The sequence below is a fragment of the Anopheles ziemanni genome, chromosome 3 (genome assembly GCF_943734765.1).
Source record: "Anopheles ziemanni chromosome 3, idAnoZiCoDA_A2_x.2, whole genome shotgun sequence".
NCBI lineage: Eukaryota > Metazoa > Arthropoda > Insecta > Diptera > Culicidae > Anopheles > Anopheles ziemanni.
The window spans coordinates 45,898,566-46,042,744 of NC_080706.1; the positions used below are offsets into that span (position 1 = coordinate 45,898,566).

Here is a 144,179-nt window from a genome sequence, read left to right on the forward strand (position 1 = left end):
ATATACTGATTCTGCTTAACGTTATTCTCACTTTCTCTTTTTTATAACATTTCACGATTGCCGACTTTAAATCGACTTAAAAATATTCAATTACAAAAAGTACAAGCACCAAAACAACTAGTTGCAGTTTAATGAGTCACTTGGAAAGTTATTGATGGCTTCGCATTAAATAAGGCTATGAAAATCAGTCTTTTGGGAATGAAAACTTTTCAACGGAATAAGATTAAGGAAAAATTATTACTGTGTGGTTTCGTCTAAATTGAAATTTTATAAATTTTTGCCATAAAAATTGCGTGATGAATGTATCATATGTTTTTGGTACCTTTAAGTCGTAGCTGCTTGGGGCCCCTTGAACCGTTAATCCGCCTCAGGGTATGACCGTCATACAAACAGTGGGCGAGATTCAGAAATCATTTGCACCTACGAGTTAACTAAATTTTATCCAAATTTGTCCCACACATTGTTCACGATTTACCACAGAACATAAACAAAAATATGGGATATGAAATTGATAGCCCTCCCAAGCATAAACTATGCCACACAAACCTCATGTTTGATAGTGATTTGGTTCGGCGAACAACCTGAATATAATATTTCGATAAACGGTAATTTTATGTACACTTTTAGGTACGCCAACGGTTGGTTTATTTTTGGCGCTGCCGCAGCTCCGGGCCAACTGTTCCTTCTACCTGGAATGAAGGAACGCCCTGGGGCGGTAAGCTACTCCAATTTCGTACCGTAAACAAGTCGCAGTCATTGATCTCCGCACGCCAGAAGCGTTCTTCCATCTTGTCTTCACATGTAGATGGATCGTTCGAGGGAGATGCATCTTCGTCTAACCTAAACACCGATCCGCCGATTGCTAGTTCTTTGAGCAGCAGCTAGCGAAAGGGATCCGAGTGGGTTTCGGGGCGAAGAAAAGATGATAGAAAAAGTGTTCGACTGACAAGAACCAGGTTAAAATCGATGGATAAAACTCGTCGCCCCAACTCGTCGGGCTGCGCTTCATGATTTATTGATTCAGCATGTCCCCCGAGCCCGGACGCTTGTTGACTCAACCCAGGCACTAGAAACATTAGATGCTGATGATAGGGAACGCAAGCGAGTACAAAGCCGAAAAAGGGAATCAAGCACAAGAAAAAAAAACACACACACACACACACTCTCTCTATGTCGAGAAAGATGTCGAAAAACTGTAAACAATGTTCATCAGCTAAAAAGGGTCCCATCGTTCACGGTGCCGGCGATGCGGAGTGCGGCAAGATTTCACGAAAGATGTTCGCATACTCCCTCCCATGACGAAGACGCGCTAGCGTATGGTATCGATGTCAGTTTTTATCATTAGCCCGATTATGACCAAATGCTCTCCAGTCGCATGGTCGCAAAGATGTTGTCTTCCATTCCACTCCGCTCTGAAGCTGATCGACGTCGATTAAAAAGAGGCAAAAGAAATGAAAACAACAACAACGGAGGATCCAAAATGGAACCGCATCCATCCAACCCCGTTTCGGGACGAAGTTGGCCAGCTGTTTCGGTTTTCGGCCACCGGAAGCAGTGCGCGCCCGATGGCAGCACTCTTGCTCGCGGTGCGGAGCATTTCCATATAAGACATCTTGTTTACAAGATCCCGATAAATAAATAACGATGAGTTATGGTACGGTTGCGGGCGATGGGATATCGAGAGCGCGCTGGTAGATTAATGAACGCGGAGATAGTTGAAGCCAGCCACAGGGAAGGGCCGGAGTAGGCAGGAGGTCGGCTTGCAGCCCGGTGGAAGTGATCACAGGGCTAAATGTACTTGTAATTTTGCCTCCAGGCAGCCTTCGGGTTTTCTTCGGACGATGGAGGCGTTTTTTGATTAATCTATCTGGAAAAGCCGTTTATCAGGCTGGCGGAGTAACGTCCTCCGGCATGGGCGAGGGCTGGACGGAGAGTCATCTCCAGAGTGTCCCCTCGTGCCATGTTCCGAAGCCCATTCCCGGATAGTTCCCTTTTGTGGGGGGAGGATGTAAATCATTCCATCCCCGAAACGGTGGGAAGATTTCCGGCAATGCTTCGGATTGCTTTTTTCACCGTGGAACCTTCAGACCTTGTCGGCCGAGATTAGCGCATCGTAGCGAGCGAGGTAATCGCCAGGATTATCGGCCGACCCGCCGGGTGGTTCGCGGTCAGTAGGGCACCCCATGGGTTCGGCCACCTGCAACGAACGGATGGTTTGTGTCGTACCCGATGCCGATGGGAAGACGGATGGGATCGTCGGCCAGCGGAAGGAATATTGCACCGGGAGAGTCCGGGAGATGATGAGATAATTTAATAGTCACCGAAGTGCGAGCCAATTCGGCTCGGGGGCCTTCGGTCGATTGGCCGCCCCCCGGTCAGACCTGACCTGGCTCGCTCGCGGCTTTATAATTAATCAATCAAAAGCGATTATTATTCACCCATTGTCTTCTCTTGCCCCCCTCCGGAAGGGAAGGGTCGATGCTAAACAATCGCGGTCCGTGATCCGGATCCGGGAGATCGATCCGGTGTCGCCCACTTGTAAGGCAGGCTTTAGTCCTGGTGGGTCCATTAATCATGCGGCAACCATAAGTCAAGTGGATGGCGTTTAGTGAAGTGGATCAGCTTCGGGCACCCGGACACTGACCGCATGCTGTGTGCGCACGGTGGCTGCTACCGGGTCGTGGGACCGCCTCTTTTCCCGCCGATCCCACCGTGATCCGAATGACACTTTGACCGCCTTCCGATGACCGAAGGGCAACCGAGTTCGGTGGACACAATGGGTGGGTTATGTTCGAGTGGCGTTTCGAGTTCACCTTTTCATGTATTTTTTTTTCGCTTTGGTTCGATTCGCGCCGGACGAAGGTCGCGATCTGGCTCTAATCAAAGTGTGAAATCATGCCCGCGTACACGATTGGGGATGGTTTTTTGTTTTCCTTTCGCGGTTTTTTCTTCGCTGGTGCTACGCAGTGTGATCGGTAATTCAATTATCTCCCAGTGGTGGATGACCAATCGACCGTGACAGTGAGCGGTTGTTTTCGGTGATTTGTCGTGTTTTGGGGGGTGACTTCACCCTGGTCTGTTGGGAAGGTAAAGACAACAGCAAAAAAGGTGACTTGGAGCCGATTTATGATGACTGCTCGAGCACACAACAACGTTCCGAAGGTGTACACGAGAACGGTATGCTTGAAACAACTGTGAGAACAACCAGATTTAAGATGAAGATATGTTCACGACACTCATTAGTTAACTTGACTATAATTTGTTACTCGATGATTAATACATGGCAACAACTTCCATTTGAGTGATGTATAACCTAAGCATAAAATGCACGTGCTCCATAAAACTTATTTTTGAAGATTTATGTTTCAAAAGGTGCTTTCCTGATGGTTGTTTCATGTTGCGACGTAGGCAGCAAGATTTAATATTTCTAAAATATGTTCGAAGTCCACTGAGTTATCTGAGACTCAGCTGCTCCCAAAAGTAAAGGTACAGTGTCAATTTGCTCGTTCAATCCCAATTATCTTGCCCAATTCTCATCGTAGCCGGAAAATTCTACAAACGTATGATAGAGGAACTTGTAACGCTTCCAATAAGCCTCTAACGAGATTTTTATAGATCAAATTGGCTTAGTTTTAAGCCATTACCACATAAAACACCATATTGAGAACTCACAAAAGTCATGGCACAGCGTTTAGATTCTCAGGGAATTTCTTGACAAGATCACTGATCAAGGCTTAGGTAATTATGACATACAGGGTTCAGAACAGCTTGCAAATTTGTTTCACACGTTACTTTCCCGGATTTTTCATTTCTGTTGCGAAATGGAGGAGTCAAGAAAGGAAACTGGCGTTGAATTGAGGAAACGAACGATTTCACTGTACTGCGCAAAGTTAGTGACATAGCTGAGCGGACACATTCTTCAGTCCAGAATGTCATCGACTGATGGTAATACAAATGAAGAATGAAGAATAGTCCATGAACTGGGGGAAAAAGAATAATATTGGCGAATGTTGAAAGAATAATAGTCCAAAAAGTACTATTGGCACTATTTGAAGATAAATTGCTACTGAAACTGTCCGAAGAGTATTGGGAAAGAAGGGTTTAAATGGGAGGATAGCATGAAAGAGACCTTTCATATCTGAAATAATATTGATAAGTCGTGGATTACCGTATTATTTACATATGCCTTGGTCAAGGAAAACATTGCACGGACTGCCAAAATCGTTAGAGGCATATTTGTAGCGTTTCATATTAACTCTATTATATGCTTGTAGAATTTTACGGCTGCGATGAGGATTGACCAACATAATTGGAGTTAAACGAGCAAATCGACACTTCACTTTTGGAAGCTACTGTACCTTCACTTTTGGAAGCTTCTGTATGTGTAAAGATACTTTTGAAAATTGTTTGATATTTTCCATTTCACGCACCAAAACCTTGGTAGGAATAATTTATACTTCAATACTACTACTTATACTTCGGTCAAGGTTTTTCATGAAATGAAGTAAATTTAGCTTGATAAAAATTAATATAAAAATAAGTATAAAAAATAAAGATAAAGAAGATAAATATTTTTCATAAAATTATGCCCTGCGAGTCGACTTTGTCTTTAAAATACACATTGTTTTGGATTCCGTTGCATTTCGTGTAAAGCGTTAACTCACGCATCAGTGAATCCAAATCAATTTTCGATGCTTATTATTCTCCGAAATGGTGCATAACAAGGACGTGATAGTATGTTAAAACATTACGTTCACCGGAAATGAGATACTTGAACCGAAATGTGAGATTTAAATAAACAAAAACTGGCTCAGAAAGGCAACGATTGCACTGCAACAGCTGCGTGGATATCCGAGTAGGATTTCATTGGAGCTGTAGCATTTTCTTGGCTTTATCTGCCTTCCACAAGGCATATTCCAGTGTTCCATGTTCCGGATACCCCCGGTGGATGATGTATTGACTGGAAATTGTCCGAATTGGGTGGGACGAGAGAGGGATTGAGTTATGAACCGTTTGGGGATCCCGTGGAGGATGCCTTGAAATTGCCCATCCGGTCGATGCATTAGCCTCGGTTTTTAAGGCAGCCCCGCGAATCAACACCCATCCGATGCACACGTGCCGGATGGAGCACGAGCGCGAAACAACATCAACAACCGGCCGAAACCCCCATTCAAGGCAGCCAAAACAAATCGAACCACGCAATCAGCCATCGAACGAAGGGGTTCACATTTCACCGCGGGGTGCCGGCTTTATTTTCTGACAAAACAATCGCAACCGACAGGCGAGGCTAGTTTATCCGCCGCATATTTACGACCTGCCTCGGATGGACCCGGTCGTTCGGGGAAGGTGTCGACGGAAGCTGAAATATGTAAGGCGACGGTACGTACACCATGTGGTTGCACGTGGGTGGCCATTGGGGTTGGATCGAAACCGCAGAGGACAGGGGAGGTGGTGGTGGTGGCCGAGTATGATTCGATTTTCCCATCCCATGTGGGAAGAGAACTATTAGCTCGTCCGTCCACGACAGGATGCCTTATGATTGTCACGATGGCGTATGATTTGTGCGCGTTCGCATAAATTGTGCGCGTGTGCGGGTGCAAACGGTGGAAAGCCATCGCTAATGGAGCGTGACACCGGCAGGTAGCAGCACCCATCGAGGTGTGCGGTTGGTTGAAATTGCATTGAAACTAATTGTCAGTCCGGATCAATCAGCGTCGGCCAGCAAGTGGAACTTCAAGGCGAAGCTCATCCTCGCAGTAACCATCAATTAATGTCACGTCACATCTCATCCCGAAGTGGAATGCAATGAAGCTGCTCATCGAAAACTTCTTCATCACAGTCGCTGACCAGAGTTTGGGCAGCAGGGCAGAACGCTTCGCGGAAAACGAGACGGCGCCCCAGCTCGAAGCGTAAGTGCATCGCCACCGAAGTTCGATGTCGCAAAAGAATGCCTCATGCTCATAAAAAATGGTTCCACATCAAAAAGAGCACTGTTTTAGAGCGCCGTGGTTTAACGGCTGGCGGATTGATTTAGGAGTCAATTATCAAATACCCCGGTGGCCATCAAGCAGCAATTAAAATCCGGCCTCAAAAGAGGGCTCGCTTTTCCACCCGGCGAACCTTCGGCCCGCACTTTAGGGTAAGCATGTTTTTAGAATCGTCTTATCGCCGCCCAACCGTCCGATCGGATATCGCGCCATCGTCGCCACATTGTCGGTGTCGCATGGAATTTTTATGACCGACAGGAAAAAGGGACACAACAACCGAATGAAAAAAAAAAAACCAAATCCCCCCTACGTCATCCCAAGAGATCAATCTAGCCGTTTGGGAGGGGGATCACTCAAAGAATCGGCCAAAGGCCAAAGGGAATGGATAGAGAGGTTCTCTCGATCGAATGGTTTTTATCGTACCGATTGCATTCCTAGCCGCGACGAAGATGAGACGGTCATCGTGTCGGGCTGGGTTGTACTGTTTCGAAAGTGTTTTTCGGGTTCTGTATCCGTTCGTCATCGTGGCGGCAATTTATGTGTTTACGATGGATTAAACGCACCGTAGAACAAGGTAAATCATCATCAAATGAAGATGTTTGTTTCGAAAGTGTTTCGTCCATGGATGAACACCGAACTATTCCGTTGGCTTTACAGAATTGAGTGTTTTTATGTCCGAACGGCTTTAAAGATATCGTTGAACATTTATGTGTTCAAACAAACCCGCAAAATTATACCAACAAGATTAACTTTCCTGTTATTAACAATGTGTTTCCAAATTTTATTTACACAGTTTTGAGCAGACCAAGAACCTAGCTTTGTTTTATTTGACGTGTTTTACAATTCGTATTAATTATTGTTTCCCTGGCAGCATTAGGTAGAACTATTAATTTTGTAAATAACCTACAACTATTAATTTAAAAGGGGATTCAAAATAGTTTTGATTGAATAAAGGGCAATAAATATTACCAAATTAATAGTTCCAAATGACGGTTGGATCTCTTTCCTGCTGCCTGCTTACCTGAATTGATTACTTCAATTTACCTTCAGAATATCTGTTACACCAAAAAATAGTATCAAAAGAAGCAATGATTACGTTTTTTTATCCAACTAAAGAATGATAAATTCTTTTACCTAACTTTTAAGCTAACAAAAAGCAACTTTTATCTTAGTTTTAATTGAATAATTGCAACAACAAAAGTAATAAGATTAGTGAGACGTAGTGTGTAGAATAAACAAGAATAGCTATCTTGACATTAAAAATATATAAAAACGACTAACTATTTTGTTCAAAATAATAATGAAAAGTGTACAAACAGATTATAAAAAAGATTCTGTAAAATAACAAAGTTCGATTTGCATAACTTAATACCATTACCATTCTAACGACTTCATACATAGATTTAATAACTTTATTCGAAATTTTTCATATCTTATTCTTGACCATTGTCTTAACCATATTCAGTATGCTCTATTTGCGTTTATTATTTTTCCAACTGCTGCTATTTTTCCAACTGCAACTGGTTATGACGCTGGAAAGGCCTGTTGGCAAGGAAACGCCTTTTCAGTGGCAGATGGCAACTCGTTAGCATATGTTGGCTACTTAAAACCAAACACATGCTGTCCACTCGTATGTTAAGGTACAACTGTGGGGCAGCTTGCTGCATTTATGACTTCTCGGACAACCGTACAACCGATCGAGATGGAACTGCTGGATCGTTGCATACTTCTCCAGGGTGCCATAAACTACGAGATGTGTGGAAATCAATTTACACCATACGATCTTCGGTCGATCGCGCAGTTCCTAACCTTTCTGGCTCCGGACAGCAGGTACCGCAGCGTTTCTCTTCCCCCTAAATTCAGGGCGCCGTAAGATGAGCCACGCGCCGAACCGGTTTTCGGTGGGTTGAGCAGAGCAGTTGTGGAAATTATCGACAAACTTTTACTGCCGTACCTTACCATTCCTCTTCCTATTCGCTTTTCCTCAAACCCGCGTCCGTGTTGCTGAACAGGCCAACGATGGACCGATGTTCCGTGTTTTAAACAAACCCCATGTCGTTTGGCTTTCGTGGTGGAAAAAAAAGGTTCCCAAAAGTAAAACCAATTATTTTATGACCTCTTGCCACGCTGAATCACCGTCCATCGGGTGTCGGAACGATCACTCGGGCCACGCGGGATATCGAATATCGTTCCCGGATGCATGGGCAAACAAATAACCGAAAGATGCGGCCCCGGAATAGAAACGATGGAGTAAGAAAACCAAACCACGTACAGCCCTTCGATGCTCGCTGCAGCCGGTCGTGGACGATTTGCATTTTCCATCCGACTGTCGACTCATTTAGCCGCGACTGTCCTGGCCCATCCTGGCCCAAGCGCATGCTCTAATTAGTGTTTAATTAACAGATGTCATTTGTATTCAAATTGGTTCCCATATCCATTTTCACGCGTGTTTCCAGCACGTCCCGCGTGTGGTTTGGGTGTTGGAAAAGTCGACGAAAACCTCAACCCTTGGAAGCAGCTTGGGAGTGTGGAGTGCCGTAGGACGTAGGTGGAACATCAAGATCGTTGTTGAAGACGTGCCCATAAAAAGTGAATCCTTCACTTTTCGACGAGCAGCGCGGGAAATTTGGTTTCAAATCAGATCGGATCGGATTCGGCAAACCCGCAACGAAAACCTCCACCCCGGGCGGGGCGCGTGTGGTATCTGTTTTTTGTCCGCGTGCGAGGATTGTGTATTTTTTCTTCGGTTGCCTCGCACCGCCCCGAACATTTCCCAACCCTCGCCCGGAGAGGCTAGTACGCCTCGGAGATTGGGTCCGCCGTTAGCCTCTTCGGCGGTGGTGATGGTGCTCGTTATTTATGACAGTGATTTGTCTTGAAAAACGTTGGGAAAACCGATCCGTGTGCTTTGGTTTGGGTCTGCTCTATTTTTGAACGAGCACGAGCCCCGCTGGCCGTTTCATGAGGATGCGTGTGTGTGTGTGTGTATGTGTGGGTGGGAAATAGGAAACACGGTTGACGAAGCCATGAACCTTTTCAACCTTTCCGAACGAACAGGCCGGGGCGCAAAAGGGTCCACACCGGCACGCTCACTTGGTGGCCAGGGGGGGGGGGGGGGGGGGGGGGGGTGGTAAGGCAGATGCTGGAAACTGCGCTGTGTACTGGTAGGCCAACAAAATATGGCCAACAAGGAGAATAAATAAATCTATCAGCATAAAAATATTTAGATTATAATTACCAACGTGTTTTTGGAGCGAGCTCGGAATACAGATGGGTTCGGCAAGTTCGGGACCACTCGGGGCCAAGGCAACGTTAACCGAACGGAAGAAGCTGTAAGGCTCGAAGTCTGGACGTAACTCGAATATCACCCGCTGCAAACGGAATAATCCACAAACGTTCTCGTCTGTGTCGGGCAGAAAATGGATATTTGAGTCTTGGAGATGGGACGCTGGAAAGGTTACCGGTTTCTCGGAAGCCGAATCGGTTATGTGATCGATGGTTCATGTGTGCTAGAACGTGCACACAGGGATTGATCGCATGTGCCGGTGTGCCCATTTTGGCACATTCGCCTATGAGAGCCCACAGTCGATAGCATTTGTGGGATCGGAAAACTGTGATCCGGGTGTCTCAAGCGTTGGCGGTGTTCTTCTAGGAATTAGAATGAAAAATTTGCTCTACTTCACCCGCCGGTGGGATGAACAATTACTCTTTTCGACATTTTTGTGACATTTCTTTGAACAGTGTCACAGCTGCGGATTAGGGGTGGAACGTGTGTTAGAAAAATGGATTGGCGATGTACAACAAATTTTTTTCTTCTAATTTGCATCAGTTGTTATAATGTTATACATTTTATAACCTCCACTCTATGATCGAATCGAAAAGTTACTACCCGTGTATAACAACCCTCTTAATCGAACTTTGATCGTTTTTGAACTAAAAGGGAGTCACAACACGAAAACCTACGGTACATTTTCAATAATTTGATATTACACATCAACGTGGCAGAGGGTTTAAACATGATACACAGGCCTTACAAAACATCTCTTTTGTAACCCCTGAATTACAGGATGCGTGACTAATTTGTGTCGCAAATTTGGACAAATTGTTTCTCTTCTTTGTGTCACAATATTCAGATAAATTTGACAGTTCTGTATGGTACTTCGAAAACTTCCATAAACACCTTGTTGAACCTTGGTGCAAAAGATAAACTCCCATTGAGTATGTTTAAACTTCATTTACGAATTAGAAGATATAGAACCGGTTTTCTTTTAAATTTTACGTAGCTTCTAAAAAAAAAGAAAAAAGAGAGAGAAAGAAGAAAGAAAAAGAGAAAAGGAAAATACGCCAAAAATAAAAAAGAAAAAGATTTTTTTTTAATTTGAAAAGTTTTGTATCACAGAAAAGAATTGTTACGATTTTCCAACAATCGCTGAAAAATGTCAAAATACATCCATAACTGCTGCCAAGACGAGGTACACTCACAATTCCACAAAAGGCGAAGAACCACAATCTCTGGAAGTCTGGTCCGGACCACTCCGACCACCTTTGACCATGCCGGCTCGGGGGCTGGAATAATAAAATGCCATCAAATATTCAGGCATCAAATTGTACCGGTGACCCTCGCACCCACACGCGCTCCCGGTATCGACATGTTGCCCATCCATAATTAACCGTAATGCTGCATGTATTTGCTCAACTCAGCTGCCCGGCTTCCGGTTTCCGGAAGCGAGCCTCCAGCCCGAGCGATCGTTTCTTTCTCAAAGGAACAGATTTTCCTGTCGAATGATTTTTGAGGACGCAACAACCGGTTGAAAACCGGTACGGGCTTTTTGCTCCCCGACAGTGCCGGCAAAGCCTCTTAATTTGAGCCGTTGACTCAGCTCCGTGGGAATGTGGGCGTTGGGTGCTTGTTGCTAAGAACGCAAGGCAGGCTTTTGGGGTCGGTTCTAGTGTTCCTTCGTATTCAAGACCATCCGATACGCTCCTTCACAGGCGCTCTCGGGGTGAAGTCAAACGTGCACATGGCGATGGGTGTTCGAATCGAATACAAGGATACTTGAAATTTAGCTACCTCCGAGTGGCTTTCCACCAAGCTTCCCGCTCCCCCGCTGTGATGGATTCAAACGCGCTACCACATCGTGCGGCTTTTTAAACCACCGCCATCCGGCGCACCCACCAACCTCTCCGACCTGCTCCCCAATTCGACCACCAATTTCCTTTCCATTTCATTCGAAAACTCAAATTAATTGCGATATCACAGGGCGGTGCCACACAGTCTACACACACACACACACACATACACGCACTACCCCGGGGCAGAATCCCTCCCTCCCACGCACCATCAGTCATCCAATTTGGGCGGACATTCGTGTGGTGTTTGGCTTTCACTTTAGGGCCGCGCTCGAGTACCTGAAGCATTTCAATTAAACCCCCCTCCCCAGACGCCCCCAGCCTCCGACGGGGTCTCCGTGTGGGCGCATTCGTTCGGTTTCGCATCGGCACGCAAATAAAATCATCGACACCGGGGCGAATGCGAGCGAACGTGAGTTTACGAGGCATTTTTTTTTATTGTTATTTTACGGCCTATAGAATTCGCGGTTACCGCTCGACTTACTTATGAAAGAGTGAGCGCAAGTTTATATGATCTTACCTCCAGAGCTAAACAACACCGCCATCCGCGTATGCGCGTACTCGACCGGAGACCGGAAATCAACGGTAGCAGTTCCATTGGTTGGTTTCCATTTCCTCACCAACACTTCCCACACAGGCAACAAGCAACACGTCCTTTGAGCGCCTCGACCCCTCCCGTGCAGCTTCCCGAGCCGGCGGGCCTGCCATTCATTCCTGGTTTGGGAAATATTTTGGCAAAATGTGTTTTTCATCCCGGTTCCGGCTTGCTGGCCCGCGAGCCGGGGAGCAATAAATAAATCGTCGGAAAATTCGCGTTCTGCTTGAGAGGCAATAAAATGGTTTAGTGCCGTACATTTGGTTTACACCAGCGGTTGTGCCCCACTAGCTGGGGGGTGGTGAGTGCAGGTGGGTTTCGCTTCGGAGTAACTTTTCCCCATACATTATTTATCAACAACCGAAAAATCCATAAGTTCATAAAGTTCTGCCAACGCTCAAGTGGTGGCTGGTGAAAGCGGTATCTTTTTCCTTTGCCCGTTCTGATGAGTAGCTTCCCTGGTGTTCGGCTGTGGGTTTATCATTCATTTACGTGCGGTACGGTGCAGTTTTCCTAGAACCAATTGCGCACAGTGGAGTACGGTGGTAAAAATCAACCCGAAATGCTGCTACCAGCGTATGATCCTGGTGATGCACCCAGAGCTATTCGTAAAAAAATACTGGGTGCGATGAGCTTTCTGTTCGTCACTATATTAAGCTGCACAATTTGTTAAATGTCAGTTCAAACGAAGTGTTTTATTTTGTACGTGTATAGTACATTCTCACTCGAATCGTTTCTGCTCGATGAAAACCTATTTTCTCTTCCTATCTCGAATGCGTGGCGTTTCCCAGAAAGTACTTTGACATATGTCTGTGCAAGAGTGGACACCTATGTCACGTGTAGGGCGAAATGTTAAACATTCACAGGAAAACTTCTTTTTGATCGTAAATCTTTTCAAATAAATTCGTTTTCGGTTGGCCAATTTAGTAAAATGGAACCGTATATAACACTCGCATGGAAAACTGTCCTTACTCAACACCCAACGGGTTCGCGAAGAAACGCATCACTGCTATGGTCATTCGTATGTGTTGGCGTGTCGAGTTCAAAGGTAATCCTGAATTGAAAGTATTCGGCAAGCGTTGTGGAAAGAAAAATCATGAACCGTATCTACTGAAATCAGATAAAAATCTCATTTATACAGTTGCGTGCTGCATGTGGATGTCTGCGTGAAGTGCAGCCTTTATCAAGGACTTTTAATGGAGTTCCCATGAGTGCGCCTAAGCAGCATTGCAAAAAAGATTTCTATCTCTTTTTGCGTGTATGCGTGCACAGCGGCCGGTGGGTGGAAGGAAAATAAATAGTGTCGCCCGTGGGGGGACTGTTTTGCAAACAGCCCACATGCACTGCACAATGCATCGTCGGTGCGAGCGCTGTGCATTGCGTAAACTCGCCGGCCAAGGTGCGCGTTTGATGATCAGCTTCGGTGCCCTAAAACGGTGGCAGCAGATTCTTGGGCATCCCGTGAGGCTGCTACCGGTTTAGATCTCATCCTCCGTTGAGTGGTGTCTCACCTGTGCACAATGCCATTGAACCATTACACTCGACGAGCAATCAGAGTCCTCATCAGTTTTATTCGGGTCCAATGAGCATGGTGGGCAGATACACGAATACGACAGGATAGAAATCATACATCGGTTTACGGTTGAGAACAGACTGCTGTAAACATGTAGTTAGACATTTTCCGGCGTTCAAAAAGTTGAAACATTTGAGAATCTGAATTTTAAATTTGATCTATTAGAAGCGCCATTATATAAAAATGTAATTTTACATGAATTTACCAAGAAATTGTATGATATTTTTCTGCTAGTAGCAGAAAGAATGTTGGAAAACCTAAGGAAACCTCTTAACGTTTGTCAAATAGGGTCATACATTGTTATTACAGTTTCAATATTCCCACAATTTACTATGAAAATTTTGAAAATTTTAATTTACAGTTATTACAGTTTCAATATTCCCACAATTCACTATGAAGATTTCGAACATTTTAATTTTTTTACCCTGACGGTTTTGTTCAAAATCAATGTTGTTTAGAAGAAAAAGAACATAAGATTAACATCATAATCATATAAAAAGCATTTTGTTTTTTAAGGAAGATAGTAATATTTAACCCAAGAATGTTTCAACGAATAATAATTGTAGGAAATTAAGCTAAAAAAATGTCTAAGAAGTTGATGCTTACAGTAAATAACATCCATTGACAAAAATCTTGATCTTGATTCTCTTGCTGTTTTCTGCATTTTATTCTCACTAAAAAATTATGAAAAAATATATATAAACATAGGTAATTTTCAACATTTAGCTAAGCTGATCTTTGACCATCATTAACACGTCGCACTCGTTGTGCATTTGCTAAAACATGAAACGCAGTGCAACGCACGAGTGCAATATCGCCGACTGCTTCACTCCTGGAAAGGAATCCCAACGTGCAAACCCCAAGCCCTCTCCCCCCAACCCACTATCCTGCCTCTGTTTGTTTCAATTTCGTCCAGTTCTTACGCACACCGCCCCATGTCCGGTCCGATCCCAGACAGGTGCTGGCGCTACCCCGAATGCTTTCCTGTGCAAAAGGCGAAGAACAACATTTCACTTATCAAAATTCAAATAAAATTCCATCTCCCAAGTCCGAGTGCGCGATAGATAAAAGCGTGCTAGCGTTCACTATCGGAGCCGCAACGGAGTCCGGAGATGGAATCCGTTCCATTGAAATTACTTCGTACTGGCGCTCCGGGTGGGTTGGTACGTGTGCCTTCCCACGGACGGGGTGCTATAGCCTAGCGGTGAAAGGGTGTGTTTTCGTTTTTTTTTTGCAGGGCGAGCGAGGAAGGCTCCCGTTTTGTTTACTGTGAGATGGAAAATGAAAATCTTTCCCCACCGGCTGCCCACTACCAACGTTTCGGGTCGGCTTCTGACCACCCTGCATGTGTGTGTGTAGGTGTGTGATTGGAATTTTGCGATCCATTTTATCCATGAACACACACACACGCATACCACACGACCGCCATTATCCTTTTTACCGACGGTTAGCCATCGCACAAGTAAATTGACCATTTTCCCTTCCGACCGATACTAATCTGCTGCTTGTGGTGCCGGCTTTTTATCTTTGGTGCTTTGAACCAGCTCCTACATATACACACAAACAAAAAGAAAAAAAAACAACGCTGGACGATGCGCTGAACTGGGCCACCGGCCATTGCCCGAAAGTGGACTCCAATCCTTTTGCACCCTGACTGTACCGATGCTGGGAGTGATCCGTCGATGGTGGTGGAAAAAGAGCTTCCTTTATTCCGAGGAACGGAATCGTACCGATAAAAGCAAGAGATGAAATGGAAAAATCGGTAACCAGAGGAAAGGCAGCAAAAAAAACCCAGTACAAATGGAAATGAAAGTGAACTAGAAAATGGAAAAAATGAGGAAAAATTACACATAAAACCTTTCTCTCTTTCACTTTCTCGTGAAGGAACGGCGTTGTTTCGGTAAGGGTTTTATTTTTCTATCCTTTTTTTGTATTAAGTTTTCAAATCAAGACGCCAACTCCCACTCGACACAAATGCGCTTCTAGGTTAACACTCAAGTGTAAGAGGATGCCAAAAGGCAGAAGAAAAAAACATGCTAAAATGGTGCGCTTTCGAACGAATGCTACACCGGTTCGCAGCAGGATACTCTCTAGCTAAACCGGTGGAGAAGAGCAAACGATTCACTTCCAGTTCCTCCGAACTGCTGTAAGATGGATCGATGCTGTCTTGTCGATGGGTCAGTTTTTCCTCCGCCAAGCAGAGGCCGAAACGATCGATTTGAGCCCCCTCGAGTGGTGGGCATCGAGCACCGGTTTGTTTCACTGACCAGCCCTTCCGGGGTGGGAGTTTTCCGGTGAAGGAACAAACAAACTTTTGGCCCCATGATTATGACTAATGATGTGTAAGCCTCAACGAATAACAAAGCACATGAGCGGGGGAAAGCCAAAATTAATGAAAGATTAATCGAATCAACCCATTGAAGACGATGCAAACCCCTAACCTATACACATAATACAGGCCCAAGGAAGATACTTGGAAGTCTACGGACCCCTCCGGATTTAATCCATTTTCTTCTTTTGTGAAAGCCAGCGAGCCGAACAACCGAACCATTCGCATACCTGCCCTGAGCCGCTCATTAGGGAGTTGGAAAAGCAGATTACCGTTTGACGTTTGGGGATTTTTCGAAGATTTCGTGCTGGCGTGTCCTGCTTCCGATTTCCTTTTGAAAGCGCACGTTGGCGCAAATCATCACCACCCGCGAAAAGTGCGACCCCTCGGGATGGTGGCCTAATTTATGCGGCGAAATTATTTCACCCAGCTTATATTCTGCTCAGCCCTCAGCAAGCCCGAACTTTTGGAGCACGCGGAAAGTCGTCGAAAAGTAGGGTGATAGCACTAATTTCCCTCTGTTCCAAGGGGATGCTGAGAGGGGAAAGCTTTTTGGCCGGCACCGTGCGAAAAACAGCATTCCGGTGCGGTGTTGTTGATCTGACGCCGCGGCGGATGACAATTCGCCGAAAACAGCGGACACCAAATGCCGGATGTCCACCTGAATACCTTTCTAATCCTTCGACCGCGTCGCGTTGTCTTAGGATTCGAAGCGTGGGGTCCTGTGTGCGGGCTTTCCATTTTCACCGCTACCGAATCCCCTGCTGTACTTCGTTGGCCTCCGCACCTGTTTATTATTCATTGGCGTAATTTATGCAATGCGATCGGTGTTATTACGAAATAAATAATTGATGCGGCGGTTTTCCCACCTTTTAGCAAGCGTTTTGGAAAGTGAAAGCAAAAATGGTGCTTAAGGGGTTTATGGGGGTTTTTTTCTCTCTCGCTTGTCTGTTTCCGGAAGACTAAGCCGGGGGTGTTATTTTTACTCCTGTTCTTGCTTTGCCCATTTCGGCCCGCGCACCTTCGCCACTGACACTCGCTTGACATTTATCTTGACTTCAGCGCGGCAAACACGGAGGGTGGCACGATCGGTGCAAATTTTCCCAAGATCCGGTAGGATTAGGATTCTAGGCTGCTTTTTGTCACTGCCCGTAAATCCGGGTTGGTGGTTTGATTCGGGATGGGAATCGAGTTGCTGAAAGCTAATATAAAGGAAGTGTCGAATAATTAAGTTTAGAAGGTGGGTTTGAAAGGAATACCGTTTGGTTTTTGTTTCTTGTCGCGGGGATAGATTTAAACATTCATATTTAATGTCAGATTTTCATAAGCTGCTGTATTTTAATTATGAAATCCTATGGTTAATCATAAAAATACATCATTTTGCAGTAAAGATACAGTTTAGAATTGCTGAGTGTATCGATATTTCGGTTAGTTTTAGGCCCCATTCCTTAAAATTTTTCCAAAAGCGATAATTTTTTGGATGCTACGTTTTATTTGCAGATTTATGCAAGATTCAAAGGATTTAAGATTGCATGTATGTTAAAATGATTGATAGCAAACAAGACATTTATACAGGTAAATATAGTTTTGTGTTTCATTTATGAATTTAGATTTACAGGTAAAATGGTCTACAATATAAATTACTTACACTAGTGAGCAGTCTTTAATTCTCAACTCTTTGGTAAAATTACGTATTAAATACTGTATACACTCTCGGTTTTAAAAGAAAAATCTTAGGCAATTGATTAAAATCTACTTGATGTCAAACAAATCAATAAGAAATAAAAAAAATGTTAACAAAATAAAAGTTTTATGTTTAGTTTGAGAAAAATTTGAATAAAACACCAAACAAAATATTATAAAAAATATTGCTTCCGTATGTTTGTTGAAAAAAAAATGCTTTAAAAAATATTATTTTGTCACTATATGCGCAAGTCATTTAATTTTCAAATACGATGTAAACCACGTTTGACTACATAGAATAATACATTTTACCAGCAAAAACTTTTAATTTTCCCAACAGAACACATTGTAGCATAATGTCCTTACGCTTAAAGGGATATACAATTTATTGCACATATTAACCTGAACGATCGGACGCCGCCAAATCAGTGTCTGGTGATTCACTACGAACCGCTGATTGCTGGTGGTAAAAATAACCCCATCCCATTTTCCCGCAAGCCAGCAATAGAGCTGATCCCTCTTGCCATCCCGTAACCACCGTCTTCTCGGTGGTGACCAATTAAGAGCATCTTCCGAAAGTGAAAATCCCCGAAACCATCATCGGTCGGTTCGGTTGCCGTCAACCCTTTTCCCGTCCTAAGAAGCGAGACTCGCAGGCAAGTCTCGAACAGTACTCGCATGCTGTTGGACACTAATCCTGCCCGGTATCGTCATGCACGTCGTCGCACCACAAAACGGGCCGAGGAGCCGATGGAAATGGTTGCCCGTTTCCCTTGCGGTGTTCGGTCGTTTCGATAAACCTTCCAGTGCAGCAGCACCCGGGCACATGTCCGTCGAGCGGTGTATTGTGTCTTGTAAACAATTTTAATAACATTTCACGCTAATCGGAGTACAACGTGTCCCGCACGGCACCCTAGATGGGCCGGAACGTCTCACCTCGTGATTGAATGCGTCGTTTGACGATCGAATCCGTACCGAATCCCGGTCCGGGGGACGGAAAAGGGATGAGGAGAGGGACCAGCCATCCAGAAGACGACTCATCCCTTCGGTCTGATGAGCGCATAGCACGTAGTATAATCGGTTTTCTCCGGTATTTTCGTCGGCCCCATTCTAGCCAACGCAGACGGAGGTTTTCCTCAAAAATCGGTTAGAATAAAAGCCCGTTCCCGTCCCGTTCGGAAAATCGTCGAAGGGAGAAACGATGAAGATGTTAACACGCGCATCACGCATGAGACGCTAGAATAACAACTTGGCGATCGGTGAAGGTGGTAACGGTCTGATAAATTTTTATTCCCCAAAGAATGTAGTCAAATCGAAGGCGGCTGATGTTACCTAGAGGTTTAGGGGAGATTTTTCCTACGGTGATGATTTATTTTAGGATACGATTAACAGTACAAATAGTATAAACTGTTGGTGTGTTGTATAAAGTCAAAGGATTTAAAGTTCATGATCATGAAAAGTGATATTGGAAGTAAATGTTTTAGCATCGTTCATCATCTAGGATCCATTTAATAACAAAAACTATAGAAAATGAAGTGTTTAAATTCATTTGCTTTAAATTTCAATATCTCAACACTACTTCTACTTAGAACATAGAGGCAAATGATCTAGCGAAAATAATTCCGCTTCCACAAACACGGTTCCACGTGGTGCCTGAAACGATTTTCATCCACCCCTAAGAAAACATACCTCTCACGGGCCTCGAGTGGCACCGGAATCGGATAGAAGCGATTACAGGTCCATTCCCACCAGCGCGGGCGGAATGTTATCCCCGAGAAGGATAAACTTCCATCAGCGCCGCGTGCCCGCTCACGTCATTCTAAATATTATTCTGGAACACCTCGGCGGTGGGTCGGCGCTGGGACGCCGACCTGCGCTGTCACCATGACCTCGGGAGAGGAGGTAGATGTGCGCCGCAGGAAAATCGACTGCAAGGCCCCCGAAAAACCCATTCCCAAAACGAGAACAGCCGAGAGCTGCTTCGAAGGTCACAAAACGAGATTTGAAGATTATCGCGGGGCGCGCGCGCGATGCGGATGCTTCTCGTCGCGATGTGTCCCGCGGGCCGAATGGGACACTGGGAAGAATACGAAAATGAAACATAAACACGGCGTTCTACGACGGTCCCGCCGGTGTAGGAGAGGTGGGTTTATGGGGCGAGCGAGCGGGAGGATGGGGTAGGCATAACATAAACATACGCAGCAAAACCCGACCCCGATGCCGGGGCTGGGCAACCAGAAGCCGGTTGTGCCCGCAAGCCATCGGTATGGTGCGCGTCGAGGCGCGGCCGATTTCTCGACCTTACCCTCGACGGGACGCCGGTCCGGAGACCCCGAAATAATGTGCGCCTCCGGGCGTACTTGAGCCGGTCTCCGTACGCAAGTGTGTGTAACGAGTGCGGAGATCCTGGACGCCCTGATCGGATTACGGTTCTTGGCGTGTGGGCCGCGGAGACGGGGCCGAATGAAATTGAATTCCACGGGATTTAAGATAAGTCGCAAACGGTAGGTAGGTACCAGCCAAACGTGTTACCTGTTGTTTTTCCTATCTTTTTTCCACCCACGCGTCTTGCCGGAGAGTAGGAAGTAAGCGTCCAGGAAAATGGAAAAAAGCAGGAGATTTGAATTGATTTTCGTGTTTAACGAACAACGAAAAGTGAATCTATCAATAGGGTGCTCGAACACACGCGCAATCAATCACACGCACGTGTAGCCATTTGTGTTTGAAAAGTTTCCTTTCAAAAACACAGACGAGCAATTGGATTAAGGTGGTTTCTGAGATTCACTTAGCAGTTGTTACAAGTTGTTCTCTTGTCGTATGATTGCAATTATTTAGATTGTAACTGGATAGGGTGAGATGGGTAAGGATTTCATCTTATACAAATTTAAGCTCTACGACGATCTTTTTCGTTATCACAATCATTAATCAATCTATTCGTGTACAAGGTCATCAACTGAATATGTTGTATTCTACAAAGTAACGTTGTCTTTCGGAAACAAAACAAACCAAACAATGGAAAAAATGGAGAGGTGCTGTAATAATGTTAAGATAATCATGATGAAAGAAGTTAAATATAATAATTATCTCGTTGTTCAAAAGTATATTCTCGGGCTCCAAAAGATGTTTGATAAAAGATAAGAAATATATAAATTAGAATACTCAGTTAAGCAATTTTTGCAAATAACATTTGCGGATTGTAAATACTATTCTTATTTGGATGATCAAATGGTCAAATGTTTGGTTCTTAAAACTCTAATGAGTTAGTTTTATCTAGTGATTTCTTAAAATTATAGTATTTTATAGTTTTAAAGATGAACAATATTCCAGTGTGAGTGATAATCACGTTCAATCTTGTTGGTTGAAAATAAAGCAATATCCCGTTTTTTACAGCTTCGTGTTTCGAACCCAGTTCCGGTTTCAGGAATTTCCTTCAAAATCCAATTGGTAAAGTTAAATCGCTCCTCAAGTTCATGCATTGCGGTATTTTTATTTTCTTTGGAACAGATTTATCAATGCCACCGTAATAAGGTTTTCCCACGCCCGAAGGTGGCATGTATTTTTTATTTTTCATAGGTTTCCCATTAAACTCTTTCCAAGCTCGGTGGAAAACTCTTCTGTAAGAGAAGATAGATATTTCCCCAAACATCGGCTAAACTTTGGCGAAACCTAAGCCGGTCCTGTCATTTGCATCCGTTCGCCGTTCAAGCCAACAACCCGACAGCAGCTGGCCTTCCCGTCCCAGAGATGGTGGAATCTCGGGCGCAACTTTTCCCTTCTCTAATCAAATTTTGATTCTTTCCAACTTTTCGCCCCATTCCTCAACGCATAAACTGCGCAGCCCCTGGCACAACGCTCTCGCTGGCCAATCACACCGGGGCCGATCGGATCGGTCCAGTTGGCGGGCGGGTTTGGTAACGGGTGACGGGAAAAAAGGGTAAAGCCTGGGAAAGCAATCCCATTCGTTCATTACACTAATTGAATTCAACCACCAATTGGTGAAGTTTCCGATACTTTTAAATGCAAATCGGTTTCCCTCCGTCGCCTCGCAAACATGGGGGCGGGGTTTTTCCGGCCGGCACCGATCGATCGGTTACTGTTATTTGCGGCGTGGGAGTCCTTTCTACCACCCAGCTAGGGTACCTTCTCGGTAATGCGTTTCCTTCGGCGCCCAAGGTGGTAGATTTCTTTCGTAAACTTACACTTTCCATCGTCTCTTGCGTCCCCATCACCAGCCGTGCCGTAAGCTGACCGATTGCTTGCCTCCTGGAGGGCCGGAAAAGGGAAAACTTTTCCGCCCACTTCCAAGGCCTTACGGGTCCCCCCAGGAACCCGGATGACCGAAGAACGTACGATTATTACCCAATCAAATTAAGCTGATTATAATCAAATAATTTCTATTATCGACTAAGCCCCCGGAGGTGACCGGGGGCTCTCGGAGGCGGAAAGGTAAAACCGGCCGCGTCAGTAGCGTCCACCGCGTCCAAGCCAAACCTGACCGGGGTGGGAGGGGCAAACAATCGGAATGGAAAAGAAATACTTTTAAACTTTCTGCCCCGGCCCTCGGGGAAGCGAAGCGGAGGTGGATTTTCTCGGAATAACAATTTTCCCCCTCTCGCCAGCAAAGCGGGGGGTTGGAATGAAAGTATCAAGTTCTGCTGACACTTGTGCGCCGTGAAAGTTTTTCCCAGCGGGCGCCCGTAATGACTAGGGGAAAGTTTACCCGCCCGAATCGGTGGCCCCAAATGGCCAGCCCGCGCGATCAAACGATAAACCGAACGATCAGCTAAATGGCGCAATCGGATTGTAATACAATAATGTAATGGATGGGACTTTGCTGGACTGCCGGAGGGCGATGTACGATGGGTGCCAGGAATAGCCCGGGATTTAATCACTGGCAATCGGGAACCCGCGTGCGCTAGGAACTCCTTCAGGAGGAAGATAAGCTTCCCCGGGTGGTTAGAGGTATATAGTTTGTCCAGATCTACTTCGCAAGCCTACCGATACAACAGGATGTCAGCTGCAACGTGTTAAGCGCGAGTGCATGGGTTGAAAATCAATCGCGAATCATTAAGAACCGATCACGCATAAACCGCTCAATTGACAATGGATCAATTATCAATTAAAATTGAATCACCGTTGCAGGGATGGTTGTGCAATGGAATAATAAAAAAAAAAGAAACCATCGCGTGAAAGAGGAAGCACGCGGGGATGGGAGGGAGAGGGGAAAAAAACACCTACTCCCGCCACAAAACATTAAAAATCTTTTAGTCGGCAATCCCTTGCCTCGCGATCTGTTGACACGTCGCCTCACCCGTCACCAGGTGCAGCGCATCCGTATCCTTATACGGGTCCGTTCGCGGAACGGGACTGCATGGCTGAAAGCACGAATCAAGCCCAGGCTACAAAAACCCATTATCGCCGTTAATCGCAGCCAGGTGCATCTCACGGCGCATCGATGCCAACCCCACGGTGCAGTCCCACCGTAGGCTGGCACCGTACATGAAATTAAACAATTATTTAAAAATTAAAATTTAATTAAATCTGCATTTGGAACGGTCGCTTACATGCACGACCCGCGTGCTCGCCCGTGGGGGAGTGGTGTAAATGTAGCCGTGTTGTTTTTAAGCTCACGTTGGCCGTATTTTTGCATCGGGTTTGCTGTTGTGTGTGTGTGTTTTTTTGTTTGAATATTTTCCCGCGAAAATGAAGCATAAATGTCCTCGCAGGGTCGAGCACGTTTTCCCTGGTAACGGTGGTGCCATCTGGCGGTGTCCGTTTTGTCATATCCGATCGGATCACATGATCTGGTTCGTGCGAATTGCATGAAAAGTGTGGGCAGTTTCGTAATGTCAACGCAAAATCATGGAACGGGAGTGTAAATAAAAATAACTCATTATTAAGAAGAAGTGATGAAATGAATTACTTAAATTAAGCAGTAATTTTTAAATAGTAATTACATAAATTAAAAGTAATTTTGAATATTAACGTTTCTTTAATGGATTTTGTTGGAATATCAGTAACAAGAATTCTACAAATAAAAAGGTAAGAGAAAACGCATGAACATCCTACAGTAAAAACCTCAATTCAATATAAACTAAGAATGGAAAAGGTGCACGCGAAATTGCAGTACATGTTTTATCCCTTTCAAAATGCAGTTTGTACGCTGTACAATTGTGAATTCTGTGAAAGCTGTGTTCAATTTCTAGGGAAGAAAAACAGCCTTCATCTAATGGGTCCAAGAATACATGCCCCTTAATAGCATTGCAATACTCGAAGTGTTTGAAGAGCTTTTACCTGAAACGGACAGATCTTATGCTCTTTGCAGCTCTTCAATTACGAAAAGCAGTTTATCTTAAGTGATATCTACATCGAACAAGCTGGTATCTCGTAATTAGACCCGAATGGTTATGTTTGTGGAAAGAAAATATTTGGTATTTTTATTTTTTAAGCCACACTTAGGTGCATCGCAAAACATTGACATCTCGTTCAAGATCATGTCACCTCTTACCGTTCGGCATGAGACACACTCGAGAACCGGGTTTGGGACTGTAAATCCTTCGAGCTGGAACGAGATTCTCGTGTGCGTGCCGGGTAGAGAACCGGAGAACGCCCAGGAGCGCGCGTTCAAAACAAGTTTATCGTCCACCATCGCCACAGTAAGTTTATATTTTTATTTTTTCGAAATGTTGTTATTCGAAGCATCCCTCGTCGATGGCGTTTTGTTTGTGATATGGCTTCTCCACTCAATCCCCGACCATGCCCCCGGTTCGTCGTAAATGCAGATAATATTTTATCCTGCAGAGTGGTACTTGTCGAACGGTATTTTGCTTCCTTTTTTTTCATATTGCTTTGAAATATAACTTGCACATGTTTCAATTCGCAGAAAGTCGTTGCACGCCAGTCGTATCACCCTGAGTGGTGTGTTTACGTATTGTTGTTCATTTCGAACGATTGTGTCCATGTTTGTTGTCATCTTATCAAGAACCTTACACACTTTACAGCTTTCATCTGGATGCTGCTTCGGGAGAGTGATGTTTATTCAAGGAAAAATGTCGAACGATGCTGGTTGGTATCGTTAATTCATAAAAATTTGATTTTACCACAATGTAGTAAGAAATTTTTCCGATCTCAAATTTATCAAGTTAACGATTAATATGACGCAGTTGGTATTTAAACTCTTGGGAGTGTAACATATAGAATCTATAATATATATTATAGATGGAAATAATGATTTATAACGGTAAAGAGGGAAAGAATTTTGAAAGTGCATAGGTATCCGTAATATATTTAAAAAAATGGTTACCTTGGGGAACCAATGGGAATGTTTACCGTTGTAGAGTGAATAACTAAATTTATTGTGAAAGACAACACCGAAAAAAATTGACTTAAGATTAAGATAGTCATGTGGTGGAAACTTTGTTCATGTGATAAATTAAAAATGCTCTCCTTTTTAAAGCATTCCCTCTTTTTCGAGCATTAATAAAGCTTTTGTTTGACATAAGAAGGTTTAGTGGGTGAGATAAAAATTAATTAACTTGTTTTTCATTGATAAGAAACCGCAAAACTTAATTGTTTCCATATGGATGGCCTGAATATGGCGATCGATCAACAAACCAAAATTAATTGCTTTGCCATATAATCAAGGGATTTGTTTTTGAAACCCAATATGTTGGTTCATTTAAAAACTTATCACCTGGATCCGTTTTTATTTTCTTTTGGGTGTTTTTATTTTCGCGCACCATTATCTTCTTGTGAAAAGGGTATGCAAATTAATTTTATTATCACCTGATCGTTGCACGGAATGGTTGCATTTTGTATGGCAAGACTTGCAGAACACGTTTGGAACCACTTTGCTGAAGCCACCATTAAGATCCGGTTCTGTGTGTTTTGTATCTTTTTTTTTTTGTCTTGCCCAAAGCGGTGATCAGCTTTTTATCGAACAGATCGAAACCTCCGGATAGAATGGGATGCGAGCGGCACGAACTCAGCCACCATTGCGCAACGACCTTCGCACAGGGTTTGACTGCTGACATAGAATGTGTGCCCTTTTAAAAGCCGAAACATAATTTTCCTAATCGATCTCCGTCGTGTGCTCGCCGCTCGCAGTGGCATGCAAAGTATTTAGCCGCCGGCGTGACCACGTGTAATTGCAAATTGTTCGTACTTAATATGCAACACCGTCCCCTCGGATAGGTGCCGAACGGCGCGCCATCCACTCGATGGGTGCGAATAATTAGTCTTGTCCCACATTTATCACCTCGGCGACCCTTTGGGAGGTGCTCTCGTTGGGCCAGCTGTGGAAAAAGATTGCTCCATCCCGTTCACCCCGGTATCCTTTCGATGTACGGATGAAACCCGTTCTCCTCATCGCACAAACAAGATGTTTCCTTATATGAGCATACGGGGGTAATTATGACGCCAGCATCGGCACCGGTGGACGCATGATCGTAAAGTGGCAAAAATCGGCGCCAATTGACCGACCAGCATTGGCGGCCAAGCGGTGGCGCCGGCCTGAGCCCGGTCTCGAACAAAGTCCTTTGACGCAATGGTTGCCGCTATCGATTTCGTTTAATCTAACCGAAGCGTGATTGAAACCACTTGCCAAGGCGGTTGCGGAAGTATAGAGGGAAAAGGGCGGGGGAAAAAAATGATAGTCAATTCCTCCGCTACTCTGACCTGCTTAATCGAACCGCGAACGGGGCGGGAAAGGCAAATGGAAAGTGGGTCCGTTTCGTCACTCATAATGAAACATTAACAAGACAATAACATAAAATTAGTGGCTTTCGCAAATGCCTTTCTTTCGCTCTCGGCTTTTCCCCCGACAAACCCGTCTAGGATGCTTTGGTGCGGATAGATAAGCGAAAGATGAGAAGGCAGGGGAGATTACCGTCAGATTTACCGAGGTTTTTGTTTCATTCTTTTCTGTGCAACATCCTTTTCTTTATTATGCTTTAGTTTCAACACTTCAGCTTCACGATGACGGTATGAAATATTGATTCACATTCTTCTGGTTCTCAGCCCACTGCCTCGCTAGACAGTGGAGTGGGAGGGGGACAACGAGCGAAGCGGAGAACTATTTTCCACCGGTCGGTTCCGGTGCGCACTCATCGCGCCACCCGCACCCGTCGTCGGCGACGACTTTTCCCGCGTCCCGGCGCTGGACGTGGCCGTGGAGTGTTTCCGACACACCGTGTCCATTGTTCGTCCGCGCCCGGTACGGTGCCATCTCAAGTGATCAATACGCGCCAGCCAGAGCATGAGATAAGTGGGAAATGAAAAATGTCTTTCCTCGCGCCCCCACCGGGCGGGAGGGAAACAATCTCCGGCGTGAAGAAGGTGTGTAATTTACACAAATTGCATATCGCTTACGCTTCGTGCAGAGTGGACCGTTTTCTCGCACACTTGCCTTCGTGCCCCACGTCCCTCCGCGTCCCAATGCAGCCCGCGTTTCTCCACGGTTCGCTCGTCTTGGGTGCTCGACTAAAGTGGCGAGAAAATTAGCATGCAAACCGACCGCTGACTATAGTTGCGGTGCTCGCACTCACCACTCGCATGCAGGACTTCTTTTTTTTCCCCTCGCCACCCGACCCTTCCCACACGTCGTTGTCCCATCCCCGATTGTCGTCCGTGTTATCAGGTCCTTTTTTTTGCGGCTGCACCGCCAGCCCGACTCGTAGCGGTCATGCAAACGCTCAAGCAGCATCCAACACTGTCGTCGACGGTTCCGTCATCTCAACGGGCTTTTAGCGCAGTTTATTGATGGGCGAAGGAGCGCTGACTTTTATAGATGTGCCATCGAGTGGTCCGCTCCGTTCCGTGCCGGGAACGACGGCCGGCTGCAATCAATCAACCGGTTCGCTGATCGGCGCTGATCGTCTCTCTGTGTCAGTCTTGTTATCTCAAGTGTTCGATCATCGTCGATCGATCTTGGTAGCGCTGCGTCTAAATAATGCCCCGTGGAGGGGTTGGGCATCCGCATCCGGCAGAATGGGCCGTGCCACAAACGCCAAGGGTGCGAGTCATCATTTTCACACCCATTTTTTTATGGTTGCACTGGCGGTGCAACGGGGAAATGCAGTTGAGTTTGCAGGCCGAGGATCAGGCGCGATGCAGTCGGGCAAAGGTCGGAGGGCTCAACACTTGGCTCAGGCCCAGGCAGATCGTTTACGATCGATACGATTCTTCTTGCGGATTGAACGAGCGGATCTTTGCGCGAACGAAAACAATAGGGACCGGGCCGTGAGAAGATGATTGGGATGGACTTTCTAACATTTAAATGGTTTAAAAAAACAACTCTTGAAACAGTGTTTATTTGATCTAAACGTGAAATTGTTGTCAATTAAGAACTAAGGAAAACTAGTACCTCTTTGGGCATATGTAAATGAGAAATATTTTGCAGTCATGTGTAACGGTTCAGAATTCTCTAATGTATTTAATTTTTCTTTAGTATTTTAAAATAGTGTGCAAAACAAAAGTAGAATATGGTTGATAAAACGTAATATATTTGCTTTTACGAGAGCGAATCAATTTAGATAGGACCTTTTTAAAATTTGGAATTATTTGAGAACGAATGTAAATAGTTAAATGCATACACTTTATACAAATTACGAGAGGAAAATATTGATCATTCGTTAAGCAGCTTTCGAGGGCTCCAAACCGAGGGCTTTTCTTGCCTATATTTTTTTTCTATATGTTTGTTTTTTCTCAAAACTTTTGAATAACAGTAAATGAAGAATATGAAATTATGTTTTGATTAACAAAAGATCCCCAAACATAATCATTTTGTGTTTTGTTATGGATTAAACTATAAAAGACGGATGCATTACCGTATACTAAGGGAATCAGTGCAAAGATTTTATCATTGAAGAGGAAAATGCGCAGGATAATTTGAGGATAATGGACATACATGGATTAGTAAAAGAAATTTCCTGGTCATTTCTAAATGCAATAGTAATTTAGCTAAAATTATATAAACTTTTTCCTTTTCAAACATTCCACATAAAAGTACTTTTTCAGTTTAAAAACGGCTGAAGAGTAGTTCAATTGCAAAGTGAAAAGTGCATTATCTTATAAATTTTATTCATTTGTTTTTTTTTTAATGTTATTGATGGTTTCGCACGAAATAAGGCTTTGAAAATAAGGTTTTTGGCATTTAAATATTTGCAATGGAATAACATTAAGGAAAACTGAAGTTTGATATACATTTGACTCCTTTGTAAAATTCTGTGGTATAATCTAAATTGAAATTTTATAAATTTTGAAATAACAAAATTGATGGTGAATGTTATTTAAAATAAATATATAAAAATTAATAAAATTAATAATTCATTTTTATAAACATTAAAAGTATTATATTATTGCATTGAACTATAGTTTGAAAATTCAAAGGCCAAATGGCTGCGTACTTTCTCGGCACGTGTTCACCGAGCACCCAATCCTGCGAGCAACAAGATGCTGAAGCGAAAATGAACACGTTCATTCCCGGAAAACCTGCATCCTCACAACCATGAATGCTCCACCATGGGGCTCGCGATGCCCCATTCACAATCCATCCATTCACAACCCACTGCGGCACATTTCGATGCTCGCTCCAGCTCACCGTGAACCGTTGTGAGCAATATCGTGATTCGCTCACAAAAAGGCTTTCCCTCCCTCGCAAACGTACCAGGAAGGTTGTTCGGAGTCGGAATGCGTGGTCCATCCGCAAAGCATCGGAATCGGGTCGGCGAAACGGTGGCGACTGCGAAGGAATGCGAACGCCTGCCGCCGCGTGGATCCCGTTTTACTCGCGCCCGCTCGCTGCGGGACGGATGGCTCTCGCGCTCGCCGGAATCGGAGTCGGAATCTCAGCTCACGCGGTCGCTTCGCTGCTCACCGCGGAGCTGCGAACTCGGCCGGTGCGCCGCTGCGTCGTACGCGGGCTGCTCCTCAGTGTGACCGTGATGCTCGTGATGCTGAGACGTGCGTGCGTGTTTCGGTGCCGAATGCGCTGTGTCAGAATACCGCGAATACCCTGCCGTGGTGCCCGACGCGGGTCATGAAGTTGGCTCGATTGATCCTTCAACGCCGGATGCGGTGATTTTAACGCTCTCTCACACCCACCCACAGTCCGCACCGCTGGAGGGCGGATCGAAAATCGAAAGCGCCTTCCGTGCGAGCAGTGAAAAGAAGGAAAAAAAAACAAAACCGGAACCGGAAGGCTGTGTCGGTTGGAAGAGCAGCACTTCCACACTGCAGTTAGAAACTCTGGGTGGGAAGAAATCGAAGGATACTTGCGGCGGGCCGTATCCTGATACAGTGAAATCCCTTGGTGGTGCGCGGGGAAAGGAAAGAGGGGAAGAAAAGCGTCCAGTGAGACACCGGAACCAGCACTCGCAACATCGCCCGACTCGAGAATATAGAACGTCGGAAGTGTTTATGTAATCAGAGGTGGCTGTGCCCGTTTTTCCTTCTTCAATGTGCAGTATCTCGGAACGGAAAGGAAAACATCGCCGCAGTCAAAGTGGGCCGCCCGGGTCGGATGGGGGCGACGTGAGTGGAGCGTGAGGAGGAAATAATGTGTACGCCCCGCGGGCAGCCGGAAGTGATCTGAAAAGTGTGGCAAGTGCGGTGCGTCAGGGAGAGGGATGCATAATAAGGATAAAAGCATTTCGATGGGCCGCCCGGGCCTCAGCGGTGGAAGGTGAAGTGGTGTGGTGCGGTTAGAAGAAGAAGCTAGCCTGCTTTGATTGCCCGCGGAGAACAGAGGCTCGTTCGGTGGCGAAGTGGGTTCTGCCGGAAAAACGGGCCGTCGATCCTGATTCCAACGGAATCAACAGATTTGTGTGCCGCTTCGGGAGGAGAGAGATTGCGGACCTACCGGTCGCGAAGACATCGAGAGGAGAAGAAGGCGGTAACCGGAAACGACATACACTTTGGTAGGTGCCGTTGCCTATTCGTCGCGTAGGCTTGACGCATTTCGCTAAACGATAATGATAATGGGGCGTACGAATATTGACGGTTGCTGATGGAGACACCATCGGCGAGGTACTTTGATTGTGATGTGGGATGTTTCCACTTCTGTGTTGTGATTGGGAAGTTGAAGTACGATGATGGTGTGTGTGTGTGTGTGTGTGTGTGTGTGTCTATGTGGTTCCGATTTGCCATCCTTGAAACCAATGCAGGTCGTGGAAAATAACTACTTGCGGGCTTCAATCCATAATTAATGTGTACTTCTGAGTGGCTGCGCACTCCACTTTCACTCGAGCTGGAGGGCGTAATGGTGATGGATGTCCATGCGGCATGTGAATCAACACAACCACCGGAACCACCGGCCTCTGTTCCGAGTGGGCTCTAATCCAAAACCTCATTGTGGTCGTTCGAGAACCGTTCGAAGTTCCGTCGAAACGCGGACCAGCGTGTACACACTGTGTAATTGAAGTTAAACAGTGTCACCCACCGCCCCTCCCGAAGGTTTGACACTTCCCCTGGTGTGTGTCACACCTTCCCCCCGCGGTTCCCGCCTGCAACGGTGGGTTGCCCGACCGCCTCGGAGCAGGTGTCTTCGGACCGACCTCGGACGGAAATCAATGCCCCCATTGATTGGACGGTTGTCTTTTGTCTGTCAACCGCAGATTACGTAAACCGGCCACCCATAACCCGCCACAGCCGAAGGACACAACCGGTGCCGGAGCGAAACCCGAACCGATGAAACGGAGCCTTAGTTTGGCATAAATTAGCATGGTTAATGAACACGCCGCGTTCGCTCTGCGCCACCGAGAGCATGCTCCGTTTGTCGCGCGACCGACGACCGATTAACGGGGCCGGGGGACGAAAAGAAAAGCAAAAGTCACGGCAATGAAAACGGCCACCGAAGGTTTCTTGAATTATTGAGACGGGCTTTTGGGAGAGGTCCCCGCAAAAGGCGACGGGCGGTGCGGACAAAGTTTGCAGTGTGGTGGAAAGTTTTTGCACGTGGTGTCGCATCGGGGAAAAGTCTTTCCCGTTTTCCATCTACCAGTATCCGTTGCTTATTTTTTTATGCGCATAAACGAAAAGGGCAGTTTTCATGCTCGAACGTTCTGAAGTTGGCACACAGACACACACACACATAAAAAGGGAGCCGAAAGAATTCCAATACGCAATGGGAAAAGTTTAGCTTGATGAGCCCAATTTTCCTTCAAGCCGCAAAGGAAAAAATCCTTGAAGCGATCAAACCTCGGTTTAAGTTTTAATAATTTCCCCCTAACCTTCGAGCCTCCGACACTTCCCACTCCCGTTTATCCCGCTTAAACGGAGGGAAAGGAGCATGCGTTTCGAAAATCGTAAAGGGTTTTGGCTCGGAACTTCGATCCTTTCCCTTAGTTTCGTGGCTTTAGAACTCTTCACTCTATGTTGTGGTTTTTTGTTTTTTGGTATCTGCAGTGTGTTGGCAAAGTTTTAATTTCAGCCCGAACTGAAACATGCCTTCGGGGTCAATTTAGATTCTCGTCTTACCCCGCGCTATAATTCCCTTCCGCCCATCGGCGTGACCCTCTCCTTAGGCCGTAGTTTTACTTTGATCAGCGTTTGATTAAGGGGAACGCTAACCGTGTGTGTGTTTTTCCAAAAACAACCGATCATTATTTATTCAAACCGAGCCGGAGCGGAGAGCAAATGGGGAGAGCAAAAAAAAAGGAAAAACAACCAGTCCACGTCTAAATAACTCTTTTTACATAGTATCGTATCGATTGGCCAAAATCCCTACTGGCTACACGGTTCATAACCTGTTTTTAGCGCAGCATACATACCGTTCGCTCGCCCGGACCGGGCCATATTTTCATCCCCGCCAGCTGCCCTCCCAACACTTCCTAGGCCGTACCCCCCTCCCCATCTGTCTACGCCATTGCGACTAGAATGGAGAATGATGGCGAAATGGGAGTTTGGTTTCCTTTGCATTCGGTGGGTATTTTTTTTGTATTCTACACAAACGAACGCGCTAGAACCGCTTTCGGTTCGCCATTTTCGAACCGAGAACGCTTTTCCCCAACGCTTGTTCGACCGGGCGCGAGGTACCGGGAGAGGCCGAAGAAAAACTAACTCGATCCGAAGAAAGAATCGATCAGGCGGCGTGTCTCGACATCGTGGGGGGGGAGGGGAGAAAGGCAAGAGAGATTTATGGGTCCGAACTTTCCCAAGAGACCCGGACGCGTTCCTTCTGAGTTACGGCCCCGGCTCGTATGAGTCGTATGAAGAAAATGTGACAGTTTTTTTTATTGTTGTTGCTGTGTGTGTGTGGCTGCTTCATTCTTCATTCCGCCGACAGTTAACGAGAAAAAGGGAAAAGGCCACCTTTTGGCATTGGGCCGGGGGAGGGGGGTGGAGGGTAGAGTTTGATGTATGGCACATTCGCTTCCTTCCAATGCGCCCTCCGGAACGTGCTTCCCGGAAGAGTCCCGGCTCGGAATTGGAAACATCTGTTTCGCACCGGTGTGGGCGGGCTTGATCGAACTTCGGGGAGAAAATCCCACCCACCCCCGAAACGACCGAAATTCCATCGAGAGCTACCAACGGATGCGCAGTAATTAGGGTTAAAATGTTAAATTAATTTTAATTGTCACTTGATTCCTGGTCGGGCACGTTGCGTACGGTCCCCAAACAATGCCCCGCGGCGAAGACGGGCTCGGAGGAGTTGCGAATCCTTCCGGAAATTAGCACCGCGGGTCAGCGGGATTAAGGCAATCAAGACGGTCCCCGGCACTGGCCATTGCCGGTGGATGGATTGGGAACTGGAGCACCGTTCGGGGGCCAATTTGCTACCCTACCTTACTTTGGCCACGATGATCACGTCGCCACCGCCCGTTCGTTGTCCGTGCCGCGGTTCGATTAAACGTTGCTCCCACGGGAGTGATTAAACTATTTATAATTAGGTTCCGGAAGAGCCAGCCCCCGACCGGTACTGTCCTTCACCGGCCATTCTACATGCTTGCTTTATTGTTTGGGAACGCGCCCGTATTTGTGTGTGTGTTTGTGTTTGGAACATACGTCCGCTGAACCACATATGGCACGAAGGACTACGGCGTGTCGCGTGATTGCACCTCTAGTTGCGGACGTGATTCGCACGGATTTGTCTGAGTGGACACTTCGCCGTCGTACCGGCCGGCAATTGGTGACCGGATGCCGTACGCCCCGTGAAGCCTGCTTCGTGACAAAGGCTTCCCCGGGTGGGCAAGTAATTTCGCCGCAAAACGCCTCCGTGTTCGTGCTCATCGCGTGGGCACGTTCGCCAGTTGGGCGCCACTTCTTGGGGCCATGATTTTTAGTGCTTCCTGGCCCACGGACCCCGGATGGTACATCTCATTAGGAACATCATGGTCGGGTCGGACAGGTGTGCCAAAATCAAGTGGTATATGTGCTTGGTAATGCCCGCTTGCAAGACGCTTCGGCCGGGAAATGAACAATAAAGCGATTGAGTTTTCCCCCAGAGTATTTTGCCTATTTACTCGCACGTGAGAGTCAACTCATTGAGTGACATTTTTGTATTTGAGGACTGTCTTTAAATCTTGCTTATAATGTCATGACAATAATGAAATGTGAAATAAAACCATAAATTCTGCACTTTCAATGTTGAATCATTCTATCTTTGTGTATAATTTTGATGGAACATAATTAGACTCGTTTGAAACACCACGTTTGATCGTTGATTTGAAATTTATAACGAGAATTTAAAGGGATTTTTTGAACGAGTATCCATTCTAATGAACTAGAAAAAAAAACATGACTCAGATTTATTTCTGTATTTTTAGGTACGAAACAGTGCAAATTAAAATTGCATCAATGCTCAAAAACCATATCTTAACTTTACCGGGATACAAAACACTTCGTTAGGAAGGCTTTGATATGTTTTTTTTGTGACTTTTTCTAAACAAAAGCAACATGGATTGAAATAATAGAATAGTGAATAGAAAATGAATGAAACCGTTTCCCATGGTTATCTCTTATTTTGAGAATTTACTCTCCTGGGTTAAGAAAGGTACTGATTGAGGTTTGTTACCCCCAAGCAGTGAAATTTTCAACTTTAAATAAAACGATTCCTTTTCCATTCAAAGGATTTAATAAAAAAAGCAGCAGTATAAGTCAGTCTAAAGCAAATTACATGTTACCATCAAATAAATCAACTTGCACATCAAAGAAACTTCAAAGGAATCTAAATCTATCCTGTAGAAAACATATCCGATTATTGCTTTGCAGGGTTTATTGGATCAAATACTCATGTTCCGATAAAGTAATTACTTTTGCTTTTCTTCAGATGGCGTGGATGTGAGAGCCTGTCTAAATAACAATCGATGTTTTAAAATGATGCTCCTATTTAAGCTTTAGTTCGGCCAATTTAATACTTGAAAGTTTGCCTCAGAAATTAATCAATTTAACGTGAGACCCTTTAAAATCAATCCTCCCTCCCTGCGCAAACGTTAGTGTGCCGTAATGTCGTAATGTTCGGGTAATGAAGCTTTAAGAGAAACAAAGTTTTCCACTGGCGAAACTCACCTCATCTTCCCGCGCACCTGCCCCGTACCAAGTTCAAAGCACGAGCGATGTTTTGGTACGGCGTGAAGACTATTTGTACATTAAATAGCTTTAAGCCTGATGGCTATCCGCATCGCATTTGGCACCGGTGCGCACTGCGGCGTCCCGTGTTATGCCGTGTACGGGTGTGTTGTGAGACACATCATTATCCGAGCACTTAATTAACTAATCAATTATTCCGACTCACGGAGCGCCACAGAGCGTAGCCCGGTGCGGTGTGCATTGTGCACTTTCCCGGATGGCCCGGGATGGGGTGGTAGGGGAAAGAAACACACCGGCCCGAAAGTGACAGACTGCCCTTGATGTCCTAGGGACCGAACCGGTCGGTTGGGCCCGGCCGGCCATTAGTGGTGCGGTTTGCACTGCGAACTACAAACTGTCGAAACAGTCTCGCTTCGCTGGATTGGTATCCTTTTCATTAAATAGCTCAATGCACTCGGCTCGCACCATGGCGCCCTGCGAGTCCTTTCATCTCGTTGTCAGCGGGCGAAGTCTGCGACGAGCAGAACTGGGTCGCTGGTTGCTTTGCTCGATCTCTTTTTGCTCCTCACTTCAACGTTCGACAGAAGATGTGCATGTCCTTTTTATCCCATGCGAGGTAAAGGCGCTTTCGATGGAAAAATGCGGTTTCCTGCCAATTAATCGGCACTGGTTGCAAAAACGAAAATCCACCAAAGGAAGAGAAAAACAAAAACAAAATATGACAAAGACATAAGCAAGCTAAGTGGGCTTTGGAAGTTGTGTTTCACATCGACAGCGTTGGAAAGAAGCGAACAGAAGTAAGAAAAAAAGAGAAAAGACACACAAATACCCACGCACGATAAGAGACGCTACGCTACGTCCATTGTGAAATCGGTGTTGTGCAAGCACTTTACAAGCGCTGCTTGGCAAAGTTTAAAGTGCAAAGTGTGGCGTTCGAAATGGAGAGGCCCCCCTAATGGGGGGACTCTGTTTTTCAAGAAAGTCAGCAAAAATTTCGGCCGCAACTTTTCCCGGTAAACAATAGAACGTTCGGCCGTAACGAACCCATCGGAAGGGAATCCGGAGGCCGGCCGGCCATTGGCGCTCGGCGTACGATCCCCACCGCACGCTTGATTGGCAAATGGGCTTTCGGAGTTCGCCGGAAAATGGTGCTTCCTTCCCGTGGCACCAGCCCTGGCTCGAAAGCACGCAGTTCGCATCTCGGGGCTCGGGCAGAAAATTGACCCTTTTCAACACTCCTTCGGACGGGTTTATTCGCTCGCCCGGACGCTGGTCAATATTATCCCCGACGGAGAGTAGAGTGGAGAAAATAATTGGAGCGTGAATTACTTTCCGCTCTGATGGGACGCCCGGCGGGCTTTGTTTGGGGAGCAGTTTTTCCCGGAAAAAGTTAATGGAAAGTGGAACATGATCCATTGTGATGCTTTGTGTGCGTGTTTGTGTGAGCTTTTTTCCGGCTTTCCTTTTTAGGAATATATTGTTGCATCATCGGATGTTGCGATTATGTACGATGAAAAACAGCATCGACTGCGAGCGATATTTAATCCCACATTTGATGTGTTACATTGTAAGCCCCCTGCCAAAGAGCGGGTTTTTTTTGTACGAGAAAATGTGAGTGTGAATTTTCATCCGTTTTGTATTTTCACACAGTTTAACACATCCATAATTGATAGCCATGCCAATGAATCTGCAATTGTGTAGGGAAAGAAAATATCCTACACATCGAATAAAACAGCTCCATGGGAAGAATTTATTTTCGCTGCACGTCCACGATGAAAATTCGTTTTGAAATTGAACAAAATTAAATTCATACGCGCACTAACTACTGGCCAGAACTACGGACTCCTAGTTTCCACTGAATGCGCAATAGTTTTGGTCGCAAAAAAATGGCACAATACTGCAGCATCACTGCCCGGGAAGATCCCATTCCTAGGGATAAGGAAGCACTCTAAAATGTTGTAGTCAAGCGTAACGCCAGCAAAACACACACACACACACACATGCCGCTGAATGGTCGGGAAATCTAGTAAAGGAAAAACAACACAACAACGCCCCCAGCTCGACAAGCGGTCGCATTATTATTCCGTGCGCATCGAGCGATAATCATTTCCTTGGTGGTTTTATCCAACATTCTCCGTCCCGCGCAATAAAAAAAATGTTTCCACCCGAAAGGACTCGCAACATATGGACATGCTCGTACGTTCGGCGGCTCAGACCACCGGTGAGCGTCGTGTGCAGTGCCGTGCGGAAGGAATCCGCAATCGTCCGTATCTTTTGCTATATTTGTATGTGACCCGCTACGTTACAGTGCAGGCGTGGCTGTATTTGCACGGAACTTTCCCACATTTTCTTGAATGAAATATTCTTCCAATGTTAGGTAAAGTATGGCGTATTTTTTCAGCATACATTTACGCCTTGTTTTCTACAGTTGTTCTATAAACGTTCCGTTACTTAAAAGACAATTTTCTGATCTTGTGAATGGCGCTATTTGATGTTGCCATTTTTTCGACCCGCACTGTACTACCCCTGAAGCTGAGCCTAATGCAGGGGAAAACAAGTCCAACAGCCTCACGTCGAGGTACCTAAATCTAACCGGCCGAACGATGGAACGGCAGCATAATCTCCAATTGACTGTCCGATCGGGGCATATCTTCGGACCCGGAGCGAAGGACACTCGTAAACCCCGTTCCCAGCGTCCAGCGTTTGGCGTCGGCGTTGTAATGCTCATGAAAATGTAATAAAGAAGCATAACTATAATATCGTACAATATGAGTTTAATTCTGTTAAGCAGAGTTTATTCGGGACGAGCGTTGGTAACTTGTTTTTTTTTCTTTTCTTGTCCTCCCTTTCTGCCAACGTCGCTACGGTGAATGGCCATCGAATGTCGTGGTGTGTCGTCCTCAGCCTGATCCTGTCCCCGGAGGATGTAACGTTGTTGGAGAGTTTTTGTGCGCACTGGGGTGGGCGTAGACCGTCACATGGAATGTCTGGCGAAACTAGTCATCGTTATCCTTGATGGACCGGACGACACACCGGAGGACACACGGTAGACATACTCCATCACACCCCCATACACACGTAAACATATTCGAAGACGCACACACAGGACCGGGACTTTGCGCAAAATGCCGGCTCAGCTGTCAGCGACAGATTGGAGGACGGTGGGGAACAGCTTTTCCGGTTCCCCTCGCCGCTCCCCGAGTGTGTTCCATAATCGTTTAATTGCAGTCATAACAATGGCCATCAATGTATGAACTATGCGAAAAGTGGCATTGCCTCGGTATCATCCTCCAGCATCCGCCCGTCCCGCCCTTGGCTCTAGGATGGAAGGCGGACAGCACGGTCATTATTATATCGGAGTTGCGGAGTTTTCCGAACTCCTGGCGCAAATGGTTCGGCTAAAAGCTTTGACGACCGTGTGACTGTAGTGTTGTTTTTTGTCTTCGTCTACCGATTTCTGCCCTTCTTTTCGCCATTCGCTCCGGCCATATGCACCGTCAGCTCGCCCGGCAAAGGTGGTGCAAGGCGTCGGCAAAATCTGGAACAAATGATAGTTTTATTGCCACTGCTACGTTCCCGCTGATGATGGTTATGGTCGTTGTCGAGCAACTCCCATCAGGAATGGTGCGATTAGCCCATTTCAAAAATGAACAATAATGTGTATTTGATTGCAAAAAAAAAAAAAAACACGTGGCGTGAAAAATATTCCAAACGGATGCCACCGAAGTCATCCGTTAAGTAATGCACAATTCGGTCGGTCGGTTGGCGCACAATGGTGATACCGCAAGCATCGGTAATTATGCATGAAATATGTGTTCAAATAGTGGGTGCGTGTGTTAGTATTTTTTCCCTTCTTCAAAACGCATCAATTATTCACATCGATTGAAAATAATGTTCGTACAAGCAAGCATCAATGAGCAGCAAATATTTTCAGGTGCCATAGCTTTCGAACACACACCGTTCGGGAGTGTTTGGGTTTCGGGAGTGTGTGTGTTTTTTTCTGCCATATAAAGCGATAAGCACAACACACCGAACAGATGCATTTTTGATAACCGGCCACGATGCATTATGCTATCGATAATCCAGCGTTGCGTAATGTGGTTTCATGGTTTGCATTCATTAGGGTTGCCTTTTTCTATTCGTTCCCGTTTTGAACGGTTTGTAGAGCAGTTCGAGGAACACAAAGAAATGTACTTATTTTTAATCCCGCAAGTCTGCACTCAATTATCAGTTTTTAGTTGAAAGGCAATTTAATTTATGGGATCAATCGGCATCAATGGGTGGATATGATAATAGTATAGCGATAATGCTAGTATGATAGAATCCGTTGCTCCATTAATGATACAATTTACCGAACGTAAATCATATGTGAAACTATGAAATATAAATTTAAGGTAATGTGGAAACAAAAAATTGTTTTATTGAAATACATTTCACATGATATATTACAATATGAACATAGAAAATTAATTATGAGAATTTTACATGAATTGCTGCATAATTTTCTCTGTCCTGTTTTCTATATTAAATGTTATTGTAGAGCTGAGAAATTCTGATTCACTTAAACAAGTGCTGGTGCGTTTTACCCTATATTTTCCCTTACTTTGTGTTAACCTACAAATGGTTACGTCACAAACAAAAACACACACACATTTTAAGTCCTTCTGGTTTGTTACTTCGGTTCCCTAAGTGAGTTGTTTTTTTTTCTACTCCATCATATACTGGAAGGCATTTACCTTCCTGCTCCTGCGAAGGTATGCCGAATGTGAGCAAACTTTTAAGTACAGCCTAAGTACGGGCAAGGACATAAAGCTACACGCGACTGGCAATTGGTATACACTTTGCCAAAAGTCTTCACTCTCCCATGTGGTTGTTTGGGAGGGGGTACTTTATTTTATTTTTTTGCGGCTTATTAAGTGAATTTTTCCTCCCAAAGCATAAACATGGATTCCGTCGTCCTTTTATTTTTACTGTTCTGTTGCTTCCTTGTTCACTTTTTGTTTTTTATTTTCTTACCTCAAAAAGATCGGCCCTTGCCGGTGGTGGTGGTGGTGGTGGTGGAGGTGGTGGCTTAAACGACGACGACAACGATGGCGTCCCTTGACGAACGATTAGCGGCCAACTTTGGGGGTTGTTCTTTTTAGCGCACGCAACCCCCTAGAGCCCATGGAGCGCCAAGTTTGGGTGGTGCGTGCAAATGGGCGCAGGCAAGAATAATATCGTGGGTAATTTATAATTCCGTGGTACGATGACAATGGATTTTAATTATCCTTTATAGCAGCCATTGCCTATCATTTTTAAATTGTTTTCATGAATTTGGTTACGGTGGATATTTCTTTTCTAGTCACGATTCTTAAGCGTGGGAATCATGGAAAAGTTGCAGGAGTTTTCTTTGCTGGTGTTTTTCCTCTTTTGCCTTGCAGTGGAAAAAAAAGAATATTCGGTTCCCCCGATTAATCATACCAACGCTCCTCCGGGGACAATAAAAACCAATGCGGCGGTGCGCGGTGCAAATATTATCACTTTCCCGAGCGTGCGGAAGCAAACGTATCCCGATAAACACCGCATCTAAATTTACTTCTCGCCAAAAGCTCACGGGATCCTCGCCGGGGTTCGGCTTCGGAGGGTGGCGAGCGGCGAAGCGGCTTTCTTTTTGGTTAGTTGAAATGCTTTTTAAAAATTATACGCTCCGGGGTCCGGTGCTTCTTTGTCTTAGGACCGGAAGGATGGGAGAGTGGGATGCAAGGAGGGAATATTTTGCAAGTCGAAATTCCGAAAAACTCCGCTTCCGTTCCCACCCCCGCCCCCAAATCGAAGATGTCGAAGCAACGCAAACGGCAACGTCCCGCACGGGGACATTTCCTTGGGAGTTGAGGTTTGGGATGGTTTTTCCGGAGGGGGGGCTGCGAAGTTGTGGTGCCTCAGCCGCTTTGTTGCCTTGTTTGCCAAAGGACGACGAAAACTCGCTCTCGTTATACTTTACACAACCCAAACGGGGAAATTGTGGCAAAGTAGGGCGGGAGGGGGCGGGACGGGGGAGGGTTTTCCTTGCGGCACTTTGGCGAAGCAGGGCGCGCGCTCATGAATAATCTATTTCACGAACCCCGTGCGAGCGCAGAGTGCGAGGAATTTTGCGTAACGCTAATATCACGCCGCACTGTGACAAACCTAATTACGGCCGATGGACCGCTTTCGGTATGGGTGGAACGGTGAGGAAGGGGATGTGGGCAGGGGATCTGTCGACCGCGGGAAGGCATCCTGTTGGATGTCGCCGAGGCGAGTGATCCATCCCTGGGAAAACCGTCGCCGAAAACCCGTAACCTCCTTGGGAAAGACGTTGGAATTGAAATATTCTCAGCATAACTGAGGAAAAATGAGGAAGGAAAGCCCCTAAAAGAAGGGGGAGAAAAAAAACTACCAAAGCATCCCTCAATCACCCTTGGCAGCCTCAAGCGGCGTATCCTGCGGCGAGCTGGAAAAACGCCGAACAAAACCGGTGACAATCATCTGCCGTGCCTACGTTTTTCTTCAAAGTGGCAGAGTATCAACAGAAAAAGAGAGAGAAAAAGAGGGAGAGCTAACGAAAATCGCAAATAACTCAAGCGATGAGGCGTCTGCTTGGATGGAAACCCGTCGATGTCGCATTCCCGGAAGTAGTCCTAGTGGGGGCGTAATGAGCGGGGGCCCGGGCTGGTGGGATGGTGGGGTTTGAAATGTAAAACAACGACAAGGTGCGGAACTGTGTGCTTCATCTTGGGGCGCAACTTTCCGGCTGGTTCCCGGGGAGAAAAAGTGCTGGCACAAGTGGCAAGATAAAAGTTCGTTATCTTCAAGACATGGTGTCGTTTGAGGGTTTTTTCCCGAAAGGGGGCGAAAATAAGGACCGTTCGCGAGGTCTGACGATGGTGATGCCCTAACGGCACGAATGAGCCCAACGGGTGCGAGGGTTTGGTGGCGGAATGTCACCGAAGGACGAAGGACGAAAGTAGTGAGGTGGGGTTTATGCGCTATATATCATTTTATTCGCAACGCGTGATGTGATTTCCACCGTGGTGTTGCTTGGCTTTGGAGCTCACACGACGACGAGCTCCGAAATGGCATTCGTAGAACATCCCCTCTAGTAGACGGCTAGATGAGTCTTCATTTTTGTGATCAGTCAATCTCAGATGGGGGGAAAAAATGAAGAAAAAACGTTCTCGTCACATAATAGTAATGACAGTAGTTTTCCCATGCACGACCAAAGTGTCAGTCTCATTTATGAACTGTGGTACTGTCGTACGTTTTCCTTTTACTCGTATCAAGCAGTTTCCCATCGTTTCGGGCACAGGAATATCGTTCACGTTGATGGAGAGAACAAGATTACAGCGAGTGGGGGAAAAAAACCTACTGGAACGAGCTATGTACAGCTTCCAGGGCTACATAGGACACTGCGGCCCAGGTAAGCAGATAAGTGGCCAGATGCGACGTGTGAACTGGCGTGGAAATGGATCTGCGTTGAGCTCGCTGTCAGAGATTGATCGCTAAGGTGACGACGTGTTTCGTGTAAATCTGCCAACTGCGCCCCGTGGCCGTAGTTCCAGGAAGGCTGGGCCTTTGATAGCACGTCCTGCCGGGGGGTATCGGTTTCAAATTGGACTGGTGACCCACATCATGCGCACCGAGATTGACCGGCGGACGTTAAATCTTGGGGGTGTGCAGTAAAATGTGCACGTGTGATAAATGGAGATAAAATTAAACATAAAGTGAGCAGGGCTAAGGTTTCCTGTGGTTCTATCAAACATGCAAGCCCTGGGGCGTGGAAATTTTTGTAACACAAGAAACTTAGTTTGCCTAAAAGAACAAAAGGGCATTAAAAAACTTTGATGATACAAGTATCGAATTAAAATTATATCTAGATTAATATTTATTCAAAACCAAACTCAAAACATTCCGGAAGTTTTGGTTTTCAACTTGAACTCTTAACCCTTAAGAACGAAATATCATTAGACCGAAAAGCTCACGAATACGCAGTTTTAACTTGAAATATTTTTAATTCGTCTAAAAACACACTCGTACAGTTCTTGAAAGCTTTTTGACGAAATGAAAAACTGCATTACGAAAGAAACATAAAAAATTTTCAGAAAGGGTAATAATAAAAAAGATCATGTTTCGAACAAAATACACAATTTTATTTCGGAATAACTCGAATATGGTTGAATAGTTTTTAAAAACAAAAAAAAACAAGTTTTTCTTACAATCCAAAACTACAGCCAAAACCATTTTTTAATCTTGACAGATGCACCTTTTCCGAGAGCCAACCTCGATCTTGTTTATTTACACTGAGCTAGTAGAATGATGGAGAGGTGCATCGTAAAACCAAAAACGTTAAAAAATAGTCAACAAATACATCAAACAGCAGCCGTTGAAAGTAGACTAAAACAAGAAATTGATGTTTGAATAATAATATAATAGTTCCTCGTAAAATAATTTTCACATCACCATTACTATCTACAGTATTCTCTATAAAGATTTTTTTTTATTTTTGAAGCATTGATAGATTGATTTCTTATTTTCTTAAAATCTTAAACATTAATCTAAAACAAACCATTTAAACATCGGAAGCATAAGAACACACGATTATTGGAAAAATACTAGACAACAAAGATGGCAAATGTTTTGCAACAAAACTGCTGGCTCCTTGTTACCAACGAGCTCAAGGAAATTGTTCAAAAGTTGAAACCGGTACAAAAAGCCAATTCATCACCACCATATCGCCACCTCGTCGACCACCATCGCCTCCCTCCGTGCTATCATTAATTTTTATCGCATTACACCGAACCCACGTGTGCCTTTGTGTTTGCGTTTCCGCTGCTTTACACTTTACAAAACATTCCTGGCCAACCTCAACCGGGGTTCCGGTGGCCAAAGTGTGTCCTTTGACTTTCGGAAACTATCCATCTTCGTCCGGGTGTCCGTTTTTCCTTATCCTTATAAATTCCCTCTCAACCTTGCCGCATAGGTTCATCCTTTCTCCGTCCCACTCACTTGCGGCCACTCCCCCCCGGATGCCATTGCACTACTGGAAAGGCGTACCAGTTGCGGCGGAAATGTCGGCGGAAGCATTGAGACAATCGAATAACACTCAAACGGGGTAGCCTCGGTGGACGGGAGGAAAGACCCTAAAAACCCAAACAAAAACGGTGTAAAGCGGTGGAGAAGAGACAGCACATTGACGCAACAAGATCTGAAACCGTTCACCGGCGGGGAGTTTTGGGAAAGAAAAGAGTGTGGTCCGCGTACCGTTGCGGGACGGAAATTGTTCTAAGCGCCGTCGGCAAAAGCAGAAACAAAACAAAAAAAAAAAAGAATGCAAACATAAAGGGAATAGAATTTCAACACTCACCGAGCGAACTCCTTGTGGCCGAATGGCTTGGAATGTCCCCGCTTCCTGCCGATGGTTCCATGTTGCGCGACCAGCGGAAACACTTTCGACCGTTTTTCTTAGGGGTTTCCACCATTTCTTCCACCGAGCGAAAGTGACAGTGAGAAAGTGTGTGGGGTAGCTTATCTTTCCATCCCTTATACTCACGTGCCGTTTTGTTTCTTTTCCTCTCCGTTTTCTTCCAGTATCCCACGGGACAGGGCGTACGTAAACCCAGCGGCAGCGCCCAGCGCGTGATGGCAACGGGTTTTGCTGACAGCTCAACAGCTATCCATTAGCGATAACGGAACGAGAAGGGAAAACCCCCGGGGCCCACATTCAGACCTTGCCCAAATTTGAGCTGAAGGCGCTGAACCAGAGGACGAAGAAAGGACCGTGGTGCAGGGGTGGGGAGTGCCGGAAAAATAAACAACGAATTTGGAAAGATCATCTTCACGCGCGCCGGGACGACTGGTGTCTGTCGGGAAATTCGTGCAAAAAGGGAAATTTTTTGGGGAACCAAAGAAAGATAGCGTACGATAAGCAAGTGGTGGAAAATTGATATCTTGTTGTGAAAGCGCCCCGGTGAAAGCATTCTCGCGCGCTCCCGCGTAAGTGTGTGTGTGTGTGTTATCTGGTTGTGTGTACGTGTGCTGGTGGATAAAAGTGCTCCCCTGTGCTTTTTCCATATTCCACGGTGGGCCACGGAGAAAGTAAGAGATCCATTCTAAGGCGCGTCCGAAAAAGGCTCCGGAACGCAACCGGTATTGGGGAAAAGTGGTGAAAATTCGATCAGGTGTTTGTGCGTGAGTGTGTGTTAGTGTGCCAGTTCTTGTGTTAGTGGATCGCTTCCTTTCATTGGGCTTCACGACGATACGCGTGGTTGTGCATCCACTGGTGATGGCGAAAATCTGACAACAGTGTGATGACATTTCCACGACACTTTCCCAGCGGTTCGTCCTGTGCGCACCGTAGCATGTGCGTCACGGAGGATCGGGAGCTCGCGGGTAGCATGGCGGTTAAGTGTGCGAACGGCTGGCAACCACCCGGTGAACTTGCGACAAAAGGTCAGCAGCGCATCACCTCAAGGCCAAGCGGAAGCAGCAGAGGACGACGACGACGGCGACGAGGGAACCTGTCCTCGACGGCCCTGCTGGGGGCGATGCTGATGATGCTGGCGGTCGGCGTGCGCTCCATCGGCGCCTCCTACTCCGACACGGATGATCTAATCAACGAGCTCGATCGACCGAGTAAGTACGCCCTGGCCGCTCCAAAAGCCAATTCCTTTGTTATGAGGTGACAAATTGTCTTCAAGCGATTGCCGCCGGAATCGCATTACGGGTCGAATTGCGTCGATGTTTGCGAAGACATCCTTGCGTCGTCTCGGGTCGGGGTTCCGGACCTGAACAACTGCCACAAGACTTCTTAGACACCGGCCGGGACTTGGGTGTGTTTTGGGTTTCTTTTGGCGCAAGAATTCTCAAGCACCGCAAGAAACGGTGACTAAAGTCGTCGTTTCATCTCGTGTGCACTAATCATGCAGATTAATTGTTGCCATTAGCGTTATTGATTGTGGGATTTATGCGAAGCGGTCTTTCCGAAGCATTTCGCTGGAGTAAATGAACCGTCCGGTGGCATAAACATGTCTTCTTTGTTACGTTCCGAGCAGTTTTGGCGGAAGTGAAGAAGTAAAAATGGAACATTGTGGTAAAATTTTGTCAAGAGAGATGTTTGTTGAAATTTGAGCAAATGCCACGAGGCCTCACGCGGTGCAACAATTGGAGGCCCTCAAGACATTTCCATTGCCTTAAACGTTTCAATTTTAATGGCTTAATTTTTTATGAGAGTTTGCAAGCATTTATACAAATTTGCAGCTTTTAGTTTTCATGTGTTTTCAATAGGAATACATTTTAAATTGATCTGTTTTGATTTCTACTCCTTCTTGTAACGTATGGTGTTTGACACATGGTCTATATGGGAAATAATTATTGACGAACCTGAATTAATGTTGTATTTTAAAGAAGCTTAGATTTCTTTTACAATGTCTCACTAGATTCAGATTTAGATTTGATTTTCAATAATTCACATTTCCTGTTTTACTATTAGAATGTGTTTGTAAATGAGACTTTCCAAAGTCATCATATTAATTTAAGCAATTTTATCGTCATAAATTATATTAAATAAAATAATTTCCCTTCTTTCTATTAATTATTACCTCCAAATCCTAAACTGAGCGAGTCAATGGGAAACTACTCATTTTAAAACTTCCTCAATGAATGTCATGATTTTCTTTTTTCAAATACATTGAAAATTTCTCTACTGTTACAAGAGGATTTTTCATGAAGTGCAAATAGCTACAATGTGATATTTTGATTTTTCATATTCACACAACAGATTGGAAATCTCTTAAATGATTAAACTAATTCAATGTGGACAGCAATGAGGAAAAAACATTTGAACGGTAAATTTTGGAGTTGGTTTGTGAATCGAAGGCACTTCCGATAAATCAAACACAAAGCATTGACGGAAATAAAACAAATGAAAACGTATTCGACCAATTCGTTTCACTCCATTTAAAGGACTTGCGGATTATACTCCTGTAATTGACGACAATTTATTGGCGAAAAATTATCCGACAATACATTAAAGTACATCACTTGTAAAAAGAAATACCAAAGACTCAATAACTTCTATGCTAGTTTTACAAATTTGAGACATTTGCCAGCCAGGCTTGAATTTCCAACTATGGGGAATAAAATAGTGCAAAAGATATAGGAATCTAAAAGGGGTCTTCAAGAAACCAGAACAATTCTAAACAGTTCACTTTGAGACATTTGCCAAATGCTACTAGGTAAAGAGAATAACATTTACTTTAAATTTTTGTCTACAGAATTAACGATGATTGATGAATAATTCCCAGCAATCTCAGTAAAATATGGTGCAATACGATGAAATTAAACGGAAATTGCATTTTCATCGGCTCGTGCAGTGAACTGAACTGACTTCGATAATTTGAAAGACTCACTCAAGACATCCGACCGACGTCATCATTCGACGGAACGGAAGATCGCATTAGGAATCAGGAACCAGTCACGAAACCGCAAACGGAACCGTTATGCCCATGGTGATGCCACATTTTTATCTTGCACCCCATTTCCTTCATCCCTTCTGCGGCAAGCCAACGTTGCATCGAGCGGCCTTTATCGAAGCAGTCGATAATACGGCCGCCTGGAATAGGGAAAACCGTGGTGAATTATTGGATGGTGGAAAATCGCACCATCCCCCGAGGGCGTCCTCCGTGGCCCGTTTGCAATTCCGAAATGGTGGCTGCTCGGTGGTGCGGTTCTCGGGGCAGGTTTAGGGGTGGGCGTGAGAAAACATAACGCCCCCCAATAACGACGCCATAACATGGTGCACATTATTGCCGGCGAGATTAGTGTGCGAAAGGCGTGTGCAAGCTACGAAAAGGTGATCGTGCACTTATTGGAATCGATTTCCCGAACCCCGCGTCCGCTCGAGCCCGGTCCATCCGTCGGGTTCTAAATGGAGTTATTAAGAGCGTGCAAAATGGTAGCGATGGAATGGTGTTGTTTTGTGTTTCCCGGCTGCCGGTAGAAGGCGAGGCGAGGATTGCAATTACGAATAATTTATCAATAACTGGAACCAGCAATCAGGGACGAACTAATGACTCGCCGGAGGACAACGGAAAAGGATTGCATCTTGCGACCGGATTTTTTTGTGCGCATGCTATCAAGTAATTGAGCTGAAGCCGAACCCGGTGGGAGTTGGTATACGATTGCACGTTTGTCTAATTTGTTGTGACACCGAACCAGATCCATAACGGGGGCAAGAGGCAGCACGAAGTTGTAAAAGTTCACCACGTTTAGCGCACGGACCACGTTAACCTTTGCGGACGGTTCGCGTGACTTACTACGGCCGAAGTGGAACTTCCCAGACGAAACGGAAAAATCCTTCCGATTACTTCACCACCAACAGCGTAATACAGTGGAATGAAAAGGGCTGCCAACTGGTTGGAAAGTTTGGTTTGATGAAAAACAAGCGGGTTGAAGGGAAGAGTGAAAAAACAAAACAAAAGGGCGACCCGCACACCAAGGATTGCGAGTGCGATAACGCGCCAACTCGGCAAGCAGGCTGGCACACCGACAGGCGCACGTGTACATAAATCAAGCAACCACCGGTACACCAGGTTGACATTTAGCTGCTTGTTTTCCCGGCCTCTTCGACTCGCCAAGTCTTTCTGTGCGCCCGGAGCGCGTTTTTTTTCACCTCTCCCAAGGCACACCGAGTCGCGTCATGTGTCGTCGCACGTACGAGGTCGTACGATATGACTTCTTTGGAGTCCGGCACGTTACACTGCGCCCATCTCCATCCGTCCGCCCTCCCCCGACCGAGTTCCGGCTGCTGGCTTCCTGGCTGTCTGCGATAACGCGTCGGCACAATGGAAAACTCGCGCACATTGTAAGGAAGCACAGGTTACTCGAGACGAGCCTCACGCTGAACGGGTGACTTTGGCCATGTCGGCCGGTAGAAGGTTGGCTGAATCTGACTCCCACCCCCCCCCCCCGAGCCCGGAGTAAAAAGGCGGAAGAAGCGCCAGGATTTGAGCACAGGAAGTTATTTATGGTGGCGTTGGTGTTTGATCTCGGGCTCAGCAATACATCACTGGACGGCGGGAGGGGTTTTTGTTTCCGGTGTAATTATGGAAAGAAATCTGTTCGCTTGTGCATGAAAATATGCCGTGAATTTTCTGCGCTTCACATCCATTCCGTACGGCATTATTTGTTGTGAAAAGAATCTGCCCGTGCTTTAGAATGCCCCTTTAGTTTAAAAAAAAAATATTTGTGTTTGATTACTCTACCAGTGGAAAATTAAGGATGCATTGTGTGAAATTATAAAAGGATATCTCATAATCTGAAGAGATTGTTCGAATATAAACAATTTAAATGAGCACTATTTGCAGAAACTTATAAGTGTTACTTATTTCTCAATTTCTGTCATTTGTTTCTAATCAGATTTGTTTTGTACTAGGAACGTAATATTGAACTCAAAGGTATCTCGAGGAATGTGGTTTACATTCTGCTAATAATAGCTCGAGGAATGTGCTATGCATTCAGATTTGGCACTTGCCTTATCTTGTCAATTTTTTAATTTTTGCACAACAAATAACATCGTTCAACTCTCGTTTTGATGTTTAAAATATTACCAACGTGGATAAAACGTTATTATACAAAATTTAATTTATAACTTATAAATAAAAATTTTTGTCAATAACAAATTTTCGAATGATTTTACATCTTTTTCTTACGTTTTTTTTGCTTAGTTTTGATGTTTTAAAATATAACCAACGTGGCTAAAACAATGTTTTATAAAATTCAAAAGTTAGAATTTCTATTTAAATTTCGTTACTGCAAATTATTTCGAGTTACGTTGCATTTTTTACAATGTAACAATTGTTTTTTTGCTACAATAAATCTCATTTGACTTATATGATGATGATGACAATTTTTAAAATTATGTCTTCAAATTTCACATCTTACAAAACAAGATGCATGGTCCGAAAATAATGAAGATTTGGCAAAATGGGTAACAAATTAAAATAGTATTTAACTGAATGTAAAAAATGTAATTAACTAGCACGAAAAGAAGCTGGAAATGAATTTTATCATTCTTTACTTTATTCTTTTGATATCATTAAGTTTGGTGACGATAATTGGCCTATAGTTTAAAGATATTCTGTTTAACTAGTAGTTTTCAATTTAGCTAAATTACTTGTTTATATGTTTTTATAACATAATATAGCTTGTTCGTATCAAAGCTTAAAGCCTGAGACAAAATGCACACAGTAATCCTTCTAACCGTTTTTAAATGTTGTGTTGCAATTTGGCTCACCGTTTCTTCCATATTTGGCACTTTTATACCGGCTCACTCTTCTTGCTTTTCCACCGAGTGTGAAACATCAAAAGAGGTTGGACGGAGCTCCATCGTCAGGACGCGTGTGTCGGTTTAGTTCTGTTTGGTTTGGTGAAAACTTTCACCATGGCCTTCCGAGCGTGACCAAGTATTTCGGTGGTTCAGCTTTCGCTTGGCCCGTTTTTCGCGTCCGTCCGGTTGATCTCCGCTTGGGAGATCGGTGTACGTCGAAACAAAGCACAACGGTCCGCGTCCGACCTTGTCAGTCAGGGTTTTCGCCCGAAGTCAGTTTGTGTTGCAGCATTGGCTTGACTTTCCGTACAGCGAGGCTCACGTGTTTAATCATTTCTTTCTGCCCTTCTGTTTGCTCCCGAAGTACCGAAACCCAGCACAAATGCTTCCCCATGACTTTTGGGCTTTCTCAAGGGAATCGAGGGGAAAGTACCGGTGTGAGGGGGCGAACACACATTCACACACGACGGTGGCTGTGGCGAGAATACGCTAATGAGCTGTCAAATAGAGTAGTTTGACTTCAAACGAATTCGGGCAGCAGTAACCCTCCGGAACCAAAACCGTGGATGCTGCTCTCTGCTGCTTTGGTTTGCTTTCAAACGATGCGAAGATAATTCGGTAACCACAACACTGACGGAAAACCGCCACCGGCCAAATTAGGGGAACGTATGGGGCGGCCAGAGCGCGTTCGGTGTCGGAAGGGAAACCACCCGAACCTGGCACTTGTTTTCCCGGGGTGGATTTTTTTTCCTTCGTTTTGGAACTTCATCCAGCGTGCAGCTACTTCCAATTTAAATACCAAAACTGTGTGAAACACCCATCGACCCACGACCGGGGGCTGCGGTTTCCCATGCAACCTGGCCGTGTCCCGGTGGTGTGTGCGTTGGAGAGCTGCTGTTGTTTGTATACAATTAGGGAACCGTTTCTCACATGGTTCTCCGCTAGAAACATTCCAATTCGCCCGTCTACCAATGATGGGTTTTCATGGTACGGAAAAGTTTACACTAGGCTGAGGGGGTGCACCGATTTTCCGATCCTCATCGATGCGTTCGGGTGGGAAAACTGCTGCACCTTGGCTGGTTCCGTGGCGATTGTTTGTGTTTGTAAACAGAACGCCGAATCGTATTCCTTGCTATCCAACCCCCTTCTGTACGTCGGGGATAGGTACGGTGTGCATGCACACATTGTTATGACTGGGGTTAGATTTACGATCGACAGGAAGCTGGAGAGCTAAATTAGGACTACGCGCTAGGAAGGGGAGAAAAATTAGCGACGCTCAGAACTCGGTCTATTAGATTCTGCACCATTGTCTCACTCTTTTCCAAACAAGACGGAAGAATTCCTGGGAAGGAATATTGTAGAGGAAAACCTTTTTCCATGGCTGTTGATTAACTCTAATGGGTACATGAATGTAGAACAATTATGAACTTTCCAGATATTTCTAAATAAAAATAGATTTATCTTTCATTATACAAATAAGATTTCCAATCAATAAAAATTGCCTGAATGAAATTCAATTGAATATTTAAGCTGTGTTGCGGCTATCAATAGTTTCATTGAATTAACCAGTAGAATATCTTATAATCGCATACTAACTCAAGGTCATTTTTTATATTAATGCAAATTGTTGCTGGTTGTAAAGAAATGAGAATAAATTAAATGAATGTTTTGTTTTACATGTTGGTTAGAAAAACAAACAGACGTTGAAGAAAATTAGATAGAATAAAGCAAGTGTCTTGGTATGTCTTTGATACTCACGTCACTTGTTGGTTAAATTAACACAAATGTAAATGTGTCAATTAAAATTTTTTTAGAGCAATATCGCATCTTTTCTTGGAAGTATAATTTGAAACTTTGAATTCAACAATATTTAGTTTAGTTTAAGGACAACATATTCGATATTTTAAATAAGAGAATATGTCTTTTCATAACACCGTGTTCAAAATAGCAGCATAAAATATAAACAAGCATTAAGGTTTAGTTTTAATCGATCAAATTTTGCAAAATGAATTCCATTTAGAGTTTTTTTTTTTACTTTTAGCAACACGATTGCTATAGCTAAAGAAAATTCCTGGCACAATGTTGGCTCCGACTTTGACGATTGAATAAGACATTAAAGCAGAAGTAGTGCATGGGGTTCTTGAATTTCGACTCCTGACTCCTGCCTTCTTGAGATCTGCTGCTGAAAGCGCACGTACAACTCGATCAATCATGGCCATCGACATCGGGTCGGAGGCAATAAGCCCGAATGTCCCGTTCGGTGCACTTCCAACAGGCCCGTCCGAAGGTAAGCCATGCACCATTGTGCACCGCGTCGTTGTGTGAAGACGTGAAAACTGATATTGATCGGCGCTATGCAACCTTGTTCCTACAACGAAAGACCATTACTCATTTATCATCTTAAGCCGTCAACTGGGTGCGTTTTCCGCCGGTCGGATCCGTTCGAAACGGGAGCAGGCTCCGGGCTACCACTCCAGCGGCGACGGTTCGTTCCGCTTCGGCCAAAATGGAGCGCTGACGTCCCGGTCGTTTGCGTCACTTGCAGCCCCATTTGCGATGACGCTGGCTTTCCTTTGCCAGCCCGGTGCTTGTGCTTGCACCTTAGCCTCGAGCCAACGCTGGATAGACCGATGCTGGGCCGAAAGGGGGGGCGCAAATCTGTAAGGACACAAAGAAAATAGCCGGCGGATGAATAATATATCCTAATTCTCTTAACATGTTAATTGCAGACTGCATAATAAATCACCGTTTCGTTTGCCATTGTTGTTTGCCAAAAGCCAGCTGTGCGAACCGCTGCCGGCTGGTTCCGGTGTGTGTCGTTCGATCGCATCCGGCCGGTCCTCTCACCCCGGAAGTGGTTCAACGAGCCGTACGCGAAGAGTGCTAAAAGGTTCCTGCTTAAGGAACGGTGAGGAGGGGCCGGATGATGCAGAGTGTGCTCGATGCGTGTGCTTCGTGGCGATGCGGAGAACTTTCAGCACACGGACACAAGCACGCGGATGTGTTCGGCCATTTGTGGGCGCAAAGTTGGCGCAGACATGAACACGAGCGAATTGGAGCATCCTGCTGTTGTTGGCCTGCTTCTGTTTAACTATCTCCTCTGGCTACTTTTCCGAGCGGTGGTGGTGGGGACGGGGTCTTCGACCGGACGGTGGGATTGCCATCTTTAAGCCTGAAAGATTTCTTACGCCCGGCTCCCGGTTCGCCGGAGTTGAGCCCATTTTCCTCACGGAAAGGAAGGAAAGTGATTTGTTCGGTTACGGACTGTGTCTTCTCTTAATTATGTTTGCGTAGGTCTCCGTTTTCCCGGCCGCTCCAGCCCGTTGTTTCCCTTGGCTTCAGCATCTCGAAGGCCTCCGTGCCACCACGGGGCTCTCGAGTGCGAGAGTATCATTGTTGTGCATACAAACAGCGCAACGGAGCCTGGGAAAACCATCCTTCGACCCATTAGGGCGGAACATCCGGTGGCCTCTAAGTGGGGCTGGTGCGGTAGGCGGTACGAACGGCAACGTTTGCGTTCCGTTGTGGAGAAATCAATTTCCAGCCACGGGCAGTGCGCAGGAAAACTGGCACACTTGCCGGCGTTGTTTGACAAGGGTACGTGCATGGCGTAGCAACCGAATTCTCGAACTTGCGAGTGGCCCCAAAAAGGCCCACCTACGGTCGAATTAAGGCGCGCTTGCTTTTCGAGCGGGGAAAACAATACACTCCGCAAATTTGTGTAGAATTTCTTTCGCCATTTCCCGTCCATCATCCGCAACCGCCTTCGCTTGGAGGAACGCTGTTCCGAACGCTCGCGATGTTCGACTGCTCGGAAAGTTTTCTTTTTGCGCCGCGCGTCTTTCCAACCCGGGGTGGGAAAACGTTTTTGCCCGCTTTGTGCCGAACGTCGAGATGCAATTGTTGTGCTGCCATCCGTTGCGACAACAGACGCACCCACCGGGAATGGTCGGGGTCCCGGGGAACACCGGTGGCTTATGTTTATTCCCCTTCTTTCGCAAGACGACTGACTTGGGCGCAACTTTTTGACGTTGAAATATTTATCCTGATTTGCAATGCGCGAGCGAAAGCACTTTCGAACAATTTCACTCGCAGGCAGCGTCTTTGTTTGGCACGATCCGCGAGCTTTTCTCCCCCCCCCCCTGCCCACCTGCACTTTTTCCCACCCTCTTGCATAGTTGAAGGGTCCCTATCGCGAATCCTTAGCCGGAGCTGATCCTTTGAGAGCACGGGAGTTAGTTAGTTTTGTCTCGATTGCAAATGAGTTTCCTATGAGTTGGCAAACGGCTGATGCTGCTCGGGCGCTGTTTCTGCAGAAAACCCGGTTTGCCAGTTGAATTCCGCCAGGGGTAACGCCGGCACTAGTTTGCCGTTTCCCGTTGAAGTGTTTGAGCGCTTTCGTCCCGTGCCAAAGGCTCCGGTGTCTTGCTGACGTGCGCCATACGGTTCGTACCGGCTCGGTTCACTCGGGTGCGCACTCGGGATGTACTGTAGTGTTTTTCCCTTCCATCTGCAATGGGATTACGGGCCGGGATTTATGTTTCGCTCCGAACCGAACTAGTTCCCGCCGTCGGTACGGTGTTGGCTTACCTGCCTGGAAAGAGCCAGCTCAAATAAAAATTCATAATGCCACCACTTTGGGTAGGGTTTGCGCGCGGATGCATTAGCCTGGGTGGTGCGGGGCCCGGAGCGAGGGGTTGCGGAGGACGATACAGCGTCAAGTGGCCGGGATAAAACTTCGTCCGAAAGGCCGGCACCGGGGCCGGAGCGCTCGGTCATTACGGGTGCGGTAATGGCTGAATGGTAGTGTTGTTGAGTGATTTTTTACAACCCGCGCTTAATGAAGAAAGTGAGTCATAAATAAATTAGACTTTATTTCATTCGCGGCCCCACGAACGGAGAGTGATTTATGATTCTTTTGACCCGTTCTAGCAAGGGTGGTTTGGTTGGTTGGGACCGTTTGGGTGCCGGCGGATGACTTTCGACTGTTCTAGAAAGATAGATAAGCCGTTGGCTATGGAGTATTCATAGAACTTACCTGCAGCAGGGGTTTTTTTTAGAACGCGGAAGTTTACTGAACAGTTTGTTAGCGAACTAAATTCTTCCCAAACTCAATAAACTATTAGCGGCAACTTCATGAACACAGAAAAAAAGTATTTCGAGTTTTTTCCGACCGAATAGAGGAAACTATTTAGCTTGTACGCAAATAAATTTCAAACGTATGCCACTGCTTCAAAATATAAATATGGGATATAAGGGTAATCTTTACACTTTAAATGTTAATGAATTTATGATGATAAGTTGTAGTTAATATTCTCAACACTTAAAAATTAAAAAATTGTCTCTAGTGAAAATGAAAGGAGTTTAAAAACTGCGAATATATTAAAAGATTTCTGCTAAAAACATTAAGATTAGAATGAGTATAACTTATTCAAGCGTTTAGAAAACTAATTTTCAATAAGGTAATAATAATAAAACATGCTGTAGATTCTACACTAAAAGAACTGAAACCAAACGGCATTTCCCCTGAAGAGGCTTTCACTATCAATTTGTATATGATCGTTCTGGAAAAAAAACCTACCCTATTATAGAAACATTGAGCAAAAAAATGAGCCCTCAATGGGAGATTTGTAATGAATTAGTTTGTACATTTCAAACACATACAACCTGAAAAACAAGTATTGTTATGAGACTTTTTCCGCGCAAGAAAATGTCTTAATATTATATTTCTATCACTGTGGAACATTAAAAATATTTTACTATGAAGGTCGAGTAACTTAAAAGAGTCGAGTAATAAGTGGTTTGAAGGTTGACAACCGACTTTTGCGATATCATACAAACAGTTTCCAATCCTCTTGAGGTCAATATTTGATCCTTTCCTATCATGTTTTAAACTTATTTGAGCAGACCATCATAAATCACCTCATTAGCAACATAGTTCATAAATGGTGCCTGCATTTAAGGTTTTTTGTTAAACTTTTCGTTGGATGAATTAAAGTAAAGCTGCTTGTATGCAACAAATTCCAGAAAATCATAGCATGTTGTGCCCAAATGTACCATTTTCCATGTACACTTCTTGTTTGTTGTGCGCTTTGTTCATTTGAAAGATGTGTTCAACGTTTTCATTTCGCAACGTGCTTAGCTACGTGGATGTAATATGTAGTTTTAACACATGCTTTCCGTCCGTCCCGTTAATGGTGCTTTTCACGATTTTGCTAGACAAAGTGCTAATTGCACAGTGTTTATGATAAACTGTACGTGTGTGTGTGTGTGTATGTGCGCACGACCAGGAGGTTAACTTCTCCAGAAAACCCGCATAACCACTGGGACTTGGGCCGGTAGGTAAAACTTTACCGCTCGCCGGATTACGCCGAGGACTGTACGTGGGGCACACCTACCTACCGACCGTTTCCGGTGCCTTAGCGCCCTGCCAACACATTATAACTTTCGGTGCACAAATAAATCCCTCGGTGTAATCGGGCACTCCACTACGCCGGAATCGTTCCGGGCTCCGGCCGCAGTGCGCGCGGTGGAGAAAAGAAAAAGCATAGACCGGGACATTGCGCCAGGATGTTCGCCACCCACCGGCCGGATCCGCTGGAGGTTCCATCGTTTTATCACCTAAACCCGGCGGGCTCATCTTTTGCCATCATCCCTACATGAATGTCGTGCCGTTTGTGCAATACACTTGGTTCCATGTTGTTACGCTCGTTTCCTTTTGAGTTTTTTTGTGTCTGTTTATGTGTGTGTGTGTGTTTTTTTTTCTCTGGCCTCTGTCTTATCGTGCACACGCCCACATGGCCCCGAAGGACACGCAGGGCAGCATTTCGGTGTACTTCCGGTGGTGTGCCATTTTTTTTTTTATTTCGTGTGCTTTTCCAGTCTCCCCCGAATTCGCCTCAAGAAGACAAAAACGAACATAAAACAAATAAAAAAAAGGACTACATAACATAAAACATGGGACACACCGCCGAAAGCGGGTTTCGCAATCCGGACGAACTGGTACTGATGGCAACTGCCGGCGGTGAACGATCGTGTGTTTGGTCCGGTGAACGGAGGAGGCACCAACAGGGCACTCCGCCTCCGTGCTCCCCTGGGGCTCGGGAAGACCGGGGAAAACCGAGCCTGCCCGGGGTGCAATAAATAATACACGAGCCAAATAAACACAAATAAAAATTGCAACATATCGTCTCTGTCATTGTCGCCTTCGAGATTCGCATTTTATGTGGCGTAACGGGGGCATTGGTTTGTTTTAAGAAGAGTGAAACCTTCAAAAGGGGGTCCGGGGAAGAATAAAAACAGGCCTTCCCATTGCAGAGTGATTCGATGACTCGCTGTGGCTGTGGATGGTTTCTTTCGTGGAAAGCGCGTGTCCTTTCGCGTGTCCTCCGTTGAACCTCCAACCGACCGACCTGCCGACCGACCATCGCTCACCTTCGTGCTCCGGCTCGCGGGGATCGCGTGGCCGGGAACCGGTCGCTTTGTAAAGCTACAAAAGTGTAATTACTTATCACGATGGTCGCATCTTAATTTATGCAACATTAATTAGCATACGCGTCGTCGCTCGGCAAAAGGACATAAACCACCCAGTTTCGGTCGCCGAACGACAGCGATGGCGGTGGATGAATCTTTCGATACTGACAGCGTTTGGCCGTACTGGGCCGGGGGAACACTGCGAAAACCCTTTTCCGAACCCCCTAACTACTTTCCCGCGGGATGGTTAGGGGGGAGGGGCGCCGAGCCCGGCGGGGTGCTCTTGTAAACGGCCCGAAAATCTGATAAGACATGACTTAATTGATGGCCATGAAACGGGGTTTCTTTTAACTGGCGTTTTCCCTCCGTATTTTCCTTTGCTACGACGTCGTGCGAAGGAAATGTAGTACCAGCTCGTTTGAAAGATAGCATTGATTTTCCACGACCTTACCTGGAGGGTCAACTTGTTTGTTACGTGATGGTTTGTTGTTTTTTAGATTTTTTTTTTATTTTTACCGGTCCTTTACTTTTTTCCCGGCCCCTCGTAGGGCCCGGGCCCGTGGAAAATTGTTTTAGAGCGTTTCCTAATTGTTTTTCGTAATCGTTTAATGTTCCACAAGGGCACGGAGCAAGGGTTTTCGTAATTTGAGTTTGGCAAAGCTGGAAATTAATTATCTATCTAATTACAAGCGTAGAGCAGCCGAGGCAAGATTAGATTTGCAACCCAGGTTTCATTCGGTATCACGAAATAGGTTTATATTTCGAACAAACTTTTGTTACGTTAAGCATTCAAACAAACCCATTTTATCGACACGTCACGTTTCAATGTAGATCGGTATATTTTGTTGGTTTATGGCTATGAATTTCAGATGGCTATAAATTTTGCATATATTACAAGGTAATTAAGTGATTTGTTTTAACGTTACTAATTATAGTTTCTAAAGGCAGGAATTTTATATTTTACTACTATTACTCCACCTAAATCACGTAACTAATTATAACTATTTTTTATACAGAGCTTTGTTGAGTTCGATCTGGAGTCTTGGAATTGTATGATGGTTTACTAACTGTCTAGTTTTAATTGCTCTGAACAAAGATTTCGAGTTACCCGTTGGCCTCAGTTGAACACATTGCACTTATTGAATTACGGATTAAGGCCAATGGAATATAAAAAATCGTTTTTGTACCATTACCTAACAAATTCCATTGATAATCGTCATATTATTTTTACTAACATATTCGCTAAAGTTATTTATAGTAGGACAAAAAAGGTTCGAGAAAGGATATCCAGTATGCAGAATGATTAAATTGTGCTGAGATTAATCATGAAATATAGTTCAACCAAAATTTGTCTGCACAGACAGTTCCGCTAGCAACTGTTGCGTTCCATTTCTTGTTGAAAAAAAAAAACAGCAGATACGAAACAGGAATGCCATAAATCGTCCATCTAAATCACCGGTTCGGATAGATGAAAAAGTTTCACAAACAGTTCCGTTCCCTGCAGCATCTTCCAACAGTTTGCTGATCGTGTTGCGATACACAGGAACAACAAAAACACACATATACAGCTTGTTAAAACCATTCCCGAAACAAGCACACCGGGTGAGGTCTGCGAGCGAAACAGAAACTAACAAAAAAACAAAAAAAGAAAAAAAACACACGCCAAGTTTTGGCTGAAGAAAGCCAGAACCCGAGCGCGTTTCCTAGTAATGAAAAATTCCTAATTGTAAACAGTGTAAACATGCGATGGTGAATGCGACCGGGCGGAAGCCGGATCGCGGTGGGTCGTGCCCGGGAAAACCCGAAAGAAGAAAAATCTTATCTCTCTCTATAAATTGCCATAATGGATTTTATTAATCATCTTCATAAGCTATTACGTGCCGGGGGTTCATCCGGAACGGTTGGGCCGCGTGGAACCGGAAGTGCGCACCAGTGCGCGGCCAAGGAACGGAAATGTGACGGCAGGCCAGCCGGGGATCCAAGATCTTTCCTCGCTGGCTGGCTGATGCCTGGTGCACGAACGGTCAAGACGCTCGCGTTGACGGGGCGGTATGAAATGAATAAAAAAAAAAAAACGAAAGGTCTGAAAGGAATAGAATACATTCCCTCCGACTTTTTGCCATCCTTCACGGGAGGCAGGGAGGCCGCCGAGGGGGGTGGGTTGGGGTTAAAATAAACTTCCGGCGAAATTTCGCTCAACCGTCCGCCGGGGCCAACCGTTCGTCGTCGTCGTCGTCGTCGTGGTGGTGGTTAGGTCGTCGCCACGAGCGAAAACTCCGGCCAAACACATTCTTGCACTCTTGCGGCTTGTACATGACTTTTATTCATGTCGACGTGTTTGAGGTGATCTTCTTTTTTTTCCCTTGCTTGTCCCTTTCATTTGGAGCAACTACATGGAGCTGTGTCGTATAATTTTTTTTTATTTCACCCCCATTTCCTCCCCTTCGCGCCGACCAGCAACCTCCAGCCGCGGTGTTGTTTTTCATTTCCCGGGGCCGCCGGTGCGGTCTCATTTTTGCGGAAACCATCAAGGGAACCGTCATGGTCGCCGCTGCCATCGCCGTTGTCGTCGTAGTCGTTTTACGGAAAATTAAAAACCACCCAGAAAAGTGGGACATTTTCCAAAATGCGGCTGGGGATTTAATGGCCAGCGACACGCCGTGCAGTCGAGGGTGTGTTGGAAGCCACGAAATCCGTCTAGGATGAGAGGACACCAACGAGGGCGGAGGGCAGGAGGGGGGGACCAAACAAAACTATAGTTAAGCAGCAGCAGTTTGGTAGCCGGTTTTTGCTACGGGTTTTTAAATGCCTCCTCCCGCACCCCCTGGTCCCAAACCCTTTGGGGTTTCCTTTAGTGCTCGGGTGGAACGGGACAACCTTTTCCCTGCTCGCTCTGCCAACCGGTGGTCGTCGAGCGGCGAAGGAGCAACACTCCGCCATTCATCGCCGGCGGTGTATGCTTATCGGGTACGATAGCTGGTTCAGGTCGGGTGGAATCCTTGTTGCTGCTTTCTTTTTTTTGCGCCTCATTTTGGGAGGATGAAGCTTGCAGCATTCCAGTTTTCCTGGTTTGGGATTCCGCCCGTAGCTTCCTGGCCAGCGAGTATCCTTCGCTGCCGTCGTGGTGGGTTTCGGGACGCTCCAGAAATCATGAATACCGGTACAACAACCTTTGCCAGCCAAAAGGGACTACGTCAACCGGAGGGCGGTTAGAGATTGTTCGCCAGAGATTATGCGTCGCGTCCGGCAACCCACCGGTAGTGGCAGTAGCATTCTCCGGTGCAGTTTCAAAGTTGCTCCCTGGGGGGTGGAGGGTGGTAGAGGGCGGGTAAACATTATGCTGGCGGGACGGGACCCTGTACCGTCCGATTAATTATTCAAAAGCTCAAATTCATACCGAAGCGAACCGGGGCGGGTGGTTCGGGTTTGTTTTTGCACCGTGTTGGAGCCCGCTGGGTCAAGCGCTACCGAGGGCGGGCTGGGATGGGGTTTGCGGGTTGAACGGAGCCGAATGGTAAAGATATTAAAGAGCGGAAGTTTGACCAACCATCCCGGAGTATCCCATGGCTGAGGATGTGAATTGAATGTAAATGGTTTTCATCTCCTGTCCCGCAAAAGGCCAAGGAATTGGAGTACAGTACTGGGTAGTAAAAAATAGAATGGGGACGTAGGGACAAGCTCTCAGTTTCGGTTGCTGTATTTAGTTGACTAGGTCAGCGTAAAATGACCATGCAACGTGGTACTGCTGATGCCACTAAGCACTGATGAAAGTTGGGATTGGCTAGTTTCACTTTTCGTAAACGAGAGTCAAAGGCCAGGTCATATTTGGGGGCAAAATGCTGCTACACCAAACTTACCAAAGGTTGTTTCATGACAAAATAATATCACAAAGCTAATGAAATAAACTATTCACTATGACTGGCTAAGAAAATAGCGGGCACAGCAAATAATCTTTCTTTTTCAATTTGTGGATGCGCTAGAACAGGTTTGTTTTTTGGTATTAACTTATTGAGTTCAGTCTTTGTTTGTATACGGATTTCTTTAGTTTTCAAAAATGGGTGCTATTTTTCTGTCATATCCTCTATGAAAGACATAAATAAACGAAAAATAAATTTTCTTTTTGGAAGTGTTTGAAAAGTATCAAACTTGTATCTAAAATTCATTATAATTTTAAAGCAGAAAGTATGGACCGCTTCATTAACTACCTTTCCCACTTATTATCTGTTGGTTTTAGATAGGTTTGAAGATTTTGTTTTGCGCATTTACAAACTAGAGTAATCAAACAATCATTTTACTTCAACCAAAACTGTATATTTTAGGCGATTAGCATCGGCCTAGCTTTTAATAATACCATAAATTCTTTGCCAGTAAAAAAAGCACACGAACCAAAAAAAAGGAACAGCAAAACTGATATTTCCCCGTGCATTTTCAGTCTTTTGCGCCTCGTGTAAACTAAGCACAACATTTGATTCCATTCTTGCACATTTCTTCGGAAGTAAATGTTACTAGGAGTAGCTACTCGGAATTTCCTCGAATCGCAATAGCAATTTTCGGTTGAACCAAAACCTTGGTTACAATCAGAACCTCTTTTCGTAGGTCTTTGATAGCACCGTATTCGGAGAACTGCCAGTGTAAGATTACGAAGAATAGGATTTATTATTCTGATATTGAATTTGTTGCTTGTAAAGCAGTATTATGACATTAAATTTTTATATATTGTATTGGATTTTTTTATGATTATTTCTTATTCTTTACGGTTCTCTCGTCTTGGGTCATGGTTAAAAGATCCGAATGTTTTGTGGTAAGCCCACATGATCCATCTAGAAGACTGTAGACCGCCTAACACGATACCATTTATGTTGATTGTTGACTTTTAATAATGGTCAGGTTTATAACATATGATTTTATGCTATGTTTTTGCAATACAAGAACGCACCTTGATTGAGATCCATTCCAATGCATTCTCTCCATAATACATTTGCGCTGACCTGCTCGATTGTGCTGTGTTGTGATGGTTTGTTTCACACTATTTTGGGTCAACAACAACTTGCTGCACCGTCACACAATCGGATGCACCGTCAGCGAGTGAAAGTTACACGTGGCATAAGGAGGAAAATTGCACACCACACTTGCACACACACAACATAGTCGGCACATACGAGCACTGCACTGCAGAGATTTGCCAATTGTCGCCATCTTTGCATCGCCGTACACGACGTTCCTTCAAGGCCGCCTCAGTAGTGGGGAACCCTCCACTCCCCTCCTCCCACGCACACACACATACCCTCACACACACGTCGGTTCCGTGTTTGCCTTTTTGGACCGGGTTTGAGTTGAAGCCAATCGATCGATATAAGGATGGAAAGTGTACGACGCCGTTTGGAAGCGTGATGGTGCGGTCGAGGGAAGCGGGTGCAAAGAAGTGGCCGAGCGGGTTGTGGCAAAAACCGCAGCGAGAAGCGTGTTTTGCGGTGTTAGTAGTCCACTTCCACTAAACCCGGGACAACCCGGCGAGGACGAGCTCCGTGCCGCGGGGAAACTGGCGGACATCCTTCGAAGCCGAACCTTTTCCGTTTCGGACCTCCAGTGCCTTCCGCCGGGCATACCCATCCCATGCCGATGGCCGATTTCTATCACATCAGCACCGTAGCACTTCAATGTCCGCATTGGAACGGGCTTCTCACACTCACACACACCCATTCGGTCTTTCGACTGACCAGACTTTAGCAAGCCAATCTCGAATCACCTTTCGCTTATCCGTACCTCACTCCCGCTGTGTGCCACCCCTGTAGACCAGGCGCACTTGCTGCCCGTTTTGCTGTGACGTGCAGATCCCTCGGCACAAGGATAACGAGATATGGTCGACAAGTAGCAAAAAAAAACAAGAGTGCCAACAAGCGGCAACAACTTCACCGTGTCGAGGTTTCCGTTATTCGGCTATGTGTTTCTACGCTCCCACTTTCTGTTTTTGCCTTCTTCAGCTCTCCCTAGGAACTCCCCAATTCCTATAGGCCAGCGCCGGGCACAGATTGGCTCCGATTATGTGTGTCTGTACGATCAATAAATTTCACACCCTTACCACTAAGTTGGGTGGGGGGGAAAAAAAAGTTGAAAAATCCAAGTACCGAAGAATTGGCCGGCATTTCAACGGGCTGCTCCCTCCCAGTTATCCGTTGTCGCTTTGTTAGACCTCCGTTTCTGAGTAAGTGTGTCCGTTTGTGTGTCGGACCCTCAAGATCTGGTGCCCCGCTCCTTTTTCCTAGACACCCTAGTCGAGCAGGAAACTGTGAAGTACGCGGGCAGAATGTACTTCGTCTCTTTGGAAGGAGGAAATGTTCAGGCATAGAACGAGATATCCTGTCGGGAATATAACGAAAACCAAACAAAAAAAAAATGAAAAAGGAACTAACACCAGCCGGGTTGGGGTGGGAATTTTCGGCACTCGACACTCGGCAAAACCCGGCCCCATTCGATAGATAGGGCGTACGAAAAGCGTTGCGTCGAAAGGCGGTCTAAATAAGACATAGGGAGCCGTACGGATGGCCGCAGGGCGCAAAAAGAGACGAAGCGAGTGAAAGGGTTTCGGAAATGGGAGCAGCGGGGGGAATCGGAGGGACCTATCGGAGGACTATTTTAAAACTTTGCCGTCCGACCCGAGCTGTATGCGGGCCCCCTCCGACATATCGCTGCCCGCCATTGCAGATCGGTCAATGGATTAAATTTGATAAAGGTTAAGACATTTACCCCGGCGTTTCGCCAGCTGGCCGGTGGAAAAGCGTTTCGAGCATTTTCCCACCCAAGGGGGGACAGTTTTTTCCCACCCTTCATTTAGGGTCGATCTTCGCCGGACGTTGGATATTGAGGGAATTTAATATTTGATGGCCCCTCGGCCGAATTCGGTTTAAATATTTGACACTTTTGCCACCGCAATGATAGGCGTCTGAATGAATCATGAGCCGTAGCTGGGGCTCGACGGTCGGATAAACGGAAAACGGATGCGATATGTGTCTTCATTCGATGAAAAAAACCCACACCGAGACGGATTCGATGAATTTTGGCCAGCACATCGGGAAGCGGCACAAAAATCCACCCGAAAAAAAACCGTCCGCACCCGGTTCGCCGTGCGGATCCTGACGATACAATAATACGGAGAAGAAAAAAAAAGGACAAACATTAATGACGAATCGAAATCAATCGATTCGCTCGGAAACCGTTCCAATTCAATCATCGTCATGGACACGGTTTGCCGGAGCCCCACAATTTTACCTTTTCCCATTCGGTGGTGGATTTGATTTATGACGGCTTTCGGCGAAGAAAGACCCCTTTTTCCGCTAAGGCCCCTAACGCCGCACCGGCGGGAAGGGGGTAACCGAACCGTGTCGGAGGAAATGAAACGAGAAAAAATAAAACACGGGAACGGATTCGTTAATTAATCGACCGCTCCCTGGTAGAAGAAAAAAAAACACCAGTTCAACAAACAAAACACAAAGGTACGTGAAAAAAACGGTAAAAGTAAACCCCACGGATTCGCACGAAGGGCACGCTTCGTTCGATCGATTTTCCTCTCCTTCCTTCGCTTCCCTCTCGCGCTCCCAAAACCCGCCGAACCCTATAATCAGGTTCAAACGAATCTTCACGCGCCACGGTCGGGGTTTCCGCGCGTAGTCAGCAATTAAAATGATTCCGGCCTTGTTCACGGGTCCCGGAGATTCCGGATGGGTGGCATTCCCGGGAACGGTCAGCGTGGGTGGCCTCCCGGAAGTGGACCCAGCGGTTAGGGCAAACACAGCATCGACGTCCCCCGACCGGCCCCGTGGGAGGGAAATATCCGCCGTATCGGCGGCTTACCTTTTTCCCCGGGCCGGAATTCCGTTATTTGTTCCCTACGCCTTACCCTACGACGCCTTTTGAGCGACTTGACCGTGAGGCTTGTAAATATTGATTTCCACCCGTCCGTCGTTCGTTATGATTGGTGTCGAGCGGTAAGCAAAAAACGAGGTAAAAATAATGGTATGCTATGACTCTCTGCCAATGTCAAGCGAAGAAAGCATTCTTTTCACGTTTGATGTTTGATTGGCACCTTCGAGCGTTGGTTCTCCAATGCTGGAGGAAACAAATCGGGGAAGCATAGTTCGTTCACGTTATGATTGTTTGTCTAATTGTAATTTAATTTCAACGCTCCATCGGAGTCCACGGCGCGCAACAATGCCCGTGCAGCGCCACATTGATGGAAAACCCCATGGAAACCCGTGGTATGCAGCCTGGAATGGTTTTCAAGTGGTATCGTGCAGCATCGTGGTTGAAGTTTTCCACCGGGCTAGATCAAAGAGGCGCAGGTTGGAAAAAGCTCACGACCGTCGAAGCGTGCCGTCGGAAAAATGTTGCACGAAAACGGAACCAATGAAGGACTGCGATGGAAAAGGCGGTAAACAGAAACGTCCCTTCAGTTTCTATCGTCGAGGGTTGGTTTCCCTTCGGGTTCCATGACAATTACAAACAACCTCTAGGCTCGGGTGGAGAGAACTTTTAACAAAACCACACAAACCTAACATTCTAATGAAAATTGGCACTGACGACAGTTTGCAAGGACTTTCGAGGCAAAAATCGAAGAAAGTTACTTAGCTCAAGACTAGTGTTGTGTCTTACGAATCTGTCACCTAAGATTCATTCCGATTAATTCATAAATCTATTGGAATTCGAATCTTCAAACATTGATGATCCTTTGTACACCTTAATGAAACTTCATGAATCTTTCATGGATCTTCCAAGAATCTTCATAGTTCTTTCATTGTCGTGGATAAAGCGACAGAAAGGGGGTATCTCTACCCGTTTTGTGAATTTTTCGGACATTACTTTTCTATTCTTCTAACATAAATAATTCTGTTGGATTCATGAATCTCAAAAACGAAGCAAAGAGTCATTCAGTTTCATGTATCTGAATCTGAATTGCACAACTCTACTCAAGACCTTTCCCACGATTTTGGGGGCTGCTCTGACTCACTGGTTTTGTTTCGTTATTCTTCTTTTTGCTTCTATTTGGATCCCACACTAACATCTGTTCCGGAGTGGGTTTTTGGTGCTTGAAGCGACTTTCTGGTGTGTTTTATTTCCCGTTTTTGTATTTTTTAGCATGTGTTCGCCTCCGAGGGTTGGAATTCGACCAACTTCGCCATTGGAGATGAGCCCTCGTCGCTGTGGGGGTGTGTGCGTGTGTGTGTGTGTGTGCTTGTGCGGATGACCTAACCAAATTTGGTGTTCTGTGGTGAGTTTCGCGTGCGCTCCACAGCAAGGGACCGAGAAATCGTTTAATTGCATTAAAGCCGAAGCAAAGATGCTGCGCAACTTTTCCGAAGGTTTGACCGGCTTCAATAAGTGTTGCTGTCTTAAAGCACAGTGGTTCGTCGGTTTCAGGTTTAAACTCAGTGACCGTCAAGCAACTGTTTAAAGTACCGTAGATGTACCATATTTGGCGCAGTTAAGGAAATTCTGCATAAAAAGTTGAATAACAAAATCAATGTTCGGTCAAATCATACCATTTTTTGCACAGTGCTAGCCTAACTACCATAGAATATAAGAAAAATAAGTGAGAAACTCTTAAATTGTTATTTCTTCAAGTTTCAGAAACTCTTTGTGTGGCACATTATGTTCCTAACTTGGCGCATGGTTTTTGCAATGTTCCTTACTTGGCGCGATGTGTTCCTAACTTGGCGCACTTACAACAAAATGGATGTAGTTCATTGAATTCAACAGCTATATTCAAAAGTCAACTTAAAACAATAGAAACACTTTTCAACAGCAATTTAAAAAACAATTTAGCTTTTTTTGCAGCGGACTTTGGCTTCTCTCGTGGAAATAAAACTATCTCATCGCTAACTTTTATAATCTCATTCATCAAAGCCTTCTATGATTCAAAAATATCTAGCAGCGCAAACAGTCATATTCTCCACGGTGAATAATTAGGAACACTGTGAGCCAAACTTGGCGCAAAATTGTTCACTTCAAAATTAGCATAAAAATCTCAAAAAGCGCCGAATCTAACCACGATTCATTGAAAATACTTACTTTTTAACAGTTTCTGATAAATAAAATCCCTAATAATTTTTCCTTTGCGTATAAATTATTGGAAACAGTTGAACCCACTCCTTAGCAGCGTTGCTAACGCGAGTAAAAATTGGCGCACTTGTGAGATGGAATTTTTCATTTAATTATATATACATTCAATAACTAAAAACCAATAACATGTTTTGATGCGGATGTATTGTACAAACATAAACAAATATTTAACTCCATATTTTAGGCTGAAATGATTTGGAAATAGTCTAATATCGAAGAAAATATTAGAAAGTGCGCCAAGTTTGGACCCGCGCCAAGTATGGTGCTTCTACGGTAAGCCATAGAAATCGCTTATACAATGATTTCTTCTTCAATTGTTGGAAAATATATTTCCCTAGCTGGAAGCCCCAGCGAAGCTCGGGGACGGAAAACATTAATGCTACTAAAACTTTCGCTTCTGGTTCGCATCTTAAGGAACTTTCAGTTTGCCTACAAACATCCCAGTAGTTGTAATTTCACGCGAAATTTGTCACTTTGAAATAGTGTAGGGGGCAAGGTGTTGTTCCGGAGTGTCGGTGTTTGGGAATCTGGAGTGGGAAAAACTTTGTGACGATTGTGAAAAAAGTATTTTTCATGATTTATCCCAAGTCGGCAACAAGTAGTAATCAAGTAGCAACATTTCATCACAATTTCTAACTTGTGCTATGGTGATATACTAATTTTTGTGCTGAATTATAAGTTTATCAATTTATTCTTTACTTTCGTATATACTGTTACCAAGTTTTATGTGTGAATAATGCTTTTCTCATGTTTTTATCCCAGTGTGATACTGCAAATAAGTTTTCTCAGTAACATAAATAAATATAAGATCCCTTTTAGATATAACTTCATCACCTCTTACTAGAATAGTATTTATTTGGCATACAAAAATTAGACAACATTTTGCGTTAAAACTAAGCTTTTTCATATGAAATAACTTCTTTCGCATGAAATCTGCCCGCTGATTTTTCTGATGATTTTACCGCCAGCTCGGTTAAGATCCGTTCACACAGTATTTAACGCAAGCTCTTCATCCTTCTCACATGAGGTAACCTTTCAACGCGATCGCACATAAGTTAATATCACCGGTTCTGGTTTAACTCACCACGAGCGGAGCATTAAAGCCTTCTACCCAACCCCAGCCACGTATGGATTACATGTACCCGGATATCCGTACGCCCCATAAACCAGCGGCCGCCTCACAATGGCCCACTTTCCACCGCAAGATTAACAAGAGCATGACGAGTGCGCTTCCCAGCTTTGAAGCAGAACCGGAGGGACGGGGCGGGGTGACTGGCAGTAGAGGTCCTTCCCGTCCCCGCTCCATATGTATATGCCTGTGTGGTTCAAACAGCGATGGTGGTATTTGTTGAGCGTGACTCAAAAACCACCCTCGCAGGGATTTCCACACCTCCAGGGCGCCGGTTTTTGCCATGCGAACGAATCCCGACGTGTGAGTGAAAAGGAAGGAAGAGAGCACCGGCATTGCGAGTCGGGTTCTCTGCCAAGGTAAAATTGCCACCACCACCACCTTCAACGCCACCAAAAAGGCTGCCTGAGGAAAGGCAAGAGCCCGGGAAGTTGGGACGGCTGCAGAGAGACAGACAGAGGAATAAATAAATAAATAAACCCTTTTTTGCCCGTCATCGAGCGGCGCCCGAGTTTCGGGTTCAGTTGGTTCCGAAAAAGGACTCGCTCAGTGTCGCTCATCCGCCGGCACAGGTGGTATTTATGAATTGATGATGGTCGAACGAGGATACGTGCGGGAACCGTACTAGAGTGGGGAGGGACATTCAATGCGCACACGTGTTCAGGTGTATGTGTGTGTGTGTGTGTTTGAGGGTACACAGGATGTGGCAGACGAGGGCACGGGATTGCATGAGTGCGCAAGTTAGCGCCGGCAAGTGAGTGAAGTATCTAACAACGACCGGGGCCCATAACAATAACAATGAAGTGTAATAAAATAAAGTTCAAACGGTGGAACGTAATCCGAGCCGGACCGCCAGCTCTCGCGCAGGGGAGGTCAAAGGGCCCCGCAGGGTGGATTGGGGAGCGAGGAGGCTGGGCGCTGATTGACTGCACGGAAGCGCTCGCCTTGCCGGTCGGCCACGCGAGCCACCAAAGTCAACGGCGTCGTAGGTGGAAATTAGTCAGCCAAATGAGTGCCTCTCGAGAGGAATCCTCGCCCCCGGGACGGGAGAGACGGTGTAACGGGGTCAGGTGGGTTCCGGTTTTATGTGCAAGGATTGCCCTTCGAGATTGGTGCACGTTTGATGTTGGCCGAGTAGCGATATTTCCGTCCTCCCCATTCCTGTTTGTCTTCTCGATCGAAGCGGAACCAGTTGGGATTTTACCCTCGTGTATTTTTTTTTTTGGTTTTGCTCAGCAAAAGCCTCCACTTTACCTGCTTTGAGTGATGTTAGTTTATGGCTTATCGGTCCGGAATGGGATTATGCTTCGGACGGTCTGAGTTTTTCCCGACCACGTGAAGTGGTTCCAGTCGTGCCAAAGCCCCGACGGTCGGTTGCTATTCGTGAAAATTCGATACCGAACCGTAGAAAAACAAAAAAAATGAATGATGGATTTTTAAATAAGTTTTCATTTTGTTTTTTTTTTTATGAAAAGCAATAGACGTCAAAGTGGTTCGCAGTTTTTAATGACCTTCATTGAACCGTTTCTCGGTAGGCATGTTGGTAAACCATAAATAACTAAATCTGATAGTGATCGACTAGCAGTAATTCGGATGAAAAGTTGTTGATGGCAAGTTGATAAGCGAGAATTTGTTTGAAAATGTTCTAATGGATTCACGTTCAATGAAGCTTTGCGAGAAATTTGGTAAATTAAACACAGTTCATGCTTGAAAAGAATATAAAAATTCAAATTATGAAAATATTTTTTTTTTAAATACTCATTTTGACTGTTCATTGTACAGATGATATGCTCTGTAAAAATTAAAGGATTCGTGGGGGTTGCAAACTGGATCAATGAAAATATATGATATCAAATCTGACCTAATTTTTGAATTTTAACATTTAACTCTTCGACGTTAGCATGTTTTTTTTCGACGTTTGCATTCACTCACATGAAATAGAGACCTAAACTAAACAAAATTTGTTATTTATACTGACAAATAACAAGAATTAATTTTCTTGGTATTGCAAAGCAACGATTTTTTTTATAATCAACTTACCACGCTCTATAAGAAAGCGTGCTGCGGTGGCCGTTTATACTTGCGAGTTGAGATTGCACTTCTTATGTCATTGCTGATGTAAACAAAAAATCCAATATATGACGATAAAATTACGTAATTGATCAAAAAATGATGTAGCTTCTAGACGTAAGAAATAGTTAAAAACCTATCCTCATGCTTAAGAAACACGTGTGCAAAGTTTGATTAAAATTGTTTCAGCCGTTTAAGAGGAGTTTAAGCACTAACCCCGTGGCACAAGAATTTTATACGTATAGATAAACAAAAATTTTATAGATATAGATGTTTCAAATTTCAAACAATTTAAAAAATATGTTACACTTTTTAAAATAACCATTTTAATGTCTCTTTTCCTTTGATTCCAGTTCCCATCAACACGGTCAACGGAGTGCTAGGGAAGCAGGCCAGCCTACCCTGCGACATTGCGCCACTGGAGCGGGACGATGCCGTGTACATGGTGCTCTGGTTCAAGGAGGACGACAACGAGCCGCTCTACAACTTCGACGTGCGCGGCCGGCAGGTGGCGCAGGCGCGCCTCTCCTCGTCGGAAAAGTACTTCGGCAAGCGGGCGTTCTTTCGGGCCACATCGCATCCGGCCCAGCTGCTTGTCGACGAGATCAAGCTGTCGGACGAGGGCATGTACCGGTGTCGGGTTGACTTTCGCAACTCGCCGACCAGGAACCTCAAGATTAACTTCACTGTGATAGGTGAGCCACCAGGCGTCTCCATTGGGAGCGCCTTGCCGCGTACATTCGATACATAGGAAAAATCGAGTAAAAAGCTTCATTTTAATTTAGTAGACGTCATCGGACTTGTTAAACCTTCTTATTACTGAATTTGAAATTTTTAATTTTCGATATTTATAAATACTTTTAACTAAATTTATTTTTTATATTTATTTGGACGGCCATATTGTTATATTCATCATGCTTTGATATAAGAAATCAAGCCAGACCATTTATCTTATAGTTTATTCCAGTAGAAAACATTGAAAAGACGCTAGTATTTCGATCAAATAGATCCTACAGTAATATCGTATCGATAAGTTTGTGTATCATGTAAGATAAAACCAAATAACACTAGCGTTGATGATAAAGTTACAACATTGACGAATGGCCTACAAACGACGTCATCACATGACAAGTACGTCACCGTTCGCATGTCCTGGGCATGCTTTTTATAGCCCCTCATAAATCCACTGCTCCGGTCGAGAGGACACGGATGGACACCTGCTGACGCAAACCTGTCTTAATATTATCCTCCCATCCCTCACGTGACTCATTTCGGGACGGACCCGGACTGTCCGTGTGCTTGCTTGGTCTCATTTACAGTCCCTCCGGATCGGCCCATCATCTACGATTCGCGGCGCCGAGAAAAGGCCAACACGGTCGAGCCGTACAACGAGGGCAGCGACATTGCGCTAATATGCGAGGTCAAAGGAGGTAAGAGCCGTCCCCCAAGTGGGTTGCTCATTTAGATGCCTTACGCTTTTCCCTTTCTCTCTATCCCTCTCTCTTTCCCCGCTAGGACGCCCCCGGCCGAACGTCACCTGGTACCTGGACAACAGCGTCATCGACGAGTCGTTCGAGACGCGAGCGGACGGGACGACGGTCAACCATCTGTCCTATCCGAACATTGGCCGGCAGCACCTGGACGCCCGACTGATGTGCGTCGCGAGCAACACGAACCTGACGCCGCCCAACAACAAGGTGGTCGTACTCGACGTCAACCGTGCGTATCCTAGCATCCTTTCGATGGCCCGAGGGCTGGCACATCCCATCCGTGTATGGAAATGAGTTTCCCCCTTTTTTGTTTTGTTTTATTTTATCGCAGTCAAACCGGTCGCCGTGACTATCATGTCGAGGGAGAAGTTCGTCTCGGCCGACAAGCGCTACGAGATCGAGTGCAAGAGTTCCGGTTCGCGCCCGGAAGCGGCCATCTCCTGGTGGAAGGGTACGCGGATGCTCAAACGTATCACGAAGAGTGTAAGTATCGCAACCGGAGCAACGAGGGAAGGTGAACTTTCATCAATCGCTTGCAAAAGAAACGCCCCGTTTTGTCCGCTGAAAATGACGGGCCTTTCGGTGGGATTTCGGGACCGTATAATTTCGTCCTCCCGATTGACGACGGATACGGTATTGACCGTGTGTTCAAGCACCTTGATTGAATTTTTGCAAAACAGAACCACGCTTTCGTGGAAGTGATCATATGAGATGCCGTACGTAACATAGTCCTTCCGTGCCCGTTGGGATGGTTTTCCACTAGGCTGTTCCCATCGAAACTACCGAGGGCCCGTTATGTTTCGTGCAGTTAGTACCAATCGCGACGCACATTAATTAGCCATTGAACCGCAAAAATAGCACTAACAACCACGGGCCCATCGTTTCGCGGGCGACAAAAATCCACGCGACCATTCGCGGCAACGTGATACACGATCGACGACATCGGTGGTCCAAGGGGTTTCATAATTACCCGCTCATAATTACCGAGCGTGATTTCTGGCGCAAATGCACCGCCTTCCGAGCATGTGAACATTCCCGCTCGAGCCCCAGTTTTTCCCCTTGTGCCGGTTGTTGTTTGTTCCTGCCGATGAGTGGTACATCGGCCCGAAAACGTAGGAAATAATTAGCACAGCCAATCGCCAATAATTATTAATCAACCGATTTTCGATTGCCCATTATTAGAGCGCGCTGCGGTCGGTTTCAATGGGGGGGGGCAGAGAAGGGGGAAAGGCGGGGGAATTTTTGACAAAATTCAATATCCGATCCACACTCTTACTTGCATTGTGTTTCATTCTCGTTCCTGTTTTAAAATATCTCTGATCAAAACCCACAGGGTACAGCTTTGACCCCGGATGCTGTTATGCTCGACACGGTCGAGTCACTAATTCAATTTTTCAACCATCGCCAACACATTTTCGAGGCCCTCGTTTATCTTTGTGTTTTGCGGTTGGTTTAGTAGTGGCCTGATGCTGGCAGCCATTAAATAATCTTCGATTCATATTTTAAATAGATGTACCCCAGGTATACATTGCGTGGGTGTGTGTGCAATTTTGTTTGCTTAATTAATAAACCATTTCATCAATAGCATCAATTTTCCCTCCCATTAGGCTGGGTAAATTTAGAACTACATGTAGTTGAGCAAAGAAACATGCCGACCGTGTAAACAGTCGGAGTTGGCCGTGCCGGGTCCGTATCGACTATAGCTGCTCGTTAGCAACCGTCTAGTGTTCAGGGAGGATACAGGCATCGGTTTTTTTTTTTTTGTTCGCCACGGAACACTTAGTTGCAGATTGATAGCCTCATGTCGGAGGTAAAACAAAAAAACAAAAGGATAGAATAGAGTCGAAGATCACTCGAAGTGGCAGTTGGCAGGCTACGGTCGAAGTAATGGAAGCCAAAGTACTGACCGAGTACGTGATTGAACTGTGCAATTTTATTCGCCCTTTTTCGCTCACCATACATACCGCTAGCCTTTCGCCGATGGGAGAAGCGTGTACCGAACCGGCGGTACATCGCATTTTCCATTCCACGGTTGACGGGGTTTCATCCATCGGCACTGCTCGGTGTCTGGTTTTGCCGTTGCAAGGCTCTGGTACCATCCGTATAATATCATATTCATTCTTTCTTTCTGCCCTCTCCCCTTTCGTCCTTGCGTTACAGTTTTCCGAAAGCAGCAACCAATCACTCAGCGTCATCTCGTACACGCCGACGGTGGACGACGATGGGAAGTACTTGACGTGCCGGGCCGAGAATCCGCTCATTCCGGACAGCGCAATCGAGGACAAGTGGCGACTGGTGGTGCATTGTAAGTAGCTTCCGTTCTTCTCCGCGGGATGATAAATCGATAGGAGCGGTGCGTTTATTTTTTCCTCCTCCCAAGCAATAGAACAATCACAAGGATGATGCAAGTGTAGGCGCTTCCGATTTCTGCTTATTACCATTGCCACAATGTTGAATGCTTCCGAAAGTGGTTCGATGTTCATTGCGTCACATCTAGGGATTATCGTTGCGCCGCGAAAGCCTGGAAAATGTGACCATCTTAAGTTTTACACCACCGAGCGTGTCGAGATTATTGTGAGGGTAAAACACTGAAACACGAATCGATCAACAACTGTGGACAGTAAAATAATAAATGTTATACCAACCATCAAGCGGACAACGGGCCGCGCGCTATTGACCCCGGGCGCAAACAAGTCAATCGAGGCCTGTTTTCTTCTCGCCGGTCCCCTCCACTTATTCCCTGGGCCGTAAAATGGTGCCTTCACCCCATTCGACGGGAGGACACTGAAAGAGAGAAAGGAAATTGAATTTCTTTACAACCAGAAACAACATCCTATCAGGTTTATATTCGTTTACGTTCGGCTCGGTTCGATAAAGTGCGTTCCGCGATCTGCGTGCCATCGGAACGACGACGTATTTTGTTTTTTTTACTGCAGCAACCAATAAATGTGAACATTCCAATACAGGGCGGGGACGGGAGGAATGGGGCGAATACCGTACCGTATCGTCCGTTCTGCGCCCGCGAACCGAACCATCCTAATTGAGACGCAAGAACATAAATCGCCATCGTGAGCCGGCACTTCCGTACGCCCAAGAGACACCCCCCACCCCCCCTTCTAAACGTGGAGGCTCGAAAACCGAGAAACCAAATCTAATAAATACAGTAGCATAAAACTGGAAATTAACTTATTCCACCGGCTTCGATCCGTCGGGTTGGAGTTTCCGCCTCCGAAAAGGTAGCGATACGATTGGGGTTTTCTTTTATTTGCGTGCTCTGACGTGTTTTTTTTCTCTCAACCATGCGCCTGGTGTCGCCTTGTTTCGGGCGGGGTGGAATATCATGCTACTATCCATTTTCGTTCTCCTCGTTTTTGTCCCTTCTACCGTGTGCTTTGGTAAAACATGTTGATGCTATTTATGTGCCCGGTGTGTTTATGCAACCGTGAAATGATAAAAAGCAGACACTTCAAATCGTCCTTTCGCCAGTCTGGTCTGCTTTGCTCAGGGACTTTTCTGTTTTTATTTTTTCTATTTTTAAGTGTTGTCTTCTCCAAACTGGTTCTCCATTTTCATTCTTCCAAAGTCGAGAAGAAGCGCCACTTAGCGGCAGAGGTGCGGGAAGCCTATGAAAGTTTTTACTTGAGCGATCTTTCTTCCACCGCTTTTTCAAGAAGTATCTCCCGAAGAATGAATGCAAAGGTAGGAAAAGAACCCTCGCAGTAGAATTCTGATCTGAAGTGCACGGTTTTCTGCTCGTAAAAATATCCCCCATCTCTTCGCCGAGCTCCCCAACGGTGGCAAAGACAACCACCGGTCGATGCGACAGGCAGTGGCATAAAACTTGTCTCGTTTGGCCAATAGATCCTTCGCGGATGGAATCGTTTCGGTATCGCATCGCACTTGGGCCACGGATTGGAAGTAGCGAACCAACCAACCAACCATCCATCCATCCACCGACCGTTGGGGGGGTGATGTGATAAAATCTGGTATTCTTTGTGTGCTATACGGAGCGCACTAACGCCATGGGGAAGCAGGTTCGTTCGGACGAACGTGGGCGGGATGCAAAACATTTGCATCACCGAGCGCCATCATAGTGAAGGGCACCGAAGTGCCGGCTATGTAAGGATCGGAAACCTCGCCTGGCGTACGAATGGGCGAAGATAAAGCGTGAAGTGTTTTGAAGATTTGCGTCCAAGTATCCGCCCAAGAGGGCGCCCGGCCCGGTGGAGTTGTTTTGATTACTGCAAGGTTTTACAAGTGAATCCGGGCGCTGATCTTGGAATAAAGGGATGGTAATAAAGGCGTAAACTTTTGATTCCAAGGTTTATTCAACGGACTTACTCCGGGTTGCAGGATAGTTTTCCACCACTGTTTAAAAACAATGTTCTATGATATTTGACTGCAAATTGGAATATTTTCAACAGGTACAGGCTAAAGGTACTAAATCTTTCACTCATGGAGAAGGTTATGCAGCTTTTCTATAGTTTGGTTGAATTTTAAAGAGTTCCATTCGGTTTATAATGTTCTTATTTTCATCATCCTTCGCTTCACAAACAGATATGCCGATCGTGACACTAAAAATGGGATCCTCGCTGAATCCGGACGACATTAAGGAGGGCGACGACATTTACTTCGACTGCCACATCCAATCCAACCCGAAGCCCTACAAACTGGCCTGGTATCACAATGTAAGTAGAGTCGTCCTTTTTTACATTTTTAGTTTCATCGTTCGGTGACAAAGCATTATTCAAATAAAAAGTGGTCGCGTCTCACGTTTAAGCGGTCATATGACCAGAGTGTCTTGCCTGAAGCACAAGCTAGAGAAGCTAGTAACAGTTATCACGTGATCGGCACTCGTGTGCCTAGAAAAGTGACAGCCGGACCACGGATACTAATGGCGTACGGTATGGAGCTGCACACCGAGGGAGATTTTTCATCTCGTTCGTCCGCAAGATGCTTTGGCTCGTCGTTCGAAGTTATTGTGGCTTCATGCAAAACGGAGTAGTAAAGTCTCGTGTTTTTTCCATCTTTCGGAGAGCCAGCACTAGTCTTGGATCACTCCTGCACGTGCCCTAGGGTTCCCTCGCTGAATTATGTGCGAACTGAACCACATCAACGTTCATTTTCTTAGCACCACCTCCCCCTCGGTAGGACCTTCCGGAAGCGGAAGTGACCGTCATTTGATTTGCTTAACCACCGAGAGGGAACGTCCACCGACACCACGAACGGAAGTGGTGCTGCAAATTAGACTAGAGAATTGCTGCGTACTTTATTGCTCCCTCCTCAGCTGGAGGTGCAGCGGTCCGAAGCCCTTGGGTCTGAACCGACAACCATGTGAAGATGGAATAAAAAAATATAAAACAAGTAACCTCTTGTTACCACTTGAGATCAATCCTCGGCACCACAGACCTTCACTTCCTCACACTCGAGAGGGAAATAAAATTCGCACCCGCAAAAATTCGACCTCCAGCTCTAGAGGCGCCGTGAGATGCCGGAGTTGCGGGGGCAAGATTGAATTAAATCATTCCTTGAGCGACCCTCGTTGAGCGAAATAATGAGCCTGTTCCGTCAGTACGGCGCACCGATACGCCAACGCAGCCTTCACAGCGCTACTGTTTTCTCGTTAGCCATTGAGTGGTTTTACGAGTTGATTCCCCGAAGGACCTGTTTTGGAGGGTGGCTTCTCCCTTTATTTTTCCCTCAGTTGTTTCCTTCTTTTGTTTGCTCCTATCAGCTCCACGACTCCACGGCGCCGCGGTGTTGAGTTTGCGGCAATTTTAATTATATTCCCGCCACGGATATCCTTCCACCGGGCGTCCTGGTCCGTGCTGCGGTGCATGTTTAAAGTGGAAGCGTTCATTGTAAATTTAAAGTCTTCCACCAAGTCAATCATCTATTGTTCATCGGGTATGATTGGCGGTCGGTGTGGTGGGCCTGGCGTCGGTTTGTATTTTAGATTAGCGCCCGCCAGAGAAACATGATCAGTTTATTGTTTTTCATTCTTAAGATACTTGATCTGTGTCGATTTTCTCTCCCTCCTCCTTCTCTTGGAACTCAGTTGTTGAATACATAAAAATAAATGTAATTACAGTGTTCGTGGAAACCTTCCAAAGCGGCGCAATTGTGCAAAGCACCCGATGCTACGAATCGTAATGCGATGAACGGGCAAACATACACTGGTAGAACCATGCTCACATCGTCTGCGTGTCGTTCGGCGTAAATGATATCTAAATTAAACGCTAAATAAACGCATTACACGAGCTTACATAAGCAGCCTCGTGTCGCGTCTGCCTCGGGAACCTCGAGCAAGCGGCGTAGCGGATGTCTAAGGAAGAGGCTCCCGTGGCTCCCTTCTGCGAGTTTTCAGCTCCACCACCTCGTGACTTTTTGATGTTGGGATTCGGATTATCTTCACGGTACATTCATAATCGTTAGATCCTGCTACCGCGGAAAACATCTCATTTGCGCGTGGTGGTTTTGGTGGTGGTGCTGCTGCTGCTGCTGTTGCTTTTCTCATTTGTGGTTTTTCTCTTATACATTTTTTTGTTGTTGCTGGTTGTTTTCACTCGGTGTGGGACGCAATTAACCGAACGTCGCAAAATTCACCGAAAAGCAGGTTACGTGTACCCGAGCGTCTGCTGGTTGGTTTGTGCTTATTTTTAATTTTCTCTCGCTCCTTCGCTCGCTCGGAAGTTCATTTGGCCCGGTCCTCCCGGCTTGGCAGCATCTTGGCGGCACCACCGGTACCGCCGGTGCCTGGCGGCCGGATTACCTTTCCGTTCGCGGTAGCTTTCGGTAACCATTCGCCGCGTGTTCAAACAGGACGGCTGAGTAAATAATTCAATTCTTTCCCACGAACGACTGTCGCGCTCCGGTGCGCTCCGGTGATCCAGTCTGCGTGCGGCGAAGGTAGCACTGGTGACACGAAATGGCGCTTGTGGTCGTACTGTATTTTTCACCTTCAATTACCCCCGGCCGCAAAACGGTTGGGTGGATTTGGCTCCGACCTCCTTCTGACAGGGAACAGGGATGGTAGAATGTGAATCTAAAGTAGATGGCAATTGTTTGCTAGGCCTTACCTTATACCGTCTTGCTCCATTTTCTTCCGGCAGGGAAACGAACTCCATCATAATGTCACAGCTGGCATCATCCTGTCGGACCACTCGCTGGCCCTGCAGGGCGTGTCGCGCAGTCTGGCCGGAGATTACACCTGCATGGCGGCGAACACCGAGGGCCGCGGAACGAGCAATCACGTCACACTTCGCGTGCGCTGTAAGTATCCTTCCCGTACCCGTACGGTTCCGAACCAACTTCTCACGGCCGTCCTCCGGGCAGCTTCGTGGGGTGCCACGCGGAATTATTACAATGTTGGTGTGTTTTTTCTTCTTGTGTGATTAAGGAAATTATTATTTTTTCTTTTTTTTTTGCGTCGTGGGATCTCATTTGTTGGTTCTCGTTGGCCGTGAAGGTGCAGCAATCGTGAAGGCTAAAGCTGGTTATGCCAACGGCACATACACCGTCACTCTACTTCTTCCTCTTAGACGGCCGTGGGGCGGATCCATTTCGGCACGGCGTTATTGTAAATAAAGTGAAATTTCATTAACTCGTGGCGTAACTTTCCCTTCGTTGGGCAGCCGTCAGGCAAATGAGTTCGCCTGGGTTGGGTTTAGGGATACTTTTCCCTCCATGTAATCCCCCTTTTTTCTGGGAGAGACGAAAAGCGGTCCACGGTATCAATGAAGCAGGATATTTTTTTCTCGGTTCTGTTGTTTGTGTGAACATTTTCCGATTTCCATATGGAGCAGCAAAAATAATAGGAAAATGCATGAGAGAATAAGAAATAAATAAAAACAAAACAAACCACAACCAAATGCGGTGCCCAAATTGCAACCACTTTGGGGCGGGCTTTGTTCTCGTATCGAATTTAATTTCGCACATGAATATTTACCGGTGCAAAAGTTCGATTTACGCTCGCTTTCACTTCCTGGCTGCAAATGAATGTCGCAAGCGGAACACACATGCTGCTGCTCCACGTGCACAATATGGGAAAACTTCCACCAGGCGGACCCGCGTCGAGTTTTGCGCAAAAAAGTGGAAAGCGAAGGGGATGGAAAATTAAATTTTACCAATTTTCCACAAACAAACATATTCCGGCTTGCCCTCGGTATGGAGAATTGCTTTACCCACGTGGTCGCACCACGATGGAAGGCGGTGTAGTCAATTGAGGGCATCCAGAACCGATCGATACAGATGTAATTGATGTGTCAAGCGATCGGTGATGCTGCGCGGAAATGTTACGCTATTTAAATAATACCGAGGCTGAGCCACTTTACTTCTTGTTTACAATCTACAGATTGTAACTAATAGTTGCTGAAGAGATTTTATTCAAACGTTTGAAAAATCCTCTAGTTTTAAAACTAGAAACGTATTTTCACGAATTCCCTTTTCTTACATGACTTAATTTTCATGCAATCATGCATGAAAACTCAATAAACGATTAATGTTTAAGCAAATAGATACCGGCATTAACCGCGATCGAAGCGTCGCACGAAAGTTAATATGCATACAAACATTATGAAATTTTATTTCATTCAATCTACGTTATGAAAAGCAATGTTCTCCCTCGTTAGCTTCAAAAACGGCACTCGAGTCAATCGTTATGGAACATTGCACTTCACTTCAGTGGAATATGTGGGCGCGCGCGTGTGTGTGTGTACTTATGCGCCGCACCGTAAATGACGAACGCACGATGATTTTCCACCCATTTGCCCGCGCTCGGCATCGGTGACCCGACCTGGAACCGCAATCAGTCAGAATAATTGAATCATAGCTGAGGAAAATCGCTACATTACAACCGGGTCGCCCCTTTTCGGGCGGCGTCACAAAAGGATACAATCGTTCCAAAATCGACGCGATCGCTTGTGTGCGATTCCCGTTCAATTGATTGATAATTTGTTTGTCAGAAATGGTAGTAAATCAGAAATTACGCAATTTGATTTGCCCGACGTCTGTACGTTTTTCTCGTCGTTGCTACGTTTGCGATTTGCATTCACCTGCACTTATTTTCCCAACGGTAGGATTTCGTTATTTGGTTGAACGCACATTTGACGACAAACAACCCGTTAATGCAGAGTGACAGGGATTTTAATGATAGCATTAACGAGCTTATCGCCAATCTTGAGAGTGGGAAGGTGTGAGCAAAATTGTAGGTTACATTATTGTTATTCCATAGGATATCCATTTTTACCTCATGTATCAAATGTCACATCAATCCGAGATTTGATTACCGTTCAAGGCAATCTTCTCTGAAGTGGATCGTTGATTATAATAACTAAAAGTGGTTCGTGGAAGGGGATTGTTTGGTCATTGTGATAGTGGCTGGTCAATCTTCAAACAAATCACTAACGGAAACAATCACAACGTCAGTCTGTTTTCTTTAGTTTTTCACGCGACATTAGAATAAGCCTTCTAGATAATTTATCCACGTAAAAAATAATGTAACCTGACGTTTGTTTTCTGAGCCTTCGATTTACCGTGAAAAAATTGCAAAAAGCTTTGAAAAAATTAAAAATTTCTATGTAATGCGCGGGACGAATGACGAAGATGCTTTCCCGGTACTCAGCATTAACAGAATGGAATGAACTTAAACAATATAAGCATTGGTTTTGAATAGAATCATTATAAATTCTCAAAACTCCTTAATGTCGTCTACTCTTTATCTATTATTACTTGATCTCTGGATGCTATTCTAAACATAAGCTTACAAGGCAGGTTTGCAATCAGATTATTCAATTTATGAGAATTTTGTCTCGACAGGATTTTTGTTTTTCGTTCTATGAAACTATGAAAAAATCTTACATTTTAAATCTATTTTAAAAGTCTCGAAATGATTTGCAAATTATATAAGCGCGCCGATTTTTCCCAAGATTGACCGTTGCTAGTGGGAAGCGTTTTATGTTTTTAAATTGAAATTCATTATTCAAATTTGCCGTTTCGTTCAAAGCGCCTTTCATAAACCGCATCAACATTTTCATCAAATTATCGGCAGCAGTACCAAATAAATTGGCATGCTTTGGAGCCCCATCTAACGCTAGACGCATCGTTCCTCTCCACCAGATGCACCGGTTTGTGCAACGGACCGCGAAGAGCTGCTGGGCGCACTGAAGCACGAAACGCTGCAGCTGAAGTGCGAAGTGGACGCGTCTCCACCGGCCGAGTCCTTCCACTGGACGTTCAACTCGTCGGGCGAGCAGACGGAGCTGCCATCCCGGTTGCACTCGAGCGAGGTAAGTTTCCCATTTGCCAATGGGTGGGCAGCGCGGATCCCGGGTGAGATAATTTGAAAACAGCTTCGAAATGCGATAATGAAAATGGAACCCCACGCCCGCGCGTCCGCGTACGATTGGTGGTAATTCGATGTTCCCACCTTTATCCTTTTGCCATGCTTGAATTTCCAACTGCAGGCTTTCGTATTTTTTCCTTCCGATTTTATTTGGTCCACGAGTTTTCTATAATTTTTCCCTCACTCCTTTTTTTTCCAGACCGGTCTGTCGAGACTTAATTACACGCCAACATCGGATCTGGACTATGGCACGATTTCCTGCTGGGGCCGGAACGCGATCGGTGTGCAGAAGTCTCCCTGCGTTTTCCAGGTGGTGGCCGCAGGTAGGGATCGGTTTCCGGGATCTAGCTCAAGGGGGGGTGTGCCCGGCCAAGGATTGGGCTTCGGTGGACTTTGAAATTTAATTAAATTCCCATACAATCTGGAGGTTTTCCTGGAATGGAAGCACAAGAAAATAGAGTTCCAGTCTTTAGAATATTAATGAACAGAAAAAAATGTATCGTTATGCAACGATTTTGAAAAGATGTTGAGCAAGTGTTGATTGTTGCTGATAATTCTAGATTATTGAAAAAGTTTATTACTGCGGGATGTAAGATAAAGGATGCTTACGCTTTGTAGCTCTCCAGGTACTCTCTTGTGTGGGAGCAAAACTAATAATCCTCGACTGGCGCAACATCCCGGCGTAATGAGTTTCACCTTCTACAACCACAATCCCAACGAAGTGTATCAATTTGTAAACTTTCGCTTCCACTCGCCCTTTTCCCAGGACGCCCGTTCGCGCTGCAAAACTGCTCCGTGTCGAACCAGTCTGCCGACTCGCTGCACATCGAGTGCATCGAGGGCTTCGACGGCGGGCTGCCGCAGATGTTCCTGCTCGAGCTGGTCGAGGTGCCCGTCCTACGATTAGTTAGGAATTTAAGCCTGCAGGTATGTACGCTGTCGCAAGGAAATTGCCCCTTCCTGCTTGTCGTAAATTCCTAGGATGCATCTTCACGAAAATCGATCGCGTTTTCCTTCGGCAAGCAAGGAACAGGGCTGGGGCAAAAAAAAAAGCACAAACCATTGACCTGGATGCATATCCCTTCACCGCTGCCCCCTCCTCTCCTTCGCTTTGAATGTCGGCAGACCGCACGAAAATGTCACTGTCGATTGTTTCACTTACATTTTCCGCTCGGGTGAGCAGAAATCTCATTTTCATCTGCACCAAACTTGTCCTAACACTGAACCTCCTCTCGGACGTCCTTCACGACCGGTTGGTCGTGTTGAACCAGCAGACACACGCACACCTACACAGCAATGGCCGTCGGTAATAATGCTTTGGTGCACTTGCGAGACTTCGGAACGGTTGCTGCAACCCCGACCGGCCTTAGGACTCGCCGAGGTAGTTGCGAAACTTTTTCCCAACCCATCCCGTCGCCGAGGTAAACTGACGCCAATGACAGCGGAACGTGTACACCATCCCGGTGTGCGGGAAAATGAAAAGAAATAAAAATGAAACACAGCAACCATGGCAACAATGGCAAACTACCAACACCACTTACCTAGTGAGCCTTGATGAAACGATCCTGGAAGGATATGAACTTTCCAGCGGTCGAAAAACAATTCTGCTGCCTCGTGCCACTGCTAGGGTTTCTGCACCTTGATGAACCATCTCTCTATATTTGCATGGTTTGTTTTCTACCATTTTGCCCTCCTGGGCTAGTTTGCCAAGTAGTAACTTTGTTGGAGGCACCGCCAGACAGATCGGTGGAACACAGTTGGAGATGGGAGATGCGGCACGCCGGGTTCCGTTGGTCCAGTCTTCTCGTGCACCATGCCCGTTTGCAAGTTTGCAAAACAGTGAAGATGTTCCAGTTAAGTGGCGAGTGTAGCGAGATACCGAATCCCGCAGGTACAATTCGAAGGGGCAATAATAAGTTTCCGTTGAATAATTCCACCGAACCGAAGTTCGTTGCGGGACTGTTCACAAGTCTGCTGAAATGTTATCGTCTTCATCCTAACCCGGTCCTAATCCGGAATACCGTGCGGATCCGTTATCCTTTAGCTGCGCTTGTTTGACATGGGTTCATCGCGCTGGCGCTTCCCCTTATCAAGACCGAAACCGACAGCAACTTTGTTACCAGCACCGGATCTCACACTCGCTCCCGTTCTTTATCTTCCCCGTTTTCTCCATCAGCATCCACCGGTGCAGTTCTTTATCGATAATCTCGAACCGGGAAGCTCGTACCGGATCATCCTGTTCGCCGCCAACGCCAAGGGTCGCTCGGAGCCGGTCATCATCGATGATATCACCTTCAAGGGTGTGGCCAGGCAGCTCACCGGTAAGTATTAGCTCGGTTGTTGACGGAGGGGGAGGCCAAGAGGAAACACGTGCGCCTCAGACGAGCAGGAACCAATCGATCAGCCAACCGAAGCGCGTTTATATTATCTGCTGCTGTGTTTATTCCGAGGAACCAACCGCACCTAAACGTTCACACACGAGGCATTGGCAGGGAACACACATCGACACTCTATTTGTTCTCGAAGGTTTCTTTTCTTTTGAAAACCCTGGTTCTGCTTGGATTCCGTTGAATCGGAATGACAGTTACACAGCGGAACTGATGCGTCTCAAAACTGGCAAGCGGACAAAACACAGGACACAAAATACCAAAGAAAACTCATTACACTTTCCACACATGAACTTCAAAGTCGGCACTGCATCCGTAATCCGTTAACACCACCGGCATCAGTGGCTGAAAATCGGACCGGACGCGAACGGAAAGCAAGAAAGTAGTCGCCCCTGTTTCGAACGGCGAACATCATCGCCACTGTTGTGTGTGGAGTGAAAAATAAAAGCGGCAAAACAGGGAGAATCTACAATCCCATTCCCGTCAGTTGACATGATCACCTCTAAAGAAGCTTAGCGAAAGCTTGTGTATGTGCTCCGTTGCAAAAAGGAGGATAACTGTCCTGCTTCCTAGTTTGCCCGCCTCGTCCTGGGTTTGTGTTGAGAAGACAAGTTAGGAGAAAAATCAACCCTGCTCCACCGTTTTAAGTCCGGGTGGACGGTTATCGCACCAACGCAGCTGGAGAAACAACTGGCACCGTCCGGGAAGAAGCGATTACCGGACGGTTTCGCACTCTATCTTCACTTGGTGGGCGGCAAGAGGGCCTTGGTTCGTGTTTGTTGGATACGAAAAGAAAAAAAAATACCCCCCGACAGACTTGCACGCGAAATTTCGAAGCCAGCGAAGGCGAACCACTAGCGAACTTGAATTGGATCGCACGGATTGTTTTATTTAAATCTTCAAACCTTTTATCCGTAAGAAAACTTGACATTTTTGCGGTAAGAGTCCAACCAAAAGTTTGCCAAGATTTATTTTCAACAAATAAATAACAAATGTTTGATTACGAGCTGAGGAACTCGCAAATAAAATAAATCTTTATTATGCTTTTTAAACTGTAGAGGCTCCTTCCAATTGAACGAACTTTCTCTTTACACTTTTGAAAAGCCGCAACGTAAAACTTTTCAATAGTATAACTTTTGGTTCACTCAATTTTCCGGTGAGGTTAATCCACAATTGTAATCATCGTAAAAGTCAATTATTTATGTATTGAATAAAGGTTTGTTCATATTCATGTTTTAATGCGTTTGACCTACGAAAAATTGTTTAAACTATTGGTAGTAGATATTATTATAAAGCATTCACAAACTTTTTGTAGAACTAGAAATGATAAAAGTAATGATAGAAGATAGTGAGGATTTTGTTATTAAAAATTGTGTTTTGATTGCTCATCGTTATCTTTATAAAAATATTTCCAAATTGAAAATATGTATCATATAGTTTACGATCCAGAAATCATACTTTCAATACGAGACTGTTCTATACATTTTCATGTGTCGATTGATAACCAAATAAAATTATTCCATTCTGGTTGTGTGAGGACACAGTTTACGCAACTTGGTCACCACTGGCTCAAGGTGTCGGGCCTACAAAATCATTCCCATTGGAAGGATGCGAACCGTCCACAACGCGGTTCGCGCACGTTTGTCAAGTTTAAGTCATGGGCTAGAGGATACGGCTTTTGTTTGCGTTGCCACCTGAGGAAAAGCTCCCGGAGGCAGATTATAGACGGGCCGTTACGCCATCAAAGCCCTTTGTGAATCTCTAGCGCCAACAGAAGCGCTTCTTTTCGGTCGGGGCGATTCTTTTCTCAGCCGCGGCTGCCCCCGAACTCCACCGCACGCCCGCACCATTAGATGCCACTAATGCCCTTTTTCGACCCCTGTTGACGGTCACCGATGGGTTGGGGGGTGGCAAAAGTGATGAATGGTTTCACCACCGGAAGCGGACAGCTCCGGATGCGGGCAGGAGTCATGTTTGTGCCCGGGATTAGAGCGTGCCACGGGACGGCCGTGAGGATGCGTCCGGTGAGCGGTCACTTTGGGGCCGAGGCACAATCTTCGAGAATGGCTCGAAAATTAACGAGATCCCGGCTACGTTAATAATAAATTTGATACTTATCCGGCCTACCTGCCACCCTCACCTGGCCGCCCGCCCGCTCGTTCGTCCGTCCGGGTCGCACCCGGGGATCCACCGGGGACTGTTAGCGTAATGAAGAGGATTTCTGGGGCTAGAAAGGACGACGACGACGAGGACGACGACGACACCGAGGATCCTCTCGCCGACGGGAGAGTGCGGAGTTAAATAGTTTATTGCAAAGTTGCCGTCCGGCTTACGAGCTGCAACATATGTACGGTGCTGGTGAAAGGCCCATCAGTGGCTTTCGAGTGGACACCGGAGTCGATGGCGCCTCCCCCCCAGGGGCGGTAAGCGGGTTGATGCTGCCAGTGGATCTGCAGTGAAGTAAACAATTATTTGGAACCGACACAGGAGTCAACAAGAGATTCCGTGAGATTAAAGATTAATGAATGTTGCCTTTGCTGATCGTGGCCCGCCTTAAATCGTAAATTCAACGGGATTAACAGTTTTATCACAAATACTACTTTGAGAAGTGTTTAGGAAATTTATTTCTCCTCCTACGGGATAGGATGGCACCGCATAAATTGTGCAAGCTTAAGGCAGTGATAAAATTTATCGGAATCTCTAGTGATAGCGCGTGTAGCTTCGCCTTCGTCTTCGGTACCGTTCGGTTTGTTTAAATTATTTCCACTGCTGAGTAAATGTTGCGTCCCACACTGTGTATTCGCCTCATGCGCTGATGTCACACACACAAAGCTCGCCCTGAACGACGTCCCTTGGAGCCTCGGTCCCCGGAGTGTCGCGAGTGTGGCTCCGATTGTAGTCCGAGGTTTTTACGCAACGTCCCTCTGATTTATTGCAGGCGTGTCCAACGTTATGAATGTTCCGTTATCACCGGTATTAGCCGCATTAACACTCACGGTGGCGATCCTGTTCGCCGTGGTGTGCATCGTCCTGGCCACCATGTACCGGCGGCATGCGAGCAAGTAAGTACTCTACGGGTCCGGGGAAGTCCGGCTCTGCTTTCGCGATAGTAACGTAGGCACACTTCCATAACGCACACACTTTCCCGTGGTTCTGCCGTCCTGCCAGAAATACGACCAAAAAACTGAAACCCACCAAAAGCGCACAGTTGACCTCGACGCCGGACTGCCAGCTCGATGCGACCGTACACCACCAGACGCACGATCCGAACGGCATCCAGACGCCGCTGGTGGACAGCGGTGGTGGAGGGGGAGGCGGAGGTGGAGGAATGGGTGGGAGCGGTGGTATTGGAGGCGGTTTCGGTGGACACCTAGGGCGCCGTGGCAGTCCCACCATGATCGGCGAACCACCGGATGGGGATGAAACGGATCCGGATGTGATACCGAACCAGTACGGTAAGTCGAAACACAACGGCGCACGCCACCCCGACCGGAGTGGGCACTAAATCTTCATACTTAACCCCGTCAACTCTTTTCCCACCACCGTGGCTTTCGTGCTGCCGGAACTGTAGAACGGAGGCCGCCAAAGACGACCCTACCGACACCGCTGTTCCGGAGCCCCTCGGCCCGGCTCATACAGCGGAACGGGGGCGAGCATCTGCTCCACGAGGATGAGCGTCACTGTGATGGGTCCAGCCTGGCGTCGCTGACGGGATCGCACACGGAAGTGCACCATTACTCCTTTAAGCCTAGTAAACAAATCGTAAGTATGCCCTAATAATATGGCCCTCTGTCTACCTGCTCTTCGAAAGGAAATGATTCGCAAAAAGATGCATATAGGATCATGCGCCAAACCAACTTGGCTCGAACAAATATTTGGTTTGCTATTTGAATTTTGTTTCGGTTATTTTACTTCGATTTTTACAGTTTTTCTGAGATTCTATTGGCTCTTTGGATTACGCCAAGTTTGTTTACTTTTGTATCCTTATTAAAACAATTTGAATTAATTTAAATGTCACTCGAATAGACGACTTATTTCAGTGCCTAATGTTGTAAGACTTTAGACTTTTAAAAATTTATAAAACAAGAATTGAATATATAATCAGCCATTTGAGCCAGTTTTATGTCATATAGTTTGCCAATTGAACCAAAAAAATATCAATATAGTATATGAATAAAATTTTCCATGAATTGATAACGAAACCAGCCAAAGGTTTTTCAGGTGAAAGGAATAAAAATGGATGAGTTTTTAGAAACCATATTTGTATGAATATGTTTCCACAAGTCACACATGATTTTATTGATCTATGGATTTTTTTTGTTCTAAACTGATTTGATTGATCAATTCATTGAAATAAATGTCATTTTACATTATTTCTCCTTGCCAATGAAAATATCAACTCGTTATTGGATGAAGGTTGCGCACACCACAAAGGAAATCATGTTTTTGTAAAATGAGCCAACGATTCTAGAAATTGTTGTACCGACAACATTTTACATCAAACCTTTCCCAACTTTATTTAAAATTTTATCAGGAAACCCCATATATATTCTGGGATTTAATTTGCATCGTTTAAACGTTCCATATGCGAAATATATACCACCCTCGAAGTGGTGATTATGGCCAAACATTACCAGAAATTGCACATTGCTAGGTCATGGAGTAGAGATTCATCCGCATTCCCTCGCCATTGGTCCCTTTTTTCGCGCAGAGTTACGCCACCCTTGGCCGGGCGAACAACAGTAGCGTCACGTCGACGCTCAGCCCGCTTAGTCAGCAGCCATCGACGGCGACTTTGCCGCTACCCTCGCTGCCCTCAATGTCCGTCGCCAGCGTGGGAGCCGTCGGGAGCCTGCTCAGCAGTCCGGCCTCGCAGTCGTCCGGTCTGGTCACCTCGACGCTGAACGAGTACCGGTTTCGGCCCGAGGTGGTCACCACCTCCAATCGAATACAGGAAAGTTGTATATAATGTGTTTCTATGCGTGTAAGTGTGTGTGTGTGTGTGTGTGAGGATGTATGAAAGGACATGTAAAGAAAGTAACCAGCGTGTTTGATGTAAGTGTTCAACCGGTGATCCGATCATCCCCCGTTGTTGACCGTGTCATAGTTTGCTGCGCCTGGAAAAGTGTCCCCTTTTCCTCGAGCTCGAACCGCCCGAAGCCATATCCCGATCGCATCAACCATATCCCACAAAACCCATCGTCCACCCTCTCCCAGGGTGTAGCCTCGAGAGTATTTGATTTTAGAGCGATGTAATCCGAAACGAAACTCGCCCAGCTTAAAAGTGGGAACGAAGATTTCATCAACCGTGTACAGTGTGTAGGTGTGGATCCCAAGTGGACACAAGTGGACACAAGTGGACATCCGTTAGCATAATGTTTCATCCCCCGCAAAACCCGCCAGTATTGCCATCGTTCGGCCCCACCCCCCCAGGTTCATCCCCATTCGTAAGAGACGTCATCGATGTATATAGGTAGTATAGGCATAGTCCGCTAGAGTGACCCTTCGTTCCCCGTGTCCTGGTAGGGTAGTTGCTAGAGCAACCGGTGTATGCAGACGGCAGACAGCTGCCATTCGGTGTCACATATCTAAAACAAAACAAACAGAAAACAGAAAGAGAAGCTGAAATTATTAAAACAAAACACTTGCTGGAGGTGGAGTTTACAAGACATTGCGTTTATGACTGGACAATAAACCCCGATGAAACTTATAGCTACAGCAGCAGCAGCAACGAAATGTGTCCGTGGCAGAGTTTTGATCCGAGGCAGGCAGCTAAACGATGCACCTTGCTCTGGTTAGCGAACGAATCAAGCGAACAGCGGAAGGTTGGACTGACTGATTCCATATCATAACGAACGAGGAAAAAAACTGATTGACGAAATTCCAAAGTAAGTCAAGAGCAAGCGGGCTAGGATCTCGACTGGTTTTAAAAAAGGCGCCGCCCCGGGGAGTTCCGGGGAAGCGTAGTTTTCCTTCGCCACAACCAAGGCCCGATGTCCGAATGGGTGGTTTGAGAGAATAGTACGTTGTTTCTGTCACTGTACAAAGTATAAGAAAACATGTAGTAGGAAATACCAAATAGTACTTACAGAAGGGAGAGAAGAAGCAACGGAATGTGAGGAAAGTCTAGTTAATTGTTTGGTTTTACCCCTAGGTTCGTGAAAGCTGTTTTAATTTCAAACTAGATAAAAAAAGGCGCGCCGTGGAACGAGCGAAAAACGAATTAGAGATATAAAAAAAGAACAGCAAAAAAAGTGTTTATCATGTAACGCGCGAAGAATAGCAAACAAAACAACAAAATCTCATGTAATCGAGAGGAGGGTAGTAAAAAATCGAGAATGGAACGAAAGCAAAGATAATGATGGTAAAAATAAAAAAAAACCTATGATTTTCCAAACAAGCTCGTTTCGCAAGGTAAACACAATGTTGTGAAAGAAAGTGGATAATCAGCGAAAATACAGGAGCGGTAAGGTTACATAAACACACAATTCTTTCCAAATGTTTTTTCTGCACGTGGTAAACTGGACTTACTTTGTGAATTATACCATTTTTCTCAATATAATATCTGTGTCTGTATTTTGTGTTAAAAAAAACGATTTACTTTTAAACTTATTTCATTATAAAAAACCGAAAGAAATAAAAACGATTTGAATTTTTTTTTGTAGTTCGAAAATGTTACAAATCACTTTCAGAAAAGAGATAAATGGAGTCCCAGTCAGCTTTTAATGAGCATTTTCAAATCTGAATTGATCGCATATTTAAAATCGCATAACTGGAAAACGTCTCAACGATATATTAAATATATATTCTTTTTTCTACTACAACAGAATTTTTTTTGCAACATTTATACTGCTGGTTAATTTTTACAAACTTAACATGTTTCTGATAAATAAATACACTTAAATGAATTTCAAAACTAAAATCTCTTTAAAATGACTTGTTTAATCTCGCTTAATCCCTGTTGGCCGATGCAGCGTTTGCAGAAAATATGGGAACTTGTCCTATTTGGCTCTTCCTTACCTGGCACCTCTTATTTTGTATTTATTTTATCCCATCCACTCAAGGGCGTCACGTATGGAATGCGCGCCGACAGCGGCATCCAGGGATCCCGCGCTCACCCAACCCTAGTGTGCCAGTGCTTCCGGCGTTGAAAAAATCCAACCTCGGTGCAAACAACGCCGGTTCCGGGTGGTGACTTTCGCGCTGCGAGAAAAGTTCCGATCGATGCTTATGTGTGCTGTGATAAGAAAGGAGCAGAAGGGCAAGTGCAAAAAGAAGATAAGGCAGGATGGCGAGAAAAATGCGCCAGAAAATTTAAACAATGCCCCAAGCAATTTTTCCTGACTGCACCGAGCAGAGTTTCGTCGTCACGGAATCTCCTTCCGGGGTTATTTTGTTTTGTTGTTTTTCTCGTTTCTGTTTTTTAGTCAGCGCGGATGGTTTATGCTGGTGTTTTCTTCCGCGTTCCTGTTGTTGTTGTGTGGTTCATCGTTTCGCATGCTGCTGCAAGTAGACAACACCGTGTTCGACCTCAAGCACCATCCATCGGCGAGCCCTGGATGCTTAGGAAATAATCCTTCTGTGCTTGAAGCGGAAGCTCGCACACCACCACCATCGGCATCCGGGAAAGACATTTCCATGGGAGCATAAGCAACTACTAGCGGGCCGCCCAACTGAGCGTAAAGTGCGGCCAAGATGAAACCAAACCGAAACGGTAGGAGAAACGGGCCGAGTTTGAAATAGGCCCCATGTGTATGGGCGCTTGAATTTTGGTGTGTTAAAAAACACAAACGGAGAAAAGGCAAACTTTTGCACCGAAAGTCACAAAAGGAAAGTTGCTCCATTATGGTTGTATCGTTGTGCCAGGAGGTGCCAACATTCACACCTCACGGAACTCTGGAAAGACTATGTGGCTCGCGATAATATTCATATTTCTTCCACTTCTGTTCATCATCTCACTTTGTTCTTGGCGGGTTTTCGGTGTGATTGCGGCTATTTTCAATGTACTTCAGCGTTTAAAATAATCTTAATATTTTTGTTTACTTCTTTGCTAATGTTTATTAATGTTCGCGGGTTCATAGCGTTGGGAAAAGTTCATCGATCAATTAATTACGCAAAGTAATGAAGAGCAATAGCTACTTTGGAAAAGTTCAACACCAACAATAACAGAGCTTCCGAACCAGCCGAACTTTGATGCTTAATCCTGAATATCGGTTTTGTAGCGGCGCGTCGCGTTTCTTATTCATCTATTAGGCATTTCTTTGCGAACGGCTCGAGTTAAACAAACAGACTTGAACTTTTGAACCGTCAGGGTTCGCTGCACACCGTAAACAGTTTCGTTTAAAATAAAGCTTAAAAGAAACACCGATTCGGAGGGAAACCCCGAACGAACACACCAAAAGAGGGAATGCTTCGGTTCGCTCAAAACGTCTTCCGCAGCATACCGCAGCGAGCGGCTTCTAATTAAACTCCTTTGATTGTTATGCTCCTGCAGCATAACAAGCCTATAGCGTCAGCACAGCCTACTTGACGTCTCCCCGAAACAACCGGAATCCTTTCGCAACTTTCCTACAACAACAACAACAACAACACTCTCCCGTTTGTCTTTCCTCCCCTCCTCCCTTGTTAGGACCTTCGAATGGGTTCTTGCCTACCCGTTAAGGCCTACCAGCACTCGGAAAAAAAAACAAGCACAAGCATTTCCCTCCCGTAGACGTACAAAAACAAGGCAAAATCTGCTCCATATCAATGATATCGAATTATAATCAAAATCACTTTTTCCTATTGATTACGGCGGGGTTTGTGTGCGTGTGAGAGAAGGGAGTAAAGGGCGGGGAGGGGTACCGACTTTCCCTCACTACGTTGCCCGGTGCCGTTTTGCAAATGAAAATAAAAACAACCGAAAATCTGTGAAAAGTTTTCCCAACCTCCTCTGTTCGAGCGAGTTTCCGGTGGCGTGCTTTGTATGGAAAACAGGTTCCTGTTCGAAACGGTATGGCTGTGTGTGTGTGTGTGTGTGTGCGAGGAAGGTAGAAAGGGTTTTTTGGTTGATACGATACATTGAATTATTTATCAGCTTTTCCTCTCCGGCAGGAAAATTACCAACGAAGAATGGAGTGGATGGGATGACAGGGGTACATGGAAAACAGTGTACCAGACACGGGTGGAGTCTAGAAAACGATAGGTTATCCCCGTTAAAGCTACGCCGAACGTGGATATTTTAGTAGATTGTTGGATCCCATTGCCGGGTTTGCTGCGAGCTTCCCGGAGACGGGGCACTTTTCCGTGTGAATTTGTGATGAAGTTTTATAGGACCTCGGCTTCGAGCCATTCCTCTCGTCACTCTTCCGCCTGACACTCGGAAAACAACGTTCCACGTTTGAATTAGTCGTTATCGTACGATTTCGTCATAACACTTTGGCATGTCGCTAACGTGAAGCTTGTTATTCCACCGGTGAAGAACGGTGAATTTTTGGCGGATGCGGCGGCATCCTCCGACGGGTGGGCTTGAGAAGGACGCTCGAACGCAAATGTGAAGTGATGGGAAGCCTGAATCTTTCCTTCTTTAGATTTTCCCATCCTGCCATCCACAGAACACCCGCCAGACTGACAGTAGTGGTGAATATTCGGGCCATACGCTCCGGTTCGTCACGTCGTCACGATGTGAAGCGCCCGGGTTGTAAGAAATCGTACTTACGTAATTCTCCCGACTCCAGCCCGAAGGTACTTCAATTTCCGATAATTAATAAATTATTCAATTCTCCTTTCCCAAGCTTAAGCGTTACGTAGTCGGTGGTTTCGCTCGAACCTCTTGTTTGGTCGGGCAAGTGGAATGAAAGAACGTTGGCTTTTAATTAGAAGGCGCATTAAAAAGGAAGATTGTTCTCATCCCGACCAGAGATGGGAATGTGCTAAATTTTCGATCTGCACTTCCCGGTAGGAGAAGTGAAGTTTTGGGACATATTTCTAATGAACGCCTGAAGTCATGAGTCAGTTTTTTTATTATAATCTACATATGTTTCTGCAAAAAGAACTTTTTGCATGATTCAAAACAAAAAACCTCCTTCTGGTGCTGGGAAGCAGGCATTCAAAATCCATTAACAGATTGTTTTCCGGCATTCACTCAATTGCTATAAAACTCAATCAATGTAAAATTTTTTTATTTTTTGCAAATCATCTTCACAGTATATGGGAAGATTTTAAAATGCACAATTAGATTCAGTTGTACATCTTTAAAACAAATAAACGGAACCCCAAGAACTGAATGCTTGGTTAGTTTACCAAAATACTCCCGTAAAAGTATCTGCATTTGTTAGTAAATTCTGAAAAGCACTAATAAACAGATTTGATAACGGATGCTTTTATATTTATGATTCATTTTATGATCCGCGTAAAGTGGTGTTACGCCTACATGGAAATCCGAATTTCCTGAGTTCTATTTCGAAAACATTTTATTCACGTGTATGCCATGTTTTGATTAAATATCAAGCTATTAATGTAATTTGTTCCTCGAAAATTCGTTCTACAACCTACAATTGCATTGCCTACTGATTTCTGGGACAAACTACACCTTCCGGTTTCCAGTAGTTTGGTGGTTTTCATCGAATTTCGTTTATGTTTTCCGGTTCAACATTTAAATAATGTTTAAGTAATTAATTAACAATTCATTGTAACATACCTTCAATTATATCCGCTGAAATTCATGGGAACAAGGCCGAACTGTTCTTTTGTGGATTTAATTAATTTTCCACAAACTATTTTGTAGCAACACAACAGTTTTGTAGTTGAAACAGAACAGTTTTGTAGTTGAACTTATGTTTATTCCCATCGCTGGTTGTTTTTGTTGGTGTTTTGATCATAACATTTTTGTAAATACTTAATACTACTAGAATTTCATTAAAAATAGTATTATTCATAAACAACATAAAGGTATCTTGGGAGTTACGGTCCACCGAAAATGTCAGGACACTTGGTAATGGTAAAGTTTCTTGAGTCCGAATCTCTATCGGAATACGGCGCTATACAAGGATTAACGTTTTTGCGAGCTACCCATCCATAGCGCTAAAAACGCCTTCGGTTGTGGTTATGCCTTTGCGTCCACTTGCTCCCAAGCGCCACCCTCGTCTATCCGAATTCATCTTTCGGCTTGTGGCCTCGTGGCACCAGCCCATGGGTCCAAGGACGAGAAAAGTTTTAATTGCCGAGTGTTAATTGCCTTTCAAGAAATCTCGGCCATGTCGGTGGTTCATGTTTGGTGTGCTTGCCCCGTCGGAAAACGGTGGTCCCTTGATCGGGCCAATCGAACGGACCGGCGAGCTCACTCGTGCTCTCCCTGCGCCCAACTCCAAAGCGTCGGATTTGAGCGGCTCGAAGTACTCCGAGGCCGAACTTCCGAACCTCAAACAGTCAAACTCGATCCAATGTTGTTCCGCTAGCAACATCATCACTGTTGGAACCGTTCGCCCGGACGTTTATATGAGTGTGTGGGTGTGTGTATGTTTGTGTGCATGTACGTCAACTCAATAAAACTAGAATTAAACTGCAAGTGGTACACATTTCCTAGAAGGCGGCTCTGGCGGGCCCGAAACGATGGCCTCCGGGCGCTTTCCCGTACGGTTCCCGGTGCACCGCTTGGCAGGAAAGTGCTTGTCGGGAAAATTGAGAAGTGCAAAATTTGCCTACACACGGGCAGCAACTTTTAATAACTCAATTACGGACACACTTGCGTGACCTGCCGAAGTCGACCGCCGCCTCCGACACCTTTCGCGGGCACCGTTGGGCGCAAACTTTGTCGGACGAGCATGGGTCCCCGTTCCGGGCCCGGGCTTTCCCGCCTGAAGGGTGTGCTTTTCACGCTTCATTCGCTTCACCCAACCGATCGACGGCACTATGGCGCGATGTGGCCAAAAAGTGAGGGCTTTGTTTGCGTTAGTCTTTTGCCTGTTATTGTTTGTCGGCTTTCTTGTGTCTGTGTGTGTGTTTGTGTATGTGAGTGGTAGTATGTTTTATGCAAGTCCCTAGTCTACACTTTCCCCAAGCACGGAGTGGAACACTTTGATGCATGTAAGACAGCTCGTGGCAGGAATGGTAGAGAACTAAAACAAAACACGTTACTCACAAAATAACATAGCTTTCATAAAGTTTGATTGGGTGTACCGTGCCGCTTTTTTTCCCAACAGGATGCAATATTGATCCAATCGTCCGAACGAAGAGGAAGGAATCGTATCAAACTCTACACGTCAAATAGTGGAAGTGACTTTGAAGGGATAGCCGGGTGTTGATTGCCTCAACCTTAACAAAAGCAAACAAAACGACCAAACAAATAGCGGTAGGGGAGTACAATTCGATTACTTTCATAATGTTGCACATGAAATCTTCAAATGTTGATGTTGAAAAAACCACATAATGGAGAAGATAATGAGAAACAAACGAAAACGATAGATAAGGATAATGCAATATGTAAATATCAATGAAATATGTACGAATTTCATGAGCATTACATATCAATTTATCTCTAAAACTACTAAATCAAAAATGCTTTGAATGAACATTTCTAATTCGTTACCATACACTCTTTGAGAGTTTTATAGTTTAAACGTGTTTAAAGGTTTTTATCTGTATTGCACTAGCGTAAAAGTGAAATGAATTTTTACCTTCAACTGATTTGCTACCAAAATAAACTATTTTGCCAAGCCATTAAATTCAAATGGCCAAACAATAACAGGCAACAGATGACCAAAACATATAAGCTGTGCTTAAGCTATAAGTATACAGCAGTAATTTAAATACTCTTTGTAAGCTGTATTTTAAATAATTATTTTGTTTGTTTTCGTGTGAGGCTAAAGGATTCCGCACGACATTCGAATCAGTCTCAGAAATAAATTAGTATTTACAAGGAAAGCACTCCCAAAAGAGTAAGAGTAATTTTATTGATGGACTTAATACATTTATTTTGAAGACATGCTAAATATATTATAAATTTAACATACCTAAAAGATATGATTTACAAACTAAAAATAGAGAAAAAAAATCAACCATAAAATTAAATTTATTTGAAGAAAGCTCATAGCTCATTGGACGCACGAGTTTTACTTAAAAAATAAAAGAGTAAAACGCGGAGGAAAATTGTGCACAACTACACGGTTCACCTGGCTATGCAACGAAGCGTTATGATGTCGAATCATTTTCACACCCATAGGTGGGAAAAGGCTTCTGGCATTCTGTTCAATTTTTCCCCTCAAGAAAACATGTGCCAAGAGGTGAAAACGTGATTAATGAACTATCTTATCCCTATCGAATCGAACGCCGTTGTGATCCCTTTTTCTTACCTTCACCTCCAAACCACCAATCGTTGGCAGCCCGTGGGTAAATTTAACCTCCAACGTGTGTGTGTGTGTGTGTGTGTGTGTGTGTGTGTGTGTGTGTGTGTGTGTGTGTATGTGTGTGTGTGCATTTGGTGATTTGTTTTGTTTGTGCTTCACGCTTTGGCATCGAACTGTTTTTCCCTACTCTTTGCGATTTTGCGATTGCATGCCCACGCCCGGCGCAAAGTGACAAAATGGTTGTCCAACCGAGACTCCAACCCGATGTTGCATCCTTTATTTTCCGTTGTCTTTCATTCTTTTCTTTTCAAACACAGCTGCACAACCGTGCACCAAATTAAATGCAAACCACGTTAGAGTGAAACCCGATCCGGCGATGCTCGGTCAGTTCCCCATCGAAACATTAATTTTTAGATATTCCACTTTTCCCGGCAACGAACGCCGGCGATCGGTGTCCGGTGGCCGATTCCTCTCGCGGGTCCTCTGCACCGTGGCATTTATTTTTCCATTTGGTTTTAGTTTATTTTATTTGCATTTTCTTTGTTTTTTTTTTGCGCACTCTGTTTGGTCAAGCTTCCCACTGTTGGGACAGAAAAGTTGTTAGCGAGCGATTGGCATGTTTTGATTTGTGAGTGGCCTGCCCGCCAGCCCGGCCCTCCGGAGTGCCGCATCCTTTTTGCCGCCTTTGCCTGCGCGAACAGGGAATTTGCTTTGTTATGTTTCCCATGCAGCCGATTATTTTCCATTAAAAATTGCATCTTTATGAAAAATGTATTCCGATTATTGTTTTGCTGGCCTTTTTCGTCGTCGTCGTCGTCGTCGTCGTTGTTGCTGTTGTTGGTTCATCTATGCTGTGGTCCCGGTGTCCCTGGGTGATCGGATTCGCAGTTGGCTACTAGCCGTCGGTTCGGTCCGTTGCTGCAATCGCATACAGCTTTTACGGTGCGATTCGTTGGTTCGTTTGTTTGTTTGCTGCACGTTTGGTTCGCTGTGTTGTCCCCCCACGAGGGAATTTTACGTCGAACCGCCGACGGGCACGGATTGGATGTTGGTCGATTTTTCATGTTTCGCTTTTCCCCCGGGCGCACCCAAGTCGAGGGGAGTCGGTTTGGTTTGTGAAATGGAACTGTAATTGGATTAAATCTCTCATTTGTTTATCCGCTCGCTGATTTTCGCTTACACAATCTACCCATGTGCACATTTTATTTTGTTATTTTCTGATATGTGCATTTATGCAAGTACCAATACGGTCGGTCGCCCGAGTACTGGAATGGAAAAATCGGTTCGTTTCTTGTGAATATTATTACAAGCAAAAACACAATAATTCCATCCTGATCGGTTTGCTAGCTATCTCAAAGCTCGTCCAATTCATCAGAAGGAATCGACTATCGAAACGAGGATGATGCTGCACGGACCAAAGATAAGTAAAAAGAGTATTCGATAGTAACATAAAAGTCCCCACTACGCGCGCTTATCAATCTTGCAACGAATCGAACCACTCGAACGCAAATTAATTGGCATTGATGTATTTAAAGTTCATTAAAATTTAATGGATCTCTGCACGGCAGGAAAATCCGAAGCTTACGATCTTCGTCGTTTCCCGCAATCTATGGCTTCACTTTCTTATCGTCCTGTACTCAGCAGGACCACCTTGCTTCCCCCTCCTAAGGTTGGAGTATGCGGTATAAAATGAAACTAGATGCAGCACCCAGTTGCAAAGGCAATTCGATACAGAGGAACTAATAAATGCAAATTTCTTCGATCGTTCCGGAACCAATTGAAAGTGGGTGAGTATTTGCGAGCGATGATTGAAATTTAATAAACATTTTGAAATGAGCAAATGAAAACGTTCTATTTCCTTTTCACGTCACAAACTTTTATGTCTATTGCTAAGTCTAAAGCAATGTTCGCCATTTTGTTCGATTGAACGGGCACACGAGATAATATTCTTCACTCTTCGCCCGTGTAATGAATATTATAAAATGTATGAGTATTTGTATACAAAACCGTGACAGAAGCGTTTCTTTTGCTGCTCGCATAAATGCTATCATTCATCAGCCAGGTAATTGTGATGATAATTATCATCAATCGTATTCGATTTGTTTGCGCCTTTGGTTGGACACTACAAGGACGCACAAGGCAGCAGGTTCGAGCACATGTGGGTAGTAGAAGCATAAAACATACAAAAAAGAAATACACCAACAAGAAGTGAATTTCGTCCTGTAATCATAATGATAATTAAAATAATAATTATCACACCGGTCCTTTAATGATAAATGACGATTGCCGTTTGTTTTCACAAACGCTTGCCGGCTGATTTCGGGAGACCTACCGCCACCACCCCTGGCTGGTCTCCCACCAAACTACCCGCGATACTCGGCACTGCTGCAGGTCGGCTGGCGAAACGAAACGAAAGAAATGCGAATAATGAAGGTTGCAATTAATATTGTGGATATGATTTTATTTATTAATTCCTGATTCATGCTTCGAAGGATTGCACGTTGATTCAGCGAATGGTAGTTGTGGTCATGTTCACACCACTGACCCAATGCGTCGCGACGGGCATGCGGTCCCGGGGTGCAGTTGTGCGTTTCCGGGCGGGGTGGGTGTTTCCCTTCCCGAGGTACTTTGACTGTGTGACACCGTTTTCGGACACGGTTCGTTAATGCAGCGGCCAGGATTGCCCACATGCATGCACAGTTGCTGCATAAAATGCCATTAATGTGCGTTGTTTGGGTGGTTTTTCGTAGGAAAAACAGAAAAGTATAGCCCATTGCCAGGCTGCTGTTTCGGGGGAACTGTGTTTTTTTTTTTTTACTTTCCGTTGGCATTTTTCGGAGAGCACCCCTCCTTCCTTCTCCTCGTCCTTCCCCACCAGCGGGACCCTTTGTTCGAGCGAGGAAATGAGAAACAGTTGCGTCACTAATTCGTTAATTTTCCATTTTCATTTAATGTCGATATTTATATTTATTATTACTGATAATAATTCATCGCGCAGCGCACGTAATTGAAGTGCGACCGGATGGCCATTTATGCAGGCCGCGAATTTACCGGCCATTTTTATTGCCCCACTCACGCACCTTCCACTGCCCTGCATGGCCGGGATTGGATTTCCCCCTTTGCTTGCCGCCATTTTTCTCGCGGCGTTGGCCAGCGACACAATTAACTTTTCAAGTGGAAGATTTGCAACCCCCTCTGGTGAGCGGCGGCCACTAAAATATATTGAACGAGACGCGTTTAACAAGTCTCGTTTATCGCGTTGCACGCGATGGCACCGAGCAGAAAGGATTCGGGACGGAACTCGTTACGACGTGCATTGTTTGTTGTCGGCCGGGCCGATCCGGTTTAATTTATCGACAAATTTTATTGCACCCACCTACCGCCCCGGCGACGTTGAGCAAGTGCACACCATAGTGTGGTAATATTAACTGAGTTCCTAATTACGGGGATGATGTGCGCTCGATGGTTTGCACTTGCAATAAAAATCACTTAAAATGACCATTGACTTAATTTTATCGTTTATTCAATGGAAGCTTATGGAACATGTTTAACAATACGGGAAACAAAAGGGCAAACGGTGCGGATGAAAATATTTTTCGTTCTAGTTTTGAAGAGGACTTTTATCTTTATATCTTTCACAAAACTTTGCAAACATCTTTTTTCATAAGTATGTTTTGATTCATTCGGCTAAAAAGTATATTTTGATTGTGTTTATTATATCAAGTGGAGTAATCAAAACATCCTTATTATGCAATTTGGACCATTTATTCATATAATTCAAACAAATATAAAGTTAACAATTATAACATTAATAAGGTGTGCATTAAAAAATGGACAATTTTTAACGATTTTGCACGGAAAAACTAAAAACGCTAGCAATTTTCTTTTGAAAGCCACCTCAAGAGTATCATTTCTGTTAAATTTAGAACAAGTATGACAACTGTATCATTTAAATTGAATCCGTCGTGGCCAAAACTTTAAACCTTTATCGCGAACCACGTGACCAAAGATTATTTAAAGCTGGTACTTTATGTAGCTTTTGAAGCTTTTTACAGTATATTTAAAATGTTTTGGGGTCCCTTAACTCCCATAGCACGCCATATCGTGGCTGAAAACCAGCGAGAAGGATTTACACAAAGTCGCTATTCTTCCTGTCAAGACATCCGGAGTATGGAGAAGTGTATAGTGTGCAGTGCCTTCCGGAATTAAGGAACTTTATCAGAAAACATCAACAAGAGTACAATTCAGTGATTTGGACATACCTGGCCCCAGTAGATCATGCGCAAAGAGAATCGGAGGAGTTGAACGGGACCCAACACTGCTAAAATTGCGGCCAAGTACCGTAAAGCCGCCAGACTGGCTTTCGGAATATTTTTTTTAAATACCAGACTAATATAACCGTACAATAACATTTGTGTCATTCAAATATCTTGTCGAATTTTCCGCTTATCGACTACGAAAGTTTATCCACTTTTTTTAACGCAAACGTTTTTAAAAATTAAAAATTTTAATTTGAAATAATCTAAATTTGTGATCGATTTTTAAACTTAGTTTTAAATTAACGGAAACAGCATCCTTGTTTAACGGAAACAGCATTGCCAAATGTGTAGAGTATTCTCGAATAGTCTTAAGTTTCAAATTGAACAACATCAATTTGAAAAATTGTCACATGGACGGCCTGCTGTGCTGCCATGGCTTTCCTCCCCGAAGGAAGAAGGAAAACTTAGTCCATCTTTTGTCGAAAAACTTTTGCCAAATAAACACAAACACCGGAAACCGGAGTCCCATCCCAACAGGAAAACCAAAAAATCTCGGCGCGGTTCGGAGGGTGATTTATTTCCTTTGCGAAAAATCCACCACCTAAGACGGCCACGCTGGCCCTTGGCGTAGGTTCCGCCGGCCCTCCAAACCACGTACAGGTGCTACTGTGAGCCTGTGTGTGTATTTAGCAGAAGTGTATGTGTGTGTGCTTAGAAGTGAACGTGAATTTCTCCGTACGGCAGATGTTCGCTTATCTCAATATGCAAATGTTACCGGATGGTTCTTTTTTTTTTTTTTTTGTCTGCTGTTGTTGGAAGAAGAAAAGACAGGCAGTGCTCCGGCTTGGGAAGAGCGTGGACATTGCAACGGACGATGGGGGCGGGTAGAAGGATAACAGAAACAAGAAAATTCTTGTTCGTAGTTGAATTAAATTTTCCATTTATTATTCCGTCTGGTGTTTGCTCCGGTGTGTTGTTCTCTGGCATATTCGTGTTGCCAAAGTCGTCCGCGACAGTGCGACTCCTTGAGGATCGTCTTTCCCCGAACCGCATTAGGAGCCCTCTAATTTTCCCGTTTACGTTTCGGAGATTTTCGACCGACCGAAAGCATCGCCCCCATCGCTAGTGCCACTTTCGGTACCATTTTGCACGCTCGTGACACATTGAAGAAACAAAACCGAACCGTTGCTAAGGAAATGGGGCGGCGGAAAATCCTTCCGGGAAAGGCCATCCCTAGCCCAATTACATTCACCTCGAACGGCAAGGGTCCAGTGACGGCTACATTGGCCGTAGGTCCACCGTAACCCCCTTCGTGCACGGTCGCGTGACAAATTTGATATCAATTTCAGCTGGTTTCCGGAAGTTTGGGTTCCACGGAAGCCGTCACCGGATGGTACGGCCGACCAGTGCGCGCCGCAGTGTCAGAATCGGGGTTGACCGAACGTCCGACGGTTGCGGTCGGAAAAGTGCCGGATCGGAGCGGAGCTGGCTGGAAAAGGGGTGGGAGAATGTTTCACAGCTCACTGCGTAGACCACGGGTTTGGCGCAATGGTCGGTATTCTGTTTGAAGTGGCTCACGAGCGGCACACGAGAGATGTGATTTAATTTCATGCCATATTTAACGCCCTCGGCCAAACAGTGGTGCGAGTTGTGGGTTTTCGGTTGCGATGGAACATTTTATCATCCCTCCGCAACGGGTTTCCTGCAATGGGATGCTGGGTGTTTGGGTGAGGCTAGGTCAATCTGTTTTCCCCTATATGGGTCAACAAGTAGTGGCAATTGTGCGGCCATTCTATGATTTCCTCCTTTCTCAGTGAGCAACCTGAAAACAGTGAGTTGACATGGTGTGAGGCATGACGTATGGTAAATTTTTTTGAGCGCATTTTAAAAACAATTAGCATTGCAAAAGAACAAATCCATATCACGTTTGCAAAAAACACATTGAAAATATTCTCTCGCGGTAAAACTTCACGCAGATTCCTTTTTTATAGATTTTGTATACCATTTACGTAATTTTTTAAAATGAAAAATTCGTTATTCGCCCTTTCGAAGGACCAGTATGTTAAAAGAAGTAAGATACAACATCTAACCGATAAGCAGGGTAATATCAAGAGAAAATACATTCAATTGTGACGTCCTGTGGCAGGATGACATTCACGGAATATTAAAGAAGAATCTCGAATTAGAATTGTCAAGGAATTCAACAAGGCCTGGATAGTGTGGTAAACGTGACGCTAGAAGGATGAAGGCATGAGTGATTAATGCTGTAAACTGAAATTATGATAGATTTTAATTTTTTCTAGATAGATTCATTTTTGTTTTGTTTGAAATGATGAAGTTTTCCTCAATAAAATGAAGTAAATTTCTTCAACAAAATGTTCTTTTATATACAAACAAATAAGCAATATTTTAATTAATGTTGTTGCACTTTATACTTTAAGAAAGGATTTTTAAAACCAGAGAAAACAAATTTAAAAAGAACCAATATCGGAAAAATGTCGACAAATTCATTCCGATTATTTTACACACACTCACAACTTTTTTTAGTATATCTTACCCTTAAATACCATCCCAAGAATGTAAGAGACAAAAATGATTCATGAACAAAGAACAGTAATACGCCGCTGAACCTCGGTACGACCCGACATAATTAATTCTAATGACAAACCACACACACACACACACACAACGCTGTCCCAACACGTCCTGTCGGATTCTAGAGAAATTTCCCTGCTCTACCACAACGTGTTCCGGCTTATCGATGAGTTTGCCAACGAAATAGACCCCTTCAATGGGGCGGCTGCTTTATGGACTCGGTCGCGCGGCTAGGGCACCGCAATGTGTTCAGGAAAAAATCCCGAATGTTGTCGCCTTCCCACTTTCCCCCGCGGCAGCCCCGAGAACGAGAAGAGATTTGTGTGTCAATATAACAAATTGATATCCATTTATGGAACCGAAGTCAGTAGCGCGCGGCGTTTCCTTTTCGGTGCGAAGGCAGCCCAATTGCTCTGTGTGGCTCTTAATAAATTGCTCCAAATATATCACGGCGAGCAGCATTTGCCGCCTTTCGAACACCACGGAAGGAGCGTTCGTACAACACGCACCTTTCCGAGCCGGGCAAACCCGGGTGCTAGGGCCGACGAAGGGATGGTACGCGGGACGAAACGAGCAAATAATAACCTCACAACCGGCGCGCGGCCGGGAAGGCCGGAAAAACTGCTTTTCCCACCGCCACCGCACGTCCCCAAAAGGGCGACTGACTGCTGCCGGTGGTGGCCCCCGGGGAAAATTGGGGCGAACTCAAAGCTAAACTCTAATAACATTAGCATAAGGTGAATTATTCCCGCGACATCCACTGAGAACTGTCCATGGCGGTCGGCATTACGTACGAATGTAGTGTGCTCGTAAAAAAGTATACATACATATATAACTATACTAGCGCCTGGGAAAAGCATCGTACCGCGCGATGTCGAAGGAAATGGGCAAAAATGCCACCAACCAATTCGAATGATTTGTGTTGTGGGCCGGGACAGAGCATAATACGTCCGGTTGCGGGAGTTTTATTTGTCCCTTCGCTTGACAATAATAACTTTATCGGCAGCCATGTTTTTTTTCCGTTGCCTTTTTTTTTTCGTCCCTAACCTTACGTGGAGTCCAACAAAGGAGAACCGTCCTCCACACCCGCTCTGATTGGGTCGTTGGATTCGGCCGTCCAGTTTTGATTGAGACATTTGTCGTTGCAGAGGCGAGTTTGATTTCCTGCCCCGGTGCTATTAATGCGGATTGGGCACGAACGACATTCCAGCCGGCCAGCGGGCCAACGCCACGGCGGTGTAATAGAACGTATGGGAATGGACCGCGTTGAAGGAGTCAACCTTTGGGACTTTTTGGGAATGTGGTAGGCGGGAAAAACGGGAAAGTCCCGAGAAATGCGGACAGAACAGCAGCTGGTTCGCGTCGCAGGGCATGTCCCGAACGATGGCGATAACCGACCCGGTCACAAATCGGGAAGCCTTTTTACACGATCACACGCTCCCCCAACATGTCCCAATCCACCAACCATCGAATCGAGGCCTTTAGAAAGGGCTTTACTTTTACGACCGTTTTCATTTCGGAAAATCTTCCCGGCGTTGGGTTTTCGGCCCATTCCATTGCTGTCGCCGAGAATTGAATGCAAAACGGAAAGCATCGTAGCGTGACCGGAACGGAAGGAGTGCGAGCGGGCAAAAGTAAGTACCATCACGAGTCCTTCCGCAGGAGTGTGCTTTCGGTTCAAAAGAAAAAAAAAGAAAGAGAAAAAAACGCCCCAATTTCAGTGACAATGATGGCCGCTTTTTTACGATCCCGCCACGATTCGTATGCTATAAATTTTAATTCACTTTAAATCTAATTGAATTGATTTACGCACCAAACCACGTTGCGGCAGGATTTGGATTGAACGGTTCGTTGGCCATCCTGAGTGAGTCCTGGGCGCGTCCCTTCCACCAGCCCGAAGGGAGGGCTGGGGAAATTTTATTAACCACTTCAAACAATAAACTTTTCCGATCATCCACCACATGCCATCGCGGACGACGGCGAAAGGTGATCGCAAAACGGGAGTCGCAGTGTTGATAATGAAACGATAGGGAAAACGCGAGACGGCAAACGAAAACGAGAGGAAGCGAAGCCAGAGAGGGGGGGGCGGAGAAATAAAAAGCCAATAGATAGGAAACTTTTGACTCGTCGTCGGACGGTCTCGTCCATGGCGCCCCGCCGTGGACGGGATGGGCGTTTGATGTAAAACTGGTCGGTTAATAAAATCTGCACGCCATAAATTAAATGAAATTAACTTGTTTTTATTGGGCCCGAGGATCGTTTCGTGGAAACGCAAAAGTGTTTTATTGCGTATGGCTTATTGAAAGTTTAATGGGCAGCTGGTTGGGGTTTTTTTTTCCACATCCATGCACGAGCCATTACCGGGATGAGATGCCCTTGAGGACCCTTCGCAGTCGAATCGTACGCTAATTAAGAGAGTGCTACAAAAATCGAACGCGGAAGTTAAACCATTGGTGTAAATTAATAGGCTGGTAGTTTAGCAAGGGTGTTCCGTCGATCAAGAGTGGAAACCATCGCGTATTGATTAATGATTGATTGACTAATAGCAAATAGGTGGAATATTTTTCAAACATGAATTTGTAGTGCTCACTATCAAACGTGGTGTGCTGAATGTTTAAGCGATAGGAGAACTGAAATGATCCATTTTAATGAAATTCATAGAAAACAACAGTTTAATTTTATTCTATTTTCAAACATCTACTTTTTCGCAGCCTAAAAAAGCTATCAAATATGAAGACGCACAAATATTGACATACCAAATAGCAAAGTACCGTATTGAAAATATTCTCGCCTTTCACGCAAACATTTGTCAAGCATAAGAAGCTTGCATGTTACATTTGAATCGTTCGTATCGTAAAAGAGAATGATTTGTCTTTTTATAAAGCAGAAGAAAATAGAAACAGGGTTAGTTGCACATGCAACACAACACAACAATAACCAATCAAGAAAAAGGAGACTCAACTCAAACAATGGATAAGTTTCGACACATCAAGGTCTTCTGCATCTCGGAGACACTGCAACAATAGGGCACTGGTGTGGAACTTAAGACACTTGTGTACAAAACTGTAGCATATAAAGACCTTAACTGAGAAGCACAAGGAAATTTTGTAGAAGAAATCAAAGTACAAAAATGGAAAGCCCCTATCCAATGGTGAAAAGGAAGATAAATACATGAAAATTGCTAAGATGAACTATTGTTTCCCCTTTTTCGCGTCAAAACATTCGACCAAGCATGTGACCGGCGGAAACCAACCAACAGCCACGGAGCCGTGTGCACTTCTATCCGTCCAACCGTGGTAAATTGGCTCCATTCAATGTTCGCCTGCAGTTCGACGGTAGGCACAAGAAATGAACTCACTATCGTGTCGAGATACGTTTGAAGACCTCGAAAGCTGGACTGAGGAGGAGGAAAAAATACGTATCTGCAGCCTACACAACATTCGACATGTCCATACCGCGTAGGCTTCAGTGTGCGTGGAATAATTAAGGACGAACAAGGACGCATCCCATTGCTGCGGCGGTTTTGCCAATCTCTCTTGCTACATTGGCCAAAGCACAAGCAAAACGTTAGTCTCGTGGAACGCGAAAGGATAGGTTTTGCAGACGAAAAAAAAACCTTCTCAACCACATTACACGCTCCGGAACAATGGCAATCATATTAGATGCAGTGCGTTCTGTGGCGTCGATCCTTCCGGACGACAGTGTATGGCATTAATGTTAGCGAGGAAAGCGAGGGAAAAAAAACTGCAGAACACAGTGGAATACGCCGTTGAAACCCGCAGATCCGTAACAAAGAACTTTCCAAGTGCAGCTTCAAGCGACGCTGAAAAGCTTTGATTAAGAACTGATTTGCAGACATTTCGACATTGCGATCCCTTTGACCCGGTGCATTAGCGACAGCAAGTGCTCGGCGAGTTTTTAGGGGTTTTGTTTTCCCAACCGGCGCGCTTTTCCGCGGGAAGCCGGAAAAGTAGAAAGTTGCCGCCAGGCGAATAGAAAGATCAGGAAACTTTCGGCAAACTCGTTCACACTGCGATAAACCATTTTCTTGGGCCACCCTTACAAAGGGCGTCGTAATGAGGGTGCACATTCGTGTAGGCTACACCCCGCAAGCCATTGTGCCATTCTTGGCCACCCCGCATCCTCACACGGGCGGGTGGTGGTTGCATGAACGAACCGAAACTTCTAATCCGTGCGGTGAGCGCAAATTTTCCGACGAATTGCCCTCGAAACACGAATCGGTATGAGAGGTTCAAGTGTGTGTGTGTGTGTGTATGGCAAAGCCTCGCGGGGCTCACGTTGGCCCGGAAGCCCCGTTCCCGGTTTTCGGTACGGTTTCTTGTGGGATAAATTCGGTCGTCCGTGTTAGTGGGAGCGAAGAAACCGGGAGACAGTGGGTGGAAGTTAGTGGGAGGAAAGTTTGCTTAAAAGTTTGGAAACACTTCTGCAAACTGTGGAGCAACTCCCGGCCGACGAGGTTCCAGGTTTGTAAGAGCAGTCGTGGGGGATTTCGGTGAAAATGGTGGAAAACTGTTCTGCGGCACGTCGTACGGTGTTTGCTTTCGGTGGTCCTTGTTTTCGCGGAAGCTGTTGGTAACTAAAACAAAATGGACATCCGGTCCGTAATACAGCGCAAATGAACTAAATGGATGAAAACTCTAATTCTTGGAGAAGAACACTGCGAATAGAGTTTACTTTCGTTGAATTCCCGGAAGATAAGAAATTATAAGTATAGTTTAACATGAATGGTAAAGAGTTCAAGAGGCAAACGAGCTTAACACTAATTAAACAAACATTAAAGGGGCTTAATCACCACCAAATATTTACAAAAATCAGATGAAAAACTCAGAATCTGTTGATTATTCTTCCCATCGGGGAATGTCATATTAAAAATAAAACATTTTTCAATCCTTGTTCCTCTCTAATTTGACTTATATTTTTATCTTCTCGAGCAATCAATTGTTAAAATCAACTTGTTCGAATATTGTTTATGCTTATCGATATTTTTCGGCAAAATTTTATCTAGGACACAATGTGCCGTTGAGGACAAAGGAGTTCCAAAGGTTTTTTCCTAGTTTTGTTCTTACAACAATTCAATGTTAAGTCCACCATTTATTCATTGACAAGCTTGGGCATTTATGGCTATAAACTTTAAACAATAATAACATTCATTGTTTTTTTGGCGAGTTATTGCTCATTAAAGTGTTTTTAATGGAGAATGTTTTATTCGATTCGAGAAATTCAATTTTATGAAGAATAAAACAAACGCAAAAATCTCACTTGAACACTGAGTTCCATAGAAATGATGCCTTGAAAATATATGACGAATAAGAGCTAAGTTTCTATTGCATTTATAAAATCAAATAATATTTAATCCACCATTGACCCAAAGCACCGCTGCGCTTTAAATCCACCAAATCCTACGAAAAATCGCTCACCGTATTCCTTAAAAAAAAGCATAACAACTTTCGGCCGAAGTTGTTCTCGTAAACTTCTCGTTTCCTCCATCAGCTGCACACAGCCCTGGCGTGAACGCACTTTAGCTATTCTTAGCCAAACAGCAAACTTTTCCCCGCGGACAAACGCAAGCGGGAAAAAAGCGACCATAGAACGAAAACAAAATTATGCTATAAAATTTAAATTACTTATCTTGCCATTTCCATCAGTAAACGGAAACGGGCCTGCGTGCGGAATGAGGTGCGAGCAGCGAAGTCAAACACTCCGATCCGTTGAATAACGCAGGAGAGGGCGCGCGTGGAAAATGAAGCCCAAGTTTTTTGGGGTAAATGTCGCGATTGTTGGTCGCGGAAAAGTGTGCCACGGCTCGTGGATTGGCACTTTTGGCACTCATTGATATTGGGCTATGATTTCGCTGGCATGTGCGCCCACATTTCCGGCCCGGCGGAAGTTCGACGGAAGGAAAGTGCTTTGAGGGAAAGCAGATTGCACGAAATAGAGGCGACGCTTTGTCTGATACAATTTTGCTGTTTTGCTTTAATTCAAGTTGGATGAGTTTTTATCGAGGCACTTTTCCGGCACAAGTGTGATGCTAATTTTTCCTTTTCCACCATTGCCATACGAGCCGTAAGCCGATCCGTAGCTTCCACTAGCGTCACCAGACGTTAAGGCCGCCCCTTCCCGCATGTGAACCGGAAAACAACTTGGTCTGTTTATTTTCACCTTCCTTTGTGTTACACCCGGCTCTAAGCATGTTTTTATTTTGCCGTCGACCGTATGGCTGGCGTGAGGCCGGACCGATTTCAACCCCCCTTTCAGCGTTTGTGACGACTTAATTTTCCGCCATTTGCAACCGAAAAACTATCGTGTGGCAGCGTCGCGTCGTGATGGAAAAATGTGGGGGCGGGGGGAACGGAACACAACATCGCACAACGCAAGCATCAAAGAAATCAAGCCACTGCAAACAAACCAATTCCAGCACCGATCAACCCATCAAGCGCCGGAACGCGTCGGAAACAAATCCATCCAGATTGCGTCGCAGGGGGTAGGCTTGTTGGGTTTTCTTTTCCTCCCCCGGGTGCCGGGCCGTTCCGAATGGTTCAACTTTAAAACGTCCATTATAAAACTACTATCGACAGTTTCACGCCATCCCGAACCGTCCGAATCGTTCACAGGCAATTTCCGTTTGGCGCGTCGCGAAAACAGTACCCGAGGGACGGGTAGCTAGGTGGCTTTAGGAATGGTGGCGCTGGGGAAATCAGCGCTGGATAGACAAAGCAGGGAAAACGGAAGAAAAAGAAAAAAAAACGGGTCGAAAGAAAAAAACTCACATGCGCTACTGCCTGCCACGGTTGCGGAACGAATTTGCATTCCAAAGGCTATCGGTTCGATGCCGTGCTTCCGTTGCCCAAAGTGTGCCCCCGGGTTTCCGTGGGCGATGGCAAATGGAAACTATAATTTGAAATTATCGTTACCAGCAGATCAATCAACTTTTCCGATTCCTCGATCGGAAGTGGTGGCGCTGCTCAGGTTCTTGAGCACCGGCGCTCGGTGCTTTCGCCTTTGTGTTCGAATGACGGTTTGGAGCTCGGGGGAGGGGGGGGCTCATGTGGAGTGTGCAGGCGGGGTGCGGGAAGGCGGGACGCAACTCCTTGTTCGTGTAAAATCTAACGCTGACAGCTACTGGAACGATGTGAAACGTTCTTCGGAGGTTGTTTGTGGAAATGGATGGTAGAAATGAATGAAGGGAACGTATTTTCATCATTCCAATTCACAGACAAGAGTGCTAGCGAGTTGATTGCCTTGAATAGTTGAAACTTGTAAACGCTATTGTACGACTCGCTGTTATGCTAATTATTACTGCTCGGTTTCGTCTGATGTTCAAAGTGGTGCAACTATGGCTGATACTGATAAGAAAAAACAGCCTGTAAAATGGAGTTTATCATACATTCAATACATACATAGAATCAAGTAACAATGATAATATTTCGGCTTGCATCATAGTTAGTAATGTAAGATTCTAAAATTAATAACTTTTTAAGTGATTGGTTAAAGGTCTCAGTAATGTTAAAACCGTTTAAAACGGACGACTATATGAACATTACTTGATATAAATTATAACCTTTGAGTAAATACTTGCGCAGGAAGAGAATACAGCGATCGGAAATGCGTTTTTCCGTTAAACAAGTTGAGCTCAGCACACACTGTATTTCAAGTCAATGGAATGTGATGGAAACACGCCGTTTTCGATATAAAATAAGTTGATGAATACAATTTGGAAAAATAAAAATACGAAACACAATCTTCCCATTTCTAACGAAACCGACCGAGAGACATCCCTTGCAAAAGCGAACGACAGGGGGATTATTTTACATTCATCCATCATCCATGCGCCTTCCATCATATGATTTCCAGTAACATGGAAACGAAAATTCAAGGAATCGTTATACAAAATTAAGCAAAAGACCTTTATCAAACAATTGCATTGAATTTCATAGCATGTTCAACAACAGTGAATATAATGTGGTTGAACACGAGAAAAAAGGAAGAGAAATTTTCAAATGAAACAGGACATTTCCTAAAGGACACATTTATAAAAAAGAACGAATGCCGCAGATCCACCAGTCGTACCTTTTGCTGCTTTCGTGTTGCTCTTCTGCTGGTTAAAAATTATCTCTCACGGATCATGGAAAAACAGAACATCTTTCGCCGCCGCCGCCGTCGCCGCCTACTTCCTTCCCCCAGTTGTGGTCATTCCAGTTGTGACCAAAAATGTGCCAAAAATGTGGCATGTTCTGGTGTGGTTCTCCATTTTTTTTTTGTTCTGCATCCATACCTCCCAATCTGTCCGGTGCAATCGGCTCGAGGGGCTGATGTTGTTTGACATCGCTCTGGTTTCGGGTTTCGGTAAGCCACCGCAGGCTGGTGGCATGGGCAAGTATCTCTCCTCCCCCCCCCAGTGCAAGACGTCGTGGGTCAGCTCAGGATCCCCTGATCCGGCTGATCCGTACCATATCTTACGGTTTTACGAGACCATGAAGCGGGACGGGCAGCATAATTTTCATTCCGGGGTTGTTTTGTTACGTTTTTGTACTCTTTTGTTTCACCACCAGAACAGCTTCAATCTTCAGCATCAGCGATGGGGTGGTGGGTTGGAGGGCCAAGTGACCAACGAATGACTTGCACCTGGCCGCGTCCGCCACTGGACAGATACGGGAAATGGTCAAAAATGTGGAAATTACAACGGAATTAAACTCCTCTCGAGCGAACCGTCCCTCGAGGTACTTCCGCTTTCCGGTGGGTACGCGTGAGCGTCAAAGTGCCGTAGTGCCGGCCCCGGAGACCCCCGGAAACCAGAAATAAAAACGACACACCGAGCGACGGAAAACGGTAGAAACAATTACTAATTCACGAATGGAGCTGGTGCTCCTTTTTAATTTAGGACACTTTACGATTATGGCACTGCTGTTGGAATGTTGTTTCGTGCTTTTCCCTCTCTCTATCTCTTTTCTCTCTCCATCTCTCTCGCTCTTTTTTTCTATCCTTTGCTCAATCCATCTCTTTCCGCCACGCTTTCGCGTATTTTCCTCATTCTCAATTGTAAACGATCCTGGCGGAAGCCGAAGCGAAAAACTCGTCCACCCGCACACCGATGGTACATTTCGTTTGAAAAATGGGACAAGCGACTCGGTGCCCTCCGCTGGCCCACGTGGTGGTGCGCGTTGATTACTTTGCTTTTCCAACACCCAGACCTCACCAACACGCCCACCACCCGTCGGTGGGGGTGGAATAAAACCTGTACCGCAAAACTGCGCTCACATCGGTGGCTTCGGTGTTCTGGTCATGTTTTTTGCTTCCTCGCGACATCCTTACATTTCATTTCATTTTACAAAGTCCTTCACGCCGTGGCCACCGGGAGGTACACAAAAAAAAGGGATAACGCAGGTCATGGTCGGTAGGTTTGTGTGCGATTCCGTGGGGAGTTTACCGCTATTAATACACGAATTGCGTGCCACGTAGATGTCGTGCTAGGTTGTGTCCGCCCGTGTGTTGATGCAGGAGGGTACCGGGAGCGAGTTTTTGTATCTGAACCGGGTTGCGTCGGGTGGTTCCGTCCACCCACCGACCGAGCGCTCTACATCACGTTCCGTCGGCGTCCATCAATTCCATTTCCCTTCCAGACACTAGCCCGGACCCGTTTTTAGAACTGCGTTTTTGATCACGGCATCGTGAACCCGAGCGTAAATACGCGTACCCACTAATGTGTCACGAGACAGGCCATTTTCACTTCTTAATGCGGGCTTGTGATGTGGCTTCGCTCCGGAGCTTATCGAGTTGGGTGTTGGTAAAGCACCCCATCCCAATGCTAGGGGAAGCCTCCGTCGCGCGCCACACGGGAAGTACTGGAAGGAAGGAAAAATACACAAATAAATAAAAGGGATTCTAATGTTTACTGTGGGTGGACGTTGATTTGCATTACCATCACTTCCGCCTCTCTTCACAACAGCCCATCGGTTTCAATCGTGGAAGGGTCGTTTGATGACGGTGCACCAAAAACTGGGGGGTTCGGGAGCTGCGGAAAAAAAGACACCGTCCAACGAAGGCGTAGCAATTTCTCGAGCGCAAAATACTGTGCAGACTGCCGCTGCACGGCGCCGGTTTTACTGCAGCAAATTAATGAAGTAATCAAGCTGAAGCTGCGGTCGTTTGGCAGATAGCTTGTAATTAGTGAATGTAAACGATTCGCCGACGGCACTGGCCCGGCCGCGTGAGCGTGAAACTGACGCAGCAAGCACGCAATCGTGGGCGGGAACTTGTGGTAAGTCGGACGGGCCTTCGGTCGCAGGGCCACCGGGAAAAAGGTGCGTGAATTGTTTTAATTTGTATGCAGCTATCGCGGGTCACGGCACCCGGAGTGGCAGGCACTCTGTCAGGCTCTGAAGGATATGCAAACACATCAGTCATTAGCAGCTTGGTTTGAGGTGTCATTCTAAATGCATTGCTTATGTAATCGTTCTACTGCGGCGGTTTAAAAATGGGTCGTGATATTCATTTTATGACGTTCGTTAAAACCGTTTCATTTCAGAGCATTTTGTTGTATCAAAAATATTGTACTTTAATATTGAAGAACGCAAAAAACAAAATATTTTTTCAAAATTATACACGGTTTTCAAATCCGACATATGTTTGTCTACACTTTATAGTAGGCAAAAAATATTAAAGAATCGAACCAAATGGTCTTTTTTTATATTTTCATACAAAAGTGATAGAAGGTACAACAAGTCAATCAAACATAAATAACATTGGGATTGTAAAATAACGTTAGATGGATTGAAATCACAAAATAGAAATTTTCACAATAATAAGCTCCAAATCGAAAGATAAAAATAATTTGTAAAGTTATTATAGCTAAGTGTTAAGCGATGCTCGTCTCTAGCCATGATTGAAAGCTGCTAAAGTTAGTAAACAAATTAATTAAATTAATTGGAAAACTCCAACAATTGAAAACAAACCAGATATCTGAAGAACATGGTTACTATTTCAAAAAATAGTTTAAATGACAATGGCTCAAATCAGAAAAGTTAAAATTAAATCAGCTTTATTATCCTACATATCATACGATTTAATTTATGATATTGATACTTCTTTCATTTCTCCATCATTTTGATCTTTTCGTGTCTCAAAAGGGTTATTTTTTTATGAAATAACCATAACTCCACAATTTATATAAAGTATATCCAGTTTACAGTCTTCTGTATATCCATTCAAGGATCTAAATTCAACTCAATTTAATTTAGTATTTAAATGGTGTATGTAAATATTTTCTCCTTCTCCTTATTATTAAGACACAGAGCTTGGCCATAGGTATAATGCGACAATTCTTGAATGTGTTGTGTATTTTTTTTATATCATAAAAAATACCAATCACCTTTTTTACTGCTTACCTTCACCATGGGCAAAGTAAGTCAGGTGTAATAAACCCTCGTGTGCACGAGGGTACATCCCTGTCGGATAGTATTTACCTTTTGTGTCCAGTTCGCTGCGTGACTTTTGAATCCCAGCTCACCATAACATCTTTGCCATTGCCATCGATTAAAGAACCATACAGAAACCGCCCCAAATCTTCGCCCTCCGGGATTGCGTGGAGCAGACAAAACAAAATCACGAGACTCATGCGTACACATTGTCACTGTCCCGTTACGTGCCGTTGCCACATCCCCAACCCTTATCCCAGCATCATCATCATCATCATCATCATCACCGCCGTCGTTATCATTGATCGAGCTTTCACTTGGCCCAGCTGTAGGCTCGTCTTTCACCGCCGTTGAAGGCAAACACACCAACTGTGTGCTTGTGTGTATGTATGTTTCATGAGACAACCTTCAGCCGTCGCACCGTTTTGCCAGAAATTATGAGTTTACCTTCGGCCCATCGGCCCTCTGTACAATCCACTAGGACACCCCCCCTCGCCCGTCTGATGCCCTGGAGCTGTGGGAAACGGCGAAGAAAAAAGTCCTTAGTCAACGAAATTTATTGTTGCGGCCCTAAATAAATAAATAATATTAAATTCCCATGAATGAATCAAAAAACCATAAATCACAATAAGTGATAAATTATATGTTTGGTCAGCGGTGGGCTGACTTTTTCTTCCGTCTCGTGTCTTGTGTGGCACCTATGCGTGGCGTCACGCGGGTGCCCTTTATTTTCTCCCACGATTGGTGGTGATTTTCGTCACCCGCCTGCCCTCGGTGCGGCAAGATTCCATATTATCATTCCTTCCCCCTTGCCGGGTGAACGATGGAAAAGCTCCAGCGAGTCGTTGGCAAAGGGCGTGCGTGCAGCGGAAAGCGTGCCTTGCCTGACCTGCCTGAGAGCGATTCGTGTCTTTTGCACGGTGTGTGCGTCACACGTTCTCTCTCCTTAGCTTTTAGCACGTGCCACGACGACACGCCTCCGGTAAGTGGTTGTGTTTCGTTTGAAGTTTGAATAAATTGGCTTCCGCAGTTTGCAAAGGGATTTGCACTGAAGGAAGCATCCTTTCGCTGTGTGGACGAAAAACCACCCTACGGAAGAAGAAAAACCCCATTTCATTTAAATTACTAACCGAAAAATCTTTTCCAGCTTGATGGCAATCGATTTCCATTCCGGTCCAATTTTCCTTCCTCCGACCGACCGCAGGGACCACAACGCCCGAGCATTAGCCGGTTGGTAATAAAGGGAAAATGGAAAAAATCGCTTCCTCCCGACGTGATGAACCTCTATCGGCACCTGGTTTGGGATAAAAAACAAAAAAAAAAAAGAAAATAAATAAAAATCAAACCGAACGTAGATGTCCGCCTCGCGCATTCGTTTGGCGCTTTCCAATTTGCCGCTGCGAACCAAAACGCGACCACTGGCGGCACGGCATGGGGAAAAGGTACAATAATTTCCCGTTCGTTATGGCGGAAAACCGCGTAAAACTTTCATGAATATCGCTCAAAGCGTTATTCCGGTTATTCATTTTTTTTGCGCATGAATAATCATTGGTTCCGTATTTGTTTCATTTTTCTCTCTTTCATTTTGAATTTTTTGTTTTGTTTTTTACCCCGCCGGTTTTTCGCTTTCATTTTCCACTTCCATTTGTTCGTCTCCTCCGTCCGACCGTGCATCGTCGTGTCACACGGGGACCATTTTCTTCACGGTTTACCCTGGCTTTCCATATCGCCTGGGATGTTTTTTTTTTCCTTCTCTTCGACCGTTTCCTCAGAAGTCGCATTTTGGCCCGTGCGTTCGATCATATTCTTGCCGGCTCTAATGATTCGACGCGCCGTGCCGTGAAAATTCCCCCCCCTCTCCGCCGGGAAGGTGGGGAAAATCAACGCCAGCGCCAGTGTGCTGCCCGTTTATACGCTGCGCGACGATCAATCGCCAGCCAGTGGGGGAGAGCTAGAAATTTATTCCACTCTTTTTATTATTCGGCTTCCCGCGTACTTTGTTCTCCATCAACGTTACCACATCCTTTAGAGTTTTTTTTTTGCGATTCTCCTTCCTTTGGTGCAAAAAGAAAAATCCCGAGAGGGAACGTTCTGGGAGCCTTTTTGCTCCAATCATACCAAATATGATTCGATTCCAGCTCGTTCGCCAGCGTTCCGATGAAAACCTAATAAAGCGCGAGTTTATTAATTCTGCGCTCGAGTAGACGGCTTCTGAAGCGGCGGAGGCGGAAATGAGTGAATGAATTCAAACGACTGCGAAATAATAACAACATGGACCGAATGGTTGGGGAGTAACAGGGGAGGTATGGATGCGGTGCCACGTGATGACACACACAGCAAACGATAATGTACAGTGGAGGGCATCTACGTGTGGGAGAATGTTTGGGAAGTTATAACTCATCCTTCACGGAAAAATAAACCAAATCGAACGGACGAAATGCTTTCAGCCAATGAGTTTTTTTTAGCAATGAAAAATACCTACGCACTTATAACTGTGTGATGCACCGTACCGAAAGCTTTCCCTCACCACGCCGGTGAAACAGTAAGCTGATAAGGACGCGGAGGTGCAAACAAAACGAGGAAATCGCACCCAGTGCGTTGGCTCGGGACGGGAAATCAATTTTAATAATCATTTGATTTTCTTCCTGCTTGTCTCCGGACTTCTTTGCCATTTCCTTTCGACGTAGCACCGTTGCGAAGCAGTCAATTGTGGGGCCCCGTGTTTCCTCATGAGCCTCACAATTTTTCTCAACGCAATTTTCAATTCCTTACCATCGCTCCGGTATCCCGTTTCCAATCAGTTCGGTTCACATACCACGGTACGCTTGAACCGTCGAACGGACAGGGAAACGTTTGGATAAATAGTTTCGGTGTGAACTGGCCAAGAAATTCCGAACCTCCGTGGAGTCTCTAAGCTCCTGTGATGGCATTTTCTCATATGCGCTCTGTAGCGGTTGGGTTTCTCGCGCTATTATACACCAATCTATGTCACAAAGAGTCGCGCCACTTTGTGAAACCCTGGCAAGGCAGAAAATACCCCGAAAGGGAACGAATAATAGAGGCAAGCAGAGTTTTGAGATATTTTTTCCTCGCAATTGATCAGAAGCAATTTATTTCCCCATTCCCCATATCGTCGGATTTTTTTTCCCACCCCTCCCCCAATGCAGTTTCACTCGAAGGTAGTGGTTCTGCCATTGGCATTTCCATCCGATCGGGAACCATTTTCCTCGCTTTTAGCTCACGCTGGTTATTGAATTTTTAAAATGAATTTATGATCACCGACAGACGCGCTGCTCACCGCCCGGAGGGGCCCTAGAGAATCCGGGTTGTCTTTGCCGGGACGAACCGTGCCGAAGACACGAAACTCGCCCAAGCATTCATCCGAACCGGCCGGGAAGATGAGTGAAAGAATGAATGGGGAAAATTTAATAGCACGCTTTGTGTTTATTAGGACCGCCTGGAACCACCGTCTCTCGGTGGAGTTAAGTCTGAAAGGAGAAATTCTAGATTTGCGTGTTGGTGCAAATAAAAAGGAAAAAAATGCTGGAGTGGCTGAAATCTGATTGAAGTGTTCATTAATGAGCCACGCTTCCAACTGGCATGCAATTGGGTGAAGGAAAATAAATTCAATTAATATACCCCTCACTGACCGTACCATAGTGGTATTTAAAAATGTTTCCACCAGCTTCCATCGATCGGTTTTGCGCATCGATGTGGAACCGCCGGTTAGTTCCGCCGTAACGGCACAAAACCGAAGACTATTCTAAATTTATAGCGATTTATATACTGCTAAATAAACCCCTCGCCCACCCCCGGCGCCGGTGGAGGAAGAAACCTGAACCGGGCCCGCCAACACTCACATGGGCGTTTTAATGGTTTGTTTGATTTTGCGGTGGGAAGTGTGCCGATCCGCTGCCCCGGCGGACCTGCAGGCTCGTTTCGGCGAGTTTTATCTTCCGCTTTTCATTGCGACCTGCCCGGTGGGTGAGGGTGTGGTTCAGTGAAAACCGTGAACAAAATAAAAAGGAAAAGCAAAAAAGGCAGAAAAAAAACTTCGTCAGAAAAGAGCCGGCCAGCCAGTGTCTTAACGAGGGTGCAAATGTACCTCGGGAATCGCTAGGTTGGAAAATTTTATTACACTAATTAATTACTACTAACGAATATTAATTGCAAGGTGCTTATGAGGCGTGAAGTGATTAAGCGTGGCTCTCGACGAATGATCTTTTCCAGCGCTGCTTTCCGTTGCGTTTGCTCGCAAGCCTTCGTCCTTTGTTGGTGCACGGGGCTCCCGGGTGCGATCGTCCCGGCGCGTTGGGATCAGACCCTCGGCGGTAGGGAAAACACGGGAACACGCAAACGCGGAGGATGGGGAAAGGAGATGGTAATTTATATTTTTCCATCCCGTTTAGCGATGACGGAAGTTTTTGGATTGTTTACACGATGGTAGATAATTACGAATGGTGTTTGATTTATTTGTAGCGGTATTTCGGCTCGTTATGTCGGTGGTTTTTCTCGCATTCCCGCCATAATGGCGTTGCGTAAGCTGGAGACGCTGGTTAACATTCGCTCTTAGCTCGTTACTGATAGTGTATTTTGTTTTCCCCACTCTCGAGTGCATTGATTCAACCTGGTGAAGTTTAACCGTACGGAGTGGAAGTGTTGAAAATATTTACCTCCCAATATTTGCTAACGTGCACATATAAGGAAAGGAAAATATACACGAAATTACAAGTCATTTAAATCGATGTTGAAGTTATAACAAGCGAATATAGTAAAAGAGGAAATGAGGAGAAAAATTGTTCGTAGCCTCATGACGCAATTTAAAACTATTTATTTTGATATTTAACATATAATTAATTAAACATACTTTTAAAATGTGAGATTGTGAAATATTGTACCAGTTCACAATATTCCACGTGAAAAATATCCTTATGAGCGCAAATAATGCTCGTCATTATCATTCAAATTTCAAATTTAGTATATTTTATAGATTCGTAAAATGGGACACTGCAATACAAATATTATTCCCAGATCAATTTGGAACATTCCACTAACTGATTCAAGTGATCCATTCTGTGATTCAAAACCATGGAAGCGACCTGAGCAAATCTAACTTCATATAATTTTCATTCGCTATTTATAACCAAGTTCTTTGGATCCTGCAAATGTTTGTTGCGTGCGTTTGCTAATTGTGGAAAATAAACATAATCCTTCTTTGCTTCCCAATCATTTGGAACCACTCACATTAATGAATCCCTTTGGGCATGTTTGATGATGTTCCAAATTCATCGTACCTAACTCATGGATAAATTCAACAAGAGTTGGTGAGCGCGGACAAACAGTTCCTATCCGCCGAGAAGTTCATTACGCCGTAAAGCCGCGGTGGGTTCGAATTTCTTGTGCATCGCCGAGTAACCGCGCCGGTAATCGTTGGAAATTATTTTTCCTCCATCCCTACGCAGCCAACCACGAGCGGACGCCTTGTTGACAAATGGATTGTTTGCTGTGAGCAACTTTGCGCTGCCCGGTGGACCGAAAAGACAACAACGCGCAATCTCTAACAGCCGTCTCGTTGGCAAACTGCACCGTGTTGCACATTGCTTGCGCTACAATGGATGCAATTGTGGTGCACGGCCGTCAGCCGACGAAGTCGGACCAGTTTTGCCCCACAACCGATCGGGAGCAGATTTCGGCAAACAGTGAGCCGCTCGCCGTTTGATAACACAAAACTAGGGTTTACATTCCCGGATGGATGGACCGTTCGGGAAGTTTTCGGGCGTGCGGGAGTGGCGGATGATACGGAGGCGTGTGGGGTACAGGACACGTAGATCCGTCCGGGAGTGTTCAGGAAGCACCTTCAGTCCACGGCTCGCACCATTACGATGAAGCGGTTAATACTCTGTAACTCCATCCGACATCGGACGACCGATGTTTGCGATCAAGTTCAGCGATCTCCAACGAAAATGGTTTCCTTGCATCAGCATAAACGAAGATGTGCAATGTTTCTGCAGAAATTGTATGGAATTTTATCAGTTTCGTTGGTTTGGCACTTTAGTATAAGGAGTTGTAGATTTTATTTTCCCCATTGCACTATGGAGCGAAAAGAGCAAATTGCCGGGATAAAATTCGGAATCAAATGTTTTGCATTTTTTTCATTGTAATATCGTGTAATACTATTATATTACACGAAACTATGATGTTTCTGGACAATCCCGCCAGGTGGCGCTGCGAAAACCTCATATTTTTGGACTTTTCTATGTGTGCATTATTTTTTCAATCTTTTTTTTTTACATTGACTTAAAGATTTTTTTTAGTTTGATATAAAACAAACTAAATTTACAAAAAAGTTTCATTCAAAATATTGTTATCTGAAAAATAATTGATATTTAAAGCATGTAACGCGGACATAACTTCTGAACTATTCTGATGATTGCAATGCTATCCCTTCTGTACATTTTATTTCTACATTCTGCTGCTTCCTCTCCTAAGGATCCTAATGGAGCTGGGGCATTTACAATTATTTCATCTACATGCGCAAGAACTTTATGGACAGTAGAAGGCATTTTGTACCAATTGTAATGATGTATGTAAAACATGTATGTGTCTATGCAATATAGAGTAATAGTTTTTGGATTTAAAGGCTGTGAACCGGTGATGGCTATTAAAATATTTCGAAACCTTTCTATAAGTTCTGTTTGTATTTGCAAAATATCGCTCAATTTTTCAATGTTTGAAAAAGCCCGACGACAGACATTTCCCGTCGTACTATTTCCACCCATTTACCTTGGTTCATCTACTTTAACACCAAATTCCTTGTACATCTTTTCCAATATAATGTTTTTTGACCATTGTACATGTTTTTATAATTTTTAGTAACCTTCCGTTTTTTAAATTCAATTCTGTAAGAAATGTGACGCAAGCATTCGAAAAATCTCATCCAACAGTGCAGTGTAGTCGTATATAAGTCACAAGATAAATTCTCAGGATATGGAATAAATCCATTTTGTGCTCTACACTGTTCATTTCTGTTGGTTTTGCACCATATATACAACATGTTTGCGTATACATAGTGTCAGTTACATATGCCAAAATGTTTCAATCAATTCAACTCATGTAAAATGAATAATTTACCGTCACATAACTTGTTTCATTTAGCTGAATTGTATAAGGAACTAACCTGGTTATTTGGTTTTTGATTTCATCTACTGTCTGTATAACTTTTTCTTTTGAATCTTTCGCAAATTTGATCACCAAAAACCAATCAATTTTGTTAGTGTAGGGTACATTATTATAGGAATGTTGGGTATAAAAAGATGGGTTAGTGAGCTGTAGAACAAGAAAAAGCGACCTAACACATTCAAAGCAAACCAAACCAAATTTCATTCTTTGCCATTGACTTGGCTTGTCTATCGGCATATGGCATGATGGAGACGCCTAGTAGGTGATAAACTATAAGCTTCACATATAAAGTACAGAATAACGTAAAGATGCGCGCGTATGCGCAAAAAACACTATCATTTATTGTTACAAAACATTCTACACTATCAGTGGGTATGCATCATATTACAATCTTTCACAATCCTTTGCGATGGCGTAAGGTTAAAAACAGAAAATTGAAAAATTTTCCAGGAGTTTTCCGAAACAATGCTTAATATTTTGTGACATTAAATTTCAATTCACTCAAACTGTCAACAATTTTAAAGCATGATCATATACCTTCATATCCAAAACTGTGCTTGAAATTCGATTCCGACCATTATTATAGGAGTTACAGACCTTCAAAGTTGATGGATTTTTTTCAATTTTTCATGCAATATTTTCACAAATCTTGACTTCGGGTTCTTCTCAGAACCTGGAAGAACAGAGGCTCTAGTTTTTGGGTCATTTCTTAGTTTCATCTTGTAGTTTAAGACAACATATCTCATTTTTCTGAAATCCAAAAATGAATTTTTGATTTTTATCCCGGCTTCGCTCCATCGTGCATTGGCGTGATTTTTTCGAAGCCAAGTTTGATGGCCAAAATTTAATTCGAAAGAGAACTAATAAAGTGACCTTAAATCTGTGCTCCGTACGAGATAATAAATTGTTTCGACTTTCACTCCTATGGCTTATTATGACCCACACTAGAAAGTAAATCTAAACTCAAGCTTATCCAGTAATGGTGTTACACAAATGAGGAATTCGCTTTACCAATCCATGACCATCCCCGGCCGGTGCTTCTGCTTACTGTGCCTACCCACTACTGCAGGGTTGAACTCTCGGGGCACACGAACATAAACGCACCTCCGCTGGACCGCGCCCGCTTTCCCTCTCGCCGTAGAGCACAGCGTGAATGATGCATTTTGGTCGGTCGATCGGAAAAACTGCCCGCGAGGCGTAGATGTGCGAAAACAGAAGTTAACATCAACAAATAATAAAATCGTGCGCTTTATATGATCGAGCGTGGCGCAACGGGTTTCGACCGGATTTACATGCCCCCTGAGGAGTTCCCATCCCGTGCCACGGCAGCTCTCGCTTGCGTTCAGCGTTAAGCGTTCCCTGGGGAAAGGTGTGCCAGCTGGAACGGACAATCGATGGACGTACGATGGTTCGAGCGAGTTTTAGGAGGCTTAAACGGTGTGCGCGATAATCGTTTCGCATTGTTTCGCCGCGGACTTTATGGTGCTTTCCCCGCACACGCCGGTGATGGCCGTATGGTGAGCAGGTATGCGTATTGGTTGGCGGAAAATGGTCGATTTCCGGTGATGCCAAAGGCAGGTATGGGATGGGTTGTATGCTGTGCCGTCGTTGTTAGGTTTTTTATTACACCTCTTGGTGCATGGTGGGGCACGCATCCTATTGGAAGCATGTCATACAAACTAAAGGTCGTGGTGTGACATTTGAAATTGAGATGAAAAGTGGCGCGACAGGATGAAGTTCTGTGGGATATAAAAGGCATCAAATCATTTTATGACATCCGCTTTTACGGTGTAAAATATAGAACTTTTAGTTAATTAGGTTTCGTTTTCTATCGATTGGCAAAGCAGATGTTAGTGAATCAAACGTAACTGGTTGACAGGTTTTAATTAAATATGAGTTTATTTTATTTACTACGGATGAGTTAGTTATGAATTATATGCAGATAAATGATATTGGGTGTAAGCCACCGCACAATTTAAATGGGCTTCAACGCACTTTTCAATTTTCGAAACCAATTTCCAATTTCAGAACAAAGGCATTTTATATGCATTTAAAATATGACATTTTAAATGAAGAAAAGCATTAATGAAATCACGATAAAGTATAGGCACTGTTGAATAATTCACTAAATACGCTGTGTTATAGCCCGTTTTTGATAGAAACAAAATTTTACCATGTTTTCCATTCCAGCTAGGTAAAGCATTGACCTCGACAAAGCACGTCCTACAGGCTTAACATAAACCAATATTTTCACCCACAGGAAGCTTTAAGAAGTTCACAATTTAATTGGAAACATTTCCATTGGGCGTTGTCGTGGAAATTCTTGACCGAAAAGCAACTCAAGCTCGAGTACCTCTTACTCTCAACACGATGAGCCGGCCTGAGAAGACTATTTAGAACTCAGTGTGCTCCGTAATGGTTTCTCCGGGAAGGCCTTCGTTGCCCGCAAACCGATCCCAGGGTGGCTGTGCAAGTGTCGGTAAAGTGGCCATAAACTTGTGCTACGCTTGAACAATCTAACGGAAGGTTAAATGAGCGGTCAAGGATAACGGTTCACGAGAGACCCCAACTAGAAACTCGGCTACCCGAAGCAGGATGCCCCGGGGGGCATTGGGTAAATCTGGTCCCTGCGTGGAGCGTGTTGTTTGGCATCCTTTTCATGTACGTTCCCCGGCGGCCGGGGAAGTGGAAATGGGTTAAATACAACACGCACCGCGGAAACGTCGCCCACCAAAAGGAAAACCAACGGTCAAAGCACGAACGCGTTGGGTGTAGAATCAAATATGTAAACTATAGGCAAATAACGCTGCACGCCGATCACGCCGATCTTGGAAGGCCCCGGAACGCGTTTGTGGTGCAGGGTAAACATGGCAAACACCTATCCCGGCCGGGATTTTCTACCGGTAGGAATTCATTTTCCGACTCAGTGCCTCAAATACCTGCTACGATCCTGAAACCTGATCACCCCTCATGCTCGGCTGGCCGAACGCGCCTGATTGATGTACGGTTTGCGCGAAACGTGAGAAGTTCCGGATAGCTGTCCATTATGGGCATGCATAGAAATCATTAGCATACGCGTTCAAACGCGATCCCTATCGGGTCGTTTTCCGACATCGATAGCGTACGATGTGCGACCTGTCGATTGTGAAAGGTATTTTGATCTCATCAACACCGTATATTACCATCGCGTTGGGTATTATACATGATTGTTGTTTTGCTTGAATAACATCGGCTAGGAAAGCGAAAATAAACATTGTTTGGTATGATAATGCTCATCACTATGATTGAAAGCATGCCAGCAGACTCGAATGAGTGTTTGTTTAAGATAAACAAATTTTTGAATGAAATGTATCATCACCACAGTTGATGGTTATTTAATGAACCTTTTAGAATATTGAATTACTTTAAACTTGTTTCTATTTTTCAATGTTAAATATTATAATCTATGAAATTTAAGATGCAAAAAATTTGTTGCAAACAACAACGCAGAATATGTTGTAATTTGTTTCATTTTCAAATTCATGTTTCCTTTATTTTTGGTGGGAAATGATTGAGTTTTCGGCGTAGTGTAGCATCCTCACCATCTAGAAGAAACAAGAACTATCGATCAAATTATTTACATTGTTGTGAAAAACTAGTTTAAGTAACCATAAAAACCCCTTCGAAGTTTTGATATTTGACATTTCGGAGCATGGGTATTGTTAGATTTTTGATGCCAGTGATTATGACTTTCGACGAGTAATGCCAGTCTAATTTCATGCAAAATGGTTACTTTTATTTTTCAGATTAAATCAAAGCATATGGCAATAATAACGATGAAAAAATCACCTACAACTAGTGTTGGGTCGGATGCTATTGTACTACCCAACACACACAGCTCAGTAAAGCGTGCAACAACACGCACTTTGTGAAAATTGTGGTAGAACAATAAAGCGTCAAACAGAATATAGGTGAACAATTAGTAAAATGGCGAAAATATTATATACAGAATTATTATACACTAAGTTTTAGTTAAGAGTATGTTCTGGGACGACCATAACAAATGTGATACAGATTCACATAAACAATGTGTGCAGAAGAAGAACTGAACAGTGAAAATTAAAAAAACTCAAAAATAAAAAATTAAGCTTAATAGATCAAGCTGAAGTTATACAAGACAAGTAAATGTAAAATGTTACAACACAGACACAGCACAGTAAACTGTATGTGGTACCACAGTACGGCATACCAAAAAGTGTTACTTGAACCAGCATTACATGCAACATCTTGCATTACTCAGAACAATATCTATGCACTAAATAAGGCAGCAAAAATAATTAATTATCGAATTTCAAAAGAAAAGTTCAAGCTTACAGAAAGAAGTTATTAGAAGTTAGAAGTCAAAAGATGTTCGAAAACATGTTACAAGCATGAAACAGAGTAGTCTATTAGTAAACTTATCAAACTAACAAATAACAATGCTTTGATAAGCTGTGTTTTGAGTACAGTGTTATTACAATTCTACAACGATATTCATTTGAAAAATAATTTATCTGGCTCACAGATTTATAAGGTTCGAAAAATATTACAAAATAAACTTAAAGTGATGTTCTGCTTTCTCTCAGGCAGTAACCAAATTGACAATTATTACGACACCCAACGTTCGTCTTTTTTCCCAGCCACGCGGGAAATACATTATTCTCTGGCGAAACGCTTGCGGTAAACCACATAAAGACACCGCCACCATAGGAAAACAATACATTAGGCCAAACCATGCCTCTCCGAGGGCGAGGGCTTAATCTAGTTCCGCTCGGTGCGCGTTCACGAAAATCACATTTTCAATTTTCCGAAACGACCAGCACAAGGGACGACGGAGTCGCACTTTTTTTTCGAAGGAAACGGTGGTTTTATGGATGTACACCGCTTTTCACATTACGCCGCAACCCAGTACCCGACCGCCGCCGCAAGGAAGAGTTTAAACTCGACGATACAGAACCGACACCCATCCGTCCCGTTTTCGACCCATCTCCCAGGCCCAAGCGCACGCCGCGGAAAACGGCTCGGAAAATGCTTTCGAGCAGCGAACCGGCGGCAGCCAAGGCTTTCGCCTTGCACGGGGACGAACTTTGACTGAAAATCGTTAAATCGTGCACACGGAAAGCGGATTACCGGGAGATTTAGATGTTGCGCGAAAAACGATTTTTTCTTTATCATCGTCTCCTGGCTCCCGGTTCCTGTGGCTCACGGATGGCCTGTACCCACGTCCGCACCGTGCCCAGCGCCCGCAGCTTCCACCCGGCAGCGGGACTGGTTGGCAAGATTTGCACCGGTTGATTTATGGATTTCGATTTCACTGTCTTTAGCGCTGATGGCACAGGAAAGGTTAACAACAAACCGCCACGGTCTCTCCTCTGGCCCACTTCCCTCGAGGCGGCCCTCCCCTCGGTTTCGGAATTCGGGAGCGCAACGTTCTACCAGCGCTTCCATCGATCGCACTTCGACAGCGTGCCCGGTGGGTGGGGCGACATCGGTGAAAAATGGTTTTCCATCCGTTTTCCACCGAAATTTGCCTGCTTCCATCACCGCAGGGCCAGGGAAAACTGTGGGCTGTGGGAGGTGGGTGGTGCACGCTTGTTCGCTGTCGGGTTGACAAGTTAAGATACAGAGCCGGAAATTAAGCCACCAAACATGCACGTCCCTCGCCTCGAACCCGATGGAAGGAAGGCTGGGGGGGAACTGTTCGGCATGCGTGCGATTTTACATCGATGATCGACAATTTTTTGCATCCTTCTTCTCTCGTTGGTTCGGTCGGAGAATTTGCCCCACTGTGGGTAGGGAAATTAATCAAAAATCACGTATCGCAGCGGGTGGCACGTGATGAATCCCGGGAACGTTGGATCGCGCATGCTGCTGCAACAGTGTCACGTGCCGTCGACTGCAGGATGAGTCATAAATGCGTGCACTCTCGACGATGCGGAGGTTGTATGTTTGCTCTTTATTTTGTAAATGAAAAAAAAAAAATAACGATCAAACGACCGCAGCAAGCTTGTTGAACGATGAAGCTTTAATGTCGCTATGTGGAGTGGCATTTTTTTTCTCTCCCCAAAAACCCCTCCACCCTGCATGTCCTACACACCATTTAGGACGATGTAATTGATTTGGATAACACATGAAAGACTCTCCAATCGGATAGCACGTCATGAGTTTATACGTTTCTGGCGAAAGAGATACTATTTTTCCGAACCGTTTTTTCAGGAATTCCGGAACCGGATGGTAACGTTGAGTATTTTTGTCAATTGATTCCATTACATAGCATCCCACGTATCAAAAGGAAAATATCACATAAAAATGTAATGTGAAAATACACATGAAAAACACGAAAATTTAATGTGGTCGTATACTTTGAAATTCTTTTGCATGCATCAATTCCAAACATGTTTTTCGGTAAACAATATGCATTGAATTTTTGATTTTGTTTTATTTGAAATTTTATTTCTCTCCACGACCCGTATAGATTGCCTTTGAAACTCCTCTTTATAGGCAAAGAAAAGCTGTTCAAAAAATGGCAAACGTTTCCTCGTAGAATAAACGAAACTTCTACTTCGACTCTGTAAGCAACATCATTATTATTGGTAAATAGAATATGCGTTAGCTTTGCATTGAGTTTGAAGGTAATTCGTACATGTTCTTTCCCCTGTGAATATTCACGTGAGCTGCAAACCAATGTGCTACCAAGGCCAGATGTTATACTTTCGCCCCCGCACTACCACTTCCCAAGAACCCGTCAATCAATAAGGTCCAGTCATTTGATTAATAGGGTTGCGTCCGATCGGCTGAATCCATCCGTTCTAATCCTTTCCAAATCCCTGACCGCACGGAAATGCAATGGGTGGACCGGCAACGGCATGGAGTTTTCCATGAATGCTGATGAAGCAACCAGAACTCACGGGTAAGTCATTTCGTGGATACTAATGGTTTAAGCTCGTAAAAAAGCAGCACAAGCTTACCGTTGCATCGGGCTCGAGAGAAGAGGCACCACAACAAAAAAAAAAAAAAACGAAACGGCGGCCATTGTGTGCCCTGGAAGTAATTATCCACGCCGCGCCCTTCCGAGCCCCATCCACCGTGGCCGACGCTCTCTTGGGTCGCCGGCAAGCCGAGATTAACACATCTTTTGCATTATGCGACTGTCATAAATCATCTACTGGTTTTGCGCTGCTGGGAGATTACATTTTCGCTCGGCCGGTGACCGGAGTCCGGCGGTACGGATCACCCTTAGGGGAAATGGCTGCCGGACTGACTGGTGGAGGAGAAAACGGGGGAGACGAACGAGCGAACTTCATTGAAACTGTCATAGACTGTTTCTATGGCCACGGAATAAGCCAAATTGATTAGGGAGTACCATTGAGATAAACGCGATGAAAGCTTAATGAAGTCCACTTCGAGAGCTTTTCCGCGGAAAACCATTACACAACAACAGCAACAACAAAACACATTCGCTTGCCATTTTACCCAGCTCAAACTTTGCGCACAATTTTCCAAAATGTTTAGCGCAATCCAATCGATAGCGTTTGAGAATTTTCGCTTCATTCAAAAACTCCCAATAAAACATTAAAACTTGCATGTTCAAATTACCCGAAATTAAATTTGGTACTGGAAACCTACAAACATGTACAATAAAAAAGTTCCTTTCTCGAGTTTCCGAGATGCTGCTTGCTGTTCGTGCTGTTTAAGCTGTTAATGCTTGGGCTGCATCCTTCCTTTAACGCTTGCACCATCTGAGGAACCAATTTGGGTCCGACTCCGTAGCCGACCTCGTAGGGGCAGAATGAGCATTTTCAAGCGTACCCCCTTGCTGGACGGCACTTCCATCGCCCCGGAGCACACTACACTTTAACCTTTCACATTAACACGGCCGGGCGTGGGGTTACGTTGGGCGAAGCTAATGGATTTAAAATAGAACAACACTCGAAAACACTTGTTCTCGTAACCTCCGGCATCGTTTGGTGGAGCCATTTTCGGTTGCGGTGTGTGCCCCCTAGCTGAACGGGCCCAAATTTGCACAGGACGAAGGGACGAAGCCCAGTTTCTTCTCCGGCGTCGGCTTCGGCTGTCTGGTTTCTGTAAAACCCGTAAACCGTAGCCTCAATAATTAATCTTCATTTACTGTCCAGAAGCGGGTGCTGGGGGAGGAACCCGTAACTAGGGGGAAGCTATTTACGGGGTGTTGTCAGAACCACAACCGATACAGCCATCCTACAAGCCTGGAATGCATAGAAAACTAAAAGAAAGAAAGAAAGAAAGACAGAAGACAGAGTAAATTGTGGAAAAGTGGGTTTCAAAATTGACTGGTTAAAGGTTTTCTCTAAGCTTAAGCAAACGTCTGGTTCGGGAAAAAATGCACCTGCGAAAGCGGCTCGAAAAGAATTCGTTTATGATCACCACCTTCCCCGTTTTATGTGACCTTGCCGGGAAAGCCCATACATGAAACTGTACACATGGCTGAGAGTACCAAACCGCTGCTTTTCCGCTAGTTGTTTTAAGGACGAGAGTACGAGTTCAAGAACAAACGTAGAAACGTAAAAACATGGCAGCTAAACCTCGAGATAAATAAAACAGTCGCTTACTTCCGGCAGGCCGACCGACCGACCGACCGTCCGTTATCAACCGGCCACTCGACCGAAGGACTCCCGGAGCGGCCCAACCTCCGAACTCGCGCCGGTGGAGTCGCGGAAACGAAAGCACTTAGAATGACAAAACGTGCGCTTTGGCCGTGCGGGTGCACGGAACCGGAATGAACGGAGTTCCAATTTTTCTCCGGCACGACACTTTACCGGAAGCACCGGCACCGCACCGTCACGCTCTGTCCGTCCGACCCCTCTCCCTCTCCCCCACCCCGATCGCCGCTTCCTTCACACGGTGCAAGTTGGGTGCATTTTTCATTGCGCACTATCTCCGAATTGCGGTGACCGACCACCACCGTCTTCGTTCCGTTTCGGGTTCGGGCAAACGCGAACGTTAGTGCACCCCACCCCCGGTTCCAACCGCGGAAAGTGTCCGCCATGGTATGCCGTACACGGTACGGGCAGCTGCTGCCACAGCAGCACAGCCCACAACTTTCCACCCGCACCGGAAACGCCGGAACAACGACGGCAACCACAAATACAAATAATAGTGTTTCTCTTACTTAACAAACTGGGTGTCTTTCTCGGTGCGGCGGTGCGATCGATCGATAGGCAAATCGTTTCCGGAACCCTCCCGGAGCAATCCACGCAAGGGAACGAAGCGAGTTCTCACTGTGGGAATAAATTTAAAAGACTGTAAGTGTGGACGAAAATTTCACTACTCCTTAGTAATGGAAAAGAGAACCATATCAATGCAATCATGTCGATTTAAAAAAAAAAAGTATTCGTATTTTGAACCTAAACTAAACTAATCAATAATAACATCAACGTTAAAATTAAGAAGTAGAAACGGTTAACTATTTAACAAGGTTAACTATTTCCCTATACATTACATACAAATGTATGTTTGCTTAAAGATATTTTTCAGGTTTTTCCCATACGACTTTCGTTAAAACAAGTGCGACTCATTCGAGACGATTGTGGAGATTTTGTGCAGAAAGTATTTCTTTCTGTTATATTTTGTCCATCTTGTTCACGTTAATAAGAAATACAACGTCAATTCGTGGTACCATTTTATGCATTTTTGTAAATAAGCTACATACGAAACCAGGTTTCCAGATTGCCTCTGTTTTTTCAACCAATTTGTATTTTAGGACAAAAATTTGTATTTTATTGATAAAAAAACAAGATAAAGAGAATCCTGTTTCATTCTCTCCAGTGGAGCCAATATTTTATCAGTTCATCCTCTCCGACCGCATCTTACGTGTAGTTGCATTGTTTTAAGTGTCTGGTACGCTTGTTTTGGATCCACAGCAAACTATACTAATTTCCACTTGGTACGGAACGTGTTAATCCAGCATCTCAATCATCTGATGCAACTTCTTTCATTGTGAAACTGTGTTCTATGTGATGATATAGCTACTCGGCATTCGAGCAAATCACAAATTTAGGAAGGACTGTGTATATGTTTATATATCCTATATAAGTTTCAATCCACTGTATTACACGGGATTTGAGTAAATTGATCAACGAAATCGAAGGTTTAGTTTTGATTTTCCATAGGAATCTTACACTACAAAGACACAGAGAAAATTATTTGAAATCCATTCAATTGATTTTCATCTTCGCAAGCTTAGAAAAGCAACAATTATATCTTTTGGCACCAAAACAGTGCATGTGCCCCACTGTGCGTTTCTTGGAATGGAGTACGACGAAAAGTATCGGGAGGGCGGGATGGCCGCGGAGAATCGGCTCTAATGGCAAACCGTGCGGGGGCTTCGGTTCCGGCCGCGAGACAAATGGTGCGATATTGTACCGTGGCGTATGAGATATTTCCCCCGATTGCTCTCAGGATTACCGGGGAGATAAGCAACATTGGGTTGGCAATCCGTTCGTAGCCGTTGCAGCTGCATTGCATTGCATAAGAGCTGGAAATCGCGGTAAAAGCTTGTAAACCTCCGTACGATTATGTCGTTGTGTGGTCTTTGGAAAGTACCATTCAGAGCTGCTCCTTTGAAAGGTACAAGTTTTCGTGTTTTATTAAGAAATTTTGATAATATTATTTCTTTAGATTTATCATTGTACGCGTAAAACTTATAAAAAAAGAATACGAAATGGTATTGCGAAATAAACAGAGACGTATACTCTTCACCCACAAACACACAAAAAAAAACATTGACTGGTAGTTCTTTACTAGCACAGAAAGAAAAAGCCTCCTCTATCCATGCAAAACAAAAGCCCACGTTTCCATTAGGTAACTCAAAAGTACTGTTGAAGTCCCACGAACCGAAAACTACCTTGTTCTTTACCTTTGCTTATGCATTAGCTCGGAAGAGAAAATCAACTAAACTTAAAAAAGACGGCAACCTTTTACCTTCAACAACCACTGCCGAATAACGAAAGGGCCACTTGAAGCAACCGAGTTCGGAGAATGAAGTGAAGAAATGGCAAAAGCAACAGAACAGCATCTCGTGTGCGCTTACCGCCATTCGGCAGGATTCGAGCGGAAAAGCGTGCTCGCAAAATTTATCGGACGCCCCGGAACTGGTTTGGTAAAGTGAACTACACTTTCCGGTGCTAAGTTTCGGCTGGATCTATGCTAGGCGAATCCACTCCACCCCGTACATAGTTCCTGCTAGATTGCACGCCGGGAGGGATTTGTTTTTCTCCAAGCCCCCTCCTTCTTCCCTAGGAAAGTGCTCGTATTTTCGTTACTGAATTTTCATTTTCGTATTGATTTTTTTTTTCCTCCACTGGGACCTTTCTCCACGGACTTTTGCAGTTTTCGCGTTCGATCGTGCATAGGAGGGTGCCGGTAAACGGATGTACGCAGCATCACTCGTAAAGGTTTCATCTATTTCTGTACGCCGCGCAGTGCAACGATCGATCTAACAGGCATGCATCGGGGGCCGGTCTATCGGACGATGGAAGGACCGAGCATTTGGCGAAACCGAAACGGCTCCTTTGAGCCGAGGCAATCGCGCGGTTCGCGAGGCCAGAATTGCTTTGATGGTGCCAAGGCTTCTGGTTCTGGTTCGGCTAAACCATGATTGAGTTTTCACCTCTTCCGATGGGATTTGTCTTCCCGCCCGGGGTTTGTGGCCAGCTCCGGTTTCAGCTCGGTGCAGCTTCAATGACTAACGGTCGGTAGATTACGCGACCGCCAATGTCTCAAACGGTTCAATTTTCATCGCATGTATGTGCATTTTCCTCCGCAAACCGGAACGCTCTCTGCTTAAAGCATAAAGCACAAACATGCAACATGGGTCAATTTTTGGCGCCCGGCATGATGCTCCATCGAAAGTCAATATTTGTTCTTCAAATATTACCACCCCGCTTTATCGCGGGGGTACACTCCCTCACTGGGTGGGGAGGGGAAAATAAACACCCACCGGGAAGCGAGACTCCGGCGGGAACGATAGCGTGAATAATTGCTTTCCGATGACTTCCTCGCTGCGGCAAACGGTTTCACTTGGACGGTTCTGCCGATTTAGGGGAAATCCGACATGGGAAAAACACCATCGCAACTACTGGAAGCGAATTATTCCACACGTATCCATTCCATGTGCTGTTGTAGGATAGGATTTTCCGGCAGCGAGCGGTAGTACAACCGAGCTTGGGATGGACGAGCGCTTGCCGTCCTCCAGAGAACCATAATTTATCGACTGCGGGTGATTTAAATGGATGGAATAAAATGAAGTTTATTTACTGCATGCGACAAACACTGCAAACCGACTTGTTGCATCGAACAAATCCAACTGTCGAGAGGACTTCCTAGCTTTCCGGTGAACGCTAAATAAAGAAGTTCGAGGAAAAGGACGGGATTAATCAACAAGTAACATTAAAAAAAATACGTTTCTCCGAACAGGGTTTAACACATTCATGGAAAAAAATCATATTTTTTTTCCACTGAAAGCGTGTGACTAACTGCTGAGTAAAAAATATGAAGAAATAAGTTTTCCACTCAAACTTTGTGCATACCAGTGGACAAACTTTGTTTACAAAACATCCAAACCAAATATTGTAGGATTTTGATAAATGATACCTACAATTTTAAGCAGAATAAAAAGTTAAATTTGTAAAACTTGCTAGTTAACGCACTGCTGCGGGTGTTTGAGTTTTAAAAAAACTTAAACTTTATTTCCTACAACATATGTGCGGGTTAATACCCAACTATCGTGTTCGGATGCTGGATACCAACTGATGATCGGTTCGCGATCTGGATCGTTGGTTCACGGTCTTCTGATTCTAGGTGGTCCGCGTCGCTGCGGGAATCTGCAATCTCAGCATAATGCGGGCGGTCCGCGTTGCTATGGGAAGCTGCAACTCAGCATAATGTTGTGGTCCGGGGGCCGCGTCGCGATGATCGAATGTTGACTCACAATGTATGCTCTGGCGATGTCCACAATGTATGCGATGGCGTTGTCCACAATGTATGCGCTGGCGTTGTCTTGACTCCTCCCTTCTTAAATGACTTTGTCCTCAAAGTCTTGTTGCTGCGAGGAATGATGTTGGTCTGCTTACGAATGTTTCTCCGCGTTGCGGTTCTTGGTTTATGTTTACTTTTACCATTCTCTTTCGATTGACAAATAAGCAGATTACGGTTGCGCATATGAATAGTAACATGAACGTTCCTCCGAATGCATGAATTTTCCATTTGATGGAATTGTTTTGTAGATTTATACTTTGTAGAGTTTCTCGATGTTGCAACGTAAGATTGTTTAGATATTCTATCGGTGGTCTGTCTTCGATTTCGCTTATGTTGACTTTTATTCCCGCTGTCGAGTGGTATGGTTTACCGGGAATGATGACTTCATTGTTTGAATAAATTTCTCCGTTGATGATTATGTTGCAATTTTCAAATTGTATCAAGTATGACCCGTTCAATACTTGGTTTGCATTACTGCAATTTGACGATATTTCTGCGATTGCATCATTAATGAGAATATTGGCGTCATTAATGCGTTTCACCAATCCTTTCGAGTAAATTTTTTCGTATTGACATTCAGCGTCTTCTCGTTTCACGAGTTTTTCTATGCATTTGGTGGGTTGTTGCAGATTTACTTGTTGGCATATGTAGAAATCTTCCTGCTCTTGGCATCTTTCCGTAATTTCGAATACATGCGTTCGATTTCGTATTATGAAATTTTGTTTTACGATAATCCGTCTCTCGTGCTGGATTATGGAGTCAATGTATTCGTATTCGTACATTTGTGTGGTTACTTTGGGGAACTTTAGTATGTAGATAATATGCGTTTGGTTTACAGCAACTTGCGCAGTTGATTGCCCTAGCAATTCCTCTGGAGTACGGTAAGTAATGTTGTTACTCTCTAGGAATTGGGCTATGGAGTTTAGATCATCTAGGGATAGTAGCTTGCTACTTGGAATCCCGTGTTTCGCGAGTATGATGGCATCTTCAATTACTTCTAATTTTTCTTGTAGCATGTTCATGTTTGATAACAGGATTAATTGACGAATCTCTGTCTGGTGCGTTTCGTATCGTTGATTTTCAATGTTGATAACCGTGTTGGCGACTTCTGTTATTTGTTGGAGTCGTTCATTTAAACCTTGGTTGATAACTACTTGTTTGTTGTTTTCAGCAATTAGGGAGTTTATCGTTGAGTTAATAATGTGTAGGTCGTCGGCGTCTGGATTTCCTGCGATCCATTTCCAAACTTTTCCGATCGTGTCCCATCGTTTTTCTCTGTTTGTAAACGGTCTAATCTTTCTAAAGGTTTCCTGTAGCGTTCTAGCTTTTATATTAATCAAACTTTCAATTGATGCCGTATAGGTTCCATTTGGAATTTCTTCTAACGTTTTTTCTACTGCTTCTTCTATGTTTGATAAATCGATTGGATGTATCGTCCTTACATATCCGATTTGAATTTTAGCTTTACTTATTGGTATTATAGCTAACGGATTATTACTTAGATCATATATGCTTATATCTGCTACAATAAGCTTGATCAACAGGGTTGTAATCACTCTGTAACGATAGTTTAAAGAATTTCAAAGAGTGTATTAATATTTCTTCCTTATTTTCTTAGATTCATTTTATGAATTTTTCGATTATTCGAATCAATTATATAAGTTGGATGATTCTCCTTTACTTTTATTATGTTGAAACGACTTTCGCGTTTATTATTTGTTTTCTTCCTTTCATATACGTATTCATTTTCTTCATAGTCTTTATATTTTTCATCTTTGATTTTTTCATCATTCTTTTTGAATATTTCGAGTACTCTTTCATTTGTAGCTTCTCTTATTCTTGCTCTTTCTTGTGGATCATCTGATCGTTCTCCTACGTACACATTTCTTGGTGTATCCTTTATAAATGAGTGAATAGTATGATTATATTTATAAACGGCTTGTTGCACTAATGTTATGATACTCATTTCTGGATTGAGTTTTTTCGTACATCTCGCTATTTCTCTGATAGTCGAATGGCATCTCTCTACTTGACCATTCGTTTCTGAACGATTAACTGGAGTTTTGAAGATTTTGACTCCTAGATTTAGTATTGATTGTTCGATTACATTCGATACAAAAGTACATTCGTTATCTATAACAATTTGGGCTGGCAAGTCCCAGTCATATAAAAGTTGTAGTAATACTTCCTTTATGTCAGCAATTGATTTCGATTTTATCGGTCGTATTTTAACGTACTTTGAAAATTTATCGATTGACGTGATAAATAAAAAGTTTGCGTTGTATGCAAATATATCAATATGAATTATCTCTCCTGGATATGTCGGTATTGGTGTTTTTACTGGTATAAATACTTGTGGTTTTCTATCGTATTTTTCGGTTTTGCATATCTCACAATTTTTAACAATATTTTGAATACTTTTTCTCATTCCGGGGAAGTAGAATTTTTTTATGAATTGCAATGAATTTTCCTTAGCGTTTCTGTGTGCAAAATTATGGATATTTTTAATCTCTTCGATTTGTTTTTCTACGTCGCAAAGATCTTCAACTTGAATTTGAGAAAATCTAGCTTTAACTGTTTTTGGATTGTAAAGATTTTTATAAACTTCTTGGATAATTCCCATTGTTTGTTCATCTGTGTAAATTCCATTAATTACGTTTGGATTAATAACTTTTTTGAATTTATCCTTGATAAAATCAGTAGTAAAATTTGGTTCGATGAAAATATGCCTTTTAAATTTCGGGAAAGGGGTTATTAGTTCGGAAGAGGAATTAGTTCCGATTTTAAATATTAGTTGGTTGCGGAATACATTAATAGGTGCTTCTGTTGAAGGGATATATGAATTATCATCTTCATCAGCTGAGTGCTGGGTTGGTGTTAGTGAATTAATTTGTATTCTGGAAAGGGCGTCGGCTACGACGTTCGATCTTCCTGGTTTGTAGCATAACTGGTAATCATGTTCCTCTATGAATGATTTCCATCTTTTCAGCTTTGCGTTGTTGTTCTGCGGTGATAAAGCAAATGTTAATGGTTGATGATCAGTATGGATATTAATTTTCGCTCCGTATATGAAATTTCTCAGTGTATGTAGTGCCCACACGATGGCAAGCATCTCCTTTTCGTTTGTTGCATAATTTTCCTCTGTTTGGGAAAGAGTTCGGGAAATGAAGGTTATTGGTCTATCTCCGTCGTGGCATTTTTGTGAAAGCACAGCTCCTAGTGCTTTATCTGATGCATCTGTTGTCAGTTCAAATGGCTTCTGGAAATCTGGAAAAACTAAAACATCATTAGAAGATATTATGTCTTTCAAGGTTTGGAATGCGTTCTTTGCATTTTGATCAAATTTAATTGGAACATTTTTTGATTCGTTTTTTGAAATTTGGCGATGGCCATCCTCCCCTCTTAGGAGTTTTGTGATGGGTTTTGCCAAGTGTGCATAGTTTTTAATAAACCTGCGGTAATAACCTGACAGTCCTAAGAATCTTCTCAGTTCTTTGAGGTTCTGTGGTTCTGGGAATTTTTTTATGGCTTCAACTTTTTTTATGTTTGGCTTAAGTCCTTCACTTGAGACAATGAATCCGAGGAATTCTACTTCTGTTTTTAAGAATTCGGATTTGTCTGGCTGTATTTTGAAATTTGCGGCTCGCAATGTGTCTAAGACAATTTTCAAATTTTGCAGATGTTCTTCAACTGTTTCACTAAAAATGATAATGTCATCGATGTAAACGTGACATATTTTTCCTATATGTTCTCTCAAAGTGTCGTCCATGACGCGTTGGAATATGGTGGGTGCATTTTTTAATCCAAATGGCATGCGTACGAATTCATATTTTCCATTGTTTATCGAAAATGCAGTTTTTTCGATGTCGTTCTCCGACATGGGTACTTGATGAAATCCTGATGCTAAATCAAGGGTAGTGAAAAATTTATTTGAGCCTAGATTGGCTAAAACAGTAGATGGATCCGGAATAGGATATTTATCACTTATTGTTTGAGTATTTAATTTTCTGTAGTCTATGACAAGTCTATATTTTTTTTCATTGGCAGCGTCCAGTTTTTTTGGAACAATCCACACTGGTGCATTGTATGGGGATTTTGAAGGTCTGATGATTCCATCATTTAGTAGTTTTTCAATTTGCCTGTTAACTTCACTCTTAAGTGCTTGGGGATAAGGATAAGTTTTACTGTAGATTGGCGATTCATTTTTTGTCCTTATGGTAGCTTTTACTTGTGAGGTAAAAGGTAATTTAGAATCAGGTGGTTGGAAAAGATCCTGATATTCCTGTAATAGGGTATGTAGCTGTATTTTTTCGTTTTGGTTGAGATGACTATCGCGGATGTTTATTTTATTTACTTCCTGTAGTTCATATTGTTGTAGGGGTATTACATTTGTGCCGTCAATGATTAGTTCATCATTGGCTGTGTCAATAACTGCTTTGATTTCTTTCAGTGAATCGTGCCCTATTATGGCATCGAATGATTTCAAGTTTTCAAGATGATAAAATTTTAACATTTTATCTGAAAATGGTTTGAATAGTCGAGCTTGTGAATAAGCTTCGATTTTTATGTCTCCTGCTACAGAAGATACATAAAATGGTTTATCAATTTTGTGGGAAATTTTAGCATGTTTCGGGTGGATATAGTTTTTATTAGAACCGGTATCAATGAGCATTTTTAATGGTTCCGAGGCGTTACCGTAAAAAAGAAAGTAAGGCAACGCCGAGTTTAGTCTAAAAAATTAAGTTCTGCGACTTCGACAGTGTCACTGAAGTTGCATCCTTCTTGTTTTTCAATGGTTCGGAGGTATCTCTCGAACGATTGTAATGTGTTGTTATCTATTGTGTTGTTCGCGGGATTACCGTTTTCGAATTGTTGTGGCGGATTGGCATCCGTTATGTGATTCACCGTATTTGAGTGTCCTGGCTGTGTTTGGATATTATTGACCCTGGGACGTTTTGGGGGTCGAACGTTGTTTGAGTTAGGGCGGTTTCCATAGTTCACTTGTTGTGTTCTGATGGAATGGTCAACTTCCATAGGCTCTGGTGGCGGTTGACGTTGAAAATTGTTAAATGGTTTTTGTTGGTAGTGTTGGTTGTTCTTTTGGGCGAAATTATTAAAATTTCTGTTTCCCGTGAACGGTTTGGGATGGTAAGGCCTTGGTGGCGGAGGTGGATTTGTATATCTTATGGGCGTTGGTGGCGGTAAGGGAATCATATTCCTTGGTGCCGTTGGTGGGATATATGGCCTTGGTTTGGTTAGCATTTTTCTACACTCAATATTTTGAAATGAAATACAGTAGCTGTACGCTCCTGCAAGGGATGTCGGTTCATAATTTCTAATGAATTTATAAACGTCTCCATCCAGTCCTCTCATGAAAGCATCGATTGCTTTTTTGTTGTACATTTCGATTAAAGCTCTTGAGGCTTCGGGGTGTGTGAATCTTTCGTCAGTGTTTATTTGATTTGCTATAAGCGAGAGCAATCTATTTACTTCGTCGTAGTATACTTCCAATGAGCGGTTCTTCTGCTGCACGCTCATAAGTTGGAAGTCTAATGTTTCCAAATCTCTCTTTTCACCGTAATACGTGACCAATGTTTTTTTGATCAGGTTCCAATTTATGCCTACGTTTGAAGCAACGAGTGAATCGTTCGCTTCACCGCGGATTTTTCTGCGAATGAATTTGCAGATCATATGGTATTTGTTTTGGCGTTCAAGTGTGTCTGTACTTTTAGTTTGGTACAGTTTTACCAAGCTGTCTACATCACTCAACCAGCTATTCAGTTCGCTGGGATCCCCAGTGAAATTTGGTAGATCCTTTACCAAATCAGGGATTTTTTCAAAACTTTCGGGATTTACACTTGTTCCATCTGGCTTTGTAAAATAAAGCGGTGGATCGGAATAATCGATCTGAGCGGGGGCGACATTGCACGCTTCGAGTGCGGCAATGCGGTTAATAATTTGGTCAAGGTCTGGTCTCGACATTTTGAAGGAAAAAGATTGTAATGAATTTATAAGATCCTCCAGGATTTTTTGTTTGTTTTAACACGTTTTTCACTTCACTAGGTAATTTTACTTAATATTTGTTAATCGCGTTTTTGTAATCACTTGATTTTTGTTTCACAATGTTGTGTTTGTTTCACAATTTTTACTTACTGTTTTTTTTGTTACTTACAGTACCATACGCATCCTGTATCGGGCGATGGTTTTATGATTTATGATGCTCCTCTGACGGGCGTTGTGTTTTACTGCTCCTCTAGCGGGCGTAGTTTAGTTTCTGGAAAACCGGCTGTGAATGACTTCCTTCTCGGTGTAATGGATGGCTCCTTTTTGTCCTGTGTGAGCTGCTAACTGCACAGGTGACTCGGGATCCTTTTTACACGGCTGCACTCGGCGATCAGGAAAGTCTATTTAAGTATGGGATTCGGTGGTAACTATCACTCTAGCGTGGTTACTTTCACTTTCACTTGTACTTAATTTCACATAGCGCGGTCCCTATTCGGGCGCCAGTTAACGCACTGCTGCGGGTGTTTGAGTTTTAAAAAAACTTAAACTTTATTTCCTACAACATATGTGCGGGTTAATACCCAACTATCGTGTTCGGATGCTGGATACCAACTGATGATCGGTTCGCGATCTGGATCGTTGGTTCACGGTCTTCTGATTCTAGGTGGTCCGCGTCGCTGCGGGAATCTGCAATCTCAGCATAATGCGGGCGGTCCGCGTTGCTATGGGAAGCTGCAACTCAGCATAATGTTGTGGTCCGGGGGCCGCGTCGCGATGATCGAATGTTGACTCACAATGTATGCTCTGGCGATGTCCACAATGTATGCGATGGCGTTGTCCACAATGTATGCGCTGGCGTTGTCTTGACTTGCTTTTAAAATATTTTTTCCAATTTCACCATTCTGCGATCTCTAAAAACTAGACTCGACAAGACTGGGTAGGAAATCATTATGGACTCCGTGAAACATATTTTTCCCCCGGTGTTTTGTTCCCAATTTGTTTAAAGCTACCTTACACGACGTATTGAACGTATCTTCTGGCGCTATGGGTGTTAACGTTACCTAATATCCCCCAAAGTTTTCTGCCTACCTAGCTCAGCAGATCATAGAGTAAAGTGAAGTTACTTAGTATCCCCGTAGCTCAACTGGACCCTTTTTTTCCTTTGCTTTTATTTTCCTGCAAAGCTA

The 144,179-nt window shown here is 44.6% G+C and overlaps 1 protein-coding gene across 1 annotated transcript; it reads left to right on the forward strand.

The window, feature by feature from the left end:
- The first annotated feature begins 45,391 nt into the window (after positions 1–45,391).
- LOC131287482 (hemicentin-1) lies at positions 45,392–90,173 on the forward strand. Its single transcript, XM_058316535.1, has 17 exons — positions 45,392–45,473; positions 71,305–71,646; positions 72,271–72,381; positions 72,467–72,670; positions 72,773–72,924; positions 74,602–74,746; positions 76,999–77,129; positions 79,554–79,713; positions 82,558–82,727; positions 82,983–83,106; positions 83,550–83,710; positions 84,960–85,104; positions 88,109–88,232; positions 88,339–88,490; positions 88,545–88,625; positions 88,742–88,932; positions 89,882–90,173. Exons 1-17 carry the CDS (start codon positions 45,392–45,394, stop codon positions 90,137–90,139), a joined length of 2,733 nt encoding a protein of 910 aa, XP_058172518.1. The 3' UTR covers positions 90,140–90,173.
- The last annotated feature ends 54,006 nt before the right edge of the window (positions 90,174–144,179 follow it).

Bases quoted from the DNA above. Each gene is read 5' to 3' on its own strand.
- LOC131287482 (XM_058316535.1), top strand. From the start codon at position 45,392: ATGATGCTGGCGGTCGGCGTGCGCTCCATCGGCGCCTCCTACTCCGAC. The intron at 85,105-88,108 runs GTAAGTATTAGC...GATTTATTGCAG, and splicing joins TGTGGCCAGGCAGCTCACCG to GCGTGTCCAACGTTATGAAT. The intron at 88,491-88,544 runs GTGGAGGAATGG...GTGGACACCTAG, and splicing joins TGGTGGAGGGGGAGGCGGAG to GGCGCCGTGGCAGTCCCACC.